A 144179-nucleotide genomic window follows, 5' to 3' on the forward strand; every position below is an offset into this window, starting at 1 on the left:
AAGAATAAATAAATAAAATTAAAATATTTTTTACACAAAGATTTGCATATATATATATATATATATATATATATATATATATATATATGTGTGTGTGTGTGTGTGTGTGTGTGTGTGTGTATATATATATATATATATATATATATATATATATATATATATAGATTCACTACTAAGTTTCGAATTACGGAATTTCGAGACTCTGAATCCTGAAGACTAGAATCTCGAGACTCCGTAATATCGAAATTAAAAAAAAAAAAAAAAAATACAAAGAAAAAATTTTTTAGAAAGGTATATGCAGGGGGACCCCTTGCACCCCTCCACGCCCTGTACTTAAATACACCAACTCCAAGATCGCACTACAGTGGAGTGAATGGCAAAATTTCTGTTCCGCTCTGCACGGCACTATTTTGCCGTTCACTCCACTGTGGTGCGATCTCGGAGTTTGTATATTTAAGTTGCGGGGGGTGTGGGGGGTGCAAGTGGCTTGCCTCCCTGCATATGCTTTAAAAAATGTTTTTTTAATTTCGATATTACGGAATCTCGAGATTCTGGTCTTCAGGATTCAGAGTCTCGAGATTCTATAATTCGAGATTTAGTAGTGAACCCATATATATATATATATATATATATATATATATATATATATATATATATATGACTTATTTGTAATCAGAATAACACATGACCAAATATCATTTGGGATTGGCTATCATAATGCTTTGTGTATAGAATGCACCTTCTGCCTTATGTCTCATGACGTACATCAAGGTATGATGTCGGTCTTTATGTACATTCCTTTTCAAGTATCAGTCCTCATAGACTGGATAACAGAAATTTCAAAAGACAGACCGGTGATCTGTACTGCCTAGCCATGATGACATTCCCTGTTAGCATTACAGCTGAAAATAAATTGTATATTTTATTTATTTTTAAACTATTAGCCCAGATTATATCTGAAATATACCCTCCATATCATCACACTCTGAGTAGCAAAGCCACCAAATTCTGCAAACTTCAGCACGGGGCAATATTCTGTGATAGGCCTCACCATGAAATGTGCTATTACCTTGCTAAACAATGGCAAATTGCAGATTCAACAGCATACGGTTTTACTGCACCACAGTACAGTAACGAAACTGCAAAGCACCCCTTTGCTATACTCCATCTCAAGGCAACACAATTGTAGTTATTTTAAATGAATCATTGTGCAAAAGCAATAAGCAATCCAGGATTTTGTGTTGTGTGTGAAAACATCACTCATGAAGAGGTGAAATTATCTGCCTTCATATCATGTTTTGATATGTTCCAGGTATAGTAGTGTTACACATTAATACACACCCTGCTGTGTTATTACACAATGGCTGTGCAAACTCAACAATTCGGCACGATTACTCAACCACAAACACTACGCTACTGCTACACAAGTTCAAAAGCATCATCTCTTTACGGGAAAAGTGAGCAAAACTGAACAGCTCTAACTGCACCCATAATTAGGTAAGGACACATAATCCTTAGCATACAACCATAAGAAATAAATACAATGCAATTAGTGTGCTTAGATCAACAACATAAAAATACTATTAGAAATGAGTCACTTCATAATAGCAATAAGGCACGCCCAGTGGAATGATCACCTCTTACTTTTTCACAGGATGGGACAGATTTAGGGAACTATGCCATGTGGAAAAAACATAAGCTATGACAATATAAGGATATTTTTTAAATATCTTTATTGTCATCTCATTTCAAGTTGCAGCATATAATCACAAACACTAACTGAAAAGAAAACAAACTGCAATAACAGTACATATTAGTATAATTCTGGAATATACATATATGTTTTATACTTATATTTTGGGAGAAAAAATATTTTCTAACTTTCTTCCTAATGACAGAAAAATATGAAATTACAGCTTCAGCACATGATTATCATATAAAACATTAACAAAAATCAAAATTATGCATCTATAAGTCTTTATTTTGGTAGCAAAGTAAAATTACATCTTTAGCATTTCTTGGTGGAATAGCTTGTCCAGCAAAATCACATGTTTTAGTAAGAATTTTCCCATTCTGGGAATTCACAAAGGAGGCAGCCCTGACTCCATCACTGTGATAGGTTTCACTGTTTAATCACGTTAGTCTTGACAGAAAGGACAACATACAACCCTGCCACATACTTTCACTCCAGGAGTTATGCTGTTACACGGTCAAAGGTATTATGTTCTGCCTTTTTTAAAGCTACATGATTCCAAACATTTTACACATAAGAAAATCACTTCTTGTCCTGCAGACAGAAGTCTGTCTGATACAGATGTGGAATATTCTAGTTCATAACTGGGGGAAGGCATAACTTACATAGGTGCTGTAAACTTGCATACAGTGGATATAAAAAGTGTACACACCCCTGTTAAAATGCATGAGACCACAATAAATCATTTCAAAACTTTTCCCACCTTTAATGTGACCTCTAACCTGTACAATTCAATTGAAAAACAAACATATCTGTTAGGGGGAAAATATAAAAAAATAAAAAATGTACAATAAGCTGGTTGCAAAAGTGTGCACACCCTTAAACTAATACTTTGTTGAAGCACCTTTTGATTTAATTGCAGCTGTACAACTGTAGGTGCTATAACTATAAAAAATGCTTAGTAAAATGACTACATTTATATGGTTAGTTTCCTGCTTTAGTGATGTTCTGTAATGTGTACCAGTGTCACTTTTAGGAACTTACTGCACTTTATATTTTTATGATAGTTCTGGTTAATTCCATTTTAATGAAATTTCATTATTTCTGTATGTTCTCCTGTCTAGTTTGTCTGAACTTTGTTGTATCGCACATTTACTATATCTTGGAGCCTCTCTCAATGGATCTCCACTGAAAATGGACACTGTAACCAAGTTGGACTCTTCCAGTAAACAAAAGCAAATACATAAATACATTAATTAAAATAAAATAAAATTACAATTAAAATAAAAGAAAAAAATAATAATTTTGTACATACTTTTTGTACTAAATCACAGCAGTTAGACTGCCCAGACAGTCATTTGTCTCTTTGTACCAATTAAAGAAATACAATTTAGCAAACAGAGACAGTCTGTGTAGCTGAGGTAGTCCATCTGATGGACCAGCTAGCTCTATGTAACACAGACAATCTGTGTAGGTGAGGTAATCCATCTGATGGACCAGCTAGCTCTATTTAACAGAGACAGACTGCATAGGTGAGGAAGTCCATCTGATGGACCAGCTAGCTCTATTTGCAACTTCCCCATCCCCCTACCTCTTCCTCGAACATTTGCCCCCTGGTGTCCTGTTTCTTATATGCACCCATGTCCCTGGTTTTATGACTGCCCCCCTCTCGCTACCTCATAGAATCAGGTGCATTTGGTGGCCTGGTGCTCCCTTAAGGCTGTATTTATATAGGAATCCTAGCCTCCCCTGTACTCTTATCTACTTCACACTTCTCAAAGTTGCTGTTCCCCTATTTCTGCAGCCTGAAATCCATTATTAGATGTGACCTCAAGAATTACACGCAGTGCTCCAGATGAATCCTTTTATTATCTATCAGCCCACTTTTGTTTTCTAATCCTACTCAACTATATTTTCACATACATTTTTCATCTTGATGTGGAAGCTTAGGAGCATGAGTTATATTTATCACCCAAGTGCTCATACTGCCTTTATCGTTAGAAAACATAAATATTCACTTAGTGTTTAATTTTTTTCCAACAAAGGCGTTTATCTCTTTAGTTTACACTTTTGGTGGTTTCATAATGAACTTTCCCCACGTTATTGGGCTTTTTCTATATGCGACTTTATCACACTTCAGTAACAAATGTCTCTTTTTCACAAAGACTGCACCAAATTAGAGTCTGACTTCTGGTTACCCATATGTCCATTAACACCGCAGTTTAAATATAAACTTTCTTGCACTATATGCCTAAATGGCCCATCTCCATCATACAGAAGTCAGGCTTTGGGAAAATGCTATAGAAAAATTATTTCTGTCATTTCCTACAAAATTATCAGGGGCTTATTGGATCTCATTATAACCATAACAGTGCACAAGTCTTCCATTCCCTTTCTTAGCTGCCAAATCATCTGTTACTCCTTCAAGTTCCCTCTAAACGTAGACAGTATTCTCAGCCAGAAGACAAAATTATTTACAAGCGTGCCCTCATTTCTAAATAAAAGTTATGCATTTAAGGATAGATTTTCTTTGTTTTTGTCCTTAAATTGCAACGACTGGACTTGTTGCCAGAGGAGACATCTTTTTGGCATATTTCAGAATCTCTTACAACCTCAAGCTCCTTCCTCATTCCCATAATGCATATGTATCACTACTGTCTGCAGACTGAGATTGATCTTTGCAGACAGATAAAGGAAAGGAAATGACCTACAGGTCTCTAAATAGAAACTGACCACTGTAGACAGATAAAAGAGAGCCCCTACAGGTCCCATAATTATTCTCATGAAATGCTGAAGTAACTATAGATGCATATCTATATACATCTGTTTGCAAAGTATGCACCTTCCCTGTGTGGAATGCCTACTGAACTCTGGAATATCCTCTGGGTCAATGTGACAAGGGCAAATTTTGGTGCAGGGAAGGTAGGCAAGTATGTTGCAGTGTACACATATGGATCAAGAAGAGCTATTATTATGTTGCATACATAGCATTTGCATTCTGCTCAGTCCTACCTGTGCATTGTAATGGTATGAAAGAGTCACCAGCAGTACAGCTTGGGTGGCATCATGAAAGAATTCCATGAAGAATGGTGGCCATGAAGGAGGTGCTTCATCTTGAAATTATATTTAGCTTATAATGTCTGATGAGGGAATGCAGTGAAGCCTATGAAGCTACTGTGTGACTGTCATCCACAGATACATTTCTAAAGTTAGTTGATGAAGTCGCTAGACTGGTAGAAAGGGCTTTGAGATTACACCTCTGGCTAGATGTGTAGCAGTAAACAGTATAACTGAATGGCCATCCTGGACAGTGGGACTTTCTTCACTTTCTTTTCCAGTCTGTTGACACAAACTGCTGACCTTGGCTAATGTCCTTAGTGAAATCCCAGTAACATCTTACCTGCCTGCATACATCTAGGATGCAATTTATACTCTCCTTTGTTTGAATATTGGGGAAAGAACAATGGCAAGATTTATAGACTGATTAGTGCTGGAATCGGATTCTACTTTTGGGATAAAGGCTGGATTGTTTTTCTGAATTCAACTATCTTTGCAGTAAATTACTAAAAAAGCTCAGAAGACAATGCTTGCAGTTCAGAGACTCTCCTAAGGTGGTACAACCTAAAACAAGATTTTCCAGGTAAGTTATCTAAGGTCTGCTTTTGCTGCCAGCTCAAAGCATGCACTTGTCAGTTTTTCCATTACCAAACTGAGATGCCACAGAGGTGCTATGTCTTCAAACAGGGTCTTGTTAAGAAAACTCGTCTCAAAAAAACTTTGCAAACTGTTTGAGAAGCCAGGGAGGTGTGACTGAAATTGTGATGAAAAACTAAGGTAGCTGCAAGGTGAACTTTGATTATAAGAAACTACAGCCTCTATCAAAGACTTTTGATAGAAAAAAAGAGAACTCCCAGGGTTGGAGAACTGAAAGTGCCTAGTCCTTGGATTTGTAAACACCAAGGTAAATTTGTGCCACTTGTGCTTGTACAGTTTTCTGGTGCAAAGCTTATGAGCTGCTGTAAGGACTTGGACCACCCTTGGCAGGTATGCTGGGTCCCTGGCCATTTCCAGAAGTGAAGAAAACACACAGTCGGTCTAAGGGCCTAATATGCAGATGAATCTTGCCAGATAGGTGAGACAGGATTCCTGGATGAAGGTAAAAAAAGAGGGGGGGGTCTCCTAATGAGGTCAGACCATAGAGGTGGCAATCAAACCTGAGGGCTCTGAAATGCAGTGATGAGGATGATTTTGGCCCTGCACAGCCTGGTTTTCTGAATGAAATTCATCATGAGGGGCACTGGAGGAAGCCAAGGGGCTAAGAATGGATGCAAGCATTTCTGGGTGTCTCTCCCTGTTGAAAGATTAGGGGAAAATGTTGCTGCATTTGGAATTTGAAGATAAGAAGAACAGACAACAGCAAGACTTCCCTAGTGGTGGAAAAGTATCCTTGCTGTAGTCATAGGGACCACTCACGAGACAACAAAAAGGCATCTGCTCAGCTTGCTCATTAGAGTGTTGGCTTGTCCAGCAATGTGCAGTGCAGCGCAGTTAGAAAGCCCATTTCCATACCCTCATTGCTTCTTGACAGAGGACATGCAATCTTGTTCCTAACTGTCTGATAATATACCATGCTACAGACATGTTGCCAAAGTGCATAGCAATTGCACCACGGGGAAAAAGGTTCTGATAGGCCTGTAATGTTAGGTGGTTCATCCTCATCTCCAAGATGCTGATGTGCAAACTGTCCCTTTGCTGCACCCACATCCATTGAACTGTCTCAAACAATGACCCCTTCCCACCAACCCCAAGGCAGACACAGCCACGGTAACCATGACAGCTGGAAGTGGAGGGAAAGGTCATCATTGCAGGTGATGGAGGTAAGATCTCAAAAGTTATATATGGGACCATTATACTCTTAATGTCCACTGCAGGACTCTCATGTGGTATCTCACTAGGGGTAACATATACAAAACTGCTGCTATTAGATGTAGGGGTCCTAAAACTAATGCTGCTAATGGTGCCTGTTTATCTAGTAGAAGCCTGCCTTCAGCTTGTATTGGGATGTCCTGTTTGGTAGAAGACTTGCTATTCCTTTTGTCCAGCTGGCAGTCCATGAATGTCAAAGTCTATGCTGGTTCCAGCTGCAGTTTTACTATACTAACTGAAATACCTAAATATATGCCGAACTGGAGCAAATAATCCCCTGCCCTGTTGAAGTGGCAGCTATGGGCAAGTCATCTAGACAGAGAAAGCTCTTGATTTGAAGGAGCCTTAGAAAAGCCGCTACTACTGCCTTGCACTTAGTAAACACTTCAGGGGTGGTAATGAGACTGAAAGGTATGGCTCTGAGATAGTAATGATAGGCTCCTATCCTAAAGTGAAGTGCATTTCTGGATGCCCTTGATATGTGTAAATAGCCATCATGGAAATCCAAAAAGCACATCCAATCTCCCTTTTGTAAATGTGGTAGGAAGGACTACACCATGACTATCTGAAATGTTTTTTTTTCTCTTTTTTGTCAAGTTTAGGCTTAGGTAACTGAGATCCTTTGTCTCCTTTGGTACCAAGAAGAATCTTGAATAAAATCCAGATTTTGACTGGTCTGGTGGGACATCCTGGATTGCTGTTTTTTGTAAGAGATTCATACCCTCCTGAATTGCCACCCTCTTTTGTCAGAGTAGACCATATGGTAAGGGACAAGTCAGCAACTGTGAGGTTTCCAGAAAGGGAATGTAATAGCCTCTGGATGAGATCTAATGATCCATCTGTCTGTTGTGATGGCCAGCCACACATATGGGTGCAGGGAAATGTGACCTCTGACTGCCAGAGGTTGACAGACAAGTCCTACCCTCATTAGAATGGCAACCATTGGAGAAACCGCCACATCCACAGGAGTTTCTATCAACACTTGCTCATATCGAGTCTGTTGGGATTTCTTGAACCAATTCCTTCTGATTCCTAGCACTGTATCTTTGTGGAGCTGTAGAATTAAACCCAATGGTTATGAATGTTTTGTCTTCCTGTGCAACTATTATTTGTTTATATATTGCATTTGTTTATCTGGATTGTTCGACTGGGCCTTGCAAGATCCTTTTTCAGCTGAGATCCTGGGAGAAAAGCTCCATAAATACAAAACATTTATACGTATATCATAGATGAGCTTGATAATCATACAAAAGATGCGTCAGGTAAAATATTTCATAGTTACATTACAGACATGCAAAACATCTTACAATGAGGTACGCATATTACAATACAATTCAGTCAATAATTGTCAAAGCAGTTTAATATTTGAGTGTTCTAAAGTAGTAGCAGTGTCACAGGTTCCAAAGTAGTAATGATTTGATCATTAGAACTGTAGATGGGGGAAGAGGGGGAAATTTAATTAGAGTACAGTAGTTATGAGTGATAGTAAGTAGGAGAGTGAAAAAAGTAAGTAGGTAATACACTAGTTAGTCAGCCAGCTGGGACAGAGCATTGACACAATCTAGCATTTAGGAAATGAGCAACTTTGTTGCAAGCTCTCCTCTACCTTTGGTTCAAATAAGGTGGAGAAATCATATGGGGCATTATGACAGAGGTTGCCTTGAAGCGTCTGAAAATCCAGTGAGCCCGAGTCAGTCCTGCCTCCTCACAGTGATGTCTGACCGTGCAGCTCTCACTGTGAGCCCGTGCCAGTCCTGCCTCCTCATAGTGATGCCTGATCCTGCAGCCCTCACTGTGAGCCTGAGCCAGTCCTGCCTCCTCACAGTGATGTGTGACCCTGCTGCCCTCGCTGTGAGTCCAAGCCAGTCCTGCCTCCTCATAGTGATTCCTAATCCTGCAGCCCTCGCTGTGAGCCTGAGCCAGTCCTACCTCCTCATAGTGATGTGTGACCCTGCAGCCCTCGTTGTGAGCCCAAGCCAGCCCTGCCTCCTCATAGTGATGCCTGACCCTGCAGCCCTCGCTGTTACATCTAGTTAATTACATAAAAACCTCATGGAAAGTGCATTAATCATGTTCATTGTGGCCACATGTGATTCCATTGTTTCCATGCATCATACTTTTTTAGGATCTCTAAGGCTCTATTTGCTGGAGCCTACTGAAACTTTGTCAAAAGCACCAGGTAGTTGAGGGATCTAATCCGAAAAGTACATGATGTGTACATTTGCCTCCCTAGATGATACATAACTTTAGATTCATTGTCTGGAGGGTGACTCACCTGGGCTTCCTCTGGAGCCTCTCATTTGGTTGCAGCTGACACCACAATGGAGTCTACAAAGAATAGTTTGCTTCAATGTTGCCTGTCTTTAGGAAGCCTAAAAAGTTTGTCATCTTTTTAGGGAATGGGTTCCACAATGTTGGGTTCACTGTAAGCTCTCTGTAGAAGTTTCACCATTCTGTCAGGGGGTGGAACAGAAGCCTCTTGGAGGATCAGTTCCTCAGGAGAGGTCTGATCAGCAGGCCAAGATTTCTCTGTCATACTACTTCAAGGACTTCTCCAAATGTGGGATCTTCATGAGGGGAATGGACAGGCCTCCCCTTCATCAAGATACATATCCAGGGTGAGAGACTCTGGTGGAGAGTCTATGTGTCTCCTCTTGCATGTCTTCTCCTCAGGATGTCCAGGGAGGAAGCATCCAAGCAGACAATAGAGGACCCCTCTCCAAACCTTCGAGGGATTTTAATCCTTGGTTTTGCTGGGATAATGCTGAGCAACACACCACTCCAAAATAAATGGTGTGCACAGGTGGAGCCCCAGTAGAAGGTACTTTTTCCAAGGCTGTAAACCTAGATGATTTCCTTGAGACCAACTCTCCTCTTCAGCCAACAGCGTCAACACTGTTAATGTTGGTAGATAATGCCCAGGTCAATATCAAAGATGGGATCAAGATGGCAAAACTGAGATCTGCTGGTAATGGATCAGCCTTGACAACAGGTGGGATTTCACCACTAAAGAGTTGAATTCTGATTATGTCAGCACTGTGAATAGCCTCAAATGAGTCAGCATCACTCTCGGCATTGATACATCAGTGTCAACACCTTCGGCCTAGTGACTGTCAACACCAATGGAGTTAACTGAGGTCACCAGTGCCAGGGGCATCACCAGTGAGGGAATCACTGGCAGTGATGATGGAAATGCATGGGATCCATACATGGATCCCAAACTCCCAGTACTAAAACACAGCTTTAAGGTGGAGAAACTGAAGTAGTGGGTAAAGGGTCTTCTAGCTGCCCTGGAGACAAAGGGATCCAGGGTAATGCCAAGTTCCAATGGACCTAGATCAAAGCCTTCATCATCTTATCCCATTCTATACCTGCTGAAGGGCTCCACACCAACCTAGAGGATCGAATGGTCAAAGCTGAAGAAGGCCTGGAGCATAGATACCATATGTCACCCAGTGGATAGCCAACTGGCTCACAGACAGGACCAAGGAAGTTAGAATTATTTTTTATTCATTATTATTATTTTTTTTTTTAATTTAACATTTGTTGACCAGGAAAGTCTGACTAGGGCACAGCCTATTTGCAGCGGAGGCCTGGGGAGAAACGCTCCAGATGCATGTCTTTAGAATTGGGGAATCCACCTCTACAAAGAGGCCAGCCACAAGTGGAGTCCCTCAGGGATCAGTCCTTGGACCTCTCCTTCTTAGCATTTACTTCTCAGATGTCAAGGCCAATGTCAGTGGTCTCTGGCTGACTAAATTTGCAGATGATTGCAAATTAGGAGCAGTCATTGAATCTCACACTGACACAAATGTTCTACAGGAGGGGCTGACACAGACAAACAACTGGTATCAGAGCCATGGACTAAAACTAAATGCCAATAAATGCATAATAGTATCCTTTGGGAAGTCATCCATCAATGGTGACTATCATACTGACAACACACCCCTTAGAGTTGACCCAGTAATCAGGGACTTAGGGGCACACACAGTAATCTAGCCTTTGACCATCACATGTCTACAGTGGTGAGGAAATCATTCTATGTTGCACAACTTATAAACAAAGGTATGGCATCTAAGTCCAAGGGCGTCATTGTTCCACTGTATTCAGCATTCATCAGAGTACAATGCCCCCTTTGGTATGTGCCTAACCAGGCATATCCAACAACTGGAATGTCCACAGAGTTTCTCACTAAAAGGATACAGGGCACAGACAATATGTCCTATGCAGACCACCTCAAGGCCCTATCCCTGTATTCTGTCTCCTACAGGCTTTTGAGGGGATATCTATGCCTGGCATACAGGGCATTGTCAGACCCCACTCTGATGGACTTCCTGCATATCCACAAGACAAACAGCACCAGACTCACCCGTTCTAAAGACTTAAACCTTGCCTGTGATATAAATAGGACCTGCTGGAGAGATAGGTATATATCCCAGAGACTACCCCATCTATGGAACAGGCTCCCCCATCCATATGAAGCAGAGTTTCTCCCTAGCCCAGTTCAAGTGCAACTTGAACAATTGGATGGGAAACCAGAAATTCATCCCTGGTTTGGCACCTATATCTCTAATGGACACAGGTAACCAGGTAACCTGTAAATGGTTCATCTCCCAGGCTCATGCTTACACTTATCAAGGGTAGCAGGACTTGTCAGACATTTGGGATGCATGACTAGGCTTAAAAAGGCCCTTGTGGTCATTAGCCTAGTAAACACCTATGAACCTATGAATCTATATGATGAGAAGTTTACCAGTCTCTAAAGAAACTGTCTGTTCAGGACAGAGCACCCTAATAGGTGGCGTGGAGATGGGTTCCATCCTAAGAATTTTCATAGGAAAAGGCAGATCTATAAAATGCACCCAGCTCTCATTGATCTTCCTTTTCTCCTTCCTTTCATTGTCTTTATTTTCAATACTTAGAATCAACAGGTAGAAGACCTTTATGTATCAATTTGTTTTTCTTCTCAATGAAGGTATGTGAACTAAAGATTTTGTGTATAGCAAAGCCAGCGTTAAAATGATCTCCCCCTCAAGAAGATGACTCACAATTTGTGTTTGTTCTGAGGGAAGATTTTATGACCACAGTTAACATACTTTCAAAAGCCCGAGGTCTGTTTTAGCAGTAATATATTATATAACTTGAGTCAATTAAGAAAAAGTTTACAACAATACTTTACTGTCAATATATGGCAAAATCAATATCAATGCAATAATTTAATGATAAAGTGACTATAACAATTCTTCTGCTGTTTTGAATTGCAGTGAATAGATAAAGGCAGAAGGGAAAACCCTGCAATAAGAAAGAGGGAGAGGAAACAGTTAAGTAGAAGTGCCTAAGCAGGAACAGGGAAAATGACCGAAATGAAAATATATCAGAATAAAAACAGCCCGGTCAGAAACTTCTAGAAATCACCTAATATGCAAAAATATGAGAAAAACTATTGCTTTATCTTCATTAAAAGATGAAAAGGGCACTTAAATTTGATCTGGCACTCAAACTTCGGAGGATCCATCTGACACTTGAAAAAGTGGCAATGAGATCTGGTGACAATAAGGACACAAATGCACTGTGGGGGAGAGGGGAGAAGCTTGTGAGACTTTCTCTGAGATGCTGAAATGACATCACCTGCAGCAACCAGTCCAACCTCTGCAATGTACAGACTAGATCAAGTAAGATGACGAGTATGTACTGGTATCCAGACAGAAAACTGACAGCCACGTGCTCAAACACATGCACTTGGCTGAAATGTACTTTCCTCGAATAAGATCACTGAAATCAAGATTCATCCTTACCCTAATATACTGTCATCACACAGATGATTACATTATTTTCAGGGGTCTAGGGAGCAATGTTACAAGCACAGTGGGTGCTTTGCCTTGCACCACTTAGAAAAGAACAGTTTCCAAAACAGTGTTGATAAAGTTATTGGCAGCTGACAAAGCTTTGACTGAAAAAGTTTTTCATTAGAGGCACTAAATTCTTCAAAGTGATGGAATCATAAAACATCTACTGAAATAAAATACATTAATTCCTAATGCTTGGTCCAAACCTTTTCCAACAGTTACTGATAGTGACACTTGGTTTTAAAGACATCACCCAAGACCTACGTATATGCAAGTGTACTGAGGAACAAATGCAAGTGTACTGAGAAACAAACGCAAGCTACTCATAAAATGCAGACTTGTGATATTTAGCTATGTGGATTATTTCTCTTTCAGTATACACGTGTGAGGGCAAGTCATTTTCCTGTTGTTAACCCCCAACCTCACCCCCCATCTGACTGTTTCTAATTTGGTTCCATTCTCTATGCAGCTTTTCACTTTGAATAGAGAACACATTCCTTTTTCCTGCTGTACAGTCTTGCCCTTACATTTCTCTATACTGCCCACTATGTACATTACGTTTTCAAGTTTCCATTACTTTTGGTGTGGTACAGTCATTAATGTTTTCTAAATCACAACTTCTGACCTCCAGTTGTTGCCTTTGTGGTTTGTATGACCTTGTGCATACATGCTACATGGGTTTTCTACAAGTTTGTTTGTGTCTTTCGGCTTCTCCCAGTTAGGGGTCGCCACAGTGAAACTCCGGTCCGCTAATGATTGGTAGTGGATTTTTACGTACCTGGTTACCAGCCCTGACGCACAACCTTCAACGAAGGCACGCCCCATTCACTTATGCCTCCACACAGAAGACGCTCTAGCTGAGAATCGAATGGGACAACGTCTTGCTATGAGGCGACAACGCTACCGCAGCACTTTTCTACAAATATTCTGGCTAATTCCTGGTTTTCAAAAAGACAGCTGTTGAATTTTCTTCTCTAAAGACAAAGAAACACAAACACACACACACACACACACACACACACACACACACACACACACACACACACACACACACACACACACACACACACACACACACCTATAACTACTGTTTATGTGGCGCATTAACAAGGTTAATATTTGCATAAAAATCTACAGCAGTTTAAAAAAATCTGTATGGTATCTAAAGCAATGACAGTAATTTAATTGAATTTACTTAATGATAATAATACATAATACGACATCTAGCATGAGTCAGGAGAAATGTATCTGGTTGAGTTGCCTTAAAGACGTGGTCATGCTTGCATCTTAGATTGGATGGCAGTTATTTTCAGAGGACAGGGTACAGCACTAGAAAAGCTTTTCACCTAAATTAAGATTCCTTCCAAGTCTAAAAAAAACAGGGATGTAGCAGTGTCCTCACAGATGAGGGCACAGTACGGTTTTAAGGGTGAATAGCTTGTGTGTGAGACAAGGACAGTTCACAAAGAAGGAATGTGCCAATTAAAGGGGCAACCAGCAAGGATGCACATTATTCTTATAGTAATCAACTTCCCCTCTTGAAAGGCAATAAAGCAGCAGTCCTTCTGAAAATAAGATTATAAAATGACTGACTTAACTCAGGTGCTCTGGGATCAATGGACCCCCTACAGAATGAGTAGGACAGTTACCCCTTATACTCTGACTAAATTTTCCAAATTTTTTTATACACATTTCCCCCCTCTGCCATGACAACAGACAAACCTCCCCACACTGGACTTCATCAATTCATTCCTTAATAGAGAGGACTTACAACCATCAATCTGCTAGGGTGAGAGTCATCTGGAGAGGCTGTCTTCTTGCCAGACATCAAAACGTTTGCATTTTCACCAACATCCCAGCAATGAGAGTTTTTTTTTTTTTTTTTAGAATTTACCTACCCACTCCCCTGGGTGGGAGAATGAGCTACCTGCATGACTGCAGTGACCAACACCCTCAACATGTAAGTGTGTGCTGCCCAACTCATTACTGATGTATTGATGGTTACCACCATGCAATGGTGTACTGGGTCAAAAGCCCACCCCTCCAGAATGCCCACTCCAGCTCATCCCACTCTCCAAGGTACATGCGGAAGATATGTATCGTGATCTACTTCACGCTCCTCCCCAGCCTGCACTGTGATCTGCCTGAGCCTTGAATCAAACATGGGTCAAATGGGCTGCAGTCAGGCCTCTGTCCCATGTTGAGCCGAGGCGCTAGAGACTGTACAGCAAATAAAACGTTTTTGGTGAACTGGCTGTTGTCGTATTCTACATTTGGGTTCTCATCTTGATCGAGCTGAAGAGCTGGTGTTGTGATTTATATTTACTTCGTTTTCTGTCTTTCCATGGCCAGTGATCCAGGGGTGAATATACCTAGAATATTTAGGGAGGACAATGTGTCTACCTCTCAGCGGTCCATAGAAGGTTTTCTTAATCGGAACATGGATTCTAGTATGAATAGAATGGAAGGAAATGCAGATGCTAATTCAAGTATCCCGGTTTGGGAGCATTTTCTTGCTGAAACCAGAAGCAAGAGAGATACCAACCCTTTTGCTCATGTTGGTAAAAGATCCACAGAATATTCAGGTGAAATTAAAGTATTGTTATCCAAGCTTAAAAATTTAATGGACAAAGAAATGCTTACACATTACAATTATACCAGTTTACAAAGGTATGTTGATTTGAACATTGTGCCTAGAGGCTTACGAGCCATAAAATTTCCATCAGAACCTTTTGTTCCTTCATGCACAACGGATAAAGTATTTATGAACAGATGGGAAAAAGCAGCGCACCAATGTTCCATAGAATGGTTGAAAATTTTAATAGAGCGGGACATTGTGAAATTAGCTAATATTAAAAAAGACATCAATTTGTTATGTATGAATTTATCGTCTACACTGGATAGAACTAAATTTGAATCTTGCTTGATAGACATTCAAGAAAAGGTTCACATTCTTGAAAACAAATGTATAGAACAGAAAATCCATAAAATTTCAAGGGATCTGAGAGACTTTGAAAATGGTACTGCCTTTTTTGGCGGAGCCAATCAGAGACCACGCTATAACCGTAACTTTTCGAATGTGAAGGACAATCAGCAAGCGAGAACTGAAAGTTTTACCAGGAGCACTGATAAACAACCAAATAGAGCACCGAGCTATAGTGAAAAAGAACATGATTTTCCCCCTTTATCGCCGCCGGCTGATGATTGCTTCCTACCTGAACATTTCGGCGGTTACAGACCAGCAGGGAGGCAACAACAATATAAAAGAACGTATGCAGAACAAGAGAATTACAGGGGAGGGCCATTTCGCCCTTGGCGCGACAACAAAAGGACAAAATGGTATTAATTTTAATGTTCAGAATAAAGTAGTGGATTTATCAGGCTGCTTTATTAATGAAAATGTTTATACAGTGCTAAATCATGGTTTGAAATTTGTTCCGACAGTTTTTCCGAAAATATATCAGTGTAAAATTGATGTTTTTAAGTTTATACGGAAACTACATTTATGGTACTATTTTAATTGTATTGCAAATGAGAATGTGGAACAGAAAGAGTTTGAAATAAGTAGTTTGATAGTGGTGGATTTGATGATGATCAGGAATTTTCAAATGAATCATTTGTCTCATGTTTTAGTGAATTAAATGCTTATTGCACAATAGATACCTCTAAAATAAGAGGGGATAAGAAGTTTGTACCACCTTTTATACATGAAGGTATTAAGAACTTCTCCACTATGATAAATTTTGAGATTGATGAAATTGTTAATAATGTAAATACTTCTATGGTGAATTTTAATTTAACTAAAAATGAATGGTCTGAGTTAATTAAATTTTCAAAACAAAGAGAGCTGATAGTAAAGCCTTCAGATAAAGGCAATAAAATAGTTATTATGCATCATACGCAATATTTTAAAATGTGCATGAATTTGTTAACAGACACATCAGTATATAGGGAAAGTTCATTAGCGGAATTGACAATGGCTAAAGAAAATTATATGGAACTAATTCATAAAGGTCTCAGATTAGGTTATTGGAATGAAAATGATGTAGAATGTAAGCTAAATATAAGTGATTGTAGTTTTGCACAGTTTTACTGCTTACCGAAGCTACATAAAAATACATATAACCCTCCGGGTAGACCGATAGTTTCGGCAAGAAATTACTTTTTACATAATCTAGGACTTATTTTACATGAAGTGCTACTAAAAGAAGCTGTTAAATTGCCATCATATATTAAAGATTCATTTGATTTTTTAAATAAAATTAAGAATGTTGTGTGGTGTGAGGATATGTATTGGCTAACATTAGATGTTAGTAGTTTATATACTAATATTAAAAATATACATGGTTTAGAGGCACTGTTTAAATCAATGGGAGATTATCCATTAACTTATTATGTAATGGAATTGGTAAAATTCTGTTTGGAGAATAATTATTTTAGTTTCTATAATACAATTTATCATCAAATACAGGGCACAGCCATGGGTGCAGCTTTTGCACCCATGTATGCCAATATTTTTATGGGTTTGATGGAACTTGAATGTATTTATACACACTATTTTGTAAATACATATGTTATGTATTATTTTAGGTTCATAGATGATTTGGTTTTTTTGTGTAAAGGAGGCAAATCTGAAATTGATAATTTTATAAAAGACATACAAAATAATAGATTTGATATCCATTTTGATGGAATACAATGTGGAGATAATGTCTCTTTTTTAGATATTAATTTGAAGGGAATTGTAGGAAAACATATATCTACTAGCATACACAGAAGATTTGATTCAGTTAATCAATTCTTGATGGGCACGAGTTGCCATCCTACTCACACTATAGAAGCGATACCTTATGGTGAATTCTTAGGAATTTCCAGAATATGCAACAGTGACGAAGAATTTTCAAATGAAGTTAATAATACGATGGAAATGTTTAAGAATAGGAAATATGATATGCAAATATTAAAGAGAAGTAGAGATGAAATATTTAATAAGAGATATAATAGTAAGTTTCAAGATAAAAAGAATAGAGAAAAAAAGCATAATGAAGAAGGTGGAGATATGGACAGTATTTTTATGGTATCTACATATAATATTTGCAGTAATGATATTAGGAACTGTATATCATATTTTTGGCGATTTTTACAGAATTATGAAGAATTAAGTGGGATGACTGAGAAAAAACTAATATTTAGTTACCGTAGAGGGAGAAATATTAAAGATATGATAGTACATACTAAATTTGAACCTCCTATTCCCCATATAGGTAGAACAATAGTTAGTTTAGGTACAACACCATGTGGAAAGTGTAAAATCTGTTCTCATGTGGAAAATATTTTTTATTATATTAATGGAAAAAGTTATAAATCTACGGGTTCTTTTAGTTGTCTCACTAAACAAGTTATTTATACAATTAAATGTGGTTGCAAAAAATTCTATATAGGACAAACTAAAAGAATGTTGAAAGTGAGAATAATGGAACATCTGAGGGACATTAAGAATAATAAGTTAGAGAGCCCTTTGGCTCAACATTTTGTAAAATTCCATAACTCTGATGTAACTAATTTTAGGGCATCTATATTAGAAGAGGTTTATAGTAAGGGAGCTAGTGAAGAAAAAATAAAGAATTTACTTTTAAGAAAGGAACTAATTTTTATTTTAAAATACCAGACACTTACACCAAAGGGACTAAATGTTGATTGTTGTTGGAAGAGTGTAATATAAACTTGTCTTTTTAAAAGGTAATGGATTTTTAATTGTTTAATGATTATCTAATTATGTAATTAGTTAATGGGTGTGTGTATAAATATGGAACAGTGATGTATTGTAATTTACTCCTTGAAGGCTTTGTTGAGCCGAGGCGCTAGAGACTGTACAGCAAATAAAACGTTTTTGGTGAACTGGCTGTTGTCGTATTCTACAGTTACCCCTTATACTCTGAATACATTTTCCAAATTTTTTTATACACATTTCCCCCCTCTGCCATGACAACAGGCAAACCTCCCCACACTGGACTTCATCAATTCATTCCTTAATAGAGAGGACTTACAACCATCAATCTGCTAGGGTGAGAGTCATCTGGAGAGGCTGTCTTCTTGCCAGACATCAAAACGTTTGCATTTTCACCAACATCCCAGCAATGAGAGTTTTTTTTTTTTTTTTTTTTTTTTTTTTAGAATTTACCTACCCACTCCCCTGGGTGGGAGAATGAGCTACCTGCATGACTGCAGTGACCAACACCCTCAACATGTAAGTGTGTACTGCCCAACTCATTACTGATGTATTGATGGTTACCACCATGCAATGATGTACTGGGTCAAAAGCCCACCCCTCCAGAATGCCCACTCCAGCTCATCCCACTCTCCAAGGTACATGCGGAAGATATGTATCGTGATCTACTTCACGCTCCTCCCCAGCCTGCACTGTGATCTGCCTGAGCCTTGAATCAAACATGGGTCAAATGGGCTGCAGTCAGGCCTCTGTCCCATCACAGTACCACCACAGGTACATTTTCCACATTCACTGAAAATAGCATGCTGAATCAAGTCTAAAAACGATTTGTTGGATCACTGCAATTATTTGGTTACCAATTTAACAGATGAACAGATTAATAAATGAAATGAAATTAAAACATACTTGCCTAGTTAATCAATGACAACTATTTACAGTCGGTAGCAGATTAAAAATGTAGATGTGAAGTTCTTCTGACAGTTTCCATTAACATATTAGAACAATGAATCATGAAAACGGTTCTTTAATGCATACATACTGATATAGACGCTATTAAATGAAAAACATACACACTGCAGATGAAATACCAGCCACAAAATAACCATATCTATACGGTGCACAGATAGGAATAATGAACCTTGTACTTGGAGTACCATGCTGACATAGACATTAAGCCAATGCCATTCATATTTTCTTTTGTGTACCTTGATACTTTAAGTAAAATGCCAATTAGATCCCTACAGCTTAAGAGTCTGTGAATAATGTTGTTTTATCCACAGAGTGACAGCTAAATAAGTTTATTAGTACAGTACTTGACAGAGATCTTTGTAATACCAACATGAACAAACATTACTGTACATCTAAAAGACTACATACAAGTGAAGCACTTATAAGTACTGGAAAACCCATAATGGAAACAGCTATTATTTATGTAAGCTGGAAATGATCATTTAAAAGAAGCCTATTAGAAGAGGTGAGTTTTGAGGCCTGTTTGATTACCTTAAGCCCACTGGCAGTTATAACACCTGCATTTGAGAAATAACACACATCCACAGCTTTTGATTATTATAACAATGTCATTCTACAGTTACAGTTGGCTGAGATGTGTACTAGCATCATCTGTCTCAGCAATTATTAGTTGACAAATATCTGTGGGCAGTTAGAATACATAAATTAACTAGAAAGCTTTACTTTTCAAACCATTTTCACAACAGCAGACAAAATGGAAACCAAAGTGAAGTACAAAGGTTACATCATTTATAAATAGCTGATGTAGAAGACTCTTACTGAATAGATGCACGAAGTTAGTGCCCAACTACTAATTGCAGCATGTACATTTTACTGCCCATCCTCTTTTGGTCTGCAATACCTCTAAAGTTATGACAATACTAGGGCAGTAGATTACTTGTTTATGGGCAGACTGGTTGGCAGTTTGGTCAAGTCCTTGTGGCTGAATCTGATCAGTACAAATGTCAAACTAAATGACATGTCATCTCATTTTCTGTGGCTGTTTTAATACTTGTTTAAGTCAATTACTTTAAAGTTAGAGTTGGGTGTTAGTTTGAGGCCAACTTAGTTTGATTAACATTAAGGAAAGGATTATAATTAGACTTTGGGCTAGGTTTAGGCTTAGGTTGCTAGTCACTTTTAGAGATAGCTTTATGCTTAAGTTAATGGTTACAGCAAACATTATTTTTACGTTTACAGTTAGGGTTGCATACTGTGTGGGTTATTGGTTCCTCTAAGGAGGGCTGTGGAAAGATATCCTACTGTAAGAAATACTTTCGATTATTATGTGTATTATTGTACATTGTACATTTAATTCATTTCGTTTACATACAATGCCTTTTGATTTTTTTTATATTTAGACTCACTTCCATTGCCTTTGATGAGTTTGATTTCAGACTTATGCTACAGATCTTGCACACTGAATAAATGAAACAGCAGAGCAAATGAACATTTGAAGCATACATCTCAACCTCTAAATGCAAGAAATCTACACAAAGCCAAAAATATCAGCAGGGGAGCAAAGACCCAAAACTAGGGACAGATTTTAGACATTGCTGTTATAAAATTAGAGGTGCTAGAATAACATTTTATTTTTGCATGCATTTTTCTGAAGGATATGAAGCTTGAAACCCAAATGGATGTCATTATTTAATGACTCCAATCCTCAACATTTTAACAGAAAATCAGAAATGTTCTGAGGAACAGCCAAAAACATATGGCAAAAATATTGACAGTTGAGAGGTATGATCTGTAGCTCAATGCAAAATGCAAGTCCTGAGACAAAGAAGACAAATGGCACAAGGCTCAGAGGCACCTTGTTTACACAAACATATATAAAATGTTCCTAGGCACTGTAAGAAGTTAAACTCATGGTCTAGTAGTTAGTTCAATTTGGTGAGCATACTTGTGAGAAAGTGCTGTTCACAGAAGCAGCACTTTCGTGTAAGTATGCTTTTTGTTCCGGTCGTACTACGATGTGGTAAGGGAAAAATTCCCTTTTCCCCACTGTAGTGCGACCTTGAAGTGAGAATATTAAAGGAGGGGGCGTGGGGGGTGCAGGGGGCTTGCCCCCCTGCATTCAAGTAGATTTTGTGGGGGTTTTAAACATACTTTAACAAAAGCGCTTTTTCGATGAAAGCACTTTCGTAAAAGTGTGTTCGGTGGTAATGGATTTGGGCTTTTGATCTTTCTATCAAAAGTCCTCGATCCATATATATATATATATATATATATATATATATATATATATATATACATATATATATATATAGTTATATTTTAGTAGCTGTGTAGTACTAGTAGTAGTTTCCCTTTACAAAAACAACCCTTTTGCACTCAAAACAGGGACAAGAACAGGTAAGGAATGAAGATATCAAGCTATAATGGTAATATACTTAATGAAATACATAATATGTATATTTAGAAAAAAATGTTGATTTAAAGCTGTAATGTGATTGGTTGAGTTACAAAAAAGAGTGAACCAATAATATTGCAATAAAGAGTGATTAAAAAGGAGTAAGCACCAATGACAAATTATTAAAAATTAAATTTGCCACTTTACTCTCCTAAACCAAATCTGGAAACAGACTAAACCACCAGCCTTGAAATGGTCAGCTCCAAATTAAACAAGCTGCAACAGAGAAACATTTTCCCCTTAACAAACAGGAAAGTAAAAAGGCAAACTATCCATGAACTGTAGTGAGAGACCACACCTAAACAAATACAAGTCATCCAGCAACCCCTCAGTATATCAAAAAGTCTGCTAAGTATGGAAAATGGAATTTTTATGTTAAAGAAGCAAAAGCCACCAATCTCAGGGAAAAAGAGAATTATGCCCTCAGATTCAAACATTCTGCCATGTAATAAAAGAGACAGCCTACCATGAAAACACTAAACACAACAAATCCCAAAAGATTATGAAACCATTAATTGTTAAACACTTCACAAATTATACAAAAACTATTAATTTCTCCAAACCAAACAAGCAAGAACTCAGCCACATACAACCACTGTATCCCTAGACCACGTCAAGATTACTATTCTCCTTTCTGTTTCCAAACTCACAGAGAAAATGGTAACAATACAGCTCAAAAGCTAGAAAAATGCTCATCCAAAACCAAATACTTGCTACCTATCCTTTCCTTCACCTTTATGTGGCAGGAATAGCAAAACCACTCTCCAACATTCTAAACCTATCATTAAAAACAGGCAAAGTCCTGCATCTACTCAAACATGCCCTAACATAATAATACCACACATCATCAAATGCTTAGAAGTATTTACCCATCTTAATATTGTAGCCAGTGAACAGGATATTTGAAAAAAAAATATTCATGAATAAATAATGGATTATGAAGTGTCTTCTCACAGACTCTCAGCATGGCTTTAGGTTGGGTCATGGAACTATGACAGCTATCCATGTGGTCACTAATATAAGTTATTCCAATGTAGATAAAGCCGGCATAACAGGAGAAATCTTTAATGACTTAAAGAGAGCCTTTGACTCTGTAAACTACTCTACTCTATTGCTGAAACAAAAGAAACTATGATTTAGCAATAATGTGCTAAACAGATCTGATTTCAAAATAACTTTCAAAAACTGGTTCTTCAACATACAAAATGGAATTCAGCAGTCAGTCAGCTAGAATTTTTACTGCTGGATAACAATGAGGCCCAGTTCTTGGATTAATACTTTTATCACGCTTTATAAAGAACATTTTCACCATACCACCTAAATTGATAATCCTCTATGCAAATTATATCCTCCTGTATAGGAAAATAAAAACAAATTCTGTATCAGCTAAAGAAGACAGTTCTAAAAGTCAAACACCAAAGAAACAAAGAATGTCTTTAACACCTCTCTAAAATTAAAAAGACATTAATTTTATAGCAAATAAAACAGCAAAGCTTTTGAGTAAAACACTCTTTGTCAATGCTAATTGTTTCTTTCATCCGATTCAATTCTCGGCTGGGCTTGGGAGTGCTTCTGTGTGGAGCCTGCATGTCCTCCCCGCGGTTGGGTAGTGTTTGAAAGACATGCGTGTGTAAATGGGCGTGCCTTCGTTGAAGGTTGGGTGTCGAGCTGGCACCTCGGTGTTTCATAAAAAAAAATCTACTGCCAATCATTAACGGACCAGAGTTCCGCTGTGGCAACCCTTTACTGGGAAAAGCCGAAAGACAAACAAAACAATTGTTTCTTTCATCCTTCTATATACCCAGACTCTCAAAAAAAAAGAAGCAGAAACCAGACTTGAGAAAGATTTTAAGGAAATATTCAACTGTGTCATAACAGATAAACTGAAACTAAATATTGCAAGGAAGCCATTATATTCTTGTGAACAAACCAGAAACTAACAACATACTACGTATGACTGTACTTGGATCATTCCTTAACTTTCACCCACCACAAAGAACTCATAACAGACAAAGTTAGCAAACTGAAAACATGCTACTCCATATGAAACTATTTCACCAAAGAATCCAGAACTTCCCTAGAAAAAAGTATTACTCCCAGATTAGAATATAGGTTCATAGCTGGTTACTAGGCTATCAAACCAAAGGTATTTATAAGCCTAGCCATGTGTACCTAATATAATGCTAGAGAAACCCAATATATAGGATCTTGCCTAGACTCGAGATCTTAGTTAGCAATGACTGCCCATATATCTAGGAAGGTGATAGGTGAAATCCCCAGCAGGAATTTATGGTTTCCCATCCAGTCATCTAGACTATGCTTAAAAATGGTCATAGAGGGGCTCTGTTTGATGTGAATTGGTAGCCTATTCCAAAGGAGCGGCACCTCTAAGAGACATATCTGTCTCTCCAGCAGGTTCTATTTATGTTGCAGGCCAGGTTAAGGTCCCTGGAGTGAGTGACCCTGGTCCCATTTGACTTGCAGATGTGCAGCATTTCCATTAGGTTTGGATCCGAGATTGCTTTGTAGGTCAGGCACAAGTTTCCTCTAAGCAGCCTGTACGCAACTGAGTACAGTGACAGTCACTTCATTCTGTCAGTATATGACATGCTGGAGACCCTGAATTTTCTTGGTTAGAAATCTCTGAGGTCTTTCAAGTTGCTGCAGGTGTCTGGTAAGGTACATAACAAAGAGAGCACTGTACTCAATTATTGGCCTGATGAGGGTTGAGTACAGGGGAGTTATGACTTATTTTTGGGGCAATGCTTTTGCTAATGAGGTGTGCAACATAGAATGCCTTCCTTACCACAATAGACACATGGTGGTCAAAGCTTAGGCTACTGTCAACTTGCATTTCCAAGTCTGTCACTACTGAATTGTTACTTAGGGTATTATTATTTATATGATAGTCTGCAGGGATATCGTTTTTACCAAAGGGGATGATAATCCATTTTTTAGCACTGAGTTTGAATCCATGCCTTTGGCACCAATCATTGGTTTGTGTATGTCCTTCTTGAAGTATATTGACATAATTTGGGGGTTCGATGATTGTACCCAATTTGCAGTCGTCAGCAAACTTTGTCACCCACAGCCCCTCTGTTTTGGCCTGAACTTCTGAGAAGTATATTTCAAACAATAGGGGGCCCAGCACTGACTCCTGTGGAACTCCACTGCTGACAGGTCTGCTGGTTGAGGTAAAGTCCACAACTTTGGCTGAGTATGATCTGGTCTATATTAGTTAGTTCATTTCAATGCAATTGTAGTGAACACTGGATCGTCAACCCTCATTCATCGAAAATCGTTTCAGCGATTCACAGAATTTGCAGACGGCAAGTAAATACTTGCACTGCAGCACAATGGACTGACAGCTATGCAAACTGAACCCACCCAAGTGGGGCCTATGTCCCCCCCACCCCCCAACTATGTATACCAACTCCAAGATTGCACTACAGTGGAGAAAATGGCAAAGTTGTGCTGTAGGGCAAGTATTTACTTGCCCTCGGTAAATTCAGTGAATCGTTGAAATGATTTTTGCTGAATGAGGGTCAACAATCCAGTGTTCACTGCAATTACATTGCGATTAACTGATATAGACCCATGTGATCTGTCGGGGAGCCAGTTAGCAACCCACCTGAAAACATAAGGGTTGATATTCAACTGGGAGAGTTTATCAATGATGCCAGAATGTGGGATTGTGTCGAAGGCCTTGGCTAAGTCAAGGTAGGCTGTATGTATAGATCTGCCTTCATCTATGGCTCTGGTGACGTTTTCAAAGAAGTCCATCAGGTTTAACAGGCATGACCTGCCTTTGACAAAACCAAACTGTGTTGGATCAAGAGTTTGGGGATAACCTATATCCTTATTCTAAGGCCCATGATGATTTGGTCCATGGCCTTATAGAATTGGCTGGTTAAGCTTATGGGTCTGTAGTTTCCAAGGTCTGTTGCTGTACCTCATTTATGAAGAGGGATGATGCTTGCTGTTTTCCATTCAGCACAGATAAAATCAGTACTCAGACTGTGGTTGAAGAGAGTGCCTAATGGAGTTGCTAACTCATGTTTTAGACCATTTAAAACGCAACCTGGGATGCCATCCATTCCCATAGAGGCTGTCTTTTTGGCCTTAGAAGCAGCATTAATGACTTGCTCTTTAGAGATGCAAGGTGGGGAGATGTATAGGGAATGCTTTGTGGAATGTTTGGCAGGGACTGGGGGTGAAATTTTCACCAATCCTGTTAGCTAATACATTATCTATTTTCACGGGATCAGTGTGTGTGATGCCATCCACAGCTTGTTCAGCACATATCTGGGTCCTACCTTTTAGGTTATTGATATTGCTAAAGAATGCCTTAGGGTAATCCCTAGCCATAGTTTCTGAATTTTTTTCAAAGTTGCCCTTAGAGGATTTTACAAGTTGTCTTATTTGTTTGTTCAAGCAGAGGAGGGTGTTCTTCCAGTGCTGGGACCTCTCTTTTTTTATGACTTACACTTTTATTCAGAACTGCTCTAACAACATGTGTTCTAATTCCCACATTAGAATATGACCTACCTTTATCCAGAATTGCTCTAGCAAAAAGTGTTGTAATTCCCAGATTAGAATATGACCTACTTTTACCCAGAATTGCTCTAGCAAAAACAGTTGTAATCCCCAGATTAGAATATGACCTACCTTTATCCAGAATTGCTCTAACAAACAAGTGTTCTAATTCACTTTATATGACCTACCTTTATTCAGAATTGTTCTCACAAAAAGTGTTACAATTCCCACATTAGAATATGACCAACCTTTTTAATCACCTTACACACTCATACACCAGTACAAAACACTGCAAACTACAGTAACCACAATCTGTCCATTAACCCTCTCTTCAAGTAATGAACATCACTGTTAAGACTCCCAAAAACAAACTGGATTCCTGTCACAACAGCAGTATTACTGCTCTCTTCTCTAACTTTCAAGTTACTTCACATCAAGTACTTTGTCACTACTCCCAACAATTTATGCATCAAAATCATTCTGTACAACTTGAGAGCGGCAGGTAAGAATGCACTAATACTAGTTAGACCACAATCTGTCAAACCAGTATGAGAACAAAAATCCTCCACAAAATAGTATCAACAAGTTGGAACATCTTCCCCAGTGAATTTAAAAATCCTGATTTATCTGTTATCAATTTACATGTGGAGCTTTCTATGTGGGACAAACCTCAAATTACTTGCTTTGGCATTTTGGAACATGTTTCAAGGGACCCTAGGGGAGGGGATTGGGAGAACAGGTTGAGTGTAGGAAGACCTACTGGCAAGTAAAACTCAATGCAACTAATGCCCCGGGTTTCAATGAACATATATCTATAAAACCTTATTTAGTGAAGAAGGCAAAGAAATTATAGTTATTTTTAAGGTTATTTACACATACACACACTTTTTCTAAACGAAAAATGCATACTTTTTAGTGAATATGTGTATTAAGCAGACTGTGTAAAATATTAAGGATTTGGTTGTAGTAAAACAGTGATGTACACAAGGGAATGGATGTGTTCTAACATAAACTTTTTGGTTTTAAAAAACTGTGTTTCTTTAAATAATTGGCGCCTTTTTACAGGGCAAAGTGTATTTAAATGGTAGAATTGTATCTGTTATTTTATACTTGAAAAGCCTTGCATTGGGCAGGTGAACGTGCTTGTATACTGGTTTTTACAATAAATTTATTTTAAGCCATCTCAGGTGTGTCTGGACCGTTTGTTTCTTCAGTAAATTGGTTTTCTGGTTAACGGTCCCTGCTTCCTTTCTGGTTAGTTGGAATATATTGTTAGCAGGGGGTAAGGGGGGCACAGCCCTCCATGGGGGGGTGCAGGGGGCTTGCCCCCCTGCAAAAATGTGATATGTTGTATAGGAGTTTCATTTACATGAGCTCCTATATGGATATCATGTAATGTAGAGGCATAACCAGGGTGGGGTGAAGGGGCAGCTGCCCAAAGTGCAAAGTCTTAGGGGATGCAGTCGGGAGAGTTGAGAGATGCCAGCTGGTAAGCAGTGTTCTACCAGCATTCAGGTATGAATTCTGATGGTCCATTTATGGTCATGGCTGAAGCAGTTTAGAAATTTGTGTTTGGCCTAAGATGTAGCAAGTAGTTTGCTACAATTTTCAGACTAGAACGATTTTTTTATTGTATGAGAAGACATTTTTGTTGTTTTTTGCTCCTCAACGGAAAAGTTGTGGAGGAAGTAGCTCGGGGAGCCACACAGGGTACTAGAACTGATCGCCATGGCTCTGAGGGTATGAAATTAACTGTTAATTTACTTTTACTATATGCTGAATGTCATGCATATCTAGTCACATGACTAATTATGCTCTAGAAGTTTCACTCTACACTTTTTTGATTAAAAAGAAACACACTAGTGTTCATTCAGAAAGAAACTGAAATAAAAAAAACACCTTAACCACAGAACTGCAACTGTTTTAGGGACAACAACTAGTCTAGGCACCTAACACAATAAGAATTAAAAATAAAGGATAATGCATTCATTCACTTTGGCTTACTAACAGAGATAAAGGAAAATATCAGAATAAAGTAAAAGGATTTAAATATGTAAATAGTTACACCAAACTGGTTAGTTGTGACAATGTGTGTTCTCACAAACTGGACAGCACAGCACAGCACACTGTATCGAGATAATTAAGGGTGAATTCACTGTCAAAGTAGCATAAATACCAAACCTCTGTAGCCAGCCATGCACTACTTGTGAAGTACAGAAGAAACATAGATTCATAGGTAGGTACTAGGCTATCTGCCCAAAGGCATTTATAAGCCTAGCCAGAATGTGTTGGCTTTCGCCGCCCCCTTAGCTTAGTTCCCCGTGCCTCTGTCCAGCACAGCCACTGAAGTGATTCCCGGGGTAAACTTCCTGTTTCCCATCCACTCGTCAAGGTTTCTCTTGAACAGTGTTAGTGAGGAGCTCTGCCTAATGTAGATTGGAATCTTGTTCCAGAGCATGGGAAGTCTCTGGGACAGAAATCTATCCCTCCAGCACATCCTATTTATTGTTGTGGTGAGGTTTAGATCCCTAGAGTGTGTGGCTCGAGGGGATATGGTTTTCTTTAGGTGGAGCATATCCATCAATTCTAGGTTGGACATGGCCTTGTATGCCAGGCAGAGATCACCTCTGAGTAGGTGGTATGCAACCGAGTACAGCTGGAGTTTCTTCAGTCGAGCTGCATAGGGCATCTGTTTGAGGCTAGTGATCCTCCTGGTGAGGTACTTCTGTAGTTTTTCCAGCTGTTGCAGGTATTTTGTAAGGTACATCCCAAATGGGGGGTTGTACTCTATGATGGGTCTGATGAGTGATGTGTAGAGAGGCACAATGACTTCTTTTGATCTGGATGCAAACACTTTTGTGATTAGGTGGGCCATATAGAAGGATTTTCTAACCACTTTAGCAATGTGATTATCAAAGGAGAGATTACTATTTACTTGGGTCCCTAGAACCCTTATTTCGTCTTCCGTATTTAGGGGGCTACCACCTATTTGGTAATTTGTGGGTACTTTGTTTTTTCCAAAGGGGATGACTATGCACTTTCTCGCATTTAGCTTGAGGCCATGGTTTTGACACCAGGTATCTGTCTCAGTGAGACCCTTTTGGATGATGTCTGTGTCAACCGGAGAGTCACCATCAGCCTGACATGTTTAAGGCAGTACTAAGTATTTCTACTGTATTTTCTTATATTACTGTCATTTCCTTATATTACACTCACTTAAATTGGTATACATAGCTATATGGCTGTATGCTTGTTTACGCTATGTTTAGAATTCAGTAGCACCATGGGGGGTTATAGGTAAGGAGGAGCACAAGCTTGAGGAGCTTGTGTCACTAGAGGGAGTCAAAGGTACCAGCCTGATGTTTCAGTGTCTGAAATTCCAAAAAAATTCACCTAGGGATCACTTCTGTGGCTCTAATCGACATGGGGTGGCGAAAGCCAGGGTACCGTTTGGCTAGGTTTATATAGGCCCTAGTAGCTACCTATGAACTTATGTCAGCTTGTTTTATTTTAATGATGTACACAAGACAACTTGTTATTTTGAGATGCGTATAACACGTCATTTCATCATACTACGCAGGCATATGTCAGCCTACTGCCATGTAACAGCCAGCAAGAATCCTGCTCTTTTGTACTATATATAAGGCAATTTTCTATATTCTTATTATACAAGTATATATTAAATTGTTCTTTTGTGACATCTTGTACAAATCATATCCGTCTTTGCCATCATGAATGATCACATGAGGTTTATCGATGGACTACAAAAAAATCCTATCAGTTAGAATTTAAGGAAATAAACCCAGAAACCAAGTCTGTTCCTTAGAAAGCCTGATAGTAAAACTAAAACTCTCATATTGTGGACACATAATGGGAAGGCAGGATTCACTAAAGAACACACTGATGACCGGCAAAGATTGAAGGCAGAAGAGGAAGGTAAAGACAGAGACTAATATGACTAGACAGCATTACTGAAGCAATGGATATGAATTTGCAAGAACAAAAGAAACGTTTTTTAACAGGCAGGCCTGGTGTGCTGAAGTCTTCAAGGTTACAAAGAATCAGGCTTGACTAAAATGAACAACAACAACAACAATGAATCACATATTAGTCATTGTCAGTATGCCTAGGTGTTGGCTGAAAAGTGTCTGAAAACCATTTTACTCATCCATTTACAAAAATACATACAAAATAAATAAATAACTAGAAATACACTTCTTCACAAGTTGTAAACTGTTCTGTTACTGACTTATCAACAAAATGAATACATTCTTACCAACAGGCTCCAAATACCCACACAACAGACCTCCCTAATACAGTACACAGATGACTCCACACTCATATGCACATCTGACATGGTACACCTCCAAAAAATTACACAGGACGCTTTAACAGCCACTGAAACTTAGCTTTGTAACTCAAAACTCATGCTCAGCCCTCCCCACTAAAGAACTACTTTTTCCAGAAATCAGTCTCTCATGGAAAAAGAAACAAAATTTAAAGTCCTCTTCTCTTGATAATACAACCATCAAAGTCACTTCTCTTAGCAAATTATTAGGGATAATAGTGGATGATAATCTGAAATTAGACTTGTATATACAAAATTGTGTAAGAAAACTCATGAAAAAAATAGAGATGCTTTACAGAGCCAAAAACCTTATCACCAACACAGCTAAAACTGCACTTGCCACTACTTATCTCCTCCCCACTCTTCTTTATGGTGCTCCCATCCTTACTAACCTCCAAGCATCAGAAAAATCAAAACTTGAACAAGGGGTGTAGCTAGGAGTTTCAAATTTGTACTCACAGCTCTCAAACTGCTACCCCCCCAGCCAAGCTACGGCCATTCTCGTAATTCACGGCTCGCTCTTTTAGTGTCGATGAAGAGGCATTCGCTGTAATGCCTCTTCAGTAATATAATATAGATTCACTCAAACTCGGTTCCTTGAATTGAAAATGAACCTGAAAGTCATTTCTTTGAAAAATGCAGCATGGTAGTTGGGGTAGAGGATTCATGCTTTTGTTTTCTGTAAGGTACAGGTTTTGAGCTTGAGTAAATTACTAACCACCTGCTAACCCTAACTAGGGTGTTTCAGTCACACACACACCCCTACCTATCTCTTAGTGCAAGAAATATGGACAAAGCCTAAAATAAACAGGGACAGATATTAAATAATGCTCTCGTGAACTTAGAAAGTTGCTAGAATAACAGGATTTGTGCTAGTATGAGAAAGTTGCTAGAATAACAGGATTTACTTTAATATAAATTTTTCTAAAGGACATGAAGTCTGAAACTGAAATGTCTGTCATTATTTAGCAACTTCAGCCTTCAATGATTTTCTAGAAAATCACAGAATTTATGAGGAACAGACAAAAATATGGGGCAAATATCTGGACATTCTGCAAATTTTGGACAGTTGAGAGGTATGCTACCTAACACACACACACACACACACACACACACACACACACACACACACACACACACACACACACACACACACACACACACACACACACACACACACACACACACACACACACACACACACACACACACACACACCTCCGATCATCACAACAATAATTGCCTTGCCCTACACACACACCTCCGATCACCACAACAATAATTGCCTTGCCCCACACACACACACACACCTCCAATCACCACAACGATAATTGCCTTGCCCTACACACACACCTCCGATCACCACAACGATAATTGCCTTGCCCTACACACACACCTCCGATCACCACAATGATAATTGCCTTGCCCTACACACACACCTCTGATCACCACAACGATAATTGTCTTGCCCTACACACACACCTCCAATCACCACAACGATAATTGTCTTGCCCTACACACACACACCTCCGATCACCACAATGATAATTGCCTTGCCCTACACACACACACACACCTCCGATCACCACAACGATAATTGACTTGCCCTACACACACACCTCCGATCACCACAATGATAATTGCCTTGTCCTACACACACACCTCCGATCACCACAAAGATAATTGCCTTGCCCTACACACACACCTCCCTTACCTGATAATCCGTTCACCACAATGATAATCCATTCCATTCACCCGATTGCCTTCGTGATCACAACGATAATTTCCTTGCCCTTCACACAATACATTCAAGCTAACATTTCCTGCTCGCAGCCAGCCGGTTCAAGCTATGCACATTTCCCGCTTACAGCCAGCCAGCCGGACATGACGTAATGATGTGAGCTCAATTCCGAATGGCTGGTATGTAGCCATGAAATGTAACTTAAAGGAGCAAAAGCTGTCTAAAATAATTATTTTTTTAATTAAAAAAGCTACCCCCTCTTCCAAAGAAGTTGTTCTGAAATCAGTACAGTGCGTATGCCTCCCGACGTCCCTGACTTGAACAATGCTATAACAAAGTTGCAAAATTTTAGGCAAATACCCATTTCAGAACCCCCCACTGTATTGCACTAAAAGTACAAATTGGTTAGAACTACTCCATCAACTAATATATACACAGATTCTTACCACCTATAAAATTACCCAGAATCAGTCTGCTTCTCCAGCATTAAATACCATTCTATACAACTATGTTCCCAATCAGTCATTATAATCCAATGACCAAAAACTCCTGTCTGTCCACAAACCTATCAGATCTGCTGGGCATTGTCTGTACTTGTACCATGTTGCTAAGGCCTGAGACTCCTTACCTGTATTCATCAGGTCAGTAACCTGCCTCCCATTCTTCAAAACCACTCTGAAAGACTTTCTAGACAAAATCTGTCTCTGTTCTTGCTCAACACTAGGATAAACTAGATTATTAAATAGGAACAAGTACCTATTCATACCTTACACCAACAGGCTCATAGGATGCACTGAATGCCCATTCTTGTGGACATCAAGGTATGCATAGCACTGACAATCCCGGCTACAGGGACTTTAAATTGACCAAATGAGGAGCAGGTGGACATATCTCAGGCATCAGTCTCAAGCTTTTAGGCCTTTTTAATCCTAGCCATGCATCCCAAATCACTGATAAGTTCTGATACCCTTGATAAGTGTAAACAGGGGCTTGGGAGATGAAACATTTACAAGCTGGGGCCTGGGAGATGGACCATTTACAGGCTGCCTATGTCCATTACAGACATAGGTACCAAACCATGGATAAATTTCCTGCTCCCTATCCAAATGCCCAAGTTACATTTCTTCACATGGTTGGGCAGCCTGTTCCAGAAAAGGGGCAGTCTCTAGGATACATATCTGTCTCTCCACCAGATCCTAGTTATATCACAGATAAGATTTAAGTCTTTAGAAAGAGCAATTCTGGTGCCCTTTGCGGATATGCAGGAGATCGATCAGGATGGAGTCTGACAACGCCTTGTATATCAGATATAGATCTCCCGTCAACATTCTGTGGAGATAGAATACAGGGATAGGCCTTGAGGTGGTCTGCACAGGACATGTTACTTATGCCCTGAATTCTTTTAGTGAGGAACCTCTGTGAACATTCCAGTTGCTGGGTGTGCCTGGTTAGGTACATACCAAAGAGGATATTGTACTCAATGATAGAACTAATGAATGCTGAATACTACGGAACAATGACCTCTTTGGACCTAGATGCCATACCTTTGTTTATAAGTTTTACAACATAAAATGATTTCCTCACTAGGCACATGATGGTCAAAGAATAGACAGCTGTCTGTTTGTGTCCTCAAGTCCCTGACTACTGGGTTGACTCTAAGGGGTGTGTTATCAATATGATAGTTACCAGGGGTAGATGACTTCCCAAAGGATACCATTATGCATTTCTTGACATTTAGATTTAGTCCATGGCTCTGACACAAGTCATCTGCCTGTGTCATTCCTTCCTGGAGAATATTAGTGTTGGTGGGGCGCCCTGTGACTGCTCCTAATTTGCAATCATCTGCAAATTTAGTCAGCCAGAGGCCCTTCATATTGTCCTTGACTTTAGAGAAGTAAATGCCAAAAATAATTGCTACCAGGACAGATTCCTATGGGACTCCTCCTGTAACTGGCCTCTCTGTAGAGCAGGACTCCAAAGTTCTCACTTCCTGGGTCCTGTCTGTGAGTCAGCTGGCTATCCACCTGGTGATGTAAGGTTTATACCTAACCACTTGAGTTTGTCAACAATACCTGAGTGGGGGAGTGTGTCAAATGCCTTGGTCAGGTCAAGGTAGACATTGTAAACCAATTTGCCCTCATCCATTGGTTTGGTGACTTTCTCAAAAAAGTCCATCAGGCTGAGTAAGCATCACCAGCCCTTGACAAAACCAGAGTGGGTTGGGCCCAGTGTTTGGAGGTTTTCTATACCATTACTGATCATTTTCATGATAATTCTTTCCATGGCTTTGCATAGGAGATTAGTGAAACCTATGGGTCTGCAATTTCCAGGCTCTGTAGGTGGCCCACCTTTGTGTAGAGAATAACTGTTGCGCCATTCATGAAGCATGAAGCCTATTTAGAAGCTACAGTTAAACAGCAATTCCAGACAGCCTAATAGGTCATGTTTCATGCTGTTTAGAGGGCATCCTGGGATACTGTCTGTGCCTATTGATGCAGTGTTCTTAGGTTCACAGGTTCATAGGTAGGTACTAGGCTATTGGCCTTAGGGCCTATATAAGCCTAGCAAAACAGTACCTTGGCTTTTGCCACCCAAGTAAATTATTTTCCTGTGCGCCTGTCAAGCAGAGCCACAGAAGTGATCCCCGGGGTGAATTTCCTATCTCCCATCCAATCATCAAGATTTTTCTTGAAGAGTGCTAATCAGGAGCTTTGTTTGATATAGATAGGTAGTTTGTTCCAGAGATTGGGAAGTCTCTGGTACAGGAATCTATCCCTCCAACATGTTCTGTTTATTGTGGTGACAAGGTTTAGGTCCCTAGAGTGTGTAGCTCGGAGGGATTGGGATTTCTTTACGTGGAGCATGTCCAACAGCTCTGGGTTTGATATAGCTTTGTATGTTAGGCAGAGATCACCTCTGAGCAGGCGATATGCGACAGAGTAAAGCTGAAGTTTTTTGAGATGGTCTGCGTAGGGCATCTGTTTGAGGCTGGTAATCCTCTTTGTGTGGTATTTCTGTGGCATTTCCAGTTGTTGTAGATGTCTTGTGAGGTACATACCAAAAAGGGCGTTGTACTCTATAGTAGGTCTAATGAGTGACGAGTAGAGGGGAACAATAACCTCTTTTTTCCTGGATGAGAAACCTTTTGTGATGAGATGTGCCACGTAGAAGGATTTCCTGACTACTGTGGCGATGTGATTATCAAAGGAGAGACTACTGTCCATCTGTGTCCCAAGGTCTCTTATCATACTTTCGGTGTTAAGTAGACTGCTGCCTATGTGGTAGTTCATGGGTACAGAGATTTGCCAAAAGGGATGACAATGCACTTTTTGGCATTGAGCTTGAGGCCATGGCTTTGACACCAGGCATCTTTCTTAGTGAGGCCCTTTTGTAGTATGTCCACATCATTAGGAGTTATGATTATGGCTCCTAGTTTGCAGTCATCTGTGTTAGCCTGTTTGTCAGAGAAGTAGATACCAAACAGTAGGGGACTTAGGACTGAACCCTGTGGTACTCCACTTGTCACTGGTCTGAAGTTGGATTTAGAGTCTGCTACTTTCACAGTGTGGGTTCTGTCAGTGAGCCAGTTGGCAACCCATCTTGTGACATAGGCATTTATACCTAGTTTAGTGAGTTTGTCTATAATTTCAGAGTGGGGGATGGTGTCGAAAGCCTTGGTGAGATCTAGATAGGCTGTGTGAACCACCTTACCCTCATCTACGGCTTTGGTGAAAGAGAGCATTGAGGACCTGTTCCCTAGTGAGAGTAGGGGTATTATATTTGATGATGTTGAGGAGGAGAGAGGGATAAAGTTGGAATTGAATATGTTGGCCAGTAGGTTTGCTAGATCTTCTAGCTCAACATACGTGGCTCCATTAACAATGATCTCTGCACACAATTGTGTATTGCCTTTGAGGGTGTGGACATAGCTAAAGAATTCCTTGTGGTTGTCCTTGGCCTAAAAGGCCAAATTGACCTCAAACTTGGTCTTGGTAGACTTCATTTGTCTTCTGAGTTGTTTATTTAGTTTGATGAGAGTGTTTTTATCCTGCTGGGTGCCAAGCCTCCTAATTTTTGCCATGATTTTTTTCCTTCTGTTATATAGCCTATTGATGCTACATCAAAAAACATATATGGGTCCCATGTACCACAGAGGAGAGAAACAACACCATGTGGGCATTTTATGAAACAGTTAATTTCCCTGAGGTACTGTGTGTGATCAACTGCACCCACATTGCCATAAGAGTTGTGCTCAGCAGTGTTCTAAAGTTACATGTAGTGTGTTGTAGTAGACATTTATTTTTTATAATTATGAGTTTGTTTTAAATCACTGTACATTAATAAGCTTTGGCACAAATTTCCAAACAGTTCTTTTAACTGTTTATATGCGATCCTTGGTTATTTATAGTTTTAACAAGAATTCGCATTTTTTTAAAATGTGTATACACGTTTTTGCATTTTGACTGGTTGAACCAATTTTGTGAACATAACAAACAATAATAAAAACAGACACCAACAGCAGTAAAGCAGCCGTGAGCAGAGACAGGGCCAGAATAATGAGCAATAAACAACAAAACTGCTCACAGTTGAACCAGGCTGTATATGTTCCAACCACCACAAAAAGGCAGTATAAAACCTTGCAGATAAATACATTTCGGTTGTGTCTATTCAGACCAGTTAGAACATCCAGAATACGAAATACCAACGTCCAAAATATGGAAAAAAGCCCCAAAATGAGTCCAAATGCGATGAATAAAAAGCTCTTTATTAGGATCCAAAAGTGGTGAGCACTTTCGCTAACAAGCTTTATCAAACCCAAAACCAGCAGAAAAGAAACAGGGTTATTATATAAACAATAAAACAATTAAACAATCAGACTTAGGTTAAATGTATAAGAAACCTTAAAGGCATAACATACTTATAAAATAATTACAAAATATAAAATAGCCTATACAGAAACCTAAACAACCTAATATAAACTTACAGTTTAGGGCAATCACTATATAAATAAATAAAAAATAAAAAATATATAAGAATAAGAATAAAAATGCATTAACAAAGTATGAAATGTGTACAAACAACATAAAATCAAAAAATCAAAAGTATCTAAAATACATCACTTGGTCAATACTTGACATCTTCTTTTCTTAAGGGCAGGTTTAAGTGGTATTCTGTCATTTAGACCTGGATGTACATGAGCTTGAAGTCTAACTGTCCTGGTTGTTTTAATTGCTTACACTATATAACCCTGTTTCTTTTCTGCTGGTTTTGGGTTTGATAAAGCTTGTTAGCGAAAGCGCTCACCACTTTTGAATCCTAATAAAGAGCTTTTTATTCGTCACATTTGGACTCATTTTGGGGCTTTTTTCCATATTTTGGACTTTGATATTTCGTATTCTGGATGTTCTGACTGGTCTGAATAGACACAACTGAAATTTATTTATCTGCAAGGTTTTATACTGCCTTTTTGTGGTGGTTGGAACATATACAGCCTGGTTCAACTGTGAGCAGTTTTGTTGTTTATTGCTCATTAATTTTGTGAACATGACATACTGAATTAGTTTTGAAGAGGTCCATTCTGTATGAAAGCACAAACTTTTACAATCTGTATGAAAGCAGAAAACTTTACAATAAAGGGAAATCAAAGTGTGCAGTCCCTTTTATTCCTAGGACATATCAGATTTTTTTTTGTTCTAGCTTTATTGTTACTTTTACAATTCGGTAAGTTATTCATTTTCAAATAACTAGAAAACAAGCCTTTTATTCCACAAAATGTCAGTATGATGTGCTTTTCGTTAAGCTAGATAGCAAAACTTCCTCAGATAAAAAACCTTGCTTAACTAATGTTTAAAATATAAATCATGTGACTACTTTGGTCATTAAAATACATTCATTATTCATTAACAAGTCATTGAATTTAAACATACAGTACATTGTTTTAAAAAAACAAGAGACTTTAAAGTCAGAAACTAGAACCAAAACTAAAAAGTCAGAAACTTAAAAAGTGCTTGACATTCCCAACAAAAGATCTTTTTCTCTTTCATTTATTTTTTAGATTTATTTGATATTTAAATTCATAGTAAAATAAAATATATATATGCGTGTGGAAAAGAAATGTATTTAAAAAAAATTGTTTGTATGTATATGTATATGAGCTTTTATCTAATTAGGGCTTTCAGTTTTAAAATGCTTGTGATAGAGCAGAACTCATTCAAGCCTGGGTACTGACAGGCATTTAGTTTAAGTTGTCGTAACAGTTGTGCTCTTTCAAGTAGTAAGGGCATTGGTCCACCTCTTATATCTGTCTGGACTTGGTCAATGACTTTAAACTTGAATTTATGATCTGGAAAGTCACTGCAATGTTTGGCTAGTACATTGTCAAGTTTTTTCTTTCCAATATTGTAAATATGTTTGTAAACCCTCTCTTTAAACTAACAGTCGGTTTTGCTGGCATAAAATGCTGGACACAATTGGCATGATGCTAAATAGACTATACATTTAGAGTTACAGTTAAATCTTTGGTGTAACCAATAGGTCTTGTCTCACACATTAAATCTACATCCTGTTTCAATGTATTTACATTGATTACATGCTTCGCACCTCAGCATCCCTGGGTTTTTAGTAGGAATTGGTCTAATTGATTCAAGAATGTTTTTAAGGTTCCTACCTTTCTTGAAAGTCACCACAGGGTGGGCACCTAGCTTACTTTCCATATCATGTTCTGCTGTTAATAACACCCAGTTTTTCTTAATAATGCTTATTAATCCACCTGAGTCATGACAAAATACTGTTGTAAAACTCAGGATATATGATGTGACATGTCTAGTTAGACTTATGTTACTTACTGGGTGAGTATTCCTCAGGTACTCTGAAAAACTATCTGTATCTACCTCACTAGATCCAGTGCCATCTAAAAGGGCCTTAGGTCTATGTTCTCACATAGGGGGCACCCAACACAGCTACTATCTCAACTGATCCTAGAAGTCTGTAATAAAAGGAAACAGGGCGTTTACAAACCAGTTTTAGATGGCACTGGATCTAGTGACTCACTTCTTGACTAATGGTAAGCATCAGTTGACAATAATCATTAGAGCAATCCTACAATTTTGGAGGTACACATTATTCTTAGGTAGGAACAAGTATGCATCCTTTGTTCACTGTGGACAACTGGTTAAATAAAGGTATTTCATTTGTGAGCTTTCAGTCCCTAGTGATGACATTATACAAGACAAACTTAATCAATTTGAAAAACAAGCTAAATAAATATACAGCCCTTCAACATGATAACAGTTTTTTTTATGAAAGTGTTAAGAACAATAGAGTGCTGAGGGGATTATGCTTTTTCCAATATCCTAATGGCTTAACTAATGGTTCATTACTGCATCAGAAAATGCTGGCTTTTTTGCTAAAACAGGATGTGAACTTATGTCCATCCTGATTTCAAATAACATAAGGCAACTTGATAAATTTGAAAAACATATTCATAACTTAAATCAATACATAACAACATATGTGCTATTTAATTCATAGAAACCAAAATAAAATGACATTTTTAACAAAACTGAAAGAAACTGCAAAGTTATATTTCCAAGAAGGAAAAGAAATTACTACTAGATAACAATCGCTAGGAGAACTGTAGAACTTATCCAGTTCCTAATTCTCAAAAAAGAAGTTATGTCTTACCATAATGTTCCATCTGTGTTGTTCATCTTCTTTCATTCATTACTGATGGGTTCGGTTCTGAGCCCTCGGAACCAAGTCGGCCTTTTTACCAAGTTCGGGTCAGCCAAAAAAACTCTCGAGCTAAGTCTCTACCCAGAATGCCCTTCTCCCTGTTACCTCAGATCCGAGTTTGCTTGAGAAAAAGAAGTAAAGCCGAGGCCACTTCTGCGCAAATACCCTAGTGCACTACTTAGACCTAAAGTATCCCCCAGGAGCCTTTGGAGGGGGAAAGGAGGGTGGGAAGTGATGAAAGAAATAAGATGAACAACACAGATGGAACATTATGGTAAGACATAACTTCTTTATCTGATGATGTTAATCTTCTTTCCATTCATCACCGATGGGACAGAATCCCAAGCTACCTTGAGGTCCATGGGTGCCCCTTATGGAAGAACATTCCTGAGTACCAATGAGCCAAAGGCAGCTCTCCCTCTGGGGACCAAGTCCAATTTATAATGACTGATAAAGGTATGAGGCTTAGCCCAAGTAGCTGCTGCACAGATGTCATCCATGGTCCTGGAATGGAAAGCTACAGATGTTGCCATAGATCTAGTGGAGTGAGCTTTAACTTTTGGCATAGGTTCATTCTTGAGGGAATAGATGAAACGTATGCAGTCCCTTAGCCATCTTAATAAAGTAACCTTGGAAACAGCCTCTCCCATTTTGGGCCCAGAAAAGGAGATGAAAAGCTGTTCAGATTTAGGAATAGGTTTGGTCCTGTCTAGGTAAAATCTCAATTGTCTATGTACGTCTAAGGAGTGACGGCAATACTCTCCTCTATTGGCAAAATTCAGAAAAAACACTGGTAGATCAATGGTCTGGTTAATGGAGAAATTCATATACAACTTTGGGAAGAAAGGATGGATTTGTCCAAAGTGATACTCTGTCCTTATGAAAGACCAGATAGGGCCTCTTGATACACAATGCCTGCAGCTCCGAGACTCTTCTGGCAGAGGTAATGGCTACCAAGAACAAGGATTTCCAAGACAAAAACTTTAGGTCACACTTCGCAGCAGGTTCAAAAGGTTTTTAAGTCAAAGACTGAAGGACTAGAGTGAGGTTCCATGGTTCCACGGGCTGTCTGACAGGAGGCCTGATATGAGAGGCCCCCTTGAGGAAAGCCTTGCAAAACCATAAAGAGATAAGAGGGGTGTCATTCATACCACTGTGGAAATTGGAAATTGCTGCTAGATGTACTCGTACCGTAGAGGCAGAGGCTCCATTATCAAAAAATGTAGCCAAGTATTGAAGCACTGCAGTAACTGGAGCCGAATACGGGTCTAACATGTTATCCTTGGACCAAATAGAAAACCTTTTCCATTTATCCTGATATAGTCTTTTGGTGGATGGTTTGTGAGAGGTCAGAATGATGTCTCGAACAGGGGAGGAGAGACTAGCTTACCTGGTGATTAGTGGAAGTGGAGAAACCAAGCTGTCAGCTTGAGACTGGACAGATTTGGGTGACTCAACCCTTGTGGGTGAGTAATCAGATCTGGTAGAGGGTCCAGAATCCACAGCAGGCATACTAGGTGAGGTCGAAGGAAGGGGAACCAAACTTGTCGAGGCCAGAATGGGGCTATGAGGATCACCTTACATCTCAACCGAAGAGCTTTCTTTAGAAATTGAGGGATCAGAGGGATGGAAGGATAAACGTAAAGAAGTCCCGTTGGCCAGTCATGGATCAGAGCATCCCCTGGTGACTCCCCCTCCGGGGGAAGTAAGGCGGAATAGCTGCTGTACCTGTTGTTTGATGGGGAGGCAAAAAGATTGCAGCAAGGCTGGCCCCAGTGGCTGAAGATCACTGATGCCACTATGGGGTTGAGGGACCACTCGTGAGACATGAGGATGTATCTGCTCAGTTTGTCCGCAATCACATTGGAGCTCCCCGGAATATACATTGCTATCAGAAAGCGGTTGGAAACTATCACCCACTGCCAAATTCTCATGGCTTCTAGACATAGGGAGGGTAGGACTTGGTTCCTCCTTGCTTGTTGATATACCAAACCAATGACATATTGTTTGATTGAACTGCAAATGTCCAGGAAGGGAGAGCCGAATGGAAGGCCTGCAATGCTAACACAGCTCTCAGTTCCAAAACACTAATAAGTAGGTGGGCCTCTGAGGTGGACCATGTGCCTTGGACAGTCTTTCCCTGGAAATGGCCCCCCCACCTGATCAGGGAAGCATCTGTGGTCACAATGGCTGTGGGCTGAGGAGACTGAAATGGACAACTCCAAAGTTCTACATCTGGCCTCATCCACCAAAGCAGGTCCTGTTTGCAGGAGTTGGTTACTTGAATCTGGTAACCGAGAGGCTGATAGTTTGGGAACCATTGACAAAGAAGGAGCCATTGCAGAATATGCATATGTAGCTTTGCTAGAGGCACTATTGGGATTGACGCTGCCATAGAACCTAGGGCCTGAAGAACTTCCCTTGCAGAGACTGTTGTTTGAGAGAGTATCACCCGGAGCTGAAGCCTCAGTTGATGGAGTCTGTGAACTGCGAGTGATACCAGACAGGACTGAGTACTGAACACTGCTCCAATTAACTCTATTTATTGTGTAGGGGTAATAAATGTGCCAGAGAGAGAGTATAATGCAGTGTTGTTACCAGAAGATGCTCAGTGGGGGCCGTAAGGAGCCAGTCGTCCAGATATGGAAACACCCAGAATCCTTTTAGTCTCAAGTGAGCTGTTACCACTGCAATGCATTTCATGAACACTCTGGGGGCCGTAGAGAGATCGAACGGCAGGGCAAGGAATTGATAATGACTGGCTCCTAGCAGGAAGCAAAGCAGACTCCTGGAGCATTTGTCCATCTTGATGTGGTAATATGCATCCCAGAGATCTATAGAGCACATCCAATCGCCTTCTCTTAAAAAGGGGAGAATGGACTGAACTGTTACCATCCAGAATTTGGTTTGAGTGACAGACTTGTTTAAGCTGCTGAAATCCAAAATGGGTCTCCAGTCCCCAGTCTTTTTTGGCACCAAAAAAGAATCTCGGGTAAAATCCAGATCCACGCTTGTCTGGTGGGACTGGTTGGATGACTCTTTTTTGAGACATCTTTATAATTTCTGAAGCTGCTTCTTCCCTTTGACTGGGTGGAACGTTGGGAAGTTTTCTTGGAAAATTTGGCTGACAAGAAAGGGGAATGGTGTAACCTCTGGTGATAATGCTCTGCACCCAATGATCGGTGGTGTTAGATTGCCAGGCAGCTTGGTGCAGAGAGAAACAACCCCCGACTGCTTCCAGAAGTAAGCAATTGGGCTGCTCCTCAGGAGCGCTGATAAGGCTGTCCAGAGAAAGAGTCCCTGGAGCCTTGGTTATGAGGACCCCCTCTGCCTCTATAGGGGCGTCTTCTGGAATTGTTACCCCCTCTGCCTCTGAGGGTATCACCACTATGTGTGGCATGGAAAGGACCCTGAGATTTCTTATGCCACATTTTTTTCTAGTCCTCTGATTCCTGGAGAAGGTATGTTGAGGGTTGGAAAACCATAGGCCTACAGCAGACAGGGCCTTTCCATCTTACTCGCACCTGACTAGTGTGTCATTCACTTTGGAGCCAAAAAGGGACAAAGCTTCGATGGGAGCATTCAGAGCGGAAGACTTGAAGGGATCCGTGAGGTTACAAATGTGCATCCAGGCATGATGCCTCATAATGCCCGAACCCGCTGCTCTAGCCGACCCTTCAGTCGCATGTGATAGCAACCTCATGGACGAATTGGATATTGATTCAGGGTTGCAAGCTGAGAGGCCACTTTGTCCCTGACCTCATCAGATAACTCTCCAGCAAGCATCCCAGAGAGTTCGGAGATCAAGTCCCTCTGGAGCCTCATAAAATGTGCCAAATAATCCAGGGACCATATAGCAAAAGTTCCTGATGCAAAAACACGCTTCCCAAGTCTGTCCACCACCCAGGACTCCCTGTTGGGCAGATGGACAGTGGGACCTTCCTCAGCCAAGTCCTTTTTCGTGGCTGCCGCCACCACCATAGCATCAACTGGTAAGTCTTTGGACCAATGCGGGTTCCCCTCGGAAGGGGAAAGAATTTTGTCTGGTCTCTGAGGGATCGCCTGAATGGAATCAGGGTTCTTCCAAGCGTGCTGAATGATGAGCTGGAAAAGCTTGTCGGCAGGCGGGGTCACCCAAGAGGTAGAAGGCTGGGCACGAAAAGCCTACAACAACACGGACGCCTCAGACAAAGGGTTGGAGGGCTTCCAGTCACTTCTCTGCTTTAACATTTCCAGGATGTCTCTGAAGGAGACAGCATCAGGAGGTGACCTGGGGGACCCTTCACCATCATCGTAATCTGTGTCTTCCGTAAAAGTCTCCTCGGGCGAGTCCATGTGCTTCCTCTTGCACGTCTTCTTTTGAGAGGGCTCTTCAGTGAGGATCTCTGAGGAGGACTCAGAAGAGCGAGTACCCTGAACAGGGGTGTTCTGCAGCATCTCTGCCTGGTGTTCCGGGGGGTGGTCTGTGACAGCTGTAGCTCAGGGGGTGAAAACTGGGGTTCTGATGGAAGTAAGAGCCCTCTCCATCTCGCAGAAGGCAGGCCCGCCTGAAGAGGGATGGGATCCCAGAACCGTGAACGACAACCTTGGGACTGGGGTCACACCCCGATCCGACGAACCCACCCCCACAGATGGAGCCTCAAACAGGATCGGCGTAGACGCAGCTATTGGCACCTAAGATGGAACCGGGGAGAGAGGCAGCTCCATACCCTGGGCCAATGTGCCAGATTGAGGAAGGACCGGTTCAGCGGGAGCCAAAGACCAAAGGGACAAACTCGGAGCCAGAGTGAGATGCACAGGCGCCGAGGTGATGGGTTCCAAGAAGGATGTTGGAACAGAAGGCTTCAGAACAGAGATGGTCAAAGGAGAAGTGTAAGATGGAGTCCATGGATAAGACAACCCAAATCCTGCATATGGATGGATCTTAGAAAGTGAAGGAATCCCCCTGGCTAATAACAGTTGGTCTACAAGATGCACCATGTTGTGTTCCGACAGGCTCCTGGTGGATATAGTGGATACTCCAGACGGGGAGTCAGGATGTTCGATGAAGAGGCTATATGCTTGACTCTGAAACGGATCTATGGAAAGGGAGTATCGGGTCTGTGCTGCAAGTCTGCTGGCACTGAAGTCTCTAGTTTCAAGACCGGAGGTAAAGGGGTCAAATCCAGTGAGGTCGGTACAACGGTCGGTGCCGAAGTGGAACTTGGAGCCAAAACGGTTGGTTCCAAAATGGAAGCTAATGGAGTAGTCGAAGGTGTGCCTGAGCCGAAGTGACCACAGGTGCCGAAGTCGAAATAGGCATAGTAAGGTCTATGATCGGTGCCAGAAGCAGCACCGGTGCTGAAACAGGCGCTCATATCGAAGGTTTTGAGATGGTTGGAGCCGATGAAGACGGAGCTGAAGAGGCAGATTTATGCTCCGAAGATAACTTTGGGACCTTTGATTTCCCAGGCTTGCTCTGATCACCCGATGGTGAAAATGGAACAAAGTGGGAGCTCTTTTTGTCCTTAGAAGGAGGAGTTGAGGCCTCCATCGCAGAAATGGCCTCTGAGAAGGTAGACGAGTAACCCTTTCCGAATGAGTTTATTTTTGCACTCATTAAGATTAAGTTGACAGAAGCTCTGACAAATGTCACAGGGAGGCTGCACCAAAAGGTGGGGCACTCCCAAACAGTATACACAGTCATCATGAGAATCATTATTAGGTAACTTGCCCTTACATGAAGTACAATGCTTAAAACCTGAAGTACCCTTCTTATCCGACATCTTGATAGAAAAGAAACCACAGGCCACTGCATAATCCAACTAGAATAAAGTCAACTCCATTCAAAAAAGTCACAAATACAACAATACACTGGTATGTAGAGAAAAGAAGGGAAACACCAGAATAAAAGTCAAAGCTAATAGGTTAAACAGGAGAGACAATACCAACTATGGTATTGAAGAAATACCACACGGGTAAGTGAGGAAGGCTGTACCAACAATGGTACTTGAAAGTTTACCAGTGGTAACAATGGGTAGAGAAGAAAAACAAGGTTAGACAGAAGAAAAACACTGGCAATACTAATCACTTAATAAACTATGAAAATATCCAAAATTTTTCATACAAATATCAAAAATTCCACTTAGCTGAGAGCTCGGCTGAAACTCAGCATTACGGCTATGCGGCAAACAAGATCTGAAGTAACAGGGAGAATGGCATTCTAGGTAGAGACTTAGTTTGAGAGTTTTTTTGGCTGGCGTGAGCTTGGTAAAAAGGCCGGCTTGGTTCCGAGGGCTTGGAACCAAACCCATCAGTGATGAATGGAAAGAAGATTAACAACATCAGGTCAATGTTTATGAAACCACTAGTAAAAAACTAAGAGAATGTTCTAACATTATTTTCATGGATGACAACAATGCTTTTCCTTCTATTTGATGGTCAGTTTGTTTAGCCAACCAGAAGTCCAGCTTTGCCCATCAACAGGGCAACATGAACCACCAGCTGCTTAGGAATCAGTGAAAATTTTACATCAAATGCAGCAGGGGTCATGGTTGGGGGCAGAGGCAATTTATTTTAAATTCAGTGGCTATTACTCCCCCTTTTTCAGTTACAGATCTGAATGAAGCTGATTCTTTCAAATTTTCAGCAATTTGACTATTACAACTGAACATTATGTTAAGAAAGGAGTTACTTATTCCACCCAAATTTTAACCTAGTTTAGCTGATATTCTGGTTGAGTTAAAACTTTTTACAAGAAAATGTAATTTGTATTTGGTGTTTAAGGACACTGGTGATGCTAATATTAATAATGTGCTAAAAAAAGTGTGTGTACAATCTGCCAACACAGTCCAGTATTTTCATATATGAGTGGATGGGGGGTAGTCAGGACATAAGGCAATGTTTTGACAATAAAAATTACAATAAACATAATCTAACGGCAAAAGAAAAAGATTATTACATGATGTTTCTTCAAAGAAAACAATTAGGGTAATGAAATCTGACAAGGGCAAGGGATTGCAGATAATAGATACACCCACACCCCCAGTTTACTTTCTTTTTAATGGAGGGCAATCTTACTATTCCAAGTAATTTTGGTATAACATAAATACACAAAAATATGGAAGACCCCCCCCCCCCACTGTGTCCTATAGTGGCTGTGGGGATTCTAAAACACAACCGCTGGCTAAATATTTGACACCAAACTTAAATTTTTGCAAAATAAAGCCAGTCACATCTTGAAATATTCCTGGCATTTTAAGGTTATTGCAAAAATGATTTTTTTATAATAAAATAATGCCTTTGTCAACTAAATTGTAGATTTATTTACAGTTATTCCTCATAATACAAGCTTGAAATGGTTCAACAAAATGATTTGTGGAACAACTGAAATTTCCTCTCTGGAAATCGATATATTAAATCAATCATGGAATATGTTTTAAATAATAATGCTATTTATTGTGATAGAGAATATAATTATCAAAACAAAGGAGTAGCAATGGGATTAACAACTGCTTCCATTTACATGAACATAGTATTCTGGTACAAAGAAATTATACTTTTTGTTCCTTAAAGATATAAATGTAACTTGAAACTTAATTTAAGATGTCTAGATGACATTTTGTGGACTGGTGAAAGTGAATCCGTACAGGACAACAGATTTTTGAGATTTACTTGCAAACCAAAAGGTACTAGTGGAAGAACCACGGCTCCTTTTCTTTTTTAGCAGTTTTATTGGCAAAATAGCAAACCACAGCAGCAACACGTAATTTCAGCAAAACACTCCAAACACATTAACGCTATGTCTCCACACCTGCGTTTTCGTTAATAACAGGTCCAACAACTATATAAATTATTTAGATGTTATAATAATGAAAAATAGGGTCAAAACTTGATTTGTGTCAATTTATAGAAAGCATGCTCTCTGCAATCCACATGTTCACTTTAGCAGCAGTCATCCTTACAAACAAAAGAAATGTTTAGCGAAGAGAGTTTATCGGACTGTCTAGAATAATATCAGATGATCAACTGTTTTTGTGTGAAATAAATATTTTAAAAGATATGCAGAGCCAGAGGGGTCACTCAAATGATTTATTAACACAAATTACTACTGAATTCATGGTAGGAAGAACTGTCACATTTTAGGGACAGGGGGCATGGCTAGGATGCCAAGCAGCTAGCAGCACAAACATCTTGCTCTCTTTTTAAGTTATTCTGACAGAAATTTAGTTTTAATATTAAAAAAATCAACCATATAGCTAGATCTAGTTACTTGGTAATAGCTATGAGTCAACACCAAGAAAAAAAAGTGAGTTTTTGAGTATTTTTTATATTAAATCCTGTCAGAAGTTCTTTCTAAACTGATTCAGACATCAGTTACTCCAAAACTTCTCTTCAGGAGAGTATGATGAAAAAGGATCTACAGTCCATCCTCACAAACACCCACGATCTTTAATCAAAATGGACATGTTGGAGAATAAATCAGACGATATAAAACAGGACAGTAAGAAACGCTTTTGCGTTAGTGGGCATCTACTACTGGATTTCAAAATAGTGTAATTTCGATCTCCGGTAGTAGACCCATATATATATATATATATATATATATATATATATATATATATATATATATATTTGCTTGGTCTTCACTTTGTTTTTTGTATTTAATATATTTATCTTCATTCTTTCTGGTGCTTTTTAGGGGATGTCTAGCTGTTTTTTTGAGAGATATATGTGCCTGTTGATTGTGATGAAGAGGTGATGGCTACTTTCAGTATTGGATTTTGTTAACCTGTATCATGCCTGTCAGAAACAAACAATTTTTTTTAAATAAATGAAAGCCAGTTGCCTGAAGTAGTCACAAGCTTTCTGTTGATTTTAAATATTGGTTTTGTATACTTTTTTCCCACTTGAATGGAGATGTTCACTTCTTTGGCTGTTTTGAGGGGTCACAAGCTATAGTTCATCATAAAGAGCTCCATAGTATCGCTTCGTCAATGTAAAAAGAAACAAGAAATTCTGCCTGAACTTTGAACTTTACAGGAAGAGGTTGGCTGCAATGTTGCTATGGCAAAGGGAAATTGGATGTATTAAAACATTTGAAGTTAATGGATTGTGAGTAATAACTGATTGTACCAAAACATCTCTCAATTATAAATTATTTTTTTTACTGTATTGTTATACATTGATTTTTTTAAGTTGCTGTGTTTCTAATGAGATTTCTTCATGCTGAAATAATGCGGATTAATGTATTTCATGTCAGATAATTAGGTAATATAGCTTGTCCTATACGAAGTACAATTTATGCAGCCTGCAGTTTATAATTTTTGATCTAGGTTACAGTTCCTAACTAACATAACAAGCTGGAGCCCTGGCTCTGAAATTATATCACATGGTCTGTTTTAAGAGAGTAGCTGCAAGATTACATTAAACCTTTCCTGATTTTAACTAAAGCTTAAGAGCAATGCAAACTGGAATATAGGAGGGTTCTAGGAGAGAGAAGCTTGCCGAGTCTTGGGGATATCGTTTGGAATGAAAACTGTGGACAGGCAGGTGCTTCTTCCAGTCCAAACTATTTTCCTTTGTAAATACCTACAGGATTTTGTATGGGGGTATCAGTAGGCCTCTCTACGGGCCTAATGACTTTATACTTGCATAGAGGGATGTATCTGTGCACCTTCACACAATTCTCTGCATATGTTACATTGCTCTTTAGGGAAATTAATAAATTCTTAGGTGCACATTGGCATCATCACCGTGAATACACACACACAGTGGACAGGGAGGATATCTCTGGATGTTTGGTGGTAAAGCCATTTTTGTCAAGATAGGTTTATTGGCTGTATGATGAGTGGCTATTGGGGGCTCCTTAATATGTGGTCCTGCATTGGGAGTGTTCTTTGTAGTGGATTTAATCAGTAGGGATTTTGAATTGCTGGTTATCTGTTCTATTACAGCAGCCTTTCATATGGTTGGTTGGAACAACGGGGGCTCTGCTCTGGCTGCAGGGTAGGGAGGATGTTCCTAAAATGTCCAGCCATTAATGTGTTGTGAACAGTCTTGAGCGCGTTATATTGTCTCTTTGAGGTGATTAATTGACTGCCTAGCACCTCTCATTCTATCTCTGCTCTGAGTACTACTCATCCTGTTTCTGATCTGAGCATGAGGAGATGGGCTTCCTGGGGCAGTCCATGTTTCCCATCACCTCTTTCTATGCACTTGGTATCAGTTCTGGCTCTCAGATTATGTATCAGATGGTCATTTCTTTTGATCATTTGCAATTTAATGATACACTTAAGGAATCTGGACAGATCTCATGCTATGAACAGCTTTGGTAAATTGTATTTCTAAGGGAGCATAAGGGAAAGGGCTATTTGTGTGGCTGATAACTTTATGTTCACTCTGTCATCCTATTTGTTGTAGCAATATGTATATTCTATCTTGTTCTCTCTCTCTCCTCTTCACCCAGGATGGGGATGTTGGAGTACCAGGTTCCCATCAAGATTTTTGGGATATTGTTTGGGGGTCAGTCAACAATATATTTCTTTAGTTGCTTAGCAACCATCATTGTATTCCTTTGATTTCATTGACTGTTTCACATTCTTGGTTATATAAACTGCCACATCTATTCCTCCCCAGTGTAAACCAACAGTACTATTCACATTATAAGCATATGTGACACTCCAGTATCCTTTGGTTCAAGAGTCTACATCACACTGACAATAATTATGTGTATGTTTCCTCGTGCATTTCTTTGGTTAACTTATCTGCCATGTACATGCACTTTCCCAGTACCACAAAGTGTGTGCTTTTTCCTTTTTTGTTCAGTTCTAGTTCTCTCTTTCTTTGTCAGGCAAGGTCCTCCTGTGAGGCTTTCCTTTACTCACTCTTAATGAAGACTTTGAGGGATATGCTTACTTGACAGGCATCATTTAATATACTATCCTACCACTATTATGCCAACATAGATAATATAATATTTATTTATAAGGTTTTTGCTTAGTTGCAGTATATAGTTAAGAACTGCTAAAAGTTTTCTCAAAGCAAACGGTTTATCTAATTAATTAGATTAAATGTGTTTAGGTAATAGGAACTTAGAAATTACACTGTTGATCTAGATACTTGAGCCAAGATAATGAACTATTGAGCTATTGAACATGTCTAAATATCAGTATCTTCTGCTTCATTTGGAGCTGCTTTTAAATAATGCTCATGCATCTTCACACCAGATAAAGGTCTTATATGAACCATTAAATCTATAGAGATTATAAGATAACTGATTAAAATTCTTAATAGACTGAATGATAGTTTAAGTATTTGACTGTTTTGCATTACAGACTTTATGTCCTGTGACTCTTACTTGATCTAGAAGACAAATTTTACAATTATAGTACATCTCATATAATAAAATGCAGATACTAAATAAACATTGTTAGGGGAAATTATAAGAAGAAATAACATAGTTTACATATATACTGAAAAATCTTTGGTTTCTTTTTGCTTCAATAAAAATTAGTACCTGTCAATTCGAAATTAATTATTACCATAAATAAATGTATACATTATAATCTTTTGGGGAATCTATTGTAATATATTTTGTTTAACTTTAATACCACATTTGGATTATATTTTAATTAATATTGCTAAAATTAAATATTGAAATGAAGATCGAAATTTGATTGGGGTAAATTGAGGGTTAGTGAATGATAGATTATTAATAGGAGATTACGTCATACTTTATTCTACTTTTAGATAATTAGTTTAATTTTAATGACAGTAGCAATTGAGAGAGATTAGGGTGTAATAAGATGTGGATTGAGAGTGGTTTGCATGATTATTTCATCAAACCAGGAATATTTTGTCCCATGCTAGGAAATGTAAATAGTATTACAAAAACGTCGTTAATAGATGTTGTTGTTGCCTTTCGGCTTTTCCCAGTTAGGGGTCGCCACAGCGGAACTCCAGTCCGCTAATGATTGGCAGTAGATTTTAACGAATGCCGAGGTGCCAGCTCAACGTTCAACCTTCAACGAAGGTACGCCCATTTACGCATGTCTTTCGAACGCCCACCGAACCGCGGGAAGGACATGCAGACTCTTGTCCATAATGAAACAGGTTAATAACATTAATAATTTTTCTTCTATAATATCTTATTTTAATAGTTTTAAAGATACTTTATCTCTAAGATGTTAAATTATAAAATGCCTTTTGTTGAATGTGAATGGTCTTAACAATCCCATGAAGAGAGATAGCTTACTTAAATATATTAAAATCAATAAAGCCAATATGGTGTTTTTGCAAGAAAGACACTTGCTGAAAAAGATATTATCAAGTTGTTGTTTAAAAATTATTCAGTTCTTGTAGATTCATGTTATTGTACTAAAAGGAAAGGCACGTGTATGCTTTGGAAGAAATCAGCAACAATGCCGAAAATCACAGATTCCTACTGTGATAGAAATGGCATGATGAGTTTAGTAGTACTTGAAATTAATAAGAAACATAATATGTTTGTAAATGTTTACTGGATACCTGGAACTGGCTCTAAAATAGCAAAAAAATATTTAGACATTATAACTTTACTTGTGAAAGGAGAAATGTTATTAGTTGGAGATTTTAATTGTATACTTACTATCACACTGCCAGCTCAGCTATCTGGAATTTTGTAAATAATTCTGTCATTTGTGAATATTGATATGATTTATACAGAAGTGTGTGTAAAGTACTGAGCTAAAATGTAACCACAACATGCTCTATTGGAACAGAACAGGAATTTACCTGCACTATTTGTGACTGTTTATATGTATATATTTAATGGAAACTAGAACACAGAAAGTTAACTTGAAACAATTCAGAGAAAATAGTTGAATTCAAATTGTTAAGTTTCAAGGCAGCAAGGAAACAGGATGTCTAGAACTAGGGTGCCTTATGCATTTTTAAATGTTTTATTGTTTTATGTCTCTTAGCAGTTGCAAACATTTGAGAGATGTGTATTTTTCACAGAGAGATGCTAAATTCTGTTAGTTTCTGACAATGATGGTTTAGCTTGGGAACTGAAAGTCAGGTGACAAAAAGGAGATGTCATCCAAGCTAACCCAGCAGTAATATTTGATATTAATTTGAGAACTCTCTCAGAGAGAGACAGAGCATTTTGTATTTTGTCTTTGACCTGGAAACATCCACTCATCATCACCTTCTGCACTTGCCTTGCTGTACGTTTTTAGGGCATAGTAACTCTTTTAGATTCAGATAGGAATATAATGAAGTGTAGCTTAGATGTTTCCTTTATTTATTTGAGACTATCCTGCAATGTTGTTTTAAATATTTCCTGTGATTTTGAACTCTGATGCAATGGATTACTTACTGAGTATTGTCTTGTTGTTTTATTATTTATTATTAAATATATTTGCACCTTTTAATTGTGACTGGTCTGTTTAGAGATATTTAAGCTCCTAGTGTACGTATATCTATATGGTGACACTATACAGGCCACTTCAAAATAACCTTGCTCTTGGTCAGACTACCATTTGGATATAGTAACATTATACAGTAGGATTGGACACCCTTTGTAAAGGGCCTTAAAGTAGCTGAGTAGTGGCTGGTGGCATTGAAAACTACCTTATAGATTGGGCATAAGGGGGTATAGCTAGTAAACCTGTGCCGGGCTTTCCCAGGTGTGTGTGTGTGTGTGTGTGTGTGTGTGTGTGTGTGTGTGTGTGTGTGTGTGTGTGTATGTGTGCATGTGTTAATGTGTGTGTGTTTCAATATAAATCAAATCTCAAAGAGTTTGTGTGTCAGCTACTTGGGCAGGGACATGAAGCAATGGTTGAACAGAGAGGGTACTGGAAATATTGGTTTGGTCACTCAGCTGAGATCTCAAACCTATAGCTGTGCCAGTGGGGAGTCTTATTGGGGATCTAGAGAAAGCGGGAGAAACCAGCCCCAGACTGTGATCTCTGTGGCCTCTTAAGGGAAACTGCCCTTTCTGTGTGTGTATGTACTTGTCATCCTCCCAGTGTGTATGTTCCCCACTGTTGCCAGTGGTGAGGATTGAGGTTCCTTGATTACTAGGCCATTGCTGGGGCATCACATTTACCAAAAGGGATACTACTAAAAATGAAAAGCTTAAAATATCAGCTACTACTAAACAACTATATTATTTTACAAACAGAATAAATTTGAAAGACATTTATGATTTAATATTGGCTAATTCTCTGAGTTATACCACTATTCATTTAGATTTGGTATCCAAAAAGTATAGATAAAGTTTCTGTATTAAGTGAATTATATTCTAAAACTGAAGATGTAGCAATTATTTTGAATCTATTGTCTGACCATAATGTTATAAGTTTTAATCTAAATACAAAATCTGAACACCTTGTTTCTTGGCAAAGAATTCCAGCATATATTACAAAGATTAAAGGATTTCAGGAATGGTGTTTAAAGGAACTAAATATGTACATAGAGTTTAATCACAATGGTGAAGTTTCTGATGTTATTCTTTGGGATTAATTAAAAGCATATTTATATAGTAGAATCAAGACGTAGTAGTTATAAAAAAAAGGAATGGGATAAAGAACTAATTATATTACAATCCAAAACTGATCAATTAAAATTAAACCTAAGACCTAACAATAATGATATGATTTCTGAAATTAAAGCATTGAATCAAAAATATTTAGAAATATTAAATCACAAAGTCTCAATTAATCTGGAAAAACTTAAATTACAATCAGATTTGATTAATCCTAAAAACTTAAATAGAATAGCTATTAAAGCTAAATGATTAAATAATATAAATCATATTAATGAGATTACACATAAAGTTAATAATATCCATATAAAAGTAACTGACATTAAAGACATTGTGGAATATTTCATGCTCACTATCAAATAAATAATATCAGTAATGTAACTCTAGAAAACCATGATTTAACGGATAGATTTGTAAAGGAAAATATAAAACATAAACTAACAAAGGAGCAAAATAATAGACTGGCTAAATCAATTTCAGAATTAAAAGAACAATTAAACATTTTAAAAACTAACAAACCTCCGGGTTTAGATGGCATAATTCCATAAATATATAAATTATTCCCAGATAATATTTTAAAAATTATATGAAATGCATTTGAAGAGGTTAAAAATGAGTTAAATGTTCCTCCCTCCTGAAAATTCTCATTGATATATCCAATTTTTAAATAAGAAAAAGATCAAAGATGTGTTCCTCTTATCATCCTATTTCTCTTTTAAACACTGATTCCAAAATTTTTATGTCCATATTGGCAAAAAGACTAAATAAGGTGATGTTTAACTTAGTTGAAGATGATCAAACTGGTTTTATTTTAAACAGAAAAGTACAGTATAACATCACCAGACTATTGACATTGGTAGATATTACAAATAAAAAAAAATTCAATCATAAACTTAGACTTAGATAAAGTTTTCAATTCCATCAATTGGTCATATTTATATAAGACACTTAAGGAATACAAATTTTCTTTAGAATTTATAAAATTAATAATGAAGTTATATACTACATTATTTTCTGTTAAAATTGGATCTTTTCAATCTAGTTCATTCAAAATACTAAAGGGAACAAAACAAGGGTGCCCTTTATCTCCTTTACTGTTTGTGCATTGTCAATTGAACCTTTTGCTATGTTTATTAGAAATAATACAAAGATAGAGAGTTTTCCTTAAAATATAATTATAACTCAAAAATTCAGTTGTTTGCAGATGACATTTTAGTAACAATTAGTAACACTGATTCTTCATTAGTGTACATTCTTGAAATCAATAAAGTACTTTAAAAAGATTTCTGGTATAAACTTTAATCAAGATAAAAAGGAAACTTTATTGATAAATAAAAAATAAATACTCTCTAAAATATAGAGAATTTGATTGGGAAAGTAAACAATTTAAATATTTGGGAATCACTATAAAAACTAGCTGGAAAGATACAATGTCCACAAATTATAGCATTTTAATTAACACAATAATAAAACTAACTGATGACTGGAACATTTTTTTTTACTATGGAGGAAAGATTTCCAATGATAAAAATGATTTTTACAAAAAACATTATTTCACAGTTACTGATTATATTCCCGCCTAAAAAATCTTTTAAGCAGATAAACTAAATTTTACTTAAACTTGTATTGCACCCTCAAAAACCAAGAATAGCCTTAGATTGGCATATAAAAAGTTGGGAGGAAAATGGGACTGGATTTCCTAACACTGAGCTATATGCTCAATCGGCACTTATTAATGTAGCGAGTCTTTGGCTAAACAGCTTTTATACTTCAAACTGGAAAACACTACATGAAACAATTTTAATATTAAGCTCTTTATATAAGCCATATGCAAATTTTTCCTTTCATATTAGTTAAACATGTTAAGATTTGCACTGGGTGTGAAGAGGGTGGAGAGGATTAGGAATAAGTATATTAGAGGGTCAGCCCAAGGAAGGCTTAGAGACAAAGCCAGAGAGGCAAGATTACGTTGGTTTGGACATGTGCTGAGGAGGGATGCAGAGTATATTGTGAAAAAGATGCTAAGGATGAAGCTGCCAGGTAACAGGAAAAGATGAAGGCCTAAGATAATGTTTATGGATGTGGTGAGAGAGGACATGCAGGTGGTTGGTGTGACAGAGCAAGATGCAGAGGACAGGAAGAAATGGAAACAGATGATCTGCTGTGGTGACCCCTAACAGGAGCAGCCAAAAGAAGAAGAAGAAAATTAATAAAATATATTGGGTTGTAAAAGATGTCTGCATGAGTATTAGAAATTTTTCTATATTCATTCCCAGTGTTAATTATATGTTTAAGAAAGTGATGGAAAATAATTAACTGGTAAAACATTTAATTTTCTTGATGTTCCATATAGCTTGTACTAATGGTTGCTCAAAGTCTTTTACTCTTAATAAAATATTAGATTTTAAAGAAAGTGATTTAAAATTTTGGTATCAGTTCTTAGACAGGGATAAAGTATATCGGCTGATTATCTTTTAGCTAGATACAATATAAATCAAAACAGCTAGCTAAGTATACAGATTTTTAAGGAATTTATTTCAAATAAAATACAATATGAATATAAAGCCTTTGCTAAAAATATTAGAATTCATCTTTAATATTAATAGCATGAGAATCAAAAATATTATTATCTATCAATAATTTATAAGATATTAAGAGTTGAATTTTTGATTTTTGATCCAGCCTACTGGGAATATTCAACAAAAATTAGCAATCTTCTCAGTAGATAATAAAAAATACTTTTGAAATCTATAGATAACACCACCTTGCTACTTTACTGGAAATTTTTCACATGTTAATATCTGCACAGAAGTTTTAATACCTCATAAGATCACTTTGATTTATAAGAAGGAAGAAATAAGGTATTGGAGATGCGATGAGACTACCAATGCAAACTGGCTACATATGATTATAGACTGTAGGGTGGCTGTTCAATTCTGGTAAGAGTTCGGAAACCTTTGCTAAGGCATTATGGACAGACAAGTGTAATATCACAGATTCTTTGATTTTATTCCAAAAACACAAGTGCCTCTCCTTTGGTCAGTTTTGGCTATTGCTAGAAAAGTCAATACAATGAAGTTGAAGAACACAAATATCCTCTCTTTTAATTAATTCATTGAGTTAACAAAAATGTATGTAATAAGGAATTCCAAACTATATATTATAGATCAAAAAATGTCACACATATATGTTAATCTTGGAAAAAACTTAAAAGTATAAATAGTTTTGTTTAATGTAAACCTTTGCTATGGACTTTGTAAATAGGCCTATTTATGGCAGTGGCGGCTGGTGACTTCAAATCAAAGCGGGGCTGCAGAAGACAGCTGAATGGGTGGGACCAATGGGAAGGGGTGTGGCCAACTAGAAAGAGGTGGGGCTATGCTGAAAATCACAAAAACTGGGACTTTAATTAAATATGCTGCCCTGGGTGCCAAACCATCATTATGAGAGTCCAATCAAGACAAAATGAAGTGTAGAAGAAAAAACTATTTCAATGCATTGGCTACATGACAGCTTACTTAATATCAGGATGGAAACAAAAAAGTTGTGAGGCATGAAAAAATAAATTAGTTTTTAAATACATTACTGGAATGCCAGTCCAAATCAAGTATAAAAAACAAGCAGCGCTCAACTCAAACCACTTCTCCTTGCAGTGCAGTTCTATTTATAATTTATATTCAGCTTTATAAAAGTACCAAGTATCATGCTGAAAGTAGCAATCTCTGTGATACCCCCACTTGTAAAATGTTTCTTATCCAAAAAAGACCTGCTGCCTGACAACAACTATCTACTTGTTTCACAGGGAAAACATGATCAAAGTAAAAAATGAACAGCAAACAAGAAACAAGGTCAAGATAAATTGCTTAAAGGATTACTGCACAGGTTATGGACCACAAACAATAGATTGGCATTCTGTTTAGTTTACTGCTGGTAAAGCCTGCAAAGATGACTGCAAGTCTCCAACAAATGTAGTGAGCTTCTGAAAATACTGTAATCCTGTCCTTTATTACAAATACTGTCATATGCATTTCAATACCCAAGGCTTATAAGTTATCTAGTTATGTAAATATTCTCTGCATGGCGATAACAAAAAGGCATTCAGTGTTGGTAATCCTTAACAGTATGCTTATTAAAGCTTACTTGCATCTTACAATCTCAGACAAGCTTACCTGGTGGTCATTAAAGCCTTGCTACTTAAACACAGAGCAAAAGGCAGTGCAACACATGCATTTTTAAATAATAATAAGCATAAATCAACAGTATAAAAATATGACAGAAAACCAGAACATTTTGCAAACTCAAGGACAGATGAAAAGCCACTGTAGTACTTCTGTCTACCTTGGATGGGGGGATACTCTGCACACTTACACTGCATAATTGCTCCTTGCCTTGCTTAGACATATCCAGAGTCACTACATGGTGGGGGAATGGGTTGCAACAAGCATATCACAATTTGAAATGTCTCTGGCTGATAGTGATGGCCCTGACACATTTGTCATATCACTCAACCTCAGAGCAAGAAATCTGAACAAAGCCATAAAATAGAAGTGGGACAAAGGCCCCAAAATAAGGACAATTTTTAAATATTGCTCTTATAATCTTAGAAAGATAATAGAATAGTAGGTCTTGCATTAGTATAATTTTCTGAAGGGTATGAAATCTGAAACTCAAATGTATGTCATTATTTTCTAACTTCAATCTTTAATGATTTGCCACTAATTTGCCAGAAAACCACAATTTTATGAAAAATGGACCGAAAATGTGATGCAAAAATATAAAATAGCCACACAATACAGTTGGGAACCTGTAAAGAAGGGTCACTTTTTAATATTAGTACTATTAAGTTGAGCAGCTGACAAAATAAGAGAATCTACATGCATTTCTGAAATAAAAGTAATCTATAACTCTGATCATTACAATTATTTCTTAATTGTAAGCCCTCCACATTTTCCTCCAAAATTGCCATCTTGTGGAGCAATTATTAGGAGGGGAGCAACATTTTCAGCCAAAGTTGGGGACAGTTGAGAGGTTTGGATATACCTAATTCTAGCAAGTGATTTATTTGCATGTACCTCTCAACCTCTTATAGGTTCATAGGTAGCTACTAGGCTATTGGCCCTAGGTCCTATATAAGCCTAGCCAAAAAGGTACCCTGGCTTTCGCCATCCAAGAAAATTATTTTTCTGTGCCATTGTTGAACAGATCCACAGAAGTGATCCCCGGGGTGAATTTCCTATTTTCCATCCAATTATCAAGATTTTTCTTGAACAGTGCTAATGAGGAGCTTTGTTTGATATAGATAGGTAGTTTGTTCCAGAGTATGGAGAGTCTCTGGGATAGGAATCTATCCCTCCAGCATGTTCTGTTTATTGTGGTGACCAGGTTTAGGTCCCTAGAGCATGTAGCTTGGAGGCGTTGTGATTTGTTAAAGTGAAGCATGTCCAACAGCTCTCGGTTTGACATAGCTTTGTATGTTAGGCAGAGCTCGCCTCTAAGTAGGCGATATGTGACAGAGTAAAGCTGGAGGGTTTTGAGACGGTCTGCGTAGGGCATCTGTTTGGGGCCAGGAATCATCTTTGTGAGGTATTTCTGCGGCATTTCCAGTTGTTATAGATGTCTTGTGAGGTACATACCAAAAGGGGCATTATACTGTATAATGGGTCTAATGAGTAATGAGTAGAGGGGAACAATGACCTCTTTTTTCCTGGATGAGAAACCTTTTGTGATGAGGTGTGTCACATAGAAGGATTTCCTGACTATTGTGGCGATGTGATTATCAAAGGAGAGACTACTGTCCACCTGTGTCCCAAGGTCTCTTATCACACTTTCGGTGTTAAGTAGACTACCGCCTATGTGGCAGTTCATGGCTACAGAGTTTTTACCAAAGGGGATGACAATGCACTTTTTGGCATTGAGCTTGAGGCCAGTGCTTTGATACCAGGCATCTGTCTCAGTGAGTCCCTTTTGTAGGATGTCCACATAGTTAGGAGTTTTGATTATGGCTCCTAGTTTGCAATCATCTGTGAACTTTGTTAGCCAAAGACCTTCTGTGTTAGCCTGTACTTCAGAGAAGTAGATACCAAACAGGAGAGGACCTAGGACTGAACCCTGTGGTACTCCACTTATCAATGGTCTGAAGTCGGATTTGGAGTCTGTTACTTTCACAGTGTGGGTTCTGTCAGTGAGCCAGTTGGCAACCCATCTTGTGACATAGGGATTTATACCTAGTTTAGTGAGTTTATCTATAATTCCAAAGTGAGGGATGGTGTCAAAAGCCTTGGCGAGATCTAGATAGGCTGTGTGAACCACTTTACCCTCGTCTACAGCTTTGGTGACTGCTTCAAAGAAGTCTATCAGGTTTAGGAGACAAGATTTGCCTTTTACAAACCCGAACTGGGTAGGGTCCATAGTTTGGAGATTACCAATGTCTTTGTTTATAAGTTCCATGATTATACATTCCATGGCCTTGCAGACCAGGCTCTTCAGGTTAATGGGGCAGTAGTTCCCTGGGTCCGTGGTGGCTCCCCCTTTGTGGAGTGGGATAACCGTCACTGTGCGCCATTCAGTGGGCACAACGCCTGAGGTGAGGCTATTATTGAACATGGTACTTAGGTGGGGTGCCAGTTCGTTCTGTAGTTCGTGTAGAATGCAGCCTGGGATGTTGTCAGGTCCCATGGATGCTGTGTTCTTCACTTTGGAGAGTGTGGTTTTAACCTGTGCAGCTGTGATTACAGGAACTTTGCATTCTTCCGGTACAGAGATGGGTCCTTTAGGGGGTGAGAGGGGGGGGTAAAGTTAGCACTGAACTTATCTGCCAGGATGTTGGCAATATCAGTTGGTTCTGTATATTTAGTGCCATTGTGCTGTAACTCAGAGCAGATCTGAGTGTTGCCATTGAGATGCTTGACAGCTATAGAATGCTTTCTGGTTGTCTGTAGAATCAGTGGTGATTTTGTTTTTGTAACTAGCTTTGGAGGTAATTTATGAGAGATCTGAGCTTCTTACTGAGGCTGACCTGAGAGTTCCTCCAATCATGGGATTTTACTCTTTTTTGCAACAGCTTCTTTCTTCTGTTGTAGAATTTGTTTATGGCAGGGGACCACCAAATTGGCTTAATTTTTTGGAGAATAGCATCTTGGTTCTGTTAGGGATAGCACGATCCATGCACTCGTGTAAGTGCTTATAACGTGCATTTGTGTAGGATTCAGCAGTCATACCTCTATTGTCTGTCTGCATGGGTGTCGCTAAGTTTGCCACTTCTGTCTTAAGAAGTGTGAAGTTGACTTTGAAGAAATTTTTCACGGTAGTTTCCCTAGTGGGGGGTGGGGCCAGGATGTGGATGTCTAGGGTGATTAGCTTGTGGTGGGATCTGTACAATGAGGAATTGACTTTTGGTGTGGAACACCAGTCACCCATGTTGGTAATGACCAGGTCTAGGATATTGCTTCCCCTGGTGGGGGTGTGGATAAGTTGATCCAAGGCACTAGAATTTATGAATTCCAGAAAACGTTGAGCAAAAGAGTTGGAAGATGAGTAGTTTTCCCAGTTAATGGTGGGGTAGTTGAAATCGCCCATTATTAGGGTGTTGAGTTGTACCCTAATATTTTTCAGTGTATCAAGAAATGATTTGGAATCCTGGGGCATGGTGGGGGATCTATAGCAAGCTACAATTTGGATTGCGGTCTTGCCCAGTTAGTTGCACTTGGATAATCTCAGATGCATTATGCTGAGCAACTAGCCTGGAGGTGTGGATATCCTTAATGAATATGGACACACCTCTGCCTTTAGTGCTTCGGTCCAGGTTAGGTGGCCGAAAGGTGTGGTATGAATTATATCCTGGTAATGCAGGGGTGCTCTCTACAGTCTTGAACCAGTTCTCTGACAGTGCACAGATGTCGATGTTCTCCATTTTATGGAGTGCCTCGAGTGAGTGCATTTTGAGGTTTAGACTTCTAGCATTGAGTAGCAATACCCTCAGATTTTGCTTGCTTGTACCTGTTATGGTGGTGAATTTCTCATTTGAACCTTGCCTAAAAAAGGCACTATTGGGGTGGCAAGAGCCTTAGCCAGTATCTGGAATCCCAAGGGTGACAAGTGCAGGCCATCTCTGGCAAAGCATCGTGGTCTGTTGATTATGTCATCCCAGGCAGACAGATATTGGATCCCCTTAGAATGACACCAGAAACTTAGCCAATTGCTGAAGTCAATCATTTTGTCCTTGTACTGTGGTATCATTCTGGATGATGGCAGGATGCAATTCAGGGCTAGGGTCATACCAGCCTGGGCTACAAGATCAGAGAGTTCCTCCATGTCTCTTTTCATATAGTCCAGGGAGGTACGTCTCAGGTCATTCACACCAACATGGACAATGACAGAGTCATATTTGTACTTGTTGTAGAGTGACCTGAGTGCGTGTGTTATGTGGTGGATCCTGGCACCTGACAGGCAGCTGACAGTAACTTTCTCCTTGTTTAGCCTGGTGAGTGGAAAATCAGTGTGCCTGACTATGGAGTCACCTATGACTAGAGTACTGGGTACATTGTTATGCCTTATGGGCTGTAGTTGAGTGGCACACTGAGTTTGTGGGCTATATGTCATTTAGGTTGTGTTGGGGGGTGGAGGTTGCTTGTGTTTCTGCTTTGGAGAGCTCTGTTGCTTGGGCAGATTTTTATTGAGGGCCTCCGCAAATGTTTTGTGTTTCTATGCATGTGTTTTGGTGGTGTAGGTTTTGAGGGACTATGTGATGAGTGTGGTGTGGTGCAAGTGTTTACCTTCTCCTCTTGACTGTCTAGTCCTGTCTTGGGTGAGGGGAGCTTTGCTTCCAGTTTGGCTATGTAAGTGCATCTCTCACAGATTGTAGTGTTGGGTGGTAGGAGGAGAGGGTTGTCTGTGTACATGAGGCAATTGCTGCATTGCCCCAAGATGCCCAGATTCATCAGGTAGACAGGAGAAAACACGGGAGCTGACCCTTAGACATGCCTGGATAGGTGCTATTTATTAAGTACTAAAAACTGTTTTCCTCTAGATAAGTGAGGACAGTTGAGTGCTGTAGTAATTAGTAGCTTATTTAGTGCTTACAACGAGTTCTGAACAAGTGCTGAGCTCAAAGAAACATGTTTGAGTGGTAAAACTAAAAACTGACTAGTTCTAAGGGAAAATCTGAAGAGCAGACTTTATGGCGTTGGGAATAGTTTAAGCCTAACAAAGTGGCGATGAATAAAGTGTAAATATATATAATATATATATATATAATATATATATATTATATATATATATATAACAGTAGCAAATGAGAAAACTGATTTAAAGAAATTAACCAATTAAACAATAAAAGCTAAAAACTGAGCCCCGTTTCAGCAGTCTTCGATCAGACAAGTTGTAACTGCACACTCCTACCACTAGGGTGCAGGGGAACCTTCTCCAAAAAAGATGGCATGGATTAGTGCTCAAGTTATACAAAAAAGCTAGATTGAGCAGGTGTGAATCTAGTCTATGCTACAACAGACAATGTGTACCAATTTCAGAAAAAAAAGTTCAAATAAGGAGGCACAGTAAGACTTTAACTAGAAACTTCCAGCTCAGAAGAGCAGAATCTACCCTCTCTTCTCACAGGAGTGCAGACCACAACCTCTTAATGTAAAATAACTGGCCCAAAGCCCATGTGCTTAAACTAGAACTAATACACTTTAGAATAACAGACACTAAGCTTTTAGTCAGCAACTCACAACTTAGAAGGATGTAAGCTACCTGTCCTGCCACATCAGTGCAGACCACAAACCTTCTTAATGTAAAACAACTGGTCTGAAGTCCAAGTGCATAAATCACAGGCTTAGAATAACAGTTACAATTTAATCGGCTACTAACAAGCAGTAATAAATGCAGCAGAATAAATGCAATTAAGTACTTTTAAGAACAGGCATCAAAAGCAAAATAAAGTAGGAAGAAACACAAATACAGTAAAAGCAGATGAATAAAGTGTATTTTTTTTCTTTTTTATATGTAACAATAGAAAACGAGCAATCTGATTTAAACAAATTACCTAATTAACTAGTAAAAAGCTCAAAACTGAGCCCTGTTCCAGCAGTCTTCAATCAGACAAGTTCTAACTGCACACTCCTGCCACTAGGGTGCAGAGGAACCTTCTCCAAAAATGATGGCCTGGATCAGTGTTCAAGTTGTACAAACAAAGCTAGATTCAGCAGGCCTGAATTTAGTCTATGCTACAGCAAACAAGGCCCACCAATTTCAGGAAATCTGGACAATGCCAAATATATTGGGGGAATGTACAGATAGTACTAAATATTGATGTTGTGTAAACTTAGACAGTTGCTAGAATAACAGGTCTTGCTTTAGCATTCATTTTTATGAAGGGTATGAAGTCTGAAACTCAATGTCTCTCATTATTTAGTGACTTCATTCCAAAATAATTTGCCAGAAAACCACTAATTTTATGAGAAACAAACTAAAAATTAGAAGCAAAATTCTATTCATTCTGTGAAAATCTGAACTGTTGAGAGCTATAGTTCAGCCAGGGCTCTCACTGAGTTTGCTGCCCTTCCCCCCTCACAAAACCATGGTCAAATGGGGCCTTCCCCTGCAGCCATTCCAATGTCCCATTATAGGTTCATAGGTAGGTACTAGGCTATCGGCCCAAGGGCCTACGTAAGCCTAGCCAACAAGGGTCCCTGGCTTACTCCACCCAAGAATATTATTTTCCTGTGCCACTGTCAAGCAGAGACACAGAAGTGATCCCCGGGGTGTATTTCCTATTTCCCATCCACTCATCAAGATTTTTCTTGAAGATTGCTAATGAAGAACATTGCTTGACATAGATGGGTAGGCTGTCCCAGTGTATGGGAAGTCTCTGGGACAGGAATCTATCCCTCCAGCATGTCCTGTTTATTGTGGTAACAAGGTTTAGGTCCTTAGAGCGTGTAGCTTGGAGGGATTGGGATTTCTTTAGGTGTAGCATTTCCAACAGCTCTGGGTTTGAAATAGCTTTATATGTTAGGCAGAGATCACCTCAGAGTAAGCGATATGCTATGGAGTAAATCTGGTGTTTTTGAGGTGGTCAGTGTAGGGGATTTGTTTGAGGCCAGTAATCCTCTTTTGTGAGGTACTTCTGTGGTCTTTCCAGCTGCTGCAGATGTCTTGTGAGGTACATTCCAAAAGGGGGGGTTGTACTCTATAATGGGTCTAATGAGTGTCGAGTAGAGGGGAAAAATGACCTCTTTTTTCCTGGATGAGAACCCTTTTACGATGAGATGTGCCACGTAGAAGGACCTCCTGATTACTGTGGCAATGTGACTATCAAAGGAGAAACTACTGTCCACCTGGGTCCCAAGGTCTATTATCATGCATTTGGTGTTAAGTAGATTGCTGCCTATGTGGTAGTTCATGGGTACAGGGTTTTTACCAAAGGGTATGACACTGCATTTTTTGGCACTGAGCTTGAGGCCATGGCTCTGACACCAGGCATCTGTCTCAGCGAGGCCTTTCTGTAGGATGTCCACATCATTTGGGGACTTGAATATGGCTCCTAGTTTGCAATCATCTGAGAACTTCATTAGCCAGAGACCTTCTGTGTTAGCCTGTACTTCAGAGAAGTAGATACCAAACAGGAGAGGTCCCAGGACGGAACCCTGTGGTACTCCACTTGTCACTACTTTGAAGTCAGATTTGGAGTCTGCAACTTTTACAGTGTGGGTTCTGTCAGTGAGCCATTTGGCAACCCATCTTGTGACGTACAGATTTATGCCTAGTTTAGTCAGTTTAGATATAATTCCAGAATGGGGGATGGTGTTGAAAGCCTTGGCAAGGTCAAGATAGGCTGTGTGAACCACCTTACCCTCATCTGCGGCTTTGGTGACCCCCTCAAAGAAGTCAATCAGTTTCAGGAGGCATGATCTGCCTTTCACAAACCCGAACTGGGGGGATCCAGAGTTTGGAGGTTACCAATGTCTTCGTTTATGAGTTCCATGATGATACGTTCCATGGCCTTGAAGACCAGGCTCGTCAGGCTAATAGGTCGATAGTTCCCGGGATCAGTGGTGGCTCCCCCTTTGTGGAGTGGGATAACTGTTGTTGTGTGCCATTCAGTGGGCACAAAGCCTGATGCGAGGCTATTATTGAACATGGTGCTTAAGTGGGGAGCCAGTTCGTTCTGAAGTTCGTGTAAAACGCAGCCTAGGATGTTGTCTGGTCCCATGGATGCTGTGTTTTTGGCTTTAGAGAGTGCAGCTTTTACCTGCGTAGTTGTAATTACAGGGACTCTGCATTATTCCTGTATAGATATGGGCCTTTTAGGGATGAAAGGGGGGTAAAGTTAGCACTGAACCTATCTGCCAGGATGTTGGCAATATAAGTTGGTTCTGTAATTTTCATGGCTTTGTGCTGTAACTCAGAGCAGATCTGGGTTTTGCCATCGAGATTCTTGACATAGCTATAGAATGCTTTGTGGTTGTCCTTGGAATTAGTGGTGATTTTGTTTTCGTAGCTAGCTTTGGAGAATCTTATAAGGGATCTCAACTTCTTACTGAAGCTGACCAAGGAGCTCCTCCACTCATGGGATTTTACTCTCTTTTGCAACAGTTTCTTCCTTCTGTTGTACAGTTTGTTTATGGCAAGAAACCACCAGACTGGCTTCCTATTTTTGGAGAATATTGTCTTGGTTCTCTTTGGGATAGCACGATCCATGCACTCGTGTAAGTGCTTATGCAGTGCATTTGTGTAGGATTCAGCAGTTGTAACTGCATTGTCCATCTGCATGGGTGTCATGAAGTTCACCACTTCTGTCTTAAGAAGCATGAAGTTGGCTTTGGAGAAATTTTTTACTGTGATTTCCTTAATGGGGGGTGGGGGCAGGATGTGGATATCAAGGGTGATTAGCTTATGGTCAGATCGGACCAACAAGGAGTTGACTTCAGGTGTGGAACACTGGTCACTCATGTTGGTAATGACTAGGTCTAGGATATTGTTGCCCCTGGTGGGGATGCGGATAAGTTGATCCAGGGCATTGGAGTTTATGAATTCCAAAAAGCGTTGCGCTAAGGAGTTGGTACATGAGTAGTTTTCCCAGTTAAATGTGGGGTAGTTGAAGTCGCCCATTATTAGGGTGTTTGGTTGAACCCTAATATTTTCCAGTACATCAAAAAAAGAGGAGTGGGAATCCTGGGGCATGTGGGGCATGGTGGCGGATCTGTAGCAAGCTACAATTTGGATTGCAGTTTTGCCCAGAGTTAGCTGCACTTGTATAACCTCGGATGCATTATGCTGAGCAACTAGCCTGGAGGTGTGGATATCCTTAATGAATATGGACACACCTCCGCCTTTGGTGTTTCGGTCCAGGTTACATGGCTGAAAATTGTGGTATGAGTTATAGAGTGGTAGTGCAGGGGTGCTCTCTGGAGCCCTGAACCAGGTCTCAGTCACTGCACAGATATTGATGTTCTCCATTTTAAGGAGTGCCTCAAGTGAGTGCATTTTGAGATTTAGACTTCTAGCATTGAGTAGCATTACCCTCAGTTTTTGCTTGCCTGTTCCCGTTATGGTGGTGAATTTGTTATTTGAACCTTGCCTAAAAAAGGCACTATAGGGGTAGCAAGAGCCTTAGCCAGTATCCAGAATCCCAGGGGCGACAGGTGCAGGCCATCTGTGGCAAAGCATTGTGGTCTGTCGACCATGTCATCCCAAGCAGACAGATACTGGATCCCCTTAGAATGACACCAGATGCTTAGCCAATTGTTGAAGTCAATGCTTAGCCAATTGTTGAAGTCAATCATTTTGTCCTTGTACTGCGGTATCATTCTGGGTGATGGCAGAATGCTACTCAGGGCTAGGGTCATACCTGCCTGGGCTACAAGATCGGAGAGCTTTTCCATGTCTCTTTTCATGTAGTCCAGGGTGGTATGTCTCAGGTCATTCACACCAACATGGACAATGGCAGAGTCATATTTGTACTTGTTGTGGAGTGACCTGAGTGCGTGGGTTATGTGGCGGATCTTGGCACCCGACAGGCAGCTGACAGTAACCTTCTCCTTGTTTAGCCTGGTGAGTGGGACATCAGTGTGCCTGAATATAGAGTCACCTATGACTAGTGTGTTGGGTACGTTGTTTTGCCTTATTGGCTGTGGTTGAGTGGCACACTGATTCTGTGGGCTATGTGTCATTTGGGTTGTGTTGGGGGATGGAGGTTGCTTGCGTTTCTGCTTTGGAGGTTTCTGTTGCTTAGACAGATTATTATCGAGAGCCTCCACGAACGTTTTTGTGTTACTATGTGTGGATTTTGGTGGTTTAGATTTAGTGAGACTATGTGATGAGTGTGGTGTGGTGCAAATGTTTACCTTCTCCTCATGACTGTCAAGTTCAGTCTTGGTTGGAGAGAGCTTTACCTCCAGTTTGGCTAGATAAGTGCATCTCTCACAGGTTGTAGTGTTGGGTGGTAGGAGGACAGTGTAGTCCGTGTACAAGAGGCAATTTCTACATTGCCTCAAGATGCGCAGACTCATCAGATAGACAGGAGAGAACACTGGGAGCTGACCTTTGGACATGCCTGAATAAAAAACTATTTTCCTCTAGATAAGTGAGGAAAGTGAGAACAAGAGCTGTTTTTCTCTAAGCAGGTGAGAAAAGTAAGTACAAAAACTGTTTTCCTCTAGGTAATGAGGAAGACTGAGTGCTATAGTAATTAGTAGCTTATTTAGTGCTTACAAGTTCTGAAAAAGTGCTGAGCAAATGTAAGTGCTAAAACTAAGAATCTGTATCTGCACTAAACGAGTTACAAGACATAAACAAGTGCAAATGCAGGCTTTCAAATCAGAAAGTTGAGAGAGATGGAAGAGATTGCCCAAACGGTCAAAAAACTACAATTTTTGAGCCAGAACCACTCCTTATGTGGTAGACAGGTTACCTAGTGCTTACCACTCCCACTAGTAAGCTAGAAGGCTTCCCTCCAACACAGAAAGGCTTGGGGGGCTCAGAAGCTTACCTACAGTCCTGGATATAGCAAATCTGTATCCGGAACACTAGTTACAGGAAAGGTAGGAAACAGGTTTACATTTTTTTTTTTAACTTGGCTATTTCACCCCATTTACCATAAACACTGTAATGTGCATACTGCTTTACTTCTATGATGATTTGGATTTCATTTAAAAGTTTTATTTTACATTTTAAAGCACAAACACTAATAGACATCTGCTAAATAAAACAATGCAGTCTCACAATGAAAATAGATAAGATTAAAACGTCTCTGCCGTTGAAACTCGCATTCATTGAAACAGCACTGAAACCCACATTCAAAGAAAATACATCTGGACAGGGGCAGATAAAGATTAACTATGGGTGTTTTCAAATCATAGGCCCCTTGTACACAAAACATACATGTGTTCTTTAATACACCTTCCAGATTGTATTAAATTATATTTTTTGTATAATACAGTACAGTTGTTAGAGGGTGTTTTAAATTTACTGTTTTTAACATGTTTCCATTAAACAATGAAACAAAAGGCATGCACCAATAATGACAAAACTGTCCACTTCAGAACATTTCCATCATAAAAGTCTACTCAAACTTCTACAATCCACCAGTATCAGTAAATAAGCACAATCTCTGCAGAAGTAAAAGTCATCTAAATAATTCCACATTAAAGAGATCTGTAACTAATGAAGAGGCGGCTGCTAGCAAACAACTTTATATTTCATTGTTTCATCTATAAATAAAGTGCCTGTTGCCCTTGAGCAAACAAACTGCCCATGTTACATTAAAAAAATATATAAGCTAGTAATATCGCAATAGGGAATGGATAGCAAACTGATAACAGGTTCATAGTTACTAGGTATCTCCCCTAAAGAGGACATTCTCAGGACTGCAGCATCCAACCCTTTAAAAGTACAATGCAGTACTTTATCAACAATGCATCTACAAACTGTGGGAGTTGAACCCACAGCCTTCTGCATCAAAAGCAACTACCTGTTGTGCTATTAACAATGCAAGCTAACTCGGCATAAGCCGTACTAAACTTCTCTTCCCCTGAAGCTCTTAGCTCCTTGTAAAATCCACTCGACACACAACTGTATCTCTCAACTTTGCAGCACATAAATTCTGGAAAAAGACAAAATTTATTGGGGGGGGGGACAAAAGCTCAAAAACCAGGGACACATTTTAAACATTGCTTGTATAACCTTGGAAAGTTGCTAGAATAAAATGCTGTGCTACCACCACGCATTTCACTGCCAAGTCTTGAACCCAGGACCTTGTGCACTACAGTCAGAGCAACATACCACTATGTCACATCAGCTGTTTCATGAAAGACAGGAAGACTGAAATTTAAATGGCTATCATTTAGTGAATTCAGTTCTCACCATAGCTCTCAACCTCTTAGCACAAAACACCTGGATAAAGCCAATAATGGGGGAATACAGCCCCCAGACATATTCAGTGAATTCAGTTCTTACCATAGCTGTCAACCTCTTAGCACAAAAAAGTGCACAAAGCCAATAATGGGGGAATACAGCCCCCAAAATAGGGATACATTTCAAATATTGATGTTATAAACTTAGAAAATTACTAGAATAAAATATTTTGGGTTACCATGTACTTTCTTAGCAATATAAAGTCTGAAATTCAAAAGTCTGAAAATCCAGAAAACCACAGATTTTATGAGGAACAGAACAAATCTGAGGCAAAAAATCTGAATGCTTTTCACAAGTGGTGGTGGGTAGGGAATTCAGGTTCTTGCTACCTGTATTCAAGGTTGAGGGTTTGAACCTGGGTTTCTCTCTAGCCACATACACACACACACACACACACACACACAAACACACACACATACACACACACGTACTTGTAAGCATCTCCCTGTTGCATAACATACCTCCATAAAGCAGCCCATCTGCAGTTCTGTTTCTGGGCCGAGCACACATGCGTGCATTCTGGAATGCCGAGCACAGACTGCAGACCTTGCAGTCGATCCCCTTCCAGTGTATGCGGCTGTAACCGCATAGACTTCTGGGGCATCTGTCAGACTGTTGCCTTCTTCTGAATCCGGACTGGTGAAAGAGCAGTCCGGATTCGAGTTTCTACTCACACATGCGTGAGTTTTGGGATTTTTTTTTAATTTTCTTTTTATGTTGGTTTTCAGCTGGGGGGGCTGCAGTCCAATAGGACAATCCGCCACTGATTTATGGTTGTTCTGTTTTGTTTTTCTTTGTTTTTTTTTCTTTTATTTACTGCTTGTTATATATTATAATTTTTTTCATCTAACAGGTTCATCTGATTTAAAATCTAATAAAATGTTTTATAAAAAAAGTTAGGGACAGACATTACAGTGATGAATAAAGCCATCCTAACCACTGTAAAGAGCTTTTTTTTACTGGCTTACTGTACCAACAGTGGTGCAATTAAGGACACTGTTTATAAAAAAACTGGAATATTTTTAGAAATATGAAAATTTAACTGACATTTTAGAAAAACAGACCAACCTTTATATATAAATGCAATAGGAATAGTAAGAATACATTAGAGAAAGGTCACAGGGCAGACAATGGGAGCAGCCATTATAATAAAAAGGGTACTTAAAAATGCAGGGGAATTTAAGCAATGCAGATTTATTAATAAAGGAAACCAATACTTATTTTAATTACAAGAAAGTTATTTCGAGTCAACATTATTTTAATTACAACACAAAGGGTCCAGAACAATACATATAGCATATTAGATAGGAAAACGAGAGCGATGGTAGAGGCCTACAACAAAGACAATGCAACAGTTATTGGAGAAACAGACAAATTTGGAAAAATCCTCTCACTTATTCTCAACAACTACTACTTCCGCTTCAATGGTCAAACCTACCGACAAACCACAGGAATTGCAATGGGAGCAGCCATGGCCCCAAGCTTAGCTAACACGGCTTTAAGAAAATGGGAAGAAGACCACGTATACAACTCGGAGTTCTACAAGGACATGGGGTGCTACTTCCGTTTCATTGATGACATCTTTTTAGTTTGGAATGGGACCCCCCAGAAACTACAGGACTTCCTAGACCACATCAACAGCAGCACCAGCTTCCTCAGGTTCACCACCAAAACCAGCCCAATACAAGTCGAATTCCTGGACATGCTCCTTTCCAAGAACACCAGCAGCAACGACTTCAACCACAACTTGTACAGGAAACCTACAAGGGTAAACTTTTTACTCCACAGCAGCAGCATGCACCCGTACAAGCTCAAAAGAAACGTGATAAAATCACAGGGACTCAGAATCTCCAGAATCACCAAAGACCTTAACGACTTTCTCCACAACATTAAAGACCTGGAAAATGATTTCCTGGCCAGAGGCTACACGGTCAGGACTCTACACCAGATTCTGGACCCCATCACGAACAACAGAAAGGAAAAACCATTCATACTTCAACAGAGCCTAGGGACTAAAAACGGGTATGAAAACAAATATAGGCTCAACTTTATTTTACATTTCTCCACGGACTATAAGGACATACAAAAGATCATCCGTGAAAACTGGACCATCATCACTTCAAACAGATCTTTTGGATACATCTTCCCTGAAGCACCAGGGTTCACGATGAAAAGAGGACCCAACCTAAAAGACCACCTCGAGAGACCCTCACCAAGACAACTCGACAGATACGGCACCTATCCATGTAGTGACTTATCCCCCTGCTTCTACTGTAAATACATGGCAGGCACGGACCGCTTCTACTGCCCCAACAACAAAAAAACAATAACCACAAGAGCATTCGGAGGCTGCAACACAGAAGGTGTGGTCTACAGAGCAAACTGCTGCAAATGTCAAGCCTTCTACGTGGGCAAGACCATCAATGCCCTCAAAACCAGGATTGCCAAACATCTATACGACATCAGGCACAAGATACCGACAAATAAACTAGCAACACACGCAACAAAAAAAACAGGACATGAAAGATTTAAGTTCCTGATACTCGAACAGCTGGAGAAGATCCCTTTCAATGGGGACTTCAATTCAAGATTAGAGAAAAAAGAACTTATCTGGCAGATACAACTTGAAGCAAGGCACCCTCCGGGTCTCAACTACATGGAGACCATCACCCCAGTCCTGAACCTCAGGGCACTTAACCATGCTAACTACAACTAATCGGCTCCTAGTAAGATATGCTATATATTTCGCTCACTGTTTTCTCACTGGTATAAGGCATAATGTATTCATTTTTTGAACATTAATTGTTTATAAGCAGAACTAAAATTACAGTAAGTTAATGTATCAGCTCTCACAAAAGTTACAATTGTTAGCTCAACTTTTAATTATTTTTAATTTAAAAGGCAAAATTTCAATATCAAACTACAGTTAACTTTTTACTACCTAATGTACGCTCTCCCTGATGAAGGAGCGGCAGACAGGCTACCTTCCTATCTGCCCCGAAAGCGCCGGACATCTCAGAATCTTTCTCAGAACCAAGCTTGCTTCCATTGTTTTACAGATGGTAGTGGCAAGTCTAAATTTAGAACTATAGTCAGTAACCCCAGAGTTTTACAGTTCAATTTTAATTTTAAATTTAATTTTAATTTTTTTATTTTTATTTTTTATTATTATTTTTTATTTTTTGGTTACATTTACATTTAAATTTAAGTTTTAGTACAGTTTTTTTCAAACATAGGTATAATCGTGACAAAGCAAAAGGCTCCAACGCATTGCTAGAGGTTAGGAATGGCACATATGAACAAGTAGCTGGTTAATAAAAAGGAACTAAATAAGAGGAATGAGATGCTTCCAACCAGGTCCGTCTTCACCTTGTAGGCCTACTAAGGCCACACCCCCAACTAGTCACTTCTCATTGCACATCTCTCAACCACGCCCCCTCCACAGGAGCATAAAAGCAGCACAGCAACAGCTCTCAGGTCATTCTGACCAGCGCTTGGGGAGCGCACAAATAGTCGTTTTAGGACTCACAGATAGCAAAAGAACCAAGATCTGTTCAAGAAGAAGGACAACGGAGATCGACACCACGCTGAACACCAAGGACACAACAGCAGCTCTTCCCAGAGCCCATTGTGTCCATACACAAAACAGCTCTTTTCAGAGCTCACGTGGATCTGCACCTTACACCAAACAGCTCTTCTCAGAGCTCACAGTACACCAAACAGCTCTTCTCAGAACTCACAGAGATCTGCAAAAGCTCTGGTAAGAGCAACCAGAGACACATTGAAGAATAAAACAAAAAAGTTCTTATTAGAGCTACCACCAACACCTGAACGGGCATTCAAAACACAAATCGGCCCTTCTCAGAGCTCACAGAAATCTGTATCAGCTTCGGTAAGACCAGCCGGAGGCACAGACACAGCTTCGGTGAACCAAACAAAACAGTTCTTTTTAGAACTACCGCATCTGCCCGAAAGGGCATTCTAAACACAAAACAGCTCTTCTCAGAGCTCATAGAGATCTGTAACAGCTCTATATAGAGCTCCAGCTGCCCACAGGGCTAAAACAGCTCTTTTTAGAGCTAGCTCCACCACCGACTACACGTAGAAATCTGTTCACCGTTTAGGATCAAGAGTGAAAGGCTTTGTAAAATTGGTTATTCCTTCCCTCCGGGCAGGCATCACTCAGGATCGAAAACCCAAGAGGTCCACACCTATTTTTCTGGTTTTATAATATAATATATAATTATGACTAAAATATCAGAAAAAAGGACCCTAGTAATACTTTAAGAAAACACAGTCAAACATGCTTAAATTTTAAGAAATGTATATTTTTGTTTTAGAAATGGTTTAAACTGGGAAACACAACTTGAATATAAAGAAATTTTATTGCAGCTAAGACTAAATGCAATGAATTTCCCAGCCCTTAATTAGAATATATCTATTGGTAGTGATACTACAGTTGTGTACGCAAAGTTATCATAACAGCAGATGTTAAAATGATCACAACTGCTTTAGCTACATGTTACATCCTGCAATGGCTGTAACAGCCAGCCAGCTTCAAAACCTTCAAGCACATTTCATATGCCAAACCATCAGTCAGCTAGAGCTCAGCTGACTGAAAAAAAGCTCTATGAGCCAAGCCCTTCAGAGCATTCATGCCAACAGACAGAGGAAGGCTGAGCCCTGAAAAGACAATGCTAGGAACAAAAATAAATAAATATTCACATTCTGGGATAAAAAAACATCAAGAAACAAGGGGGTGGAAGGAGGGAGCAGCTACTGTGGCAGTGGTCACTGGATCATCTACTGTTATGCTACGTTTGCTTACACAACTCAACAACAGAAACTTACAATAATAGAAGACATTTCACATGTATATTCTAACAGAAACCACTGGGCGGCCACGGTGGTGCAGCGGTTACTGTTGCTGCCTCACAGCAAGAGGTTCTTCAGTTTGATTCTTGGCTGCATGTCCTCCCTGTGGTCGGGTGGTTTCCTCCTGGTAGTCCGGTTTCCTCCCACATCTCAAAGACATGCTCTAGGTAGATTGAACACTCTAAATTGGTCCTAGGTGTGAGTGCGTGCATGTGTGTGCCTTCTGTGGAAGGTTGGGTGCTGGGCTAGCAATGCAACACTGTAAAACTCCACTGCCATTCAAGAGCAGACAGGTGATCTGCTGTGGCGACCCCTAACCGGGAAAAGCCAAAAGAAGAAGATTCTAACAGAAACCAGAGCAGTAAAGCACCATCCACATGTAAATTCTGGTCATAAACTTTAGCCTTAAAACAATGGGCATGAAACCTTCATCCAGACACACTGGAGCTGAATTCTAACATGAAAGGGTCACAACATGCTTCACTGGGCCAGTAGAGTGCAATGCTGTCACATATTTTGCAGTTCCACATTTCACAGTGTTCTTTTACACTCAAGAAAACATGCCTGTAGTTTACATTTATTTACAAATGCCAGAATTATATATCAAATTCTATTTGACTAGGCTGTCTTGACAGCCCATCTGCACTGGCATTGCTACTCCCACTGCGGTGCAGCACTAAAATATCATATGCTTGCAACCCCAGATTCCATTTTAGCAACTTGGCATTTTGCTGACTGGCTCTGTTTAACCATGTTAGAGGGTTGTGATCTGTCATCACAGTGAATTTTCTTCCATACAGATAAGGCTGAAGTTTTTGTAGTGCCCACACTATGGCTAGACATTCCTTTTCTACTGCTGCATAGCATTCCTCCCTGGGTTGGAGCCTACTACTGAGAAAAAATAATGGGTGCTCTTCTCCCCCCTCTGAAGAAATTTGGCTAAGTACAGCCCCCACCCCATAGTTTGAAGCATCCACCTGCACAACAAAGTCTTTGTTGTAGTCTGAACTGGCTAACACAGGGGGTCCTCCCAAAACTTCCTTAAGCTTCTGAAATGCCTGCTCACATGTTTATCTGGCCTGTTCTTCCTTGTCAGGTCTGTGAGGGGAGCAGCTATGGTACTATAATTGGGAACGCACTTTCTGTAGTACCTTGTTGTCCCCAAGAATGCCCTCACCTGCTTTTTGGTAACAGGTGCAGGCCATGCCTGAATGGCTTCCACTTTGGCAGGTTCTGGCCTTATCTTACCACTCCCCACTCTATGTCCTAGGTAGGAGTCCTCTGCCATACCCACCTGACATTTGCTCAGCTTAATGGTCAGTCCTGCCCTCTGTAGTCTGCCCAGCACCTCCATGACATGCTGAAGGTGCTCTTGCCAGGAATGGCTGTAGATAGCTATATCATCCATGTAAGCAAGGGTAAACCCTCCTTTTCCTGCTAAGATATGATCTACCAGCCTCTGGAAAGTCGCTGGGGCATTCTTCATCCCAAAGGGCATCTTTGTGAACTCATACAAGCCAAAAGGAGTCACAAAGGCTGACTTCTCTCTAGCACTGGGAATCAAGGGCACCTGCCAGTAACCCTTGTTAAGACCAGTGGTTGTAAGACACTTAGCCCCACCCAGCTGCTCCAGGGCCTCATCTGTCCTAGGCATGAGGTAAGCATCTGCCTCTGTGTGACTATTTATTTTCCTGTAATCCACACAGAACCTGGTGCTGCCATCCTTCTTTGGCACCAACACCACTGGTGAGGCCCAGGGACTGTTGGACTCTTGAATCACCCCTAGTTCCAACATCTCCTGTACCTCTTCCCTCAGAGTCTGTTTGACTCTCTCAGGCACCCTAAAAGTGGCCTGCCTGATAGGCCTTTGGGGTCCTGTATCCACCTGGTGCTGCGCCAAGTGGGTGCTCCCTGGTTTCCCAGTGAACATACCCCCAAACTCCTGCAACACTGCTCAGATTTCTTGAACCTGGGTAGGAGATAGCTGCTGGGACATTGCTACCCCTTCCACCAAGGTGTCAGCCCAAGCCTCAGTGAGGAGATCAGTCACAACATCTCTCTCAGACTCCTCCTGCAATCCACTGCAAATGCTCAGCACAAGGGCCTCCCTAACATGGTAAGGTTTCAACATGTTAACATGGTACAATTTGTGCCCCTGCCATCCGCCTATCACTTCCACCATGTAGTTAACATCACTTACCTTTCTTACCACCTTGTAGGGTCCCTCCCAAGCTGCTTGCAACTTGTTCTGTCTGACAGGAATGAGAACCATCACCTGCTGCCCTACAGCATGCTCTCTATCTCGAGCATGCCTGTCATACCACACCTTTTTCTGTTGTTGGGCTTCTGCCAGGTTCTCCTGGGCCAGGCCCATGAGTTCCCTGAGCCTTGTACTGAGGTTCAGGACATATGCCACAACAGACTCCTTGTGAGACCCACACTCACCTTCCAACTCATCTCGAATTAAATCTAGAGGTCCCCCTCACCCTATGCCCATACAGCAACTCAAAGGGTGAAAAACCTGTGGATTCCTGGGGAACCTCTCTGTAAGTAAACAACAGATGGGTCAAATATTTGTCCCATTCCCTCTTAAACTGATCTGCAAATGCCCGTAGCATGGACTTGATTGTAGAGTTTAACCTCTCAACAAAACCATTAGTCTGGGAATGGTAGGGGTGGTCTTCATGTGCTTCACCCCACAGGACTTCCGCAGACAAGCCAGCAGGTCTGACATAAAACTGGCACCTCTGTCAGACAGTATTTCCTTTGGGAAACCTACCCTGCTGAAAATCTCTAGCAAAGCATTTGCCACCTTCTCGGCCTAAATGGAGGACAAAGCCAGTGCCTCAGGGTATCATGTAGCATAATCTACAATCACTAGGATATACTTTTTCCCTGTGGAACTTGGGGTACTCAGAGGACCCACAATATCCATAGCTACCCTCTGAAATGGCTCCTCAATCACAGGCAAAGGCATCAAAGGAGCTCTCACCTTGTCTCCTGACTTGCCTACCTTTTGGCACTGCTCACAGGTCCTGCAGTACCCCGTTACATCTCTGGAAATTCCAGACCAATAGACGTTTTGCATAATACGCCTCTGCACGTTTTATACCCACATGACCCACAAAGGGAATATCATGGGCCATGGCTAGAAGCGCCAGATGCTAGCTCTAGGTACTACCAACTGCTGTACTCTCTCACCTTCTAGCCCTCCCTCAGGGGTCTACTCTCTGTACAGTAACCCTTTGTTCTAGTATACAGATTTCCCCTTCCCTTGAGAATCAGGTGCCTCCCTAGCTACCTGCCTCAGGCCTTGCAGTGTAGGGTCTGACAGCTGAGGCTGTCTCAGCTCTCTCCTTGTAACCCTTCCCAGCTCCCCTTCCACAGGAAGTCTGGCATCCTGGGTACTACTACTACTCACCTCTACCTTTGCAGTTACCCTGTCCAAGGGAACATCAGTACCCACAAGCAGCTGTGGCTCACATTCAGTCTCATTGCTACAGCATAGCTCACTCCCTGAAGTAACCACCTCAGCAGTCCTGGCTGCAAGTATGCAGTCTGTCTGGGTCTCCCCCAGGCTACCAGACCCACAGGCTTGTCTCCTAGCCTAGCATGTAACTGCATAAGTACATAGTACTGCCTCATCCAAATCCTTCCCTCTCAGGACATCTGCAGGATGGTAGTTCCATACCCCTGTTGTCTCAAGACAACCTACTGTTGGCATTTTGTCTTTCCTACTTACTGGCTCCCTCACCTTTGGTTCCACATCTTGCCTCTGTGGACATCTGTATGCCACATAGCCCCACTGGTTGCATTCAAAACATTTAACCCTAGCTCCTGGATGTGTACCTGGACTAGTGGCTTCCCCTGCTACTGGCAGATTCTGTTGGGGCAGTCTGTGCTGCCCACCATGGGTTCCTTCAAACCCATGAGCAGTACTGGGGGTCCCTTTCCTGTGCAGGGCTGCCCCGGTTGCCAGGTATAGGTCTCCCATCTTCTCCAAATCCTCTGAAGTAGTACACTGTCTATCAGCTAACCAGATCCTCATGTCCTCAGGCAACGTGCTAAAGGCTTGTTCCCTTGCCAAAAGGTCTGCCAGCCCTTCAAAAGTGGTGACCTGACATCCACTCACCCAGCTATGAAAATAAGTGCTTAGTTCAGCAACATAGTCACATACATTTTCATCTGTCTTGCGTCTATGCTCACGAAACCTTTCCCTATACACTTCTGGTGTAAGCTTAAAACATTCTAACAAATGTCTTTTTTACAGCAGTATAATCAAAACAGTCAGTGTCATGCATTTTTGCTAAAGAAGTTACAGCTTTACCATGGAGTAAGGGGGTCAGGAACCATGCCTAGAGGCCTTGTTCAACTTCATACTGTTTACATACCTGCTCAAACATATGAATGAAGCTATCAAAATTATCTCCCTCTTTAAACTGTGGAAGAAATTTACTGATCTTTTGTGCTTCTGGGGTCCGGTTACTCCCTTCCCCATTACCTCCATGACTCTGGCGAAGAGTCAGCATTTTCCTCTCATGCCTCCTCTGCTGTTCATTTTCCTCAGCTTGTAGACTCCTCATTTTCTCGGCTGCTTCTAGTTCCATATGCCTGGCCTCCAACTTACCAGCTGACCTCCCACAACATCAAAGAGGGATTCTGTGGAAAATGAGATAGAGTTGACTCACTATTAGCTTGCAACTCAGATACTCTTCTAGCAGAGGTCAGAGCAATCAGTAAAACTATTTTCCATATTAAGAATCTCCAGCTAGCCAGATTAGCTCATTCAAATGGAGCAAGTGTTAGCATTCCTAACACAAAATTAAGATTCCAAGGAGGGGCCACCAGTTTTCTTGGAGGCCTCTTATGCAAAACCCCTTTCAATAAAATTTTGACATGAGACTACATTGAAAGAGAACAACTAGCCTTGAATGGGTGCTAGTTATGTTGTTGAAACCAGCCAGAAAACCTTTTTCATCTGCTAATACTACATTTTCCAGTAGCAGGCTTTCTTGCCTCCATTAGTACCTGCTGCACGTCCTCAGTAAACACGTGCCTAAAGGGAACTAAGACGCTATCATCCAAGTACTCAGTTTAAAGTTGACTGGGGCCAGGTTGTATCAAAAAACCCTGATCTTGTGTTACTAGACCCAGGGCCAGCCTTAGCTGAAACGGCGCCCTAGGCGAACTACTGCTCTGGCGCCCCTTAAGCCCCACCCACACTGAACACAAGGAACACCCCTGTTTGAGTCACGCCCACCCTATTTGAGCCATGCCCACAAATGGGTCACTCCCACAAAACACTCCTTCCAATGTTTAAATGCATGAAAATCCAAGTCATACTGTAAGACACCTTGTAGTGTAGTTGACTGCAGATGAAGGCTGAATTATCCTTAAACCTGGTTGATCTGTTGCTAGTGTAGCATTCATCTACAGTCATGAGACAGTATTAACTTTTTTTTGCAAGGTGCATTGATGTTTGTGTAGAAGTTCTTGTTTGGTCAGTGTAGCAGCAACTCTAGATTAATACTACTATATATCCTGATGTAGCATCAACTCTACATTAACACATTACTATATACCCTGATGTGCTTCATGCTCTTCACAGGTCAGCCATCAAGACTACATACTTCAAACAGCTACACATTGTGATGTGGTGGTGCTGCAGCTGTATGCTGACCCAGAGGCCAAAAAGGAAAGCAGTGTTACTACAGTCACTGACGTCTTGAACTTTGCATACAACTTAACAGCAAGTGGATTTCTCATTATTGTATTGGCAATGTTTCTTATCCATTATGGGTTACAGATGGATGTGGTACCTTTAAATTCGGTTTTAAATAACAGCAGTGTACTACGTTCAGCTATCGGGTCCACTCAAGTGATTTGTAGACATATTTAAGACAAGAGACAGTGATATTGTCAAATGATTTATTCCATTACTTGTCAAGTACATTTTTATATGCAATCTTTGACAGTAAAATTTTGCACTTGTACAAACTGTCAGGTCTGGTTGACTAATTTGAAAACATTCTCAGTTGGCAAAATTAATGCTAAAGACATTGAAATATTGTCAGATTTCATTGCTGGCTACTAGACATTTACTTTATACAGTTCATACCGAGAAATTTCAATATTGTCAGATGACTTTATTCCATTGCTGTCCCATTACATGTACAGTTCTATATGCAATGTTTGACACTTGTATAAACTGCCAGGTGCACTTGAATTGTCACTTCATGTGAAAGAGCTAAAGACATTGAAATATTGTCAGATTTTATTTCATTGCTGGCTACTAGACATTTACTTTATACAGTTCATACTCAAGAAATTTCAATATTGTCAGATGACTTTATTCCATTGCTGTCCCATTACATGTACAGTTCTATATGCAATGTCTGACACTTGTATAAACTGCCAGGTGCACTTTGTCACACTTCATGTGACAGACATCGGAAATTGTCATTTAATTATTCCTTTGCTGGCTACCAGATTTACATTTCTATCTGCAGTCTTAAACAATAAAATGTGTTTCACTTGTACAAACTGTCCAGTCTGCTTGATTTAAAACATTGGGTTTCAGTTGGCACAATTAATGCTAAAGACATTGAAATATTGTCAGATTTTATTTAATTGCTGGCTACTAGACATTTCTATATGCAATGTTTGACAGTTAAATGTTTAACTTGCAAAGTGTCAGGTCCACATGAGTAACTTCAAGACATTCATTTAGCTAGTTCAGTTCATGCTTCAGACATTGTAGTCAGGTTTTATTCCACTGCTGCCATTAGATGTACATTTCTATATGCCATGTTTGACAATGAAATGTGAGGTCCACTTGAGTTGACACCCTTCATTTGAAAGACAACAATTGTCATTCAAGTATTCCTTTGCTGGCTATTAGATGTACATTTCTAAATGCAGTGTTCAACAGTAAAGTGTTGAACTTGTACAAACTGTCAGGTCCACTTAAGTTGACATGAGATTTCAGTTGGTGCACTTCATGTTAGACATTAAAATTTGTCACATTTTATCTGCTGCTATTCATGCATTTCTATATGCAATACTTTACAATAAATGTGTAAAGTGAACAAAAAGTGTCCGGTCTGCTTGAGTAATTTTGAAAAGGTTAGGCACAGTTCATGTTAAAGACATTGAAATATTGTCAGATTTTATTTCATTGCTGGCTACTAGACATTTCTATGTAATGTGTGACTGTTAAATGTTTAACTTGCCAAACTGTCAGGTCCACTTGAGTAATTTCATGACACATTCATGTAGCTGGTTCATTTCATGCTTCAGACATTGTAATAGTTTGGTTATATTCCCCTGCTGCCATTTGATGTACATTTCTATATGCAATGTTTCGCAGTGAAATGCTACACTTGTACAAACTGTCAAGTCTACTGCAGTCTTAAAAAAGAAATTTCAGTTGGCACAGTTCCTGTGAAAGATGGTGTATCATTGTCTGGTAATTGATTAAAGACTGGCACTGACCCTATTGGCATTATGCAAATTACACCTTTACACGATGAACCTAAATCGGCCCTAGGGTCTACACAAGCCTAGCCATAACCAATTCCCTGAAACATTAGCAGATGCAAAAGCAGGGTTCAACTTTGTTATAGCCATTCAGCTCAGCCAGTCATAGTAGTAGAGAATAGTGCACAAGCGACAGTACTCTGAAGCTTCCTATCAAATTTGCTGTACTGCTTCCCTACAGAAACTGTGGCATACTGCACAATTATGCCTGACACTGTAAAATATTGACTACTTGGTAAATCAGATGTGAAATCATGCATAATTTGCACACTATTCATTCCCTACCTAGCTACTTACTAAAGCTGCACTTATCGTGCCTTGCACTGAGCAAATCAATTATAGCAAATCACCATAGTCTGGCAAGATACCAGATTAATTGAAATCCAAGCCAAGCCCACAAGTCTATCTTGTCACATAGTACTTCAGTTGTAGTTTGGAGAAGCTTCTCTCCCCAGATGCAACAGTCATTAGCAGTGTCAACAAAATGTGCAGAGCTACCACTACCTGTGGGAATAACTTCACTAATACGTGCTTTATTACATTGACATCCAGCACCGATAATCCCTTTGGAGTAATGTGAGTGTTTAATCCCTCATACAGCTGTACTGCATCAATATTAGCAGATTCAAAGTGGGTTAGACAGACAGAATATCTTCAGTAACTACCAAGAGTTCCTGAATGTTGTAGATGAAGCCAAAAGTAGCACTGAGCTGCACGTTTGAGTGAACCTGTCCTTCAGATGATTGCAACAATGTTAAAAGTTTACTTTACTATTCTGTTCAGGACTAGTCATTTGGTTCATAACAAAAAAAGCCTCAGCTTTCCTGGGTCTCACCTCATCTGCACCAGGAAACTGCAATTCTACCTCCAGTGTTGAGCTAGCTCAGTAGTAGTTACTTTTGCTTTTTTGTACCTTGTGGCCCTGTATTATGTTAAAATACTTTTCAGTTCAAGCAGAATCACTGCTTGATCAATTTGCATGGAAGGCCTTTGCAAATTTTTACTGACTTGTCCAACCTTCGACCACCAGCACTATTAAAAACTTAGCACTTGTACTGCTCAGCCATGCTGCTTCAGATATGCCTTAGGATCCTTATCTTTTGTATGTTCTGCCACTGAAACCAAGGCATTGGAAAGTGCACCCACTTCAGATCACACTGCTTTGACACTTTCTACCCTACACTTCCACCTGGTCTCACAAAGTGGCTTTAGTTAGACCAGAGAAGATTATGAAATATTTTGTACCTTTGAAGAGTGTACATTCGTTGCAGATTACCAAAGAATGAAACATCTACTGAAGACTTTGCAGCATCACCAATTACAAGATTGAGATTGTGACAGCCTGAGGGTACTAAAAAATGCATGTGGATTTAAAGACAAGATTCTTGCAACACCAGAATGTTTTAATTTCATATTTGAGCCAATATGTCATAACTCTGGCCTCTTGCAGTTCTGTAGTGGAATTCCCAAACTTCAGTTCATTTAACATGGTCAGTGAGAAATCCACCAGTAGTCCCAGTAACATGGGACAAAAAGTATCCCTTTCCTTCCAGTTTCATTGCATTCAAAAAAATGGACAGTGACATTCAATGTTTCAGTGACATGTTACACTTGTATTGTCATGTCTGCTCTGCAGGAGGCACTTAAGTGTTCAGTTGGCGCACAGTTCACTGTATAAATACTGTAACTGGCATATGAGACTGGCAATGACCCTACTGCCATTATGCAACCACACCATTATGAATGCTGAAACATTAGCAGATGGAAGAATAGGGTTCAACTTTGTTCTAGCAATTCAGGTAAGCCAGTTATAGTACAGAATAGTGCCTAGCTGACAGTACTTTGTGCTGCCCTACAGGAACTCTGACATAGTACAGTACTGTTATGCCTTCTGCTGTAGGATCAGACTACAGGGTACATCAGATGTGAAATCATGCATACTTTGCACACTGTTCAGTCTCTACCTAGCTATTTACAAAAGCTGCACTTTTCATGCCTTGCAATGAGCAAATCAGTTATATCAGCAGTCCATCTGGCAAGATCAATTATTAATTCAGATCATAGCCAATCCCACAAGTTTATTTCATAACATAGTACTTAGTTTGGAGAAACTTCACTCCCCAGATGCAAAGATCACATGCAGTGTCAAAAAAATGCGCAGCGCTACTTCTACCTCTGGTAATCTCCATGAATGCGTTATTACATTAAGGACATCCAGCACTGACATTACTCCAAAGGGATTCAGTATTTAATTCCTCATACAGCTGTACTGCATATCAGCAAATGCAAAGTGGGTTAGGCAGAATTGAAATATCTTCAGTAACTACCAAGAGTTCCTATATGTTATAGAGAAAGCCAAAAGTGGCACCATGGCAGAGTGAACCTGTCCTGCACAGATGACAGTGCAACATCAACAAGAGTGTTGAAAGTTGACTTTAAAATTCTGTTCAGGACTAATTACAATCATTTGGTGCATAACCAAAAAGCCTCTTTGCTGGGTCTCACCTACTCTGCACCAGGAAAGTTCAATCCTACCTCCAGTGCTTCAGCTAGGCTAGCTCAGTAGCAATTACTTTTGCCTTTTCGTACCCTGTGGCCCTATATTCTGTTAAAAGCCTTTTCAATTCATCAAGCAGAATCACTGCTTGATCAATTTGCATGGGTGAGTTTTGCAAATGTTTACTGACTTTTTCCAACCTTCACTAATGCATCATACCAGACTAGCAGTGCTATTACTTCTTGTACTGCTCAGCAATGCTGCTTCAGATATGCCTTAGGATCCTTGCCTTTTGTAAGTTCTGCCACTGAAACCAAGGCATTGGAAAGTGCACCCACTTCAGATCACTGCTTTGACACTGTCTACCCTGCACTCCCACCTGGTCTAAGTGGCTTTAGTTAGACCTGACACATGACAAAATAGTTTGTAACAGAGTTAGAGAATGTAAACAGTGTACACTCATTGCAGATTACCAGAGAAACAGCATCTACTGAAATCTTTGCATCAGCAATTACTAGATTGAGATTGTGACAGCCACAGGGTACAAGAAATGCATGTGGCTGTAAAGACAAAATTCTTGCCTGAACAATGTTTTCCTTTCATATTAGCCAGTCATAACCCTGGCCACCGCAGTTTAGTGGAACTCCCCAACTTGAGTTCATTTTACACAATGTCACTGAGAAAGCCAGCAGCAGTCTCAGTAGCCTGGAGGAAAGAGAAAAGTATGCCTTTCCTTCCACAGTTTCACTGCATTTCAGCAATACGGACAGTCAGTGACATTTCTATATGCAATGTTTCAATGAAATGTTACACTTGTTCAAACTGTCATTTCTACTTGAGTCACTTAAACAGTAGGCTTGTTGCCACAAGTCATGTTAAAAATACTGTACCACTGTCAGGTAATTGATCAAAGACTGGCAATGACCCCATTGGCAGTAGGCAACTATACCTTCAGTACACATGCTGAAACATTAGCAGATGCAAGAACATGGTTAGTCAGCTTCGTTATACCCATTCAGGTAACAGTTACAATACAGAATAGTGCATAGCTGACCATACTTTGTGCTTACCTGCCAACTCCACTGTAGTGCTTCCGTACAGGAACTCGCATACTACAGAACTGTTGTGCCTTCCGCTTACAACTGTTGTGCTTCTGCTTACAACAGTTGTGAATTTGCACACTTAGATTCATACCTAGCCACTTACTAAAACTTCACTTTTCTTGCCTTGCACTGAGCAAATCTATCAATTATATCAGCAGAGTCTATCTGGCAAGATATTTTATTATTAATAGAAATCATAGCCAAGCCCACAAGTCTATCCTGTAGCATAGTACTTCTTAAGTATGTTTTGATTAGTTTGAGTTTGGAGAAGCTCCTCTCCCCAGATGCAACTGTCACTGGCAGAGTCAACAAAATGCGTAGAGCTACCACTACCTGTGGGAATATCTCCACCAACCCTCGCTGTTTCATTACATTAAGGACATCCAGTGCTGATAATCCCTTTGTAATAATGTGGCAAAGGGTTTTCAATTCCTCATACAGCTCTACTGCATCGATATCAGCAGAGTCATTGTGGGTTAAAAGATTCTGCAAGTCTTTACAGAGCTGCAATAGCTTATCATCAGAAACCGTACAGAGGTCTTGTATGTTGTAGAGGAAGCCAAAAGTAGCACTATGAGCAGCAAGTTGAGTGAACCTGTCCTGCACAGATGACAGTGCAACGTCAACAAGAGTGTAGAAAAAGTTGACTTTAAAATTCTGTTCAGGACTAATTAGACACTCATCATCGGCTTCATAACCAAAAAGCTTCCTCTTTCCCTGGGTCTCACCTCATCTGCACCAGGAAACTTGAGTTCTACTTCCAGTTCTTCAGCTAGCTCAGTTGCAGTCACTTTTGCCTTTTCGTACCCCGTGGCCCTGTATTCTGTTAAAAACCTTTTCAGTTCTTCAAGCAGAATCACTGCTTGATCAATTTGCATGGATGAGCTTTGTAAAAGTTTACTGACTTGTCCAACCTTTACTAATACATCATACCAGACTACCAGCTATTAAAAACTTAGCACTTTTCATTGTACTGCTCAGTGATGCTGCTTCTGAATATGCCTTAGGATCCTTCCCTTTTGTAACTTCTGCCGCTGAAACTAAGGCATCATAAACTGCACCCACTTGGTATCTCACTGCTTTCACACTTTCTACCCTACACTCCCACCTGGTCTCACACAGTGGCTTTACAGTTAGGCCTGACACATTATCCCGAAATATTTTGTACCTCTGAGTAGAGGATGTAAACAGAGTGTACATTCATTGCAGATTACCAAAGAATGAAACAGCATCTCTTGAAGACTTTGCAGCATCACCAATTACTAGATTGAGATTATGACAGCCACAGGGTACAAAAAATGCACGTGGATTTAAGGCCAAGATTCTTGCCTGAACACCCGAATGTTTCCCCTTCATATTAGAGCCATTGTCATAACCCTGGCCTCTGCAGTTTTCGAGGGGAACTCCCAAACTTTTGAGTTCATTTAATACAATGTCAGTCAGAAAACCACCAGTAGTCTCAGTAACCTGGAGGAAGGACAAGAAGTACTCCTTAACTTCCACACTTTCATTGCATTCAGCAATACGGACAGTCAGTGACATCTGTTCCTGATGACTGCAGTCAGGAGTGCAATCCAATATAATGGAATAGTACTTTGCATTGGTTATCTTTTGCAAAATAGTGTCTCTGACAGACTTAGACATTAACATTATCAACTCATTCTGAATGGTTTTCCCCAAGTAGTGATCATGGATCTCGGCATTGCTGATACGACGAAGATGCTCTTGTATTACTGGATCAAACTTGCCCAACAGCTGTACCAACCCGAGGAAGTTGCCATTACCACTTGTAAAGAGTCTATCCTCACTACCCCTGAATGCCAAGTTATGTTGGGACAAGTACTGACAGATTGCAAGCAGTCTTTCCAGAACATTTCTCCAGTATTTCCTCTCAGACTTAATCATGTTCTCACGGTGGTGATCAATGGTGGAGCTATTCTTAAGCCTCAAGTGCAAGTCACTCCACTTAGCAGCAGCTTCTTTATGTTTCAATGACCGCTCGTGTTCTATAAGCTTTTGTCCCAAATTTTTCCAGTCACATGTTCCTGTACTAGACAGGGCAACTAAATGAGTACTACTGAAGAGTTTACAGCAAAAACAAAATACTAAGTCACTACTTTCGGAATACACCAGCCATGACCTTTTGACTGTCTCACCATTTGTAAGTCTTTTATTATAAAAGATGGGACTGAATCTTCTATGGTGATTATCATAGGGGAAACTGTGATTCATTATCTGAACAGGCCCTGCAGCACTTAACAGACAGCGAACTTTATCATCCATGGGATCTGGCCATTTACCAGGGTCACTATAGACTTCCCTGTGCATTACTGGATCTACTTCCTTAGTTTCCTCCTCACATACATCTACTAGTTGGTCAGATACATGACTTGCTCCTAGCTCTGAACTCACAGGAATAGAGTCAATGGATGCCCCAGACACTGACTGAGCTCCACACTCTCTGTCACACTCTGCATTATGACCTGCAAAGTCAGAGCCATTATCACACACCTCTAACGCAGATTCATTATCTGCACATCCAGTACCAGTATTCTCATCTACCATACAGCAAGCATCGCTGGGACTGGCAGGAACTGTCACTTTCACCTGGTCTGGAAGGACTGCTTGGCACCTCAGGGAAATCTGCCTCTTGAAGCATTTCACTGTCTTGCCACTGACTGCTGTCTAATGTCTGATTAGACTGCATAAATCACATCATTGAAGCACGTAAACTAGCCACTTGCAATTCTCTCTGAGCCTTTCTTTTTCTATTTGCTGCACCAGAAAGCTTCTTTGGACCTTTTCCAGGCTGTCGGTTAAAAAATAAATTTTGGAAATTCAGATGTTAGGAATGGAAATTGCAGTGTTCATAAACTCCCTCAATTCTTAGAGCTGCCTACCCACCCAAGTCTTGCAATTCACCGAACTAGGCCTTGCAACTACAAATGGTTGTATAACGAAGTACGTGTATTAGAGCCAAGTTTATACTACACAAAATTAGAAAACAGCAGAACAGTGTACAGGCTTATCAAGTGCTGCCACTAGACAGCCAATTCAAATCAAATCAAGAATCAATCTGGAACCAGAGCTTGCATACATTGAGCACATTTTCCCCCCTATCTCATCCTATCCATTTACTTGTAAACATTCCAAATGCTATTAGTGTACTGGTTCATAAAGTGATGTGGCTCATTTTTCATCTAATTTACTGTCCACACAGATCGTGCCTACAATGTAAGGCATCAGGAATGCTATTCAGTTGTCATGGAAGTGTTTACTGATTCACAGATGCAGAGGAGGCGGTATTCATTGCAGAGGAGGCAATATTCATTGCAGAGGAGGCAGTATTCATTGCAGAGGAGGCAGTATTCATTGGAGCACTTGAAGCTTCCGAATATTTCAACACTGGGATCCTATCACGCTCAAGGTAACCAGTTTCCCAAAGATCTATGAAGGACGAAACATTAGTGTAAACATACTGTATGTTACAAAAAAGAAAAAAGCCGACATCATTGATGCACCCCACACACGATTCTAAGTCACTTATACAAGTCCACCGCAGAACCTTCCTATAATATGACTGTCACTGCCAGTACAACATCTCCTTGAGATATCACAGCACAATAGTCTGTTCCTTAGATAGGACCCATTAGACAGCCACACTTGCTTATTTCAGTTGTACTACAAAATATTTATATATAAACCAGCACCTGAATTACTATGTTAAATCATATTACCATTCTACATTCAATGTACATTTTTGTAATGAGATCAGTGTACTGCAAACAGTAAATAAATTCACATTTTTGATGCATTTCTAAGTCACACTGAAGCAGTAGAAATAAACCCACACCATGTTTACAAAGTTCACTGCTATTGTACATAGTGCCTCCATCACTCCCACTCTGCTATTCCTCAACTATGGCAAGAATGCCAAGTAAATTCAATTTCTTCCTACATGTTTTAATCAATAGGCATTTTGAACTTCCAGCAGCATGTGATACAAAACCTAGCACCACCAAATACCTTTGCAGGTAACTGCACTGATGAACTGCCTAGACATTTTCAAAAGGAAATCACAGCTAAATAGCCAGGCACTGCGGTATATAAACATTGCACAGTTACAATTAGTATTCTGACAGCAGCCAAGTAACTTGTTAACTCATTTCTGAGCGTTAGCAACTCAAACTAAAAATGCAGCAGTACGAGACTCAAACCATAAATACTAAAAATCTGCACTGTAACTATGGTACTAGAAGTAACAATTTGCATTCAAATGCAGTTGAGAGAGTTAAGAAACTAACAACTTCCAGTGCACGCATGCTCACTCAAGCTTTGTTTCCAGTGCACCCACATAGTGACATTTATTTTGCCACTGCTCATTAAATAACATTTCATGCTAAAGAAACTCAAACGTGTACAGCTGCATTGCCCAACAGTAAAAAGCTGTGCAAGAGTTATAGCCTTTGACAAAATCAGAAAGCAAAACCACCACAAATATGCATTCCAAAAACTGCACTAGCAATGCTTATGCTGCTATTAAATATGCTTTAACATACTATTTATCTGCAGTAAAACAATCAGTACTCACAAAAATCAAAGCAGAAATCTGTTCAGTCAAGACATGACTACTGTGGTTAAACAATGGGTGAAATGAAATTGCAAAGCTAATTTCATAAAACATTCTAATAGTTCTATTTCACTCACAGCCCTTGTACCATGCAAAAAAACAGCTTGATCACCATCTGATATGAAGTAAATGTTATAGTAGCTTGTGTTACAACACTAGAAGAATCCCAACCAATATTTACAGTCACAACACAAATTCAGAAAGAATATAGTATTCACCAAGGTAAAACTGCCACTTTTAAAACAAACTGAAGCACATGCATGCAATATAAAGTGGGTAACTACATACAAATTCATGTTGGTACTCTGCTCCACTTAGCATATGATCCTATCTGATCCTCTTTCTGAAATGAAGTCAGAAATAAAACCAGACTTAAGGGGCACCTTAGAAAAAAATGTATACTGATCAGACCTCTCAACTTATTGGGGACAAATTTCAACAGAATCAGGGGCAAGTCAAGGAAAAATCAGGGACACTTAAAATATTAGTGCTATTAACTTGAAACATTGACAGAATCAGAGCATATGAATTAATACACATTTTCTGAAGTAAAAGTAGTTTATAACTCTTAATTATTGTCATTATTAATTGTGTAATTCACCAACTTTCCTCCAAAAGTCACTAGTTTTAGGAGGGATTAAGAGGGACAGGGTTAAAATTTGAGTCAAAATCAGGGACATCCCTGAAAATCAGGGACAGTTGAGAGGTATGAGACTGATCCGATCAGGACTCATTCTGAACTAAGATTAGTAATAAACAGAAGTCAGCCTAACCTCTAAAAAGCGTCTACCCTAACCTCTAAAGTTGACTATAGTCACTTGATACCATAACTTCTGGAATTGACTAAATCTGTATGACACAAATTAATAAGCTGTCATGATGAAAACTTGTCAGTTCTTATACTATTATCTTGGATTTCCCATCGTCAAAGAGACTACAAGATAAAGGCTGGGTGCTCCTGATATGGTTTTGCATCTTGCACAGCACTGTCCATTGATGGTCATAAACCAAAACATTACCTGAACAGTCTAAGAACATGCAAAAACACCTGCAAACATAACCCAGAGAGACACACCAATTAACAATTACAAAGTGCTTCCCTGGCCCCTGCTTTAAGATTAGCACACAATTACAAAGTGCTTCCCTGGCCCCTGCTTCTTTCAATCACAGAGTTACAAAGTGCTTCCCTGCTTCTTTCACACACAATTACAAAGTGCATTCAAATACAGTTGAGAGAGTTAAGAAACTAACAAGTCCCAGTGCACGCATGCTCACTCAAGCTTTGTTTCCAGTGCACCCACATAGCGACATTTATTTTGCCACTGCTCATTAAATAACATTTCATGCTAAAGAAACTCAAACGTGTACAGCTGCATTGCCCAACAGTAAAAAGCTGTGCAAGAGTTATAGCCTTTGACAATCAGAAAGCAAAACCACCACAAATATGCATTCAAAAAACTGCACTAGCAATGCATATGCTGCTATTAAATATGCTTTAACATACTATTTATCTGCAGTAAAACAATCAGTACTCACAAAAATCAAAGCAGAAATAAAAAGTAGTTGAATCAGGCCAAGTAAGAATATGGGTCTGTGGAAGAACTGAATAGAAGCAGTAGGGACAGTACAGCCCAGTACCCCTTTGCTTGCCACCGGAGTGCAGAAGAGCAATAGCAGGGATAAAACTAACTATTTTACCAACTGAGACACATACAAGTACTACGTTTAAAACTGCCACAGCAGTGTGCAGGACTGAAGCCCTTCAGCTATGTTTGGCTTTTCTGTGTCTATGAGGGAGGTGAGCAGCAGGAGTACAACCTCTGTAAGTAGGATTGCTGTGGGGGAAAAAAGGGGGGAGACCGGGATAAAAGTTAAAAAGGTTGACGTTTAGGTATACAGGGTGTAGAGAGAGGCAGATAGAAAGCAATGTTACAGTAATAGTCCAAGTTCTACAATCGGCTGTAAGGCTATAAGAACAGTAAATCACTTCCCAGATACAGCAGATTGGGACAAGAACCAGATTGGAGTAACAAAACAGCTCTGTGTAGCCTTTAAACATCCACTTTAGACAGCATAACATTTATCACCGAGCATTGTTTATGCAGATAGAAACACAGCACATGGACAATAAGCTCGGTTTGATTTGTAGCATACAATAAAATGGTTTATGAGTAGCAGTATAACAGTGAAGTAGAACACTGAAAGCGGATTTCAGGGCAATACAATGAATCTATTCCCCTAATTACACCTAGAAGCTTATTTCTCAAAGTACAGCTGGCTCAGATAAAAAACACTACCATTAAACTACACATACACGTCAACAACTGACTAAGTAGGGCCATCGCAACACCGCTTCAGTAAAAAAATGCAGGTTAATGAGGAGTTCACTATGGTTACTTTCACAACTCAAACTTGGGGCTGCTAACGTAATTAACATAAAATTAAATAACTGCAGTAGCTCTAGTATTGCGCGCACACACAAGAAACACTTTTTAAAAAAAAGGCTAGTAATGGTGCTGTACTGACTGAGACTGATTCTAGCATCTTTTGTTTTAAAACAATTTTCAAAACATCCTCATTCTAGACAGACTCAGTTGGCCTTTCTTAAATGAACTTAATTCCTTATAAATAAGAATTCAGCAGTTCAGAAACTTTGCAAAGGTCCATTTAATACTAGTAACTTTTTTTGGCAAAAACAGCACATGCTTTCATTTCTAGGCACTTCGAGGAGTCCTACAAAACAAGGGCATGTGGATCTCAGGCAGACTACGCTTAAAACATGCTCTGATCCACTGCCCAGACTACAATCTCGCTCCTTCTTGACTTTTTTGTTTTTCTCCCTACATTTGCACCTGGAGGTCTCTCTCGCTTGGGAGAGTGTAGTAGCGGCTTGTTAGTGCATAAACAGGGGGAACTCGGTCGGGTTGTATCCTGCTAAAATATTAAGCTGAGCGGCAATGTGATCTCTGTAAGTAGGCTTGACTCAACAAATTTAAAAACACTTACCTAAGAAGTTGCAAACAAAAAACGCCAACAAGTTTTAAACACACACTCCGTCTTCAGGTTGTAGAGTACAGTACCCCACGCCACGTGGAAGAACGACGCTAACTTTCACGTCCAGATTCCAAGAACTGCAATCGCCTAGCCAATAGGTGCACCCGATTCTCAATGAAGGAAGGAACAAGGCGAAGGTAGCTCTTTTTATATGCTCAGTGCTCAATCATGGCTTAGTGGCCGTGATGTCAGTGGTGCGAAATCATCACTGATAGGCCGATTTGAATAATGCGGCCACTCACATCACATTGCTATACTTAGGGTGGGGCCAGGGGCTGTCTGCGCTACCGTGGAGGAATTTGGAATTGGAAAAGTTCGTGCTTAAGTTGAAGTGGGGGAGGGCGCATTTCGAGCTTGCATGGGAGGCGCGGCGGTGACTGACAATTGATAAAAAAATATACTTGTTTTTTTCAGCTTTCCCGGTTACTAGCGTTTCAGCAGAATTGCGCCCTTTTGAAGCCGGCCTGTACGGCGCCCTAGGCGGTCGCCTAGTTCGCCTATGCCTAAGGCCGGCCCTGACTAGACCCATTCTGTGGGAAAGCTTGTAGTAATTGTCTCTGGTCATTTCCAGAAGAAGGGAAAACCACTTCTGCGTGGGCCAAAAGGGAGTCAGCACAACTATCTTGGAGGATTCCTTCTGAATATTCAGAAGTACCCTGGATATCAGTGGAAAAGGTTGAAAAATACACAGGAACCTGTCCACAGAAAGGAAAATACATCTGTCTTCCAGACCTTATTGCATGGACTCTTGGAGCAGAATTCTGCCAACTGCTTGCTCAAGGAGGAGGCAAAAAGGTCTACTTGAGGAACTCCCCACAGATGGAACAAATCTTGAAAAACTTCCTAATCTACTATCCATTCCTGTCTTCCCTCGTCCTGCTCAGCTTGTCTGCCACACAAATTTGCTCTGATAAAATGTAGGATACTTGTAGAGTGAGACTGCGCAGTGAAGCTACATCTCAAGTTAATACAGCTAATCTGCAAATGGGAACAATCTGGTTCCCCTTGCTTGCTGATGTACCACATGACTATGGCATTGTCTGTACCAACTGGAAATGGTCCTGGGGACCATAAGTTATTTAGAGTTGGGTGCCTGAGTCAGGGAAAGCATCTCTTTACTATTTATCTGCTTGTGTATGTGCTTGGATCCCACATACCTTGTACTACTAGCCCTCCAGAATCTGCTCCCCAATCAAAGTCCAAGGTGTCTTTGGTGACTGACTACTTTGGAGCATGGAGGGAGAAGGGCAGGCCTGCATTTAGGGAAATTCGCTGTCTCCACCACGTGATTTCTCTTCTGATAAACCCCAGCACTGGGATTTGAAAAGACAAAGGATGCTGGTGCTGGGACCAAGAGACTTCAGATACCACTGTATTTTTCTCATGTAGAGTATTGCCAGGGGTTATCGTGAGAATCACAGATGCCATGAAACCGAAAATCCAGATGTATATCCTCTCATTGATTGAAGTCTGAGTGGAAAACCTTAAAACAGATCTAAATATAGAGCTAATTCTTCCAGTGGAAGAAAAGGTCTTTGAACTGAGGTATCTAGCTGACACCAAAGGAACACAATTGTGTGTGAAGAAGTCAAAAAGAGTTTTGAATATTCTCTTGGTACCCTATTTTGAATAAGAGATTTCTCACCCAAGCAACAGATTCCTGACACTTTGAAAAAGATTCTGCAAAGACAAGCAAGTTGTCAAAATATGGGAAAATGTCGATACCTTGTAGCCTGCAATAAGCTTTAATCAGAGCTAGAGACTTTGTGAGCACTTTTTGTGCAGTGGATTGCCCAAAGGGTATGGAAGAGAATTGATAATCTAATCCAGAAACACTGAACCTTAAGAAGTACCTGAATTATGGATGAATGAGGATTTGTTGATAAACATCTTTTAATCTAGTGTTTCAAGAAATTTAAATGAGGAAGAAGTAGTAACATATTGGGAAATGACAGCATTTTGAACTTGGGCACTATGACAAATAGGTTTAGAAAAGAAAGATCTAGAACCAGTGTCCAGATATCTTCCTTGTTTGGCACTAAAAACATCCTTAAATAAAATCCTTTCCCAACCTGGGAAGGAGGAAATGGTTCTATCACTCCCTGGGACAGAATGTGTTGAAAAGTGTGTGTGGAGGGGTCTGGTTTGGTGGCTGAGGGATTACTCCCTGGAAAAAATGGATGTTTTCCAACTACTATCTGTAATCTTGATGAGTGATCATCAGAACCCATTTGTCTAATATCTATTGTTAAAGAGAAAAGTAAGGATTCAGACTTTAAGGGAAGGAAAAATGACTGCCTTGGTAGGGGGGGGGGGTGAGGGACAAAGTTCCTTAAATAGTCATTCTGATTTGTTGGGACTGTCTTTAGTTTTGGGAGTTCTTCCTGAATTTATTTTTGAACCCCAATGCCATTTCTTATTATATGTCAGTGTACCAGCATTTTGATGAGCCTGTTTTATTTTGTTTTTGAAAAAAATGGATGAGGGGTTAGGGAACCCCTAAGAAAATTTGGAAATGAGGGCTGAAAAATCTTACAGACTCCTTTTATCAACTTACCCCTTTCATCACACTTTTCAATAATCTCTGTAACAGAAGAACCAAAAACTAAATCTCTATCAAAAGGATAATTTAAAATCTCACTTTTACCATCATCTGAGAGATTCTGAGAATGCAGCCAGTCAAACCTCCTCAAAAACAGCACCATTGGCTATAGCCCTGGAAGAAGTATCAACTGAGTCATACACATTCTGTAAACAATGAGTTGTGACTTGTACAATGGAAGAAACTAAACTGCTTAAAAAAGATTTTTCCTCACAAGAACAAACTGCAAACAAAATATTTCTCATACTTTCATGATTAGTAAGAGTAAACTTTAACATATTAACATGACAATTCAAATTCAGAAAAAAAGATGTATTTACCATAATGTTCCATCTATGTTGTCAATTTTCACTCTCCCTCAACATATGGGTTCGGATCCGACACTCGCTTCCAGCTTGGCCATTACTCTAGCTCATAGTGATCAACAAACTCTCAAGTTCCTTTCCTATCCATAATGTACCATGCCTAGCTTCTCTCAGATCATATTTACAACTTGAGAGAGAGAGAGAGAAACTATAAAAGAATTACCATAACTGGAGTTCAACACAAAGGATATATGGTGTCCTCGCTGTCCTCAAAGGTCTCATTCCTCCAGAAGTTAATTATGAGTAATGGAGAGGGATGGAGGGTGGGGAGTTAAGGAAGAATGAAAACAGACAACACAGAGGGAATGTTATGGTAAGTTCTTTATCTGATGTTGTCCATTTTCATTCATTCCTCAGCTTATGGGTCAAATCCCCAGCTACGTGCAATCCTGGGTGGACTCTAAGGAAGGATATTCCTGAATATTATTGAGCCAAAGGCCGCTCTTCCCCTCAAGACCAGATCTAGTTTGTAATGAGTGATTAAGGTATAAGGATTTGACCAAGTAGCAGCTGCAGAAATATCATCCATGGATGCTCTAGACTGGAATATGGTGGAAGTAGCCATAGATCTAGTGGAATGAGCCTTTAACGGTTTTGGAAGGGGTAGATTCAATTTAGTGTAGACAAAAGAAATGCAATCTGTTAACCATCCGGCTAAAGTTAGATTTGTGAATGATTTTCCCATCTTGTGATGTGCAAAGAAAACAAAGATCTGGTCTGACTTTCTAATTTGTTTTGTTCGTTGCAGATAAAAACGTAATTGTCTATGAACATCCAGTAAGTGCAGAATATATGCTCCTTTATCTGTAATGTTTGGGAAGAATACTGGCAGGTTAATGTTGGATTCTGACACTACCACAGGTAAGAAGGAAGCACTGGTACATAAGGTGACACTGTCCTTGTGAAAAATCAAATATGAGGGCTTAGAAGTTAAAGCTTGAAGTTCTGAAATTCATCTAGCTAAACTAATTGCCACGAAAAAGATAGTCTTCCACATCAGGAATTTGAAATCACATTTAGCTGCAGGTTAAAAGGAAGACTGTGTCAAGGCTTGTAGTACCAAATTTAAATCCCATGGTGGTATAGAATCTTTGTAGGAAGGTCTAAGTAGAAGAGTAACTTTCAAAAATGCTTTGCATAGCTTGGAGAAAGCCAATGAAGAATTCTGAAACCCCATGTGGAAATTCAAAATGGCTGCGAGCTGGACTTTAACAGTCAATGAACTAGCAGCCTCATTAAACCAACGTGCTAAAAATTCAAGAACAGAATACATCTGGCCTGAGAAAGGCTCTATCTGATTCTGCTGTGCCCAATAAACAAATCTTCTCCATTTACTTTTGTAGAGTTTTCTCATAGAGGGTTCATGGGAACATAATGGAAGAGAAGAGACAGGCAAAGAGAGCATACTGTATCAATGGAAGTGGAGAAACCATGCAGTCAGTTTGAGGTTTGAAATGTCTGGGTGAATCATATCTGTTGGGTGAGACGGAAGGCCTGGAGGTGGATCCAAAATCCAAGGTGGGTACCAAAGTTGAGACCAGAGGATGGGGAACCAAATTTGTTAAGGCCAATAAGTTGCAATGAGGATGACTTTGCACTTCAACCTGGCTGGTTTCTGAAGGAAAAAGAAGTTATGTCTTACCATAACGTTCCATCTGAGTTGTTGATCTTCTTCCAGTCATCACTAATGGGTTCTCGGAACTGAGTCAGCCTAATACCAAGCTCGCGTGCACCAAAAACTCTCGAGTTAAGGAGCTACCCACAATACCCTTCTCCCAGTTACCTCAGATTGGGTTTGCATGCAACATATAGAAGAAACAGGAAGACAGAGGCCATCTCTGTGCAGAAACCCTGAAACATCACAAGGACCCAGACGATCCGCCAGGTGCCTTTTGTGGGGGACTGTGGAAGGGTGCGATGACTGGAAGTAGATCAACAACTCAGATGGAATGTTATGGTAAGACATAACTTCTTTATCTGAAGTTGTTAATCTTCTCCCTATTCATCACTGATGGGACAGAATCCCAAGCTACTTGGAGAACCTGGGTGGCCCTTATGGAAGAACATTCCTGAGAACCATTGAGCCAAAGGCCGCTCTTCCCCTGGAGACCAGATCCAATTTGTAATGCTTGTTGAAGGTATGGGGTTTAGCCCAAATGGCTGCTGCACAGATGTCGTCCATGGAAGCCCTGGAGTGGAAGGCAACAGAAGCTGTGATAGCCCTAGTTGAGTGAGCTTTGATTTGAGCAGGCTTGGCTTCATTCGTAAGAGAATACGAGAAGGTAATGCAATCTCTGAGCCATTTTGACAAAGTAACTTTATTTACAGCGCATCCCACTCTAGGACCAGAAAAGGAAATGAAAAGTTGGTCCGACCTGTGAAAGGACTTAATTCTGTCCAGGTAGAAACGTAGTTGTCTATGAACATCCAGTGAATGCAGGAGTATTCTCCCTTGTTTGAATAATTTGGAAAAATACAGGGAGCTCAATGGACTGGTTAATAGAGAAGTCGGAAACCACCTTGGGGGAGAAAAGATGGATTAGTACGAAGTGATACTCTGTCCTTATGGAAGATCAGGTACGGGCTCTTGATGCATAAGGTTTGTAATGCAGATATCCATCTGGCTGAAGTGACCACCACCAAAAACAAAGATTTCCATGACAGGAATTTTAGATCACATGCTGCAGCCGGCACAAAGGGGGGGGGGATAGAGAGAGAGAGACTGGAGAACCCGGGAGAGATTCCATGCCTCCACAGGCTGCCTGATAGGAATTCTGCTATGGAAAATTCCCTTATGAAAAGTCTCGCAAAGTCAGGTGGAAATAAGAGGGACTCCATCTGAACCATTATGAAAATTGGAAATAGCTGCTAAATGGACTGGAATGGTGGAAGCTTATGCCCCATTGTCAAAAAATTCAGAAAGGTAGTGAAGAATAGCAGCTATAGGGGTTGAAAAGGATTTAGCATCCGATTATGTGACCAGATAGCGAATCGTTTCCATTTGTCTCTATAAAGTTTTCTGGTGGATGGTTTATGGGAGGACAGAATAATATCTCGGACAGATGAGGAGAGGGTTTTTTGCCTGGCAACTAGCGGAAGTGGAGAAGCCAAGCTGTCAGCTTGAAAGAGAATAGATTTGGGGGAGTCAGCCCTTGTGGGTGAGATATTAGGTCCTGATGAGTGTCCAGGATCCAAGGAGGTTGTAACAGGTGAGGTCGGAGGAAGGGAAACCACACTTGAAGAGGCCAGAAAGGGGCAATGAGGATTACTTTGCATCTCAATCAAATAGCTTTCCTTAGAAATAGAGGTATCAGAGGTGTCGAAGGATAAGCATAGAAGAGACCCGAGAGCAAATCGTGAGTCAGAGCATCTCTCAGTGACTCCCTGTCTGGGGGAAAGAGAGCAAAGTAGCTGCTGCATTTTTTGTCTGAGGGGGAAGCAAAAAAGATCGCAGCAAGGCTGGCCCCAACGGCTGAAGATTTCTGTCATAACGTTCAGGTTGAGAGACCACTCGTGGACGGAGGATGCCTCTGCTCAGGCTGTCCGCAATCACGTTGGAACTCCCCGGGGTATGCGTTGAGATTAGAAAGCGGTTGGAAGCTATCGCCCAATGCCAAATTTTCATGGCCTCGTGGCATAGGGGGTAGGATTTGGTCTCTCCCTGTTTGTTTACGTACCAGATGATGGACATATTGTCCGAATGGATTGCAATTGTTCCCGACGGAAGGAGCAGATAAAGTGCCTGCAACGCTAAGAGCACTGCTCCAGAGCATTGATATGCAAGTTGACCTCTAGGCTGGACCACGTGCCTTGGACTGTCTTTCCCTGGAAGTGGCCCCACCACCCTATCAGGGAAGCGTCCATGGTTACCATGATGTTGGGTTGGGGAGTCTGGAAGGGGCAATATCAAAGATTTCCATCTGTTCTCATCCACCAGAGGAGATCTTGTTTGCAGGAGTTGGTGATGAAGATCTGTGAGCTCACGGGATGAAGACTGGATGCCCACTGGGACAAAAGGAGCCATTGTAATAGTCTCATATGCAATCTGGCTAGGGGAACAATTGGGATGGCTGCTGCCATAGACCCCAGAGCCTGTAGAATTTCCCTTGCAGACACCTTCCTTCAACAGAGTATCACTTGTACTTGTAACCTTAATCTCTGAAGTCTGTGAGGAGGAAGAGAGACTTGGCTTGTTTGAGTGCTGAATACTGCCCCTATAAATTCCAATTGCTGGGTGGGATGAAGGTTGGATTTTTCCCAGTATATGGTGATGCCTAGGAACTCCGCTAGTGCTACAGTGTAGTGGAGGGCCCTGACCAGTAGGGGCTTGGTGGGGGCGAAGAGGAGCCAATGGTCTAGATATGGAAACACCTTGAATCCCTGAAGTCTCAGATGAGCTGAACTCTCTGGGGGCTGTCAAGAGACCGAATGGCAGGGCTCTGAATTGGTAATGATTAGCTCCCAGCTGGAAGTGAAGGAGACTCCTGGAGCGCTTGTCCATTTTGATGTGGTAATATGCATCCCAGAGGTCTATCGAGCACATCCACACACCCTCCAGAAGAAATGGGAGAATGAATTGTATTGTGACCATGCAGAATTTGGTCTGAACTACTGACTTGTTTAGTTGGCTGAGATCCAGAATGGGTCTCCAGTCCCCGGTCTTTTTTTTTGGCACCAAAAAGAATCTTGAGTAAAACCCGGATCCGCACTGGTCTGGGGGGACTTGTTGGATGACTCATTTTATACACAACTTTGCTATTTCTGAAGCTGCCTCTTCCCTTTGACTGGGTGGAACATCGGGAAGGGATTTTGGGGGTCTTGGATAAGAGATCCGGAGGATGTAGTAACCTCTGGAAATTATTCTCTACACCCATTGATCATTTGTAATAGAGTGCCAGGCAACTTGGTGCAGAGAGAAACGAGCCCCGACTTCTTCCAGGGGAAAGCAATCGGGCAATGCTTCAGGAGCGCTGATACGGTCGTCCGGAGAAAGAATCCCTGGAGTCTTGATTTGGGGGACCCCCTCTGCCCCGAAAGGGGCATCTTCCATTATTGGAACCCCCTTTGCCTCTGGGGGAGTCCTCACCAAGTGCACTATGAAAAGGGCCTTGAGATTTTTTGTGCCACATTTTTCCACTCCTCTGGTTCTTGGAAAAGGAGCGCTGAGGCTTGGAAAAGTGTAGGCCAACGGCAGACAAGGTTTTTCCATCCTGCAAGCACCTGGCTAATGTGTCCTTCACTTTAGAACCGAACAAAGCTGATGGTTTGATAGGGGCGTTTAAAAAGAAAGACTTGAAGGAGTTTGCAAGGTCACAAATGCATATCCAGGCGTGGCATCTCATAACTGTGCCTGCACCCACAGCTCTAGCTGCCCCGTCAGTTGCATGGGACAGCAACCTCATGGACGAGTTGGAAATCGACTCTAGGGTGGCAAGTTGGGAAGCAACTTTATCACGTGCCATGTCTGAAACTTGACCTGCGAGGGATCCAGAGAGTTCAGTAATGAGATCACTATGAAGCCTCGTAAAATGCGCCAAAAAGTTCAGAGACCTAACAGCAAAGGTCACTGAAGCAAAAACTCGCTTCCCTAATCTGTCCACATCCTGGGACTCTCTGTTGGATGGGTGGACAGCAGGACTTTCCTCTGCAAGGTCCTTTTTTGTGGCAGCCACCACCACCATAGCATCTACTGGTAAGCCTCTAGACCAATGGGGCTGATCCTCTGGAGGGGAGAGTATTTTGTCTGTCCTCTGGGGAATGGCCTCGATGGTATCAGGGTTCTTCATGCCCGATGCACGATGAGCTTGACTAACTCATCGGCAGGGGGGGGGGTCACCCAAGACATAGAGGGCCAAGAGCGGAAGGTCTGTAGGAATACGGATTCCTCTGAGGAAGGGTTGGAGGGCTTCCACTCACCCCTCTGCCTCAGAATTTCCAGGATGTCTCCAAAGGACACAACGTCAAGGGGTGACCGTGGGGACCCTTCCCCATCATCATAGTCCATATCTTCAGTAAGGGACTCCTCCGGGGAGTCCATGTGTTTCCTCTTACACATCCATTTCCGAGGGGGTTCTTCAGTGGGAGCATCCGAAGAAGACTCAGAAAGGGGGTTACCCTGTACAGGGGTTTCCTGAGGCTTGCCCTCTCGTTGTCCTGGGGGGGTGGCCTGTGATAGCTGCAGCTCAGAAAGAGTGGGGGGGAAGGTCCGACGTAGAAGGATTTCTTCCCGAAGCAAGCATCCTCTCCATCACCTGGAAGGCAGGCCCACCTGAAGAGGGATAGAGCCCTGAACCGAGGAAGACAATCTTGGAACCAGAGTCACACCCCGATCCATGCAGCCCGCTCCCGGGGACGGAGCCTCAAGCAAAACCGAGGCAGGAGTCACCCTTGGATCCGAAGAAGGAGCTGGCGAAGCAACCGGAGCTGTACCTGGAACCAAGGGTTCCACCTCCCAAGCATGAGATTGAGGAAGGGTTGGTTCCGAAGGAACCGACACCCAAAGGGGCCTCACAGCCTCAGACAAGGTCACAAGGAGATCGCCCATTGCCACACCCGCAGGGCTTCTTGACACAAGGGTAAGATTTGGTTCTCCCTTTCTTGTTGATGTACCAAACCAATGACATATTGTTTGTCTTGATCGCAATCATTCTGACAAGGAGAGAGTCTTAGAATGCTTGCAACACCAGGAGCACTGCTCTCATTTCCAGAACACTAACATTCAAATTGGCCTATTCATGGGACCAAGTGCCTTGGACTCTATTCCTCAGAAAATGCCCCCTCCACCCAATCTGGGAAGCGTCTGTGGTCACTATGGCCTTGGGCTGAGGGAGAATGAAAGGATGACCTTATAACAGTTGTGACTGCATCCACCAGGAGAGATACTGTTTGCATACCTGAGTTATTCATATACTTGATGACATGGGTTGACAGAGAATTGACCATTGTGTTTGTAGCATCCACTGCAGAATTCACATGTGATATCTTGCTAGAGGAACTAAGATTATTTCCACTGATATTGATCCTAGGGATTGTAAATCAACTGGGCTTAAATTCTGGTACTGCAAATTATCTTCTTGACCTGACTTTTTATTGTTTGTAACCTTGCAAGGGGAAGAGATGCTATTATAGATACTGTGTTGAACATTGCTCCTATGAATTCCAAAGTCTGAGTGAGTTCCAGCTGAGACTTGTTGTAGTAGATGGTTATTCCAAGATTTGAACAAATCTGCGAGACTCGGTCTTGTGCCTGTACCAGTTGATGCCTGGTTGGAGTGGTAATGAGCCAGTCATCCAAAAATGGAAACACCCAGAATCCCTGCAGTCTCAAATGAACTGCTACTACTGCCGTTCACTTGGTGAACACCCTGGGGGGCTGTGGTGAGACCAAATGGCAGTGCTCTGAACTGGTATCACTGACTCCCAGCTGGAAGCGCAAGTACCTTCGGTATCATCTGTTCATATTTATGTGATAGCACGCATCCTGAAGGTCTATCAAGCACATCCAGTCATCTTGCTCAGAAAGGGCAGAATGGACAGAACCGTGACTGTCCAGAACTCAGTGTGTCAAACTGATTTGTTCAACACACTGAGATCTAAAATCAATCTCCAGTCCTCTGTTTTTTTGGCACTAAAAAGAACCTTGAGTAAGTTCTGTATTATATTTGGTCTGGAGGGACCTCCTGGATTACTTTTTTTTTCTAGCAGCTTTTGTATCTCCAGTGCTGCTGCTTCCCTCTGATTGGGTGGGACATCGGGGATTTTCCTGAGTGATGGGGGATGGAAGGGAAAAGGGAATAATATAACCTCTGGAAATGATTCCCTGCACCCAAGTATCTTTTGTTATGTTTAGCCAGGCTTCCCAGTGCAGTGAAAAGTGACCCCCGACTGCCTCCCAAAAAAGGCAGTCGGGCCTTCTTTCAGGAGTGCTGAAAGGGTCTGATGGAAAAGGTATCCCCAGACCCTCAGTTTTCCATGCATCCTCTGCCATGGGGGAGTCTTCTGCCATTATCACCCCCCCTCTGCCTCTGGGGGAGCTCTCTCCATGTGTGACCTGGAAAGGAACCTGAGACTTCCTGACCACATCTTTCCACCTCCCTGTTGGTTCTTGAAAAAGGTCTGTTGAGGTGTTGAAAAATGTACGTCCACTGCAGATAGGGTCTTTCCATCCGTCTCATACCTGCAGAGTGTATCTTTTACTGTGGGGTCAAACAAAGAAGAACCGTCGAATGGAGCACTGATGAAAGATGACTTGAAGGGCTCTGCAAAGTCACACAGGTGCATCCAGGCATGCCTCCTGATGGAAATGCCTGAACCCACAGCCCTTGAGGTGCCTTCTGCAGTATGTGAGATGAGCCGCATGGACAAATTTGCAATAGATTGAAGGGTAGGTAACTGTGAGACTGCAGAAGTTGGAGCCTCTGCAGGAGTGGCCCCTGAAAGGGAATTTGAAAGTTCTTTGATCAAGTCTCTTTGCAATCTCGTGAAGTGTGCCAAGTAGTTCAGTGATCGGAGAGCAAATGTTACTGAAGCATATACTCACTTCCCAAATCTGTCCAAAGCCCTAGATTTTCTATTAGGGTGATGGACAGTGGAACTCTGTTCCATGAGTTCCATTTTTGTAGCTGCCACCATGACTATTGCATCAACCGGTACACCGTTACTCCAAGATTCTTCTCTGGTCTCTTGGTGATCGGCTCAGTTGTATCAGGTTCCTCCCACACCTGCTTAGACACCAAGTTAATAAGGTTATCAGTGGGTGGAGTGACCCAGGAGGTAGACAGGCCAGTCCCAAAAGCTTCCAGAAATACTGACTCCTCAGGAGTTGGGTTTTGGCAGACCAACCTCCCTTCTGTTTAAGGATCTCAAGGATGTCTCCAAATAAGATGCCATCAGGTGGTGATTTGGGAGACTCTTCTCCCTCAAGCCAGTATCCTTGGTGATGGGGAGTCTAAGTGCTTCCTCTTGCACATCTTCTTCCTAGGAACTTCGGTGGGATGATCCAGAGAAATATTTGAAGAGATGACAGCACTCGCCTGGGTGGTCTGGTATCTCTGGGCTGGCTGTCCCAGTGGTGTAGAATGCTAAGGATCATGGTGCAAAGTCAGTAGGGATGTCAAGGGTGGATCCGAGGAGGAAGGACCCGCCTGACCTGCCGAAGCAGAGAAAACCGAGTTCACAACCTCAAAGGCCGACCGCTCTGGAGAGAAGCAAGACAACAGAGTTAAGAAAATGAGTTTCTGGCCCGCCAGCTCCCTCCACTCTGACAGCCATCTGCCCGAGCCAGAAGCCTGAGCCAAGCTGTCCAATGCCGAAGCTCTAAGGGGAAGAGATGGCTCTGAAAACCTCAGAGTTGACTCTATCCCCTTGGATATGATCTGGAAGCTTCGGCTCCGAAAGTCATCTGGATCTGAAGAACTTGGAGCAGGTGCACTCAGAGTAGCAGTCAGACCGGAGGACAATGTCCTCTTTGGATCCAACACAGGAGGGCCCAGAACTCCTAAATCCAAAGACTCTAGCACCACAGGTTGGGTCAGAGGAGGAGGTGTTGTCGATGGAGTAGTAGCTGGACACTGTTCCTGACCCGAGGGGTAGGAACAGTGAAGACTCCCTTCTGAAATTGCTCCGTGAAGAATTTCCTCATCTTCCTTTCCACATCTGTCTCTGTGACACTTCTGGAGGAATAAGAGGATACAACTTAAGGGAACTTAGAATGCTGTTCAAGGAAAGTGGAGGGCACCCTGGATGGCACCGGACCCATGGAGGTTGAATACACCATGCAAGGAAAAGGCTTCAGATCCATGGACTTTGGATCCAAAGTGTGTTTAGTTGGATCTGATGTAGATGGACTAGAGATACTTTCTCATATCTGAGAAAGGACAGCTCACAAGAAACTTAGAATCAGATTTTTCTTTTGTTTTCTTCAGCTCCAAGGATGTTGAAGATGAGAATTCCACAGACCTGGAGCTTTTTGAATGGTCCCTAATTTTTACGTTAGAAGTTTGAACTCCATATAAAGCCTTAGTGAAAGGAGCTGGCAACATACACCTTAATATAAATTTCTTTTTCCGTTCAGTTAAAGTCCATGGATTAAAACCATTACAAATATTGCACTCTTGATCAAGGTGTTCCGCAGCTAAACAATATACACACAGGGTATGGGCATCTGAGAAAGGCATTTTATGCACACAGCTGTCACATTTTCTTTATTCCTTTATCAGACATAATGAAGAAATAACTATATCAAGCTATTGGAAAGAAAAAGAAGTTATGTTCTTAACATAACGTTCCATGCGAGTTGTTCATCTCGCCTTTGTTCTTACACGTGGGTACGAGTTGGCCGCTTTCCAAGCTCAAGATCTTTCAGTAGCTCGAGGCACAGCACCTAACCCATGATGCTCTCTGACTAACCCTCAGATCCAGTTTGCTGAATCCAGCAACAAAGGAACAGCCTAACATACCCTAAATGTCAATATGTGTATATATAAAAAATATATAAAACATATATATATATATATAGATAGATAGATAGATATATACAGTTAACCATAGGAAGAAAGTCTGGTAGAAGGAAAGGACAGTAGACAATCCCAACCAGACCTCCAGTCGTAACCGGCCTTCAAGGACCCGGAGGGGGATGGAGGGTGGGAAATGTAAGAACAAAGGCGAGATGAACAACTCACATGGAACGTTATGGTAAGAAAAAGAAGTTGTGTACCTACCATAACGTTCCATGTTAGTTGTCTTCATCTCACCCTCTTCTTGCTGGTTGGGATCGGAGTCGATCCTTGGCTCCAACTCGGCCATCTTCTATAGCTCGAGAGCTGTTTACTGGCTCGAGGCTACCCTTTATCCCATGATGCCTAGCGCTAGCTACCCAGATCTCGTTTGTAATAGCTAACCCCAGACTCAACCAGAGAAACAACCTGCCCAAGAACAGGTTGAGCATACCTATCATAGTCTCTAAGTCAGTAGAGAAAACAAACCGGAGAATACTCAGCCAGTGAAACCAAAACTCCTCTCGATCCAATAGGACAGGGGGACGGAGGGTGGGACGCAAGAAGAAGGCGAGATGAAGACAACTAACATGGAACGTTATGGTAGGTACATAACTTCTTTATGTTAAGTTGTCTATCTCGCCTTTGTTCTTGCTGGTTGGGACAGCATCCCTAGCACCTACAATCCTGGGCAGCTCATTGGAACAGACTCTTCAGAACAGTGGAACCAAAGTCAGCTCTGCTCCTGGAGACCATATCTAGTTTGTAATGAGAAATAAAAGTATGAGGATTTGCCCATGTGGCAGCTGCACAAATAGAATCCATGGGCAACCTAGATTGGAAGGCTACAGAGGTGGCCAAAGCCCTAGTAGAATGACCTTTCAGTTTGATAGGCAAGTCTTTGTTTCTCAATTGATAAATGAAGGTAATAACGTGAGACAACCACCTGGATAAGGTCACTTTGGAAACTGGGAGACCTTGTTTGCCTAGAGCATAGGAAAGGAATAGTTGGTCTGACTTTCTTGTATCCTTGGTCCTATGCAAATAAAAACGCAATTGTCTATGAACGTCCAATTGGTGTAATTTGTATTCTGCCTTGTTGGTGTGGTTAGGGAAAAACACAGGAAGGTCTATAGATTGGCTCAAATTATTTTCTGAGCAGACTTTCAGAAGGAAAGATGGATTAGTCCTCAGAGCAACCCTAGACGCGTCTGGCTGATGTAATAGCCACCAGAAAGAGTGTTTTCTAAGATAGGAATTTAATTGAGCAGGATGCTGCAGGTTCAAAGGGGGGGCATAATTAAAGAGGTTAGTACCAAATTAAGGTCCCAAGGAGGAGGGGGATCTCTCACTGGAGGTCTAAGGAGAGAAGTCCCTCTTAAAAAGGCTTTACAGAGCTTATGAGACATAATGTTTGAATTAGACAACCCCACATGAAAGTTAAAAATGGCTGCCAATTGAACCCTGATTGTAGCAGAAGCGGACCCAGAATGAAAGAGTTTTGCTAGGAACTCCAAAATTTTGTGGACTGGGGCTGAAAAGGGATCTATGTTCCTAGTCTCTGCCCAACAAGAAAAACGTTTCCATTTACTAGCATAGATTTTTCTAGTCGTGGACTTGTGAGAGGACACAATAATCTCATGCACGGCCGGGGAAATGCTGGGAAGCCTGGCTAGGATTGGAATTGGAGCAACCAAGCTGTGAGCTAGAGTGTTTGAAGGGATTGATACAACCCGCCTGATTGATGAATCAGCAGATCTGGAATGGGATCCAGAGTCCAGGGCTGCTCGAGAAGGTAACGATGCAGGAACGGAAACCATATCTGTCGAGGCCAGTAGGGGGCAATGAGGATCATTTTGCAACCCAACAATATAGCTTTCTGTATGAGCTTCGGTATCAGGGGAAATGGAGGAAAGCATAAAGGAGTCACTGAGTCCAATCGTGGACTCGAGCATCTCTGGGAGAGTGACCTGGAAGTGGAAGAATGGAGAAGTAGTTGCTGCATTTGCTGTTGAAGGGGGTGGCAAAAAGATGGCAGCAAGGTTGTCCCCATTTACGGAAGATCAGATCAGCAACTACCTGATTCAGAGACCACTCGTGAGGCATGAGAATAGCTCTGCTGAGCCTGTCCGCTATGACGTTGGACCTCCCAGGGATGTGCGTTGCAATCAGAAATCGTTGAGAGGAAATCGCCCACTGCCAGAGTCTGAATGCTTCTCGACATAGGGGATAGGACCTGGTTCTGCCCTGCTTGTTGATGTACCACATCACTGACATATTGTCCGTTTGAATTGCAATGGTCCCAGAAGGGAGAGAGTCCTGAAGAGGTTGCAACGCTAGGAGCACTGCTCTCATTTCTAGGACGTTTATATGCAGATGGTACTCGTGAGGCTGCCAAGTGCCTTGGACTGTCCTGCCCTGATAATGCCCCCCCCACCCTATCAGGGAGGCGTATGTGGTCACTGTGGCCACCAGAGGGAGCTGAATGAAGGGTCTGCCCTGAGACACTAGTGGGGAGACCATCCACCAGGAAAGGTGCCTTTTGCATGCTTCTGTAATCATGATCATGTGAGACATGGACAGCTGTTGGAAAGACCATTGTGTGAACAGAAGCCACTGAAGGATTCGCATGTGAAAGCGGGCCAGAGGGACTAGAAGAATTGCCGCTGCCATGGAACCCAGAGTTTAAAGGATGAACTTGACTTGGATCCTTTTGCTCTGCATTAGAATTTGAATTTGCTGGCGAATAGTAGACACCCTGTCTGGCGGCAGCCTTGTGGACATGTTCCTTGTGTCTAAGTCTGCTCCTATATAGGGAACAGATTGACAGGGCAACAAGGCAGATTTTTCGAAGCTTATTGTGATGCCTAGCTGGGAGCAGATTGTGATTGTGTAGTCCTTGGCTTGGAGAAGTTGATGCCTGGTAATAGCAGTGAGGAGCCAATCTAAATACGGAAACACCTGGAATCCTCGACGTCTCAGGTAAGCCGTGACCACTGTCATACACTTGGTGAACACCCTGGGGGCTGTGGTGAGACCAAAGGGCAGAACTCTGAACTGGTAATGACTGGCTCCCAGCCGGAAGTGAAGGAATCTCCTGGAACGCCTATCCATTTTGATGTGATAGTACGCATCCTGAAGATCTATGGAGAACATCCAATTGTCCTGACCCAAAAAGGGTCGAATGGACTGTAGCATGACCATCCTAAACTTTGTTCTTTGAACAGACTTGTTCAGTCTGCTGAGATCCAGAATCCGTCTCCAGTCCCCTGTCTTTTTTGGTACCAAAAAGAACCTTGAGTAAGTTCCGGATCCGTGTTGGTCTGCCGGGACTTCTTGGATGACTCTTTTTTTTTTTAGCAGTTTTGAAACTTCTATGACTGTTTGGTCCCTCAGATTGGGTGGAACATCTGGAAGGGATTTGCTTGAAGGTAAAGGGGGCTGAGAGAAGGGAATTTTGTAACCTCCGGATATAATTGACCGTACCCGTGTGTCTTGCGTTAAATTTTGCTAGGCTTTTGGGTACAGAGAAAGTCTTCCCCCGACTGCCTCCAGAGGTGGGCAGTCGGCCAACCCTTCAGGGATGTTGAAAGGGCTTCTCAGAGAAAGATTCTCTGTTGCCCTGGTTCTGTGGACCCCCTCTGCCATGAGGGTGGCATCTGTTGTTGTTGTTTCCCCCTCTGCCCCTGGAGAAAAAATCGCTTCGTGTGTCAGGCGAGGCTCCCTGGGATTTTCGGAACCACATTTTACCACTCTTCTAACCCATGGGGTATGGTCTGGAAGGAGCGGAAAAATGGACTCCCACAGCAGAGAGAGTCTTGCCTTCTTGCTCACACCTAGTCAAAGTGTCTTTCACCTGTGGTCCAAAAAGAAAGTAACCATCAAAGGAGGTGTTGGTGAATGACACTCTAAAGGGTTCCGTAAAATTACAGAGCCGCATCTAGGCGTGTCTCCTCAGGGCCACACCCGTACCTGCTGCTCTACTCGCACCATCGGCTGCATAGGAAATGAGCCTCATGGAGGGGTTGACTACAGAATTAAGGGTCGCCAGCTGGGAAGCCACTTTAGCTTGAGCCCCCTCAGCTGATGGATCTTGAAGGGTATCTCCGAGCTCTTTAAGGAGATCCCTCTGAAGCCCGGTAAAATGGCATAAGTAATTCAGTGACCTCATGGAAAAGGTCGCTGAAGCAAACATTCGCTTCCCATATCTGTCCATGGTCCTAGACTCCTTGTTAGGGGGATAGACAGATGAAGAAGTTTCCGCTAACTCCTTTTTCGTGGCTGCTGCTACCACCATGGCATCAACAGGAACACCTTTTGAAAGGAATTGCTTAACTTGGTGTGCTGTAATGAATTTACCAGGTCTCCTCGGAGTTGGTTCCACTGTATCCGGAGCTGACCAAGCCTTCTGAGCCACTACTGCCATAAGTGGATCGAAAGGCGGAGAAACCCAGGAGGTGGAAGGTCAGGAACCAAATGTATCCAGGAATACAGACTCATCCTCGGTTGGGGCTAAGGGATTCCAGTTCCCCCTCTGCTTAAGCATTTCGAGGATGTCCGAAAAGGAAACATCTTCAGAGGGGGATCTCGGGGACCCTTTCGAGTCATCTAAGTCTGTATCAGAAGTGACAGACTCAGGGGAGTCAATGTGCTTCCTCTTGCACTTCTTCCTACAAGGGGGCTCCTATGAATGGACAGGGGAGGCTTCAGAAGAGGAAATACCCAATGGGGTGCCCTGGAGCGCCGGTTCCCATGCTTGGGGTCTGGAGGAGGAGCAGAGGTTGGCACAGGCACTATAGGGGACGGAGCTGATGGGGCTGATAGTGGAGCTGACTCAGTGGCCAGCACACTCCTCATGACATCGAAGGCATTCCTGCCACGATGCAGAGAAGGCTCCGGTTCTGAGGAAATCAGAATCCTTCTCCGCACCGAGGGAGACGGCTCCGAGGTCGATGTAGGAGCCGAGCTCACCTGCGTCGAAGCTCCGAGAGAGAGAATGGGGTCGGACAAGAGTCCAATGCCACTCGCCCCCTGGAGCCGACGAGGGAGTCCCAGCACCCAGATACCTCGATGGACGGCACCATCAAGTGAATTGGAGCCAACGACGGAACTGAAGGAGAAAGAGTTATCGGAGCCGACGGTTCCACTACTCGAACCCCAACGAACTCCGCCTCCGAGCTCAATGGAGTTGGAGGAGGAACATCGATAGAAGTGGACGGAGCCGACACCTGTTGAGGAGGGCTGGACAACATCTTGGCAAGTGCCTGCGACTTAAGCAACCTACTGACCACTCTCTCCACGTTGTGATCCAAGAGCCTAGAGGATCGAGAGGAGTGAGATGATCTGTGACTGTGCTCGCTCTAAAGCAGGGGAGACCGAGGAGCTGAATGAATCGATTCCAGAGAGGGTGACCTGAGCCTCTTGTGGCTCCGCGATGGCTTTGAAGTTTTGGATGGAGCCGACGGGGAGGCAGTCTTATCGGTTCCAGCCGGAACCAAAGTAGCAGGTATAGTCTGAACCAAAGACAGCTCCACACTTGGAGCCGATGATTTAGACAATTTTGGGGATTTCACAGGCTGAGTCTTGGCCGGTGAATCCTGGGGCTTTAAAAGGCCCCTAAGAATAAGCTTATTCTTACGCTCCTGCAGAACTCTTGGACTAAATGCATAGCAGATAGAACAAGAGTTCTGCAGGTGCACAGCACCTAAGCAGTAGACGCAAGAAGTGTGCCCATCTGTCAGAGACATTTTCTGACAGCATGAGTCACACTTCTTGAACCCAGACACCTTGGATTCTTTAGACATCCTGAAACCAAAAGGACAACAATAGCTAATAACCAAAATACAGTCTACAGAAAAAACACAGACAGTACAGTATAATACAGACTCAAACGGCTGGCCTAACAAAAAGGTATAAGGAAAGCCTCTAACCTAAACGGCTAACCTGACAAGAAAAGGATAAGTAGGGAGCGGGGTAGAACTCTCTAATTAAAACAAGTTCTAAGAGTGGGAGGAAGGACTACAAAAAATACATTCAACTACCACAACAAGTATAAAACTAAAAGTTAAGAATACCCTACAAAGAAAAAAAATTATTTCACAGAAAAAAGTTATATAATAAAGTCAATACAAGCCTGAGCCAGAAAAATGACACCTCGCAGCTGAAGCAGCAAACGAGATCTGGGTAGCTAGCGCTAGGCATCATGGGATAAGGGGAGCCTCGAGCCAGTAAACAGCTCTCGAGCTATAGAAGATGGCCATGTGACATTGTTCAATCTCGCCATTTGTTCTTACACGTGGGTAGCATCCCAAGCACCCAGACCCTGGTTGGCTCACGGGAGTACATTCTTGACAACAGTGGAACCAAAGGAAGCTCTGTCCCTGGAGGCCCTGTCCACTTTGTAATGAGTGATACATGTATGTGGTTTTGGCCAAGTGGCTGCTGCACAAATGGTGTGCAAAGGCAAATGAGCTGCGTGAGCTATGGATGTGGATACAGCCCTAGTGGAATGAGCTTTCACCTTGTATTCTAAGGTCTGATTAGTTGAAGAGTATACAAACATTATGCAATCTGATAACCATTTAGACAAGGTAACTTTAGACACAGATAGCCCTTTTTTGTTATCAGCGTAGGAGACAAAAATTTGTTCAGATTTTCTAAAATCCTTTGTTCTGTCCAACTGTCTGTGGACATCAAGTTTATGCAGCATATACTCCATTTTGTTAGAATGATGTCTGAAAAAAGTGGGCAGCTCAACAGACTGATTCAGATTAGTTTCGGAGCAGACCTTTGGAAGAAAAGAGGGATTTGTCCTGAGAGATACTCTATCAGGAAAAAATACCAAGTAAGGGGGCCTAATAGAAAGAGCTTGAAGTTCAGAAACTCTACGAGCTGAAGTGATAGCCACCAAAAATAATGTTTTCCATGATATGAATTTCAAGGGGCAAGAGGATGCAGGCTCAAAGGGTGGAAGCATCAACTGAGATAATATTAAATTTAGGTTCCATGGTGCAACTGGTGATCTGATGGGTGGCCTTAGGTGATGAGTCCCTTTCAAAAAAGCTTTACATAATCTGTGTGACATAAGATTAGATCCTTCAATCCCCAAGTGAAAATTAGATATAGTGGCCAACTGAACTCTAACAGTGGCCGCTGCAGCACCTTCCTGAAAAAATCATTGTGAGAAATTCCAGAACCATATCAAGAGGGGCAACATATGGATCAATATCGTGTTGAGAGGCCCAGTACACAAAATGTTTCCATTTACTACTGTACAGTTTCCTAGTGGAGACCTTATGAGAGGAAACCAGAAAATGTTGAACTTCGGAAGAAAGATTATATGACCTGGCTAGGTTGGGAAGTGGAGCAGCCAAGCTGTCAGTTTGAGGGACTGAAGAGAGGGGTGAAGAACTCCTGATGAACGCATCAGAAGGTCTGGCACTGGGTCCAGAAACCAAGGTTCTTCCAGTTGATATTGGTGAAGAAAGGGGAACCATATCTGCCAAAGCCAAAAGGGGGCTATCAGAATAACTGTCCTTCCCAAGCCCTTTGCTTTCATCAAGAATCTGGGAATCAGTGGGGTTGGAGGAAAGGCATACAGGAGACCCGAGGGCCAATCGTGCACAAGTGAATCCCTGGGACTGTCCCCCGGTGGAGGGTTGAGGGCAAAGTAGCTTCTGCATTTGGCATTCATCGGAGATGCAAAAAGGTCGCAGCAAGGCTGGCCCCATCTGCAGAATATCCTTTCCGCCACATTTTGTTTGAGGGACCACTCATGGGGGTAACAGAATCGCTCTGCTCAGTTTGTCCGCTATCACATTGGATTTCCCCGGGATGTGCGTTGCTAATAGAAAGCGCCCGGTGGACACAGCCCACTTCCAAATCCTAAAAGCTTCTCGGCATAAGGGGTAAGATTTGGTTCCCCCCTGTTTGTTGATGTACCAGGCTACCGACATGTTGTCTGTCTGAATCGCAATCGTCCCCTGAAGTAGAGAGTCGTGAAAGTGCTGCAACGCTAAAAGCACTGCTCTCAACTCTAGGACGTTGATGTACAAATGACATTCTATCTCTGACCAGGTGCCTTGGGCAGTCTTTCCCTGAAAAAGTCCCCCCACCCTATTGGGGAAGCATCCATGGTCACCGTGGCTACTGGAGGGGGTAATACAAACGGTCAACCTACTGTCACCTGGTGGCTGTTCAACCACCAGAGAAGGTCTCTTTTGCAAGCATCCATCAATAGAATCTTGAATGACATCAGAAGCTCTTGGTAGGACCACTGGGTGAAAAGCAACCATTGGAGTATCCGCATGTGCATTTGGCCCACAGGTACTGCTATGAGGGAAGCTGCCATTGTGCCTAAGAGTTTTAACACCTGAGAAGCAGGTACTTTCTTTTCTTGTAGCAAGCATGACACCTGATTTCTTAGGGAGGTGACTCTTTCTAGAGGTAATTTGACCAGGGCGATGGTAATAAAGCAGATTTTTCAAAATTATGGTTATTCCTAACTGAGAAAAGAGATTGATCGTATGATCCCTGGACTGGATGAGCTGATGCCTGGTGGTGGCGGATAGGAGCCAGTCATCCAGATACGGAAACACCCGGAATCCTAGATGCCTCAGGTGAGCCGTAACCATAGCCATACATTTGGTGAGCACTCTGGAGGCTGTAGTGAGGCCAAAGGGCAGAGCTCAAAATTGGTAATGACTGGCCCCCAGCTGGAAACGCAAGTGATCTCTGGATGGTCTGGCCATTTTGAAGTGGTAGTACGCATCCTTGAGATCTAAAGAGCACATCCAATCACCCATTCCCAGGAATGGGAGTATCAATTGAAGCATGACCATCCAGAACTTCTCCTTCTTTACAAATGTATTGAGTTTGCTGAGGTCTAAAATGAGCCTCCAGTCCCCTGCTTTCTTTGGAACTAAAAAGAACCTGGAGTAAGTTCCAGATCCTATCTGGTCCGGCGGGACTGGCTAGATGACTCTTTTCTAGCAGGTTTTGAATTTCTGTGACTGCTTGATTCCTCAGACTGGGTGGAACATCTGGGATTCTTTTTGTGGGTGACGGTGGTTCTACAAAGGGAATGAGGTAACCTCTGGTAATTATGTTTTGTACACAAGAATCTGATGTAATTCCTAGCCAGGCATCTGGGTACAAAGCCAAGCGACCCCCGACTGCCTCCAGAGTAGGACAGTCGGGCCTCCTCTCACGAGAGCTGATAGGGCTTGCCAAAAAACTGCTTCCTGTCACCCTGGTTCTGCGGACCCCCTCTGCCGCCAAAGCGGCGTTTTCCATTATTGCCCCCTCTTCTGCCCCTGAAGGAGGGTTTACTACATGTGTTCCAGAAAGTTCCTTGGGATTTCCGGAACCACATTTTTCCACCTCTTTGCCCTTTGGGGTACGGTCTAGTAGGGGTGGAAAAACGGACTCCTACGGCAGATAGAGTCCTTCCTTCCTGCTCATAACTAGTGAGGGTCTCCTTGACTTTAGGCCCAAACAATAAAGAGCCATCAAATGGGGTAATGACAAAAGAAGACTTGAAGGCTTCCGCAAAGGAGCACAAGCGCATCCAGGACTCTCTCTGCAGAGCAATTGCTGAACCTGCTGCTCAACTCGATCCCTCGGCTGCATAGGAAATGGGCTGCATGGATGAGTTGACTATGGAATTAAGGGTAGAAAGCTGGGCTGTAACCTTTTCCAAAATAGCCTCATTTGTGTTACCCTTTAGAGTATCTCCAAGTTCTTGAAGGAGATCTTGTTGAAGGCGGGTAAAATGGGTCAAGTAGTTAAGCAATCTCATGGCAAATGTCACAGAACTAAAAATGCGTTTCCCGTATCTGTCCATTGTCCTGGAATCCTTATTAGGAGGATGGACAGTAGCAGAAGTCTCTGACAGCTCTTTCTTGGTGGCCGCCGCCATCACCATGGCATCAACAGGGACTCCTTTGGTGAGGAACGATTTCTCTTGAGGGGCAGTGATGAATTTATTGGGCCTCTGAGGGACTGGTTCCATGGTGTCAGGGGACTCCCACGCCCTTCGAGCGACCAGATCCATTAGTTTGTTGAAGGGCGGAGTAACCCAGCAGGTGGAGGGCTGAGACCCAAAGGCCTTCAGGAGCACAGACTCATCCTCAGTAGGGTGAATGGACTGCAAGTCACCCCTCTGCTTAAGTATTTCTAGGATGTCCGCAAAGGAGACATCCTCTGAGGGGGACTGTGGGGACCCTTCCGATTCCTCTAAGTCGGTCTCTGATGTCAAGGATTCCTGAGGGGAATCCAAATGCCTCCTCTTGCAGAGTCTCTTTCTGTGAACTTCATGTGTGGGGGCAGCCGCTGAAGTTTCAGTAGAGCAGGGGTCACCCAAAGGGGATACCTGAGGCTCTGGGTCTCGTCCCTTAGTAGGTGCTTTAGACGAAGAGGCAGAACTCGGCATCTTCCAGGGAGGAAGAGGAGAGACCTGTAGTGTGAGTCCGAACAGACAACACCCTCCTCATGGCATCAAAGGCCCCGGAGTCTCGGCCCGAGGAAGCCACCACTTTCAAAGAAGATGGGGGCCTCGCAGGTGCCGAAGCCAAGGGCTCCGAACCAGAGGACGGAGCCGAGCTCACCTGCACCGAAGCCCCAAGGGGAAGTGTCAGAACCGACACATTGGTTCTACTCTCCCCCCCGGAACCGATGAGAGAGTGTCGGATCCGAGACTCTTCAGACGGCACTGAAGAGGTCAGGGTGGGTGGAACCGAAGTCACTGGAACAGGACTCGGCTCCACGGGTTCCACAACCATCAGATCTTCTGCCTCCAGCTCCGAAGGCCTGGGTAGGCTCAGAGGAGTAGTAGTCACATAGGAACCGGTGACCGAACCTTAACAGAGGTGCTCGGAGCCGAAGACTTAGGCTCCGAGGACACTCGAGATGACTTCGACCCTTTCAAAGACTTGGAGGTCTGGTCTGACTTGTCCAAAGCTTCTTGAAACTCAGGTGTTAAGAGACCTCGATCAATAAGTTTCCTACGTCTCTCTAACAGAACTCTGCCACTAAAAGAGTGGCAGATGGAGCAATCCTCCTGCAAATGGAGAGGTCCCAAACAATACACACAGAAAATGTGGTTATCTGTTATTGACATTTTTTGTCCACAGTCACATCTTTTAAATCCGGACTTCTGCTTTTGGTCAGCCATCATGTCCATAGTGTAAGCACAATTAACAGATCCCTGGTAATTTCAAGTACAATAGTACTATCCAACACAAAAAATAGAAACACCAAGAAAGACAATTATCAGAGTCCTGATAATATAAGTACAACAGTAAAATCCAATAATAAGCAACAACAATTAACAAACTAGTCAAAAAGGGATAGGAAGAAATTTAGATTCATGCACAGCTATAGCAAAGGATGAAACCAACTGAAGAGAGAGCAAGGCCCAGAGCAACCCACTCCAATAAACACACTGAAAAGGGCAAAGCCTTAAAAAAAAGATAGTATGACAAGGGATATTGGTAGAAAAACAGATATATCTAAATAAAAAGTAAACTTAGCTGTAGAAAACTTCTTAATAAACTTTCACTGGCTCGAGCACACTGAAGACTTGTGATCCATTGCAGCGACAAACTAGATCTGAGGGTTAGTCAGAGAGCATCATGGGATAGGTGCTGTGCCTCGAGCTACTGAAAGATCTTGAGCTTGGAAAGCGGCAGACTCAGAGCCGATGGATCAGGTCCGTATCCACGTGTAAGAACAAACAGTGAGATTGAACAACTTCACATCACCAGTTAACAACTTAGAACAGACAGCGGTAACTAAAAACCTGCAAAGGTAAAGTAACAGACTTTTTTTTTACAGAAAAGAAGCAAAACACCCTTTGTCGGGAAAGGATAAAAAAGGGGGTAGGAAAGGTCTCCCAACTATGGTAGCATCAAATGCACTAACTTGTGTACAAAGGGAAGAAAACGGTAGCAGAAAAAAAATCTAAGAAATATAATAAAGTCTGTAAGAGAGACAGAGATTTAAACACTAGCATTTACAGACATTTAAAGAGATTTTACTTAGCTTAATCAAAATGCTAGAGAGAGAGAAGCACTTCACCATATCTAGTTGCAAAACTGGCAAACAAGATCTAAGGGAAGCTAACATGGTGCATTATGGGTAGGAAAGGAGCTCAAGAGTTTGTTGATCACCATGAGCTAGAGTAACGGCCATGTCAGACACTGAAAAATGAATGAAAATTGAAAACATCAGATTCAAGGTTGCAGAAGCATACATTTTTTTCCATACCCATACTTTTCAGTAATTTTCCCATCTTTGTTAGAGTAGGATCGGAAATAACCAAACGTTTAGTAGCAGTAAGATTAAAGCTATAGCTGCTGGGTTAGGTTTCAGAAGAGTGTATAAAAACGTAAAAGACTATGAAACTTTATGTCTGCCTTTTTAGGCTGCTGGAGTGGCTGGTTGTCTGGCTGATGGAGCTGCTAGCTGGTCGGTGGGAGAAGCAGCTGATTGGATGAATGACTGGATGGATGGCTGAATGAATGGATGCCTGGCAGTATGGATGGATGGCTGCATGAATGGCTGGCTGGCTGGCTGAATGAATGAATGGCTAGCTGGATGGATGGCTGGCTGCATGAATGGATGGCTGGATGAATGAATGGATGGCTGGCTGCATGAATGGATGGCTGGCTGCATGAATGAATGGATGGCTGGCTGCATGAATGAATGAATGTCTGGCTGGCTGCATGAATGAATGCTGGCTGGCTGCATGAATGGATGGCTGGATGGCTGCATGAATGGATGGATGGCTGGCTGCATAAATGGATGGATGGCTGGCTGCATGAATGAATGGATTGCTGGCTGCATGAATGGATGGATGGGTGCATGAATGGATGGATGGATGGCTGCATGAATGAATGAATGAATGGATGGCTGGATGGATGGATGGATGGCTCATTAGAAAAAAAAAATCTTGGTTGTTTTTTTTTTTGGCTGTAGAAGCACTTAAAACAAAGCGTTCCTACAGCCGCGATCTTTGCAGGGCTCTTCCTGCCCCAATCCTCATCCCTTTCATGAATTGCAGCACGAATTAAAGCACCCGGACATAACAGGCCACTTTGCCTGCAGGTCCAGGTAGGTGACGTAACTAAATTGCCATGGAAAAGCCGGAAGTAATTGCGGCTTTTCCACGGCAATTCAGTGTGACTGAAAAGCGGGACTTTTCAAGTCCCGCTACTTTGCACAGTGGGCAACGGGATGAGGCAGCTCAACCCATGAGTGTCCCGCTGACAATGGGATGGGTGGCAACCTTAGCTGGCTGACTATCAAAAAAAATTGCAGGCAGTAAAATACACATCCTCCAAATCTGACAGAACTGGAGGAATGGGTGAAGGTTCTGGAAAATCCTTCTGTAACAGCTCATAGTATTTTCTGAGGGACTGAGAAACCTCAGTGTTCTCTTACTGAAAACACTGGTGTGTTCTGGAAATAGTCTTTGAGAAAGAGAAGCCCACACATTGAGAATCAGAAACTGAATTCTCCTCTGAGTGTGAAACAGAAAACTGAGAAGAAAACCCTGCATCTATTCCTTCATCTTCCTGCTCAGATTCAGAGTCTTGAATCTTCTCAGGAAAAAATAATCCCTCTTTTTTTTTAACCAGAAACCACCTTATAGGATGGCTCAGTAGCCTGTATTAAATCCTGAGCCAGACTACTAAACTACTTCTTTGTAAGGAAATTTGATGAGGAATAGATATATGTTTAGTTTTCTTAGAAAAATGTGGCCAACAGTATTATTAATGGCAGCAGCAACAGTTTCCTCAGGGAGGGTCACAACATACTATCCAAACAGGGAAATCTTCCCTGTTCCTTCTCCCAAGATCAACAAGACTGTCTCTCCCTTGCCCACTAAGGGGACTTCAACAGCCGCAGAGGATCCAGCTAACCCCAAGTCCATAGTGGTTGCAGGTGATACACCAGAGGTATCCAGGATAAAAGATGAGTGATCTGAGGAATGAGCTGTAGCCAAAAAAGAGTTGTGGTAGCAAAGGCTGTTTGCTTTACTTCTTCTTTTTGGATCTGGAAAAAGAAACAACTGTGGGACTGGTAGTTTGTTCCATGGTCAACCCAAAATGGTATCTCTTTGCCTGGGAAACCAAGCAGCAAGAGCAGATTAAATTTAAAGTCTTTAAAAATCACTTTGTACACATAAAAACACCGTAAGAAACAATTTAAAAGACTTTGTTGGTCACAAAAAGTAAAATACAGATAATTTATCCACTTAAAATATTTTTCAAATAACAACTTTTAAACTGACAGGGAAAAAGTGCACTCCTGTTTAAAAGTACAGTTAAGTTTCATAACAGTCCAGTAAAACACAATGTCCTAGCTTAAAAATAACTTTCCTAGACAGCAAAGTATAATACAACAATTTTTAATGTGGAACGTTTTTCCACAAAGGGAACTAAACCATCCAGCAAAGAAACAGCACAAGCCAATCGTCAATCATCAAAAAGCCTGCAAAAGAGTGCTCTCTTTAACAGCAGGACAGCTCTGAAGGGCTTGGCACCCCAACCGGTCTTTTTAGTCAGCTCACCTCAAGCTGACTGATGGTTTAGGTGCGTGGAAGGTGCCCTGAACCTTTATTGGCACAATATAACCCATATAGCTAATGTTACTGCAGCACTGATCAATATGATGAACATCTAAAGTTGCATGCAGCTAAGCTGTAGTAGAAAATTATTTTTATAACTGAGTTTCTTTTAAATGACTGCACATTAACAATTGTTAGATCTGTTTTAAACTATTCTTGTTAACTATTTCCATGCAGTTATTGGTATTTAAAGATGCAAGCATTCACAATTTTTTACTTAAATGTGTATAAACCTTTTTGAGCTTGGACTGGCTGAACCAATTTTGTGTCAAGTGCTTATGGGTATAAATTTTGTGAACATGACATATCCAATTAGTTCTGAGGAAGTCCATTTTGGGACAAAAGTGCTAAACTTTACAAGAAAGGCAATCTGAAGTGCAATGATTATTATTCTTGGGATAGGGCAGGTGTTTTTGGTTTTCAGCATAGTAAAGGAATTTTTATTACTAAAGTAGTACTGCTGCCATTTTCTAACTGAAATAATGCCTGATGAACAAACAAGAAACAATGGATAGGATTCGGCAACAAATAGCGCAATGTGAAAGTCAAAATCATGTGTTGGATGTCAGCCAGGTGGGGAATGTAACATGATAGGCAGTTTCACAAGCTCTAAAATACTGTGCGTGACAAAAAGAGGTATTGCCAGCACAGCTAGCTGGAATTTTGTAAATAGTAATACGTCATTTGTGAATATCAAACTAATTTATATAAGATGCTTGTGTTACAAATGTATTATTTTTTTTAAAAATGTATTATGTATTTTTTTTTTTTTCGCCTGAACCTCCTTGTGTTCTGGCTGTGCTTCTCAAACATTTTGGAATTATACAGTATATTTCAGAGCATTTATTATAACTGTAATTAGCCTTAATATTGCTACAACTCAAGTGCTCTAGGTTGCACTGCATCTGAAGTGTTTGTGTGTTTTAGCTGCTTTTCTGTATATATAGACTTTTCTGTTTCTTTTACTAAATAAGCTCTGTATTGCATTTCTGCCTGTATTTCTGAGTTTTTTTTGCACTGTTAAAGTTTGTTTTTGCTTAGTTTAATTGGTAGGCTACACACTCAAGTGCGCTAGCCGAATTAAAGCATTTACTGTGTTTCTGTACCTAATTTCTGCTACTTTGTAAAAAAAAAAAAAAAAATTCCTTGTTTCCCGCCTTTACTGAACTAGAATAGTCCAGTCTTCAGGTATTGCTGATCTCTGGGCTGTGTCATAGTTCCTGTGTTGCCCATATCCTTATTTGGATAGGAGGAAGCTTCTTTGTTTACCAGTGAGAGTGGGGAGCTCTGAGCAGCCTATCTGTCCCTTGAGGAGTGGTTCCAGCCCAGTGACCTGTAGCTTATGGGCCGTTTTGGGCCATTTCCTATCTCTTTCTAACCCCCTGCTTTAAAGCCAGCTTTAGTGCACTTTTGCGCTTGTAATTTAAAGTTTGTCCTGTTTTTTGCATTTACCTGTTGAGGCTACACACTCAAGTACGCTAGCCTGTATCACATATTTACTGCATTTTCCTGCTATTTGTTGAAAAAAAGAAAAACAAAAAAAAAAATTATTATCCTTGTTTCCCGTCTTTCCTAACCTAGAGTAGTCCAAATACAGGCTTTGCTGTATTCTGGACTTTTGGAAAGTTCCTGTGTTGCCATTTCCTTTCTTGGATTAAGGGAGGCTTCTTTGTTCACCAGTGGCAGTGGGGAGCTTAGAGCAGCCTATCTATCCCTGGAGGAGTGTTCCCAGCACAAGAATCTGGTAGTCTACTGGCCATTTTGGGCCAATTTCTAGCTCTTTCAAATCCCCCTGTATAAAACCCGCTTTGGCAAGGTTTTTGCGCTTGTTACTACTCAGCCAAGCTCCTTGTGGTCCTGCAGAGTGGTGCTAGCAGCAGAGAGGCTAAAAGAGTGACTGCTAACCTGATAAGTGTTTTTTCTTGCTACTACCTGGGCGACTGTCCGATCTAGCTAAACTGCAAATATTTCTGCTTCTTGAACTATTTTAAACTGCTTAAAGTTGTTTTTGCACCTGCACTTTTTAAGTTTGTCCTGTTTGTTGCATTTACCTGTTGAGGCTACACACTCAAGTGTGCTAGCCTGTGTTACATATTTACTGCATTTTCCTGCTATTTGTTGAAAAAAAAAAAAAAAAATTATCCTTGTTTCCCGTCTTTCCTGACCTAGAGTAGTCCAAATACAGGCTTTGCTGTACTCTGGACTTTTGGAAAGTTCCTGTGTTGTCCATTTCCTTTCTTGGATAGAGGGAGGTTTCTTTGTTCACCAGTGGCAGTGGGGAACTTAGAGCAGCCTATCTATCTCTGGAGGAGTGTTCCCAGCACAAGAATCTGGTAGTCTATTGGCCATTTTGGGCCAATTTCTAGCTCTTTCAAATCCCCCTGTATAAAACCCGCTTTGGCGAGGTTTTTGCGCTTGTTACTACTCAGCCAAGCTCCTTGTGGTCCTGCAGAGTGGTGCTAGCAGCAGAGAGGCTAAAAGAGCGACTGCTAACCTGATAAAAGTGTTTTTTCCTGCTACTACCTGGGCGACTGTCCGATCTAGCTAAACTGCAAATATTTCTGCTTCTTGAACTGTTTTAAACTGTCTAAAGTTGTTTTGCACCTGCACTTTTAAAGTTTGTCCTGTTTGTTGCATTTACTTGTTGAGGCTACACACTCAAGTGCGCTAGCCTGTGTTACATATTTATTGCAATTTCCTGCTGTTTGTTGCAAAAAAAAAAAAAAAGTTATCCTTGTTTCCCATCTTTCCTGACCTAGAGTAGTCCAAATACAGGCTTTGCTGTATTCTGGACTTTTGGAAAGTTCCTGTGTTGCCATTTCCTTTCTTGGATAGAGGGAGGCTTCTTTGTTCACCAGTGGCAGTGGGGAGCTTGGAGCAGGCTATCTGTCCCTGGAGGAGTGTTCCCAGCACAGGAATCTCGTAGTCTGTTGGCTGTTTTGGGCCAATTTCTAGATCTTTCAAGTCCGCCTGTATAAAACCCGCTGTAGCGCGGCTTTGCGTGATTTTGTGCATAGCGCTTCATCGAGCAGCACCGCTTATTTGGGTTTGACCCTTGGAACTGATCTAGTTCTCATAATAAACACCCTATTCCTATGCTAAAGCCTAGCACTTGCTCACTAAAGCAATTATATAAGTCAGCACTAAAAAAATTAAAAGCACTACACCGTCACAAACTCCCCTTGAGTAACTTGTTCCCCATTGGCCCTTTTTTTCAATTATAAAGGAATTCCCAATACTATTCTAGCATGTCCAAAGGTCAGTTGTCAATCTCCTCTCCGGTCCAGCTGGTGAACCTGGGAATCTTGAGGCAATGTTACAACTGCCTAATGTACACAGACAACCCTCTCCTCCTCCCAACAAATTCCAACACATGTGAGAGATGCAACCATATAGCCAAACTGGAGGCTAAGCTCTCTCAACTCAGTACTGGCGTAACCAGTCAGGAGGAGAAGGAAACCACACTCACTACAATTCCAGTCTCACATAGACCTACCACGACAGCAAACCAAACACATAAACACACAAAACATACTTGGAGGCTCAAAATAAAAATCTGCCTAAGCAGCAGAGACCTCCAAAGCAGACACCCAAGCAACCGCTACCCCAAAACAAAACACATGCAACACATAGCTCACAAAGCCAGTGTGCCGAACAGTCACAGCCCTTAAGGCTAAACAACACACCTGATACACTTGTAATAGGTGACTCTATCATCAGGCACACTGGCGTCCGCTCACCAGGCTGAACAAGGAGAAGGTCACGGTGAGCTGCCTATCGGGTGCTAGGATCCGCCACATAACACAAGCACTCAGGTCACTCCAAGGCAAGTACAAATATGACTCAGTCATTGTCCAGGCTGGTGTGAATGACCTGAGACGCACTCCCTGGACTACATGAAAAGAGACATAGAGGAGCTCTCTGGGCATGTAGCCCAGGCCGGTATGACCCTGACCTTGAGTAGCATCTTACCCTCACCAAGAATGATGCCACAGTATGAAGACAAGATTATCAATTTCAACAATTGGCTTAAGTATTGGTGTCATTCAAAGGGGATCCAATGCCTGTCAGCCTGGGATGACATGCTCGACAAGCCACGATGCTTCGCTAGGGACGGCTTGCACCTGTCACCCCTGGGCTTTCGGATATTGGCAAAGGCTCTTGCTACCCCCATAGTGCCTTTTTTAGGCAAGGCTCAAAAGACAAATCCACCTCCATAGGTATCACAAGGGATAAGAAACTAAGAGTAATGCTACTCAATGCCAGAAGTCTAAACCTCAAGATGCACGCACTGAAACTCTCCTTAGCATGGAGAACATCGATATCTGTGCAGTAACAGAAACCTGGTTCAAGGCTCTCGAGAGCACCCCAGCACTACCAGGTTATACCTCATACCATGCTTTTCGGCCCAAAACTTGGACCGAACCACAAAAGGAGGGAGTATCAATATTCACAAAGATACCCACACCTCCAGGTTGGTGGCACAGCACGAAGCATCAGAGACTATCCATGTGCAACTAACAGTGGGTAAAACTGCCTTCCAGTTTATAGCCTGCTACAGACCACCCTCCCAAACCCAGGAACCCCACTCGGCCTTCCTGAGAACACTGGAAAATATGAAGGTTTCTCCAAACACCATTATATTGGGTGACTTCAACTACCCAACCATAGACTGGGAGCATTACTCTAGCTCCAACACCCTAGCCCAAAGGTTCCTAGAATTTATAAACTCAAATGCTATGGAACAACTTGTTACCACTTCCACAAGAGGGGAAAACATACTGGACCTGATCATCACCAACATGGGGACTCTATGCTCCAGACCAGAAGTGTATCCCTCACTGGTAAGATCAGACCATAAACTAATCTCACTGGATATTCACATCCCGACCCCACCCCATGCCCAGAAAACCACAGTGAAAAACTTCTCTAAAGCAAATTTCACTCTCCTCAAAACCGAGGTGGAATCCTTCAAAGCCCCTGGGCCTCTGGATATCTGCCCAGACCACAAAATCCTTTATAAACGCATTCTATGAACACCTTCAGGAATGCATGGATCATGCAATCCCAAATAAAACCAAGACCCAATCCTCCAAAGGCAGACGTCCTGTCTGGTGGACCCCAGCCATAAACAAACTATACAATAGAAGGAGGAAGCTACTACATGACAGAGCAAAATCCCAAAAAGGGAAGGCATCTCTGATCAGTATTAGCAAAAAACTACGGGCACTCATAAAATCGTCTAAGGCCAGCTTCGAGAGAAAAATTGCACAGGACACTAAGGATAATCACAAGGCTTTCTTTAGTTATGTTAGGAACCTGGGTGGGAATTCCCAGATATGCTCAGAATTAGTCCAAAATGACAAAAAATACACCGAACCCACAGACATTGCCAACATCCTAGCTGACAGGTTCAGCGCAAACTTCTCCCCCCCACCAAAAGGGCTAATATCTATCCCAGCAGAGTGCTGCTCCCCTGACATCTCAGATGCTCAGGTAAGAGCTGCCCTCTCCAAAGCAAGAAACACAGCATCAAATGGGACCAGACGGTGTCCCGGGCTGCGTCCTACATGAACTCCAAGAAGAGCTAAACCCAAACCTAAAACTACTGTTCAATCTCAGCCTTACTACAGAATATGTACCCAAAGAGTGGCGTACAGCAACAGTGGTCCCTCTCCACAAAGGTGGTGCCTCAACGGATCCTGGAAACTATCGCCCCATAAGTCTCACTAGCTTGGTCTGCAAAGCTATGGAAAGGATCATCATGGACCTTATAAATAAAGATATTGGGGACCTACAGATACTGGATCCTACCCAGTTCGGCTTTGTTAAGGGCAGATCCTGCCTCTTAAACCTGGTCAATTTCTTTGAAACAGTCACCAAGGCCGTTGACAAGGGGAAGGTGGTCCACACAGCCTACCTGGACCTCGCAAAAGCCTTCGATACAATACCCCACTCGGGCATTATAGATAAGCTCACCAGCTTAAATATAAACCCCTATGTCACTAGATGGGTTGCAAACTGGCTCAAGGACAGAACCCACATGGTTAGAATAGCTGGAGCCATGTCAGACTCCAAACCAGTTACAAGTGGCGTCCCACAAGGCTCAGTCTTGGGACCTCTCTTGTTCGGTATATATTTCTCGGAGGTACAGGCCAACATAGAAGGACTGTGGCTGACCAAGTTCTCAGATGACTGCAAACTGGGCACCATAATAGACTCTCCAGCTGACACAAGCATCCTCCAAAAGGGCCTCATAGAAACAGACAACTGGTGCCAGAGCCATGGCCTCAAGCTAAACGCCAAAAAGTGTATAGTCATCCCCTTTGGCAAAAACAAAGTGCCCACAAATTACCACATAGGTGGTAATCCATTAAGTACAGAAGAAGTAATTAGGGACCTGGGGACCCAAGTTGATAGCAATCTCTCATTTGACAACCACGTGGCCAAAGTGGTTAGAAAAACATTTTATATAGCCCACCTAATCATGAAGGGATTCACATCTAGATCAGGGAGGTCATCGTGCCTCTTTACTCATCCCTCATCAGGCCCATAATTGAGTACAATGCCCCTTTGGGATGTACCTTACCAGACACCTGCAACAACTGCAAAGACCCCAAAAGTACCTCACCAAGAGGATCAAGGCGCTCAAACAGATGACGATGCTGCCCGGTTAAAGAAACTCCAGCTCTACTCAGTGGCATACCGCCTGCTCAGAGGCGATCTGTGCCTGACTTATAAAGCCATGTCCAACCCGGAATTAATGGACATGCTGCACCTCAGAAAATCCAAATCCCATCGAGCTACGCGCTCGAGGGACTTAAACCTCAGCACTGAAATAAATAGGACATGCTGGAGGGACAGATTCATAACCCAGAGGCTCTCTTCACTCTGGAATAAAATCCCAGTCCAGGTTAGGCAGAGTCCCTCATTGACTCTCTTCAAGAGGAATCTTGATGAGTGGATGGGAGATCGTAGGTTTACCCCGGGTATCACTTCTGTGTCACTGTTAGACAGAAGCGCAGTATACTAACCTCGAAAAAGGGCATAGCAAAATTAATTTAAAATGGGTGGCGAAAGCCATACACACTCTGGCTAGGCTTATAAATGCCCTAGGGCAGATAGCCTAGTATGAACCTATGAACCTATGAACCTAAGAACTGTATGTCATGTGTATATCAAACTGCTCTGTACAGATGTTTGTGTTGAAAAGGTATTTGTGAAGTCCTTGTGTTTAAAATGTAATCACAGTGTGCCCTACTTAAAAAGAACAGAAATGTACATGCACTATTGTAGCTGTTTAAATGTATCTGTTTTAACAGAGGAAACGGGAGGGTTAACCTCAGTCCAGCAAATTATAGAAAAATATTTGAAATTAAATTACTTTATAGACTAGGCCATAAAGTTTTCAATGCAGCTAGAGACAAAAAGCCTGTACTAGGAAGCTTTATGTATTGTATTTGGCGTGAACTAATTGCTATATTGGGAGCATGAAGGAATGTAATTGTTTTATGACTTCCAGCATCTGCCAAAGATCTGAGCAAAAGCCCTTGTCTGTACATTTTTACAGGTAGATGCTAAATGCTGCCAGCTGCTAACAACGGAGGGTTTTGAATGGGAACTAGAAATCAGATGACCAGAAATGATGTCATTATGCAAGCTATCCCTGCAGTAATATTTTAAATTTTATTTTCAGTAATCTCTTAGTGAGACAGAGCATTCTGCATTCTGTCTTGGATCTGACAACAAGAACCATTCACAACATCTGCTTTGCTCTATAGTGAGTAAGTTTCTAGGAAACAGTATAATTCTCTTAGATTCAGTCAGGAATATAATGATGCTTAGTTTAGATATGTTTCTTTACTTGTGCGAGCCTGTACTGTAATGCTATTTTAAATATTTCCTGTGGTTTTGAACTCTGATGTCACTGTGAATACATATTTGGTATTGTCCTGCTTTTTTATTATTTATTATTAAATATACTTAAACCTTTTATTGTGGCTGATCTGTGTAGAGATATTTGAGTTTTGAGAGTACTTGCATATTTATTTGGTGACACTGTGTGGGCCACTCCTAGTAACCTTGCTCTTGGTCAAACTATCATCTGTATTAGTATTAATATTACACAGTAAAATTGAACACGTTTAAGGGCCCTAATAGCTGATAAGGAGTGACTGCTGGCAGTGGTAACTACCTTATAGTTTGTCCACAAGAGGGCATAGCGAGTAAACCTGTGCCAGTTTTTCCCACGTGTGTGTGTGTGTGTGTGTGTGTGTGTGTGTGTGTGTGTGTGTGTGTGTGTGTGTAACTCAAACCTCAAAGAGTGAGTTTGTCAGCTACTTGGGCAGGGACACAAAGCACTGCTTGGACAGAGAGGGTGCTGGAGGTCTTGGCTTGGTCACTCAGCTGAGATCTTAACACTATAGTTGTGACAATGGGGAATCTTATTGGGGATCTGCAGAATGAGGAAGAAACCAGTCCAGACTGACTGTGGTCTCTGTGTGCTCTTAAGGGAAACTGCACTTGATGCAGAGAGCTGCATCTGGAAATACTGTGTGTGTACTTGTTATCCTCTCAGTGAATGTCCACCCACAGGTGCCAGTGGCGAGGAGTGAGACTCCTTGACTACTGATCCAGATGCGGGTAGTCACATAGTAATTGGCAGTGGTGGGATCACCACACCACATACTGGGATTCAGTGGTGTGGATATTGAACTCATGCAGTTTGTAAACAGTGGTCGCTAAAGAAGGTGTTTGTACTCTCAAGCAGCCACACTGTAGACATTCAGAGTTTCATATCACAACAGTTGTATTTATTTTTTGTTAGCTTACTAAACCAGGGAGAGCAGGCAAGGATGTCAGCAGAGAATTATGGCATGCTGACAAGCAGCCAGTAGGCTGAGATGTGCCAAGTCAAATGACTGGTGCATGCCAACCTGACTAAAGCAGAATTGATTGCAGCCTTAACCACAGCTGCAGCATAGACCAGCAACCAGGAAGACAATCAGACTGGCCTTGGGGATGTACAGCTCTCACAAAATGGACAGTTCAACCTTTCCTCAGAGAAATTAAAAATCCATCTGGAGTTAAAGAGACATGAAATGGAGGTCAAACATTTGGAAATAGAATCAGCAGAGAGACTACAGAATTTGCAGGCTAAAGAAAACGAGAGACTGAGACATTTGGAGGCTGAAGAAAATGAGAGGCAGAGGCAATATGAAAAGGAGATTCTGACTTTTCGCCAGGGTCATGGAGGTAATGGGGAAGGGATTAACTGAACCCCAGAAGCAATAAAGGTCAGTAAGTTTCTTCCACAATTTACAGAGGGTGATAATTTTGATACTGATTGCTTAAATTATAATACAGTTAAAAATTGTTTATTAGAGTGTTTAAGTTAATGCCTGAACCTTATATAAAAGAGTTTTGTGCGCATAGACGCAAGGCAGATAAAAGCGTGTGTGATTATATTGCTGAGTTAAGCACTTATTTTCATAGATGGGTGAGTGGGTGTCAGATCACAATTTTGAATGCCTGGCAGACCTTTTGGTGAGGGACCAAGCCCTTAGCACTTTGTCTGATGACATGAGAATCTGGTTGGCAGATGGAGAATGCAACACCACAGATGAGTTGGGGAAAAAGAGAGACCTATACCTAGCAAGCAGAGCATCACTGCATAGGAAAGGGATACACAGTGCTGCACATGGGTATAAGGGAATCCATGGTGGGCAGCCTAAACCCACCAACAGAGTCCGCTAGTAACAAGGGAAGCCACTAGCTTAGGTACATGGCCAGGATCAATGGTTAAATGCTTTAAATGTAACCAGTGGGGTGAAGTAGCATATAGATGTCCATGGAGGCAAGGTAGGGAACAAAAGGTGGGGGAGCAGTCATGTGGGAATAACAGAATGCCAGTGGTAAGTTATCTGGAGACAAGGGTACCAAACTACCACAAGAGGTTATATCATATCTTAGTAGATGGGAAACAGGCTACTGCTAAGATAGACACAGCCTCTGACATAACCATTGTGAAGTCTGCAATGATTAAAGAGGAGCACTACTTGCTTGGGCAGTCTACCTCAGTCAGAGCTTTAGGAGGGACCCCAATCCAATTACCTTTGGCTAAGGTTCACCTTGGTTGGGATGGTGGAAAAGGAAGGAAGCAAGTAGGTGTGTTTGAGAATACCTCTGCAGATATCCTGATAGGGAATGATTCTGATAATGCATAATTTGTGCGCATGCAGTGATACATAGTCAAGCCTGGAAACAGGCATGTGGATCTGGTAGTCTTGAGGGGACCCAGACAGACTACATACTTAAAGCCGGGACTGGTGAGATGTTTACTTCAGAGAGGGTGCTAATCTGTAGCAATGAGACTGAAGGTGAGCCACAGCTGCTGGTGGGTACTGATGTTTCCTTGTACAGAGTGACTGCAAGGGCAGAGGTGAGTAGTAGTACCCAGGCTGACAGTGAGGCACCACTGTCAGAGAATACCAGACTTCCTGTGGAAGGGGAGCTGGAGAAGATTACAAAGAGAGAGTTGAGACAGGCTCAGTTCTCAGACCCTACATTACAAGGCTTGAGGGAGGTAGCTAGGGAGGCACATGACTCTCAAGGAAAGGGGGAATCTTTACACTGGGACAAAAGGTTACTGTATAGAGAGTGGACCCCAGAGGGAGGGCTAGAGAGTGAGAGAATACAGCAGTTGGTAGGGCCCAAAGCCTATCATCTGACACTTCTAGCCATAGCCCATGACATTCCCGTTGCAGGGCATATGGGCATAAAGCACACCAAAAGACATATTATGCAGAACTTTTATTGGCCTAGGCTTTCCAGGGATGTAACAGGGTACTGCAGGATTTGTGAGCAGTGCCAAAAAGTAGGCAAGGCAGGAGACAAGGTCAAAGCTCAATGATGCCTCTGGCTATGACTAAGAAGCCACTTCAGAGGGTATCCTAGTGGTAGAATATTATGCTACCAGATACCCTAAGGCAGTGGCTCTGTCCTCCATCGAGGCAGAAAAGGTGGCAAATGCTTTGTTAGAGACTTTCTGCAGGGTATGTTTCTCAAAAGGATTACTGATTGACAGAGGTGCCAATTTCATGTCAGACCTGCTGGTTTGCCTGTGGAAGCATTGTGGGATGAAGCACCTAAAGACCACTCCCTACCATCCCCAGACTAATGGTGTTGTGTAGAGGATGAACTCTACACTAGTGACCATGCTATGGGCATTTGCAGACTAGTTTAAGAGGGAGTGGGACAAATATGTCCCCCAACTGTTGTTTGCTTACCGAGACGTGCCCTAGGAATCCACAGGCTTTTCACCCTTTGAGTTGCTGTCTGGGCAGAGGGTGAGAAGACCTCTAGATTTGATTCTCGATGAGTGGGAGAGTGACTGTGAATCCCTAAAAGGAGTCTGTTGTGGCACATGTCCTAAACCTCAGAACAAGGCTCAGGGAACTCATGTGCTTGGCCCAGGAGAACCTGGCAGAAGCCCAACAGCAAAAAAAGGTCTGCTATGACAGGAATGCTTGAGCCAGATAGTATACTGCGGGACAGCAGGTTATGGTTCTCATTCCTGTCAGACACAACAAGCTGTAGGCAGCTTGAGAGGAACCCTTCAAATGGTAAGGAAGGTCAGTGAAGCCTAGGGTTGCAAGCATATGATATAACAATGCAAAACTGTAATGAGGTCAGCAATGCCATGGCAGCTGGGATCTCAAAACAGGGTATGGGGTAATGTATTTCCAGAGAGGCTCATGTCTCTCAAGCAACGTTTCTCAAGGGTCAGTTGAAAAACTAGCTTGAGTCTTTGAAGGGGAAAGAAGAGTGACAAAAGGAGGTACTGCCAGCACAGCTAGCTGGAATTTTGTAAATAACTGTATGTCATTTCTGAATATCAAACTAATTTATATAAGATGCTTGTGTTACACATGTATTAAAACTGTATGCCATGTGCATGTCAAACTGCTCTGTACAGATGTTTGTGTCGAAAAGTTATTTGTAAAGTGCTTGCTTTTAAAATGTAACCACAGTGTGCCCTACAGGAAGAGAACAAAAATGTACATGCACTATTGTAACTGTTTAAATGTATCTGTTTTAATATAGGAAACTGGAAGGTTAACCTCAGTCTAGCAAACTTTAGAGAAATATTTGAAAGGAAATTACTTTATAGGATAAGCCATAAAGTTTAAAATGCAGCTAGAGACACAAAGTCTGTACTAGGACGCTTTCTGTAGTGTCTTTGGAGTGAACTAATTGGAACTTTGGAAGCATGAAGGAATGCAATTATTTTATGACATCCAGCATCTGCCAAAGATATGAGCAAAAGCCCTTGTCTGTATATTTTTACAGGCAGATGCTAAATGCTGCCAGTTGCCAGCAATAGGGGGTTTTGCCTGGGAACTAAAAATTAAATTAGTAGAAATGATGTCATTCTGCAAGCTGTCCCAGCAGTAATATTTTAGCTATTATTTTGAGAAGATTCTTAGTGAGACAGAGCATTCTGCATTCTGTCTTGGACCTGACAACAAGAACCATTCACCACATCTGTCTTGCTCTATAGTAAGTAAGTTTCTAGGGAACAGTATAATTCTCTTAAAATTAGTCAGTAATATAGTGAAAACTATTTTATTTTTCTTTATTTGTATCAGCCTGAACTGCAATGTTATTTTAAATATTTCCTGTGGTTTTGAACTCTGATGTCACTGTCAATATATAGTTAGTATTGTCTTCTTTTAGTATTTAATATTAAATATATTTAAACCTTTCATTATGGCTGCTCTGTGTAGAGATGTTGGGAGTTTTGAGAGTACTTTCATATTTACTAGGCAACACTGTATGGCCCACTCCTAATAGCCTTGCTCTTGGCCAAACTACCATTTGTATTAGTATTAATATTACACAGTAAAATTGGACACCCTTTGTTAAGGGCCCTAAAGTACCTGATGAGTGACTGGTGGCAGTGATAACTGCCTCATAGTCAGGGCAGAAGGGGGCATAGCTAGTAAACCTGTGCCAGCCTTTTTCAGGTATGTGTGTATGTGTGTGTGTGTGTGTGTGTGTGTGTGTGTGTGTGTGTGTGTGTGTGTGTGTGTGTCAGCTACTTGGGCAGGGACACAAAGCACTGGTTGGACAGACAGGGTGCTGGAGGTCTTGACTTGGCCACTCAGCTAAGATCTCAACTCTATAGCTGTGCCAGAGGGGAGTCTTACTGGGGATCTGGAAAAAGAGGGAGAAACAAGCCCTGGACTGACCGTGGTCTCTGTGTGCTCTTAAGGGAAACTGCACTTGATGCAGAGAGATGCATCTAGAAATACTGTGTGTGTCTACCTGTTATCCTCCCAGTGAACGTCCACCCACAGGTGCCAGTGGTGAGGCTTCTTGATTACTGGTCCAATGGAGGGGTCATCACACTATGGGTGACAAAGCCAGCATATAAGTGTATAATGAGTTGGGAATATGTAAGATAAGGGTGATGGCAAATGGAAATAATGGTAAATACTATGACAGGATGATTTAGAAATGCATAAAAATTGCACCATTAGCCTGAGTGAATCTGTATCCCCATAAAATCCTGGTGAATGGAGGCACAGACTGTGGTAAAATGTTATAATCGGTAGCAACAGTCGCAAGTGAGCATATCATCATCCCCTGTATCAGAGAACGATCCAACCACGGATAACATTTCATCCCCTCCATGACACAGAGAGTGGATCACTACTGTGTGGACACCATGCAGGAGCTGGTACAGATGTATCGCCCTCATGGGATGCAATGAATACCCATTTCTGTGCACAACAAGTATGTGTACCACTGACAGTCCTAGCTACAGAGACCTTCCAGTGACCAGCTGGAGACATGGTAAGTATATCCCAGGTATCCGTCTCATGGATACACCAGTTTCGTATTCCATGCACATGGAAAAGCATATGTGGTTACCGTGTATCACAAAAGAGAGAAATAACAACCAGTGGGCATTTTATGAAATAGCCCATTTCCCTGAAGTACTGGGTGCCACAGACTGCACCCACACTTCCATCAAGACCCCACCTGAGACACAGGGACAATGGTATATCAGCCATAAAGGATACCACACTATCAAGTACTAGGTGGACTGCAAAGCCTAGGGAATACACAACATACAGTATGTCATTGTGCCACTCAGGCAGTACCCATGATTCCCTCATCCGGCACGCATGCAACTTATATCAACAATTTGAGCTGGATGACTTCCCCCATAGACATATTATTTTCAGTGCTAGATATGCTCTGGAGCCATGGCTTATGACACTGAAACAGAGCCCACAGAGGATGGTAGAGAATGAATGTAATACTGTGCTTTTGCAGACCTAAAACATAACTGAATATGTATTCAGATTGATGAAGGCCCAGTTCCACTGTTCAGATGCCTGTGGTGGTATTCTGTTGTATACTCCAGAAAAACACAAGATATTTGCTGTGTCACACTACATTTCAGCATGCAATCAGATAAAGCAGGGCACTGAACCCAGGGGAGAAAATGTGCTGGAGTCAGCAGTGGAGGAGGTGCCTGTAAATGAATTTGCGGAGGACCTGTCTGCAGTAGATGACCATGGAAGGCAGAGTTGGACTCTGAATGCCATGTCACTGGTTAGAAGGTACCAGCTAGTTCATAACTATGTGTCAAGTTAGACATAAAAAAGAGTAATGATGATGCATGCTATAGTACAAAAAGGCTGGGGTATATTGTGTAGGAGTTATCCATGCTGTGCATCAGACACAGGTTACTCTAGTAACAGAGCACTGAGAACATGGTGCAATTGTTATCATATACAACAGGCAGGGAAACCACAGTGACACAAGTTGACAATAGGCAATGTGTGGATGGGGAGGTCATGACCTGGTGAGTGTGAACTAAGGAGATTGTACAGGGCGGGGTTTGTGTCTCCAGTGAGATGTACATAGGTAGAGGTAGGAGGTGGTGGTGGTGGTGGTGGTGTTTCGTTTGATGTGTGTGTGTGTGTGTGTGTGTGTGTGTGTGTGTGTGTGTGTGTGTGTGTGTGTGTGTGTGTGTGTGTGTGTGTTTGTGTGTGTGTGACAACACAACTTCTGCAGAAGTCACTGCACTGTGCATGTACCCATGTCACAGGTCCAGGGCACCCTCAAGCGATAAGTGTGCTGACTGTTCATGTCATCATTCATGGAGAACCCCCCCCCCCCCGCAAAGTAACACCATTGCCAAAATCTGGAGCCAGCACAGAGGACAGTGTACTTTGTGAGCATAAATGACAGGATGTGCCACAGATAGTTTGGCACACATATTCCAAATGACTGTGCACCCACACTGGGCTGCAATCCCCCTGACACTGGTACATGCATGAAGTATGTGCCATCACAGGATCTAGACCATCTCCTGACAATCTCATAGTGGGCTTCCACACCACAAGCAGAGACCATCATTCTCCATGGTATGCAGCTGCAGTGTGGCACTTCACCCTGAGATTAAAGACTCCCCACTCAGCCTGTCCAAAATGCTACATAAATAGGCAAAGTCTTCTCTCAGGTTGTCATGCAGACCATATGCCACACCAATCAGTTCTGCAATTTCTGTGGTGGCATCAGCCTGTGTCTGCACAACCCTGCACACCACTGTGTCTTTTGGGTATTTTTTGTGATGGCAATAAAAATACCTTAGGAGTGGGGTGGGAACCAGGATGCTGGTGGTCACTCACACACTGTACTCTACTTTCCTTACCATGTTTGTGGGAGCTGCCAGCACCCTTTGTTTTTGGGGATGCAGGAGACAATGGCTAGCCATGGGGGCTGTGGCGGTCAACTCATATACTGCTATGGTATAGCTGCAACTGAGTTGCACAAGCAGTGGAGCAAGGGAAGGGTGATATGCCTGCCACTTTGCCCATGCCAGGAGGTGCCACTATGATTGCATATTGCTCCAGACAGTGGCAGCGATCATCGCCTTAACACAGTCATTCATAACAGGGGAGTTCCTGGCATCTCTGTCTGAGGTCCAAGACTTGACATTGGTACAGAAATTCCTCAGCATCAGGCATGTCATCATCTGTGGGGGAGGTCCCAGACACCAAAGCACCTGTGGAAAAAGACAGAGACACAGACAAATACATCAGTGTTACTCTGTGAAACACCTAGATTCCAGAGAGGTTACAGCTGTAAAACATAATGGCATGTAAAGAAAAAGTCACTTGCCTTGTGCAGAGTAAATAAGCAACTGCAGACAGGAAATGTCTGTAAGAACACATTCAGTGTGGGCTAGGCTGTGACTCTAAAATGTTGCACTACATATGTATATAAATGCGTATCCACTTGAGGCATCGACCACTGACACCTGTGGTGCTGGATGAGTTTTTGTACTAATGTCAAGTCTTGCATCTCAGATAGAGATGGCAGGAACTTCTCCATGTCTGTTAGAAATGAATGCGTAAGCAGACCCCCACCTGCGACCAACCACTCCTGTATAACGTGGGTTACCCTGTTACCAGCATGATAGATCATATCGGTAGCCCTATGCCGAAGCTGATTTTGTGATCTGTTATGGCCACCAACAGCATTTTTCTGTGCAACAAGGTACCACCAAATACATTCACTGAAGGCCCAATCACTGTTGCTGTAAGAAGGATCCACCAGCCATGTTCACAGAGGACATGCAGTACAATGTCATTCTTTACATGGGAGAACTTCTCCAGTCTCTTCTTCACCTTTGGAGACATCTTGCTCTATATATCTGAGGACAGACAGATGGTAGAATGTTGGGCTGCGTATCTGCTGCTCCCTCATTACAGTATAGTAATCCAAAGGTACCACAGAATGTCCTGAAACACAGACCACATATAAAGGTGCCTGCCATGGGGCAGCAGTTCATAGCTATTTGTAGGTGTGTAACATCTATCTCTGAAATTGTCCAATGTAGTCTGACTTCATGTCTGCATCCTGGTATGTGTTCTGTATATCACAGACCCACAACATCACACAGACTCCACCACATGTGGATGCCTAAAGCTGTATGCCCCTGTTCCTTCAATGACCCCCTTCTTGTTGAGTTGTAAAAAGAAGTTATGTCTTACCATGACATTCCATCTGTATTGTTGATCCTCGTTCAGTCATTACGTATGGGTATCGGTTCCAAGTTCGGAACCGAGCTGGCCATTTTCCAAGCTCGCGTCAGCTTCAAACTCTCGAACTAAACTCTTACCCACAATTCCTCTCTCCCTGTTACCTCAGATTGAGTTTGCAAGTTAAAGAAGGTAGAGGCTACCTCTGGTCAAATAACCTAAGGGAACTGGATGGTGAGATCCACTAGAAACCACAGGAGGGGGAAGGAGGGAGGGTCGTAATGACTGAACGAGGATCAACAATACAGATGGAACATTATGGTAAGCCTTAACTTCTTTATCTGATATTGTTAATCCTCGTTCATTCCTTACATATGGGACAGAGTCCCCAGATACCTCTATTCCTGGGAGGCTCTCATGGAAGGACATTCCTGTGCACCATAGAACCGAAAGATGCTCTTCCCCTGGAGGCCAAATCCAATTTGTAATGATTGATGAAGGTATGAGGCGTAGCCCAAGTTGCAGCTGCACAGATGTCATGTAAAGAAGCTCTGGCATGGAAGGCAGCAGAAGTTGCCACCGACCTTGTTGAATGAGCTTTCATGGTAGTAGGCAACGAGATGTTACGTTGCGTGTAAATAAAGGTCACACAGTCCTTCAACCATCTAGCTAATGTGACCTTAGCAACAGCCGATCCTAATCTAGGTCCAGAAAAGGCCAAAAATAACTGGTCAGATTTACGAAAGGGTTTAGTCCTGTTTAGGTAAAAATGGATTTGCCTGTGTATATCAAGGGTATGTAGGCAATACCCTCCTTTGCTTGAATGGTTGGGAAAGAAAACTGGCAATTTGATGGCTTGATTAATGGACATTTCAGAGATCACTTTAGGCAGAAATGACTGATTAGTTCTCAGAGGCACTCTATCTCTATGAAAAATCAAGTATGGACTCTTGATACATAAAGCTTGAAGTTCAGAAATATGTCTGGCAGAAGTAATAGCAACCAAAAACAAGGTTTCCATGACAAATACTTGAGGTCGCAAGAAGAGGCTGGTTCAAAAGGTGCCATTGTCAGAGCTTGTAGAACTAATGATAAATCCCATGGTTGAATAGGTTCTCTAAAAGGTGGCTTCAGATGATTCACACCTTTTATGAAGGTTTTGCACAATTTATGGGACATAAGAGAGGAATCTTGGACACCCTCATGAAAATTAGAAATTGCAGCCAAATAAACTCTAATGGTAGAGGCCAATAGACCCAATTGAAACAGGTCGGCCAGATAGTCTAGTATTATCGACACTGGTGCTGAAAAGCGGTCTATTTGTTTATCTTTCAGCCAACAGGTAAATCTTTTCCACTTGCTCAGATAAGTAATTCTAGTGGACGATGTATGAGAAGCAATGAGAATATCATGTACTGGTAAAGAAAGATCATTCTGCCTGGCAATCAAGGGAATTGGTGTAGCCAAGCCGTTAGCTTCACGCTGTTCAGGTTGGGATGAATCAGGTTCTGTGGGTGTGAGATCAACTCCGGGATTGGATAGAGGATCCATGGTTGATCTAGTAGGTGATGCCAAAGGAATGGGAATCAAATCTGTCGTGGCCAATATGGTGCTATGAGAATTACTTTGGTCTTCAACTGCCAGGCTTTCTTGAAAAACTGGGGAATGAGAGGAAGGGGCAGAAATGCATAGAAAAGACCCAAGAACCAATGATGGACTAGAGCATCCCTGGGTGACTGTCCCGGAGGGGGAATCAGGGTGAAATAGTTGCTGCATTTGTAGTTGGCCGGGGATGCAAAGAGGTAGCAGCAAGGATGGCCCCAGCGGTGGAAGATCTCCACCGCTATCAAGGGATTCAGGGACCACTTGTGAGGTTGCAGAATGCACCTGCTGAGTCTGTCTGCTATCATGTTGGAACTCCTGGGAATGTGCGTTGCTAGAAGAAAACGGTTGGTAGCCATCGCCCACTGCCATATCCTTATGGCCTCTCGACAAAGGGGGTAAGATTTGGTTCCACCTTGCTTGCTGATGTACCAGACCACCGCCATGTTGTCTGATTGAATCACAATTGTCCCAGAAAGCAGCAGGGGATGGAATGCTTGCAACGCCAGAAGCACCGCCCTCAGCTCTAGAACATTTATATGCAGATGGGCCTCCGGTTGGGACCAAGTGCCTTGGACTGTCTGTCCCTCACATAGCCCCCCCCACCCCATCAGGGAGGCGTCCGTGGTCACTGTGGCCTTGGGTTGCTGGAGGAAATAGGGGAGATTCCATTGAGAGAGAATGTGTGTCATCCACCAATTTAAATCCTGTTTGCACCTGTGGGTTACTCGAATCATGGCTGAAAGAGGATGCTGAAAAGGATACCATTGGGTGAGCAGTAGCCATTGTAGAAGCCTCATGTGAAACCTGGCCAGGGGAACAATGGTGATAGAGGCTGCCATGGAACCCAACAGCTGTAGAACTGAGTGAGCTGTGGATTTTTCCTTTGAAAGGATTGGAATTAGTTGTTGCTTTATCCTTAAAATGCTGTGCAATGGAATAGCAGCTCTGCAGTTTTTTGTGTCCAAGATAACCCCTATGAATTCTGTCGACTGAGATGGGGTGAGATTGGATTTCTGCCAGTTTATGGTTATGCCTAGCCTTTGAGCAGCGAGGAGAGAGTATGCCAGGGCTTTTTCCAGTAGATGCCAGGTGGGGGCAGAAATGAGCCAGTTGTCTAGGTACGGAAACACCTGGAATCCTTGAAGTTGCAAGTGAGCTGTGACAACTGCCATGCACTTTATGAACACTCTGGGGGCTGTAGAGAGTCCGAAGGGCAGTACTCTGAACTGGTAGTGACTGGCTCCTCCACGGAAGCGCAGAAATCTTCTTGATGGCCTGCCCACCTTTATGTAGTAGTACACATCTTGAAGATCTATAGAGCACATCCAATTGTCTTTTTCCAAATGCAGGAGGATAGACTGTATAGTGACCATCCGGAATTTTTCTACTCTCACAAACTTGTTCAATACACTGAGGTCCAAAATTGGTCTCCAGTCCCCTGTTTTCTTTGGCACCAAAAATAGTCTTGAGGAGAATCCGGATCCTATCTGGTCTGGAGGGACTATTTGGATGACTCTTTTTCTTAGCAGCTTTTCTATCTCTAGTACTGCTTCTTCCATTTGACTGGGAGGAACATCAGGAACATTTTTTAAAGGGATGGGACAAAGATCGAAGGGGATATAATAACCTCTGGTTATGATCCTTTGTACCCAAGAATCGGTGGTGATGGTTAGCCAGGCAGAAGGGTACAAGGAGAAACGTCCCCCAACCACCTCCAGAGGAAAGGAGTTGGGCTGCTCTTCAGGAGCGCTGGTAGGATTGACCAGGGAAAGAATCCCTGGAACCTTGGTTACGCGGTCCCCCTCTGCGCCAAAAAAAGTGTCTTCCCTGTGAGTTTCTCCCTCTGCCTCTGGGGGAGAACTCAGCCTGTGTGTCATGGAAAGGACCCTGAGATTTCTTGAACCATATCTTCCCACTCTTTTGGTTTCGGTAGAAAGCACGTTGAGGGGAAGAATAACAGACACCTACGGCAGAAAGGGTCTTACCGTCTTGTTCACATCTGGCCAGTGTGCTTTTAACTTTGGGCCCAAACAACGAGGCGGGCTCAATGGGGGCACTAAGAAAGGAAGACTTAAAAGGTTCTGCGAAGTTGCACAAGCGCATCCAGGCATGTCGTCTCAAGACCGCAGCTGAACCCACCCCTCTAGCTGCTCCTTCTGATGCGTGAGATATCAATCACATAGAGGAGTTAGATATAGACTCAATGGTGGCCAGCTGAGAGGCCACTTTGTCACGGACCTCATCAGACACTGCACCAGCCAAGGTTTCAAACCAGACCCCTTTGAAGCCTGGTAAAATGTGCCATATAATTCAGGGACATGATAGCAAAGGTCGCTGAAGCAAAAGTGCACTTTCCTATTCTGTCCAGGGCCCGGAACTCTCTGTTAGGCGGATGGACGGTCTGGCTTTCTTCTTCTGCCAGATCCTTTTTTGTTGCGGCCACCACCACCAACGCATCTACAGGAAGACCTTTGGACCAATGGGGATCTGAAGCAGGAGGAGACAAGATCTTATCAGGCCTCTGAGGAATAGCTTCAACAGTATCAGGGGCCTTCCAAGCATGCTGCACGATGAGCTTGACAAGTTCCTCGGCAGGTGGAGTAACCCAGGAGGTAAGGGGCCAGGCGCGAAAAGCCTGCAGGAACACAGATTCCTCGGGGGTTGGATTAGAGGGCTGCCAGTCACCTCTCTGTTTCAGGATTTCAAGGATATCGCCAAAGGATACCACAGAGGGTGACTGAGGGGATCCTTCCCCCTCATCGAAATCTGTGTCTTCGGTGAGAGACTCCTTTGTGGAGTCCATGTGCTTCCTCTTACACAAAC

The sequence above is a fragment of the Protopterus annectens genome, chromosome 7.part0 (genome assembly GCF_019279795.1).
Source record: "Protopterus annectens isolate FY-2018-M chromosome 7.part0, PAN1.0, whole genome shotgun sequence".
Lineage (NCBI taxonomy): Eukaryota > Metazoa > Chordata > Ceratodontiformes > Protopteridae > Protopterus > Protopterus annectens.